This window comes from Carcharhinus amblyrhynchos, chromosome 2, assembly GCF_965287045.1.
Source record: "Carcharhinus amblyrhynchos chromosome 2, sCarAmb.v2.hapA, whole genome shotgun sequence".
Classification (NCBI taxonomy): domain Eukaryota; kingdom Metazoa; phylum Chordata; class Chondrichthyes; order Carcharhiniformes; family Carcharhinidae; genus Carcharhinus; species Carcharhinus amblyrhynchos.
In genome coordinates this window covers 49,172,525-49,316,703 of record NC_137325.1, presented here as the reverse complement: position 1 = coordinate 49,316,703, position 144,179 = coordinate 49,172,525, and the positions used below count along the sequence as shown (strand labels likewise).

The window sequence follows — 144,179 nt, the reverse complement described above, 5'->3', positions numbered from 1 at the left end:
TGCTGTTGATAAAAAGATAAAACCTATTAAACAAGAAACATTAACTAACTATACTAAACTAGACAAGAAGTTTGGAAAGATTTCAGAACAGGCACTAAGAAAAAAATGATTCAAACTCACTCTGAATTCACTATTACCTTAACTTTAGAGTAATATATATGAGTTCTTTAATCTAATTTCTTCAGTGGTCTGGCACCATTTTCAGCTAGAGAGAATCTTAGACCTTTCTGTCTTCACTCTATGATAAGTCCATGCCAACTGAAATGAAACATTTTTTCTTGTCTGTGCGGGTCTTTACTCTGATCCCCTGTTGATAGGCAACAGCACAGAGTTTTATCATTTATTTCCAATTCCCTAAACTACTACCCACTTCGTAACTCATCTCTTCACTTGAAGAGCCATAAAACATTGTTAAAAATACATGTCCATGAAAAGGGCCCCAGATTTACTGGCTCCATCTCACAAAACTCCAGACTGAAATGAAATCTAGGTTTCACATTTCTTGACAAGCAAAAATAAGAAAAATAAATGTAAATCTATATCCTGTTCCTAACACTCACAAATACAAATATAACGGTCTTAAAACTATATTTAGTTCTTAACATAACATTGAAGTCAATGGAAATCAGGGTCTCCATTGGTTGGTGTCATACCTCGCACAAAAGAAGATGGTTCTGGTTGTTGAAGGGCCAATCATCTCAGACACAGGACATCACTGCAGGAGTTTCTCAGAGTAACGTCCTAGGTTCAACTATCATGTTACTATGTTACTTCATCGATGGCCTTCACTCCATAATATGGTCAGAGTTAGGGATGTTCATTGATGATTGCACAACGTTCAATTTCGTTTGCATCTTCTCAGACAATGAAACAATCCACATTCGCATCAAGCTTCTGGAGTGTTATTGGAGCTGCACATTATTTATGTGGCCAATGTGCAGCAAGATTTGGACACATTCAGGCTTATGTTAATAGGTGGCAAGAAACATGGGCATCACATAAGTACAAGATAATGGCCATCTCCAACAAGAGGGAATCTAATCATCGCTTTTTGACATTTAATGGGATTACCAATGCAGAATCCCTCACTACACCCTCGCGGTTATCATTGGTCAGAAGTATAACTGGTAGAGCCACATAAATATTGTGATTACAAGAGCAGATCAGAGGTTGGGAATTCCTGATTCTCCAAAGTCTGTTCACCATCCACAAGACAAAAAGTCAGCAGCACGATGGAATACTCCCCAGCAACATGAATGAATGCAGTTCCAACAACATTCCAGAAGTTTGAGGCTATTCAAGACAAAATGGCCAGTTTGACTGCAGCTTGTATATCTCTTTAAACATTCACTCCCTCCGCCATGAATATACAGTAACAGTAGTGTGTACTATGTACAAGATGTACTACAAAATCTTGCTAAGGCCCCTTTGACAGCACCTTCTAAAGTCATAACTTTTACCACCTAGAAATATAAAGGCAGTAGGTACATAGGAAGACCAGAACCTGCAGGTTCACTTCAAGTCACACATCACCTTGACTTTAAACTATATTACTATTCCATCATCGTTCCTTCAGAGTTGTTTGATCAACATCATGGAACCCTCTTCCCAATAGCCCTATGGGTGTACTGACACCAGATGTACTGCAGCACTTCTAGAAGGTGACTTACCTTCTCACGAGCTATTAAGAAGAGTGAAAAATGGTTTGTTTTGCCAGGGATGCCTGCATCCCATGAATGAAAGAAAAAACACTTTACATCATAGTCCTCAACAAGGAGAAGCAGGAAGCACAGGAAATTAACTGGACACCAAAAGCTAGCAGCACTGGAACAGCAAGGCAGTTGGAATATGGTTATTGCTTTTTACTTGCAATGTTTATATAGCTTATGCATCTGAGCCTTCCCAAACTGCAACCAATAAAGTCAAGCCTTTCATATACCACCAGTGTCTGGACAATTAATGGTACCCTAAATCTTTTCTTTTTCTTCATTACCCAGATCCTTCTTAGCAGTAAGGACAGTGACACAGTGGCATTGTCACTAGTCTGGTAATCTAGAGAGCCAGGGTAATGCTCTTGACCCTGGGGACCTGGGTTTCAATCCCATGATGGCAGATGGTGGGATTTGAAATCTCAATAAAATATCTGGAATTAAAACTCTAACTATGACCATGAAACCATTGCCCGTGTGATAAATACACATCTGGTTAATTAATGTCCTTCAGGGACAGAAACCTGCCATCCTTACCTGGTCCAGCCTACATACCAGCCACAAAACAATGGGCTGACTCTAAAATGCCCTCTGAAACGGCCTAGCAAACTACTCAGTTGTACCCAATTGCTACAAATGGAACAAAACTGAAAGAAACCAGATGGCTGAAGGCATTTGATAGTGTAAAGGCCCTGACAATATTCCAACAACAGTGCTGAAGACTTGTGCTCCAGAACTTGCCGCACCCCTAGCCAAGCTGTTTTGTTACTGATACAACACTGACATATACCAGACAATGTGGAAAATTGTCCAGGTATGTCCTGTACACAAGAAACAAGAAACTCCAATCCAGCCAATTATTGTCCCATCAGTCTACTTTCCACCAGAAGTATAGGGAAGAAAGAGCTCATCGACAATGCTGTCAAGCGACATTTACTCAGCAATAACCTGTCCACAGATGCTCATTTGGATTCTGTCACAGTCACTCAGCTCCTGATTTCATTAAAACCTGGTTTGAACAAAAGAGTTGAATGCCAAAGATGAAAGTGGCAGAAAGATAGCATTTGACAGAAAATGGCATCAAGGAGCCCAACAAAATGGGAATCAAAGGGAATCGGGGGAAATCCCTCTGTTGGGTGGAGTCACATCTGGCACGAAGGAAGATTGTTGTGGCAATTGGAGGTTAATCATTTTTAGCTCCAGGACATCACTACTGGGGTTCCTCAGGGTAGAGTCCTGCCTAGGTTCAGTCATCTTCAGCTACTTCATCAGTGACCTTTCTTCCATCATAACGTCAGAAGTGGGGATATTTGCTGATGACTACATAATGTTTAGTACCATTTGTAACTCCTCAGATGCTGAAGTCCAAATTTGCTGTGTCCAAATTATGCAAGACCTGGACAATATCCAGGCTTGGTCTGACAAGATGTAAGTACCATTTGCACCACACAATTGCCAGGCAATGGCCATTTCTAACAAGAGAGAATCTAACCAATGCCCTTGACATTCAATGGCATTACCAGCGCTGGATCCCCCACTATCAACTTTCACGGGAGTTAACACTGACCAGAGACTGAATTGAACTAGACACGTAATTATTGTCTCTACCAGAGCAGGTCAAAGATTAGGAATCCTGAGGCTTGTAACTCACCTCCTGATTCCTCAAAGTCTGTCCACCATCTACAAAGCTCAAATCAGGAGTGTAATGGAATAGTCTCCACCTGCCTCGATCAGTGCCGCTCCAACAACCTGCAAGAAGCTTGACATCATCCTGGACAAAGCTGTCCACTGGATTGCTATCCTTTCTGCAAATATTCAATCCCTCCATCACCAACAAACAATGGCAGCTTTGTGTACCATCTACAAGATGCATTGCTGGAGCTCATCAAGGTTCCTTAGGCAGCACCTCCAAAACCCACGACTACCACCATCTAGAAGGACAAAAGCCATAGATATCTGAAAACACCACCACCTGGATGTTCCCCTCCAAGTTACTTACCATCCTAATTTGAAAATGTATCGCTGTTCCTGCACTGTTGCTGGGTCAAAGCCTGGTATTTCCTCTCTAACAGTACTGTAGATGTACCTACACTTCAGAGACTGCAACAGTTCAAGAATGTAACTCAAAACCACCTTCAAAAAATATTTATTTAAAGTCCATTTTATTAGTCATAAGTAAGACTTAGTGCAATGAAGTTTTCTGTGAAATTCCCCTAGTCGCCACAGTCCGGCGCCTGTTTGGGTCAATACACCTAACCAGAATGTGGGAGGAAGCTGGAGCACCCGGAGGAAACCCACGCAGACACCCCAGGAGAATGTGTAAACTCCACACAGGCAGTGGCCCAAGCTAGGAATCGAACCCGGGCCCCTGGTGCTGTGAAGTAGCAGTGCTAACCACTGTGCTCTTGTGCTACCCAACGGTAGGGCAACAAGGAATGGATAATAAATACTGGTCTAGCCAGTGACACCCATATCCCATAACTTGATTTTAAAAAAAGAAGCTTTTAAAGAAGACAACTTGAAGTGGGACAGCCCTCCTGAGGAAGCATATTCAGCTTTTTCTTATTACTTCGATGGAAGCACAGATGGCTGCCCACTAGTTTCTGGGCTCCAACATCTGTTCCACCTTAGAGGATCATGTGCACCAGGAAGGAACATTAGTGGATATTATAAGTAGCTGCCTCCAAGGCATAACTTATCTTCTGCTCACTTTCGGATCAGGGAAGTAATAAGTCGCAACCCCAGGGGAGTATGGTGGTGGAATGGAACAGGTGAGCATTGATCTCTCAAATCAGCATTACTGCGATTTTTTTGGCCACGCTCATCCTGAAACTGGAAAATCCTGCCCGAGATCAACAGATCTATCCAAGGTCTGCTCTCACCCACTACAATTCCCGTGGTGGGTGGAACAGGAAAATTTGCCCCAATGTGCCTGAAAGCCAGTTAGACAAGGCTGCCCTGGAGCATCCGAAGAGGTACAGTAGAGCCCTTACCCAAGAGGTCATCACATGTGAGTATTGCAAGGTTCCCAACATCATCCATGTCAGCTGACTTGATCCAAGAAACAGAACAAAGAATACAGTTCAGGAAATTAATATTGAAACTGCCCAAAACCAAGAAATGAGAGCTGAAATTACCAATTCTACTATGTTTCTGGATTGCTTTTTCTGCTGCGTAAAAAAGGAATCAAATACATAATTTAATTTGCCATAACATACTTTTAGAGTTTCGTGTCCATTGAGGATAATTTAATGAACTTTTAGGGAAAGACTCAATAGTTTTCCACAGTGAGAGATGAAAATGACAGATCATCTACATAGCTCGGGTTAATTCAATAAAGCAATAGGTAAACTGGCAGAGTATTGGTTCAACATGCATTTTGTTGCCAATATTATGTTATTAACTTAGTGTTGTTAGTGCAATAGGGTTGCCTGGGAGTGCAGGTTCCACCAGAGAACAATTATCATTTTACCTTCTACCATTGGGGCTTTTCAGATGTATGCTGCGCTGACCATACTTGAATCAAATGAGCCGTACAATGCTTAAAATGTGTTGTTCAGCCATATATTTCCTTCCCAGTCATGGGAATAGAAAACCTCAAGGATTGCTTTCAATAAAACATTATAATTCTTAATACAGTTAGAACAAACAAATCAATTATTTTAAACACATTTTTCATACAAATCACACAGCACATTTCTCACACAACTTGATTTATAGTTAGCATCTCTTGCCGAAATCCTTTTGCCATTCACACTGGCGTGATCTTCAGGTTCTACTGAGAGTGCATTCCCACCCCGAGTTTCCCACGAAACCTCGGGACTATGAAATCCCTCTGCCAGCGAGTGGCATTCCACCTCCCACTGGTAGAAAAGGTTAAGGCGCATGGGATACGAGGTCAGGTAGCTAGGTGGATTGAGAACTGGCTGGGCAATAGGAGACAGAGGGTAGTTGTGGAGGGGACCTTTTCGGGCTGGAGGCCAGTGACCAGTGGTGTGCCGCAGGGCTCAGTACTGGGACCTCTCCTCTTTGTAGTATACATAAATGACTTGGAAGAGAGCGTAGGTGGTGTGATCAGCAAGTTTGCAGATGACACCAAGATGGCAGGGTTGGCAGGTACTGAAGTGGAATGTCAGGTGATACAACAGGATATAGATAGGTTGGTGCATTGGGCAGATAGGTGGCAGATGGAATTTAATCCTGACAAGTGCGAGGTGATGCATTTTGGAAGGAATAATGCAGAGAGGAGCTATGTGATAAAAGGTAGACTGATTAGGAGTATAGAAATACAGAGGGACCTGGGAGTGCAGGTTCACAAATCCATGAAGGTTGCGACACAAGTGGAGAAGGTTGTTAGGAAGGCTTATGGAATGCTAGCCTTTATAGGAAGGGGTATAGAGTATAAAAGCTGCCGTCTAATGCTTCAGTTGTATAGAACGTTGGTTAGACCGCATTTAGAGTACTGCGTCCAGTTCTGGTCACCTTACTACCGGAAGGACGTGGAGGCTCTGGAGACGGTTCAGAGGAGGTTTACCAGGATGTTGCCTGGCATGGAGGGGCTGGGTTACGAGGAAAGGTTGGAGAAACTGGGACTTTTCTCCTTGGAAAGACGGAGGTTGAGGGGGGACATGATAGAGGTATATAAGATACTGAAGGGAATAGATAGAGTCAATAGTGAGAGACTGCTCCCTAGACTGGGTACAAATATGAGAGGTCATGATTTAAGGGTGAGGGGGGAGAGGTATAATTTGGATGTGAGAGGAAGGTTCTTTACGCAGAGAGTTGTGGGGGTATGGAACGCGCTACCGAGTAGGGTGGTGGAGGCAGGAACGTTGGACTCGTTTAAGGTTCAGTTGGACAGACACATGAGTGAAACGAGGATGGAGGGTTATAGTAGGGGCTATTAAATAAGGTCAGAACCTCGGGAGACACCGGAAATGCAGACTTGTAAGTTAACATTTTTGTCTTTTTATTCTGCAGGTGGAGGTCCACCTCGTTGTCAAACGAGGGGCATGCACACGGTGGGTCGTGTGTGGGCTGCTCTTGGAGGTTCCGGGAGTGGCCTAGTACTTCGTGTCGGTGTGTGTGCTTAATCCTGGACTGGTAGACGGGCGCCGCAACAGCTCGGTGACTAGCACTGCTGGCTGTGCAGATACATGGATTTGGGCCTGTGTCTGTGGGAGTTTGCGCATTCTCCCTGTGGTTGCGTGGGTTTCCTCCAGGCGCTCTGGTTTCCTCCCACACCCCAAAGATGTGCTCTTAGGCTGATTGGTTTTACCAAATTGACACTATTCTCCCCTGAATCTGGCTAAGTTAGGGGTTCCATTCGTAGACACGCAGGGTAGAATAGGTGTAGGGTGATGCGGCAGCGCAGGCTCGTTGGGCCGAAGGGCCTGTTTCCCCTGCTGGGTTGTTCTTTGTCCTTTGTTCTTTGTTCTTTGAAACACACCGCAGAGAGTGTGAAAAATCCTGCCCTTTGTTTTTCAGAAATGAAAGGTAATTACACACATAGGCTGGGGCTTTCTGTCAAAGCCGACAAAGGGTGATTTGGGCTCGAAAGGTCAGCTCTTTTTTCTCTTTACAGGTGCTGCCAAACCTGCTGAGATTTTGCAGCATTTTCTCTCGTACCATTTGCCTTTCTGCATGTTAACTTACTGTGTTTCATGTACAAGGACACCCAGGTCCCTCTGAATACAAACAAAGAACAAAAAACAAAGAAAATTACAGCACAGGAACAGGCCCTTCGGCCCTCCAAGCCTGCACTGGCCAAGCTGCCCAACAGAACTAAAACCTGCTACACTTCCGGGGACCATATCCCTCCAATCTCATCCTATTCATGTATTTGTCAAGAAGGCCTTTAAAAGTCTCTACTGTATCTGCTTCCACTACCTTCCCTGGCAACGAGTTCCAGGCACCCACTACTCTCTGTAAAAAATCTGCCTCGGTTAAACCTTGCCCCTCACACCGTAATCCTCTAGTAATTGACTCTTCCACCCTAGGAAAAAGCTTCTGACTTCCCACTCTGTCCATGCTTCTCATAATTTTGTAGACTTCTATCAGGTCGCCCCTTAACCTCCCCTCATTCCAGTGAGAACAAACCATGTTTCTCCAACCTCTCCCCATAGCGAATGCCCTCCATACCAGGCAACATCCTGGTAAGTCTTTTCTGTACCCTTTCTAAAGCCTCCACATCCTTCTGGTAGTATGGTGACCAGAATTGAACACTATATTCCAAGTGCGGCTTAACTAAGGTTCTATAAAGCTGCAACATGACTTGCCAATTTTTAAACTCAGTGCGCTGGCCAATGAAGGCAAGTATTCCGTATACCTTCTTGACTACCTTCTCCACCTGCATTGCCACATTCAGTGACCTGTCTATCTGTAAACCCAGATCCCTTTGCCTATTAATATTCTTAAGGGTTCTGCCATTTACTGTATATTTCCTATCTGTATTAGACCTTACAAAATGCATAACCTTACATTTGTCCGGATTAAACTCCATCTGCCATCTCTCCGCCCAAGTCTCCAACTGATCTATATCTGTATTCTCTGATGGTCTTCATCGCTACCTGCAAATCCACCAACCTTTGTGTCGTCCGCAAACTTATTAATCAAACCAGATAAATTTTCCTCCAATCATTTATACATATTACAAACAGCAAAGGTCCCAGCACAGATCCCTGAGGAACGCCATTTGTCATAACCCTCCATTCAGAAACGCACCCTTCCACTGCTACCCTCTGACTTCTTTGACCGAGGCAGTTTTGTATCCATCTTGCCAGCTCACATCTGATCCCACGCCACTTCATCTTCTGCACCAGTCTTCTATGAGGGACCTTGTCAAAAGCCTTACAGAAGTCCATGTAGACAACATCCACTGCCCTACCCTCATCAATCAGCTTTGTCACTTCCTCGAAAAACTTGATCAAGTTTGTGAGACATGACTTCCCCTTGACAAAACCACGTTGCCTCTCACTAATACATCCACTTATTGCCAAATGGGAATGAATCCTGTCTCAAAGAATCCTGTCCAATAATTTCCCTACCACAGATGTAAGGATCACCAGCCTGTAATTACCTGGATTATTCCTGATATCCTTCTTAAACAAAGGAACAACATTGGCTATTTCACAGTCTCTCATCATTCAAAAAATATTTTTCATTTTGACTTCCAAAGTGGATATAATTCATGCTTTGCAACGGTACATTCCATCTGACATGTTCTTGCCCACTCATCCAACCTGTCTACATCCCTCTATAAAGTCTTTGCAAATGTCCTCCTCACTGCTTATTTTCTCACTTGTTTATCATCAGCATTTAGATTTGTTACACTCAATCCTGAGTCATTAATATGGATTATAAATAGTTGAGATCCAAGTACTGATCCTTGTGGTACCCCACTAGTTACAGCCAGTCAACCTAAAAAGTCATGGTTATTCCTACCCTCTGTTTTCTGTCTATTAAGCAGTTTTCTGTCTATTACCCTCAGTGTCATGGGTACATTTTTTTAGTGCATCTTCAGGCCCACATTGTTTTTATCTTTTGGGGAATAATGGGGGAAAATGGTGAAGGGTTCCTGAGTTGAATATCAGCCCATTGTATACTCCTCCCGTGACAACAAGTTTTGGCGTTGGGTTTGAACCTGGAGCTTCTGGTCCAGAGGTAGGGATGCTACCACTGCACCACAATCCTCTGTCATAGGTCCTAATTTTGTGTAATAGCCTCTTGAGTACCACCTTATCTAACCCAGCTTGCAGGTGCAGCAGGTGGTCAGGAAGGCGAATGGGATGCTGGCCTTCATAGCGAGGGGGATTGAATATAAAAGTAGGGAGGTCTTGCTGCGGCTATATGGGGCATTGGTGAGGCCGCAGCTGGAGTACTGTGTGCAGTTTTGGGCGCCGTACTTACGCAAGGATATTTTGGCCTTGGAGGGAGTGCAGAGGAGGTTTACTAGGCTGATGCCGGAGTTGAGGGGGTTGAGCTATGAGGAGAGGCTGAGTAAACTAGGCTTGTACTCGTTAGAGTTTAGAAGAATGAGGGGAGATCTCATTGAGACGTATAAGATGATGAATGAGATGGATAGGATAGAGGTGGAGAGACTCTTCCCGCTCAGAAAGGACAGTAGGACTAGGGGGCACAGCCTCAAGATAAAGGGGGGGCAGTTTAGAACAGAGTTGAGGAAGAATTTCTTCACTCAAAGGGTGGTGAATCTCTGGAATTCTCTGCCCGTTGAAGTGGTGGAGGCTACCTTGCTAAATATTTTTAAGACGCGGGTTGATGGGTTTTTGATAAGAGAGGGGATTAAGGGTTATGGGGAGAGGGTGGGAATGTGGAACTGAGCCACGACAGATCAGCCATGATCTTATTGAATGGCGGGGCAGGCTCGAAGGGCTAGATGGCCTACTCCTGCTCCTATTTCTTATGTTCTTATGTTCACTCACCTATCAGCTCTCTAGCAATCAGGACTGAGGCCTAATGTTCAAATGCTCCTCCTTACCTTCACAGCTTCCAGCAGTGCCAGCCTCATACCCATTTCCTGCTGCTTCCATGTACCCTCAGCTATTCACCCATGGAAGGCACATAATCCAAGAATTACTTAAATTCTTCCTTCTCTCTTTTAGGACAAAGGGCCCACAATAGGAGGGAGCAAAACAAAATCAAACATCTGTTTTGGAGGAGATAATGCTCCACATCTTGGGGATAGCCATGACAGTGTCTGTTATGCCTGGCATCATTGAGAATATTCCTGCCTCAGGCACCTTTGAAAATCTCACCTTCTCCTCATCCTGTTAACTGATATGTTATGTGACAATGAAGCTTTTGTTTCCCACATATGCCCCTCCCCACTCCCTTACCATAACTCTCCCCTTCTGTGTGGCCTTCGGATACCTAAGCAAGACTGGCTGATCAACCACAGTGCATCAAAGAGGAAAAGAGAGAGAGAGAGGGAGCGCGATCTTACAACTGTGATGAAGAAGCACTGTCACATGATTTGATCCCCTCAAGCATTCCAGACAGTGCACTCTTGCTTGAGGGCATTTCTTCTGCTTATATGGTTCTCACATTATCTTTGGTTAGGTGATGGAGGGAAGCCATTAATAGGTGAATAGAGGGTAAACAGTCGCCATCGTGATGTCGTAAAGTGGGTGAGAAAGGCTGATTGGTGCAGGGGGAAGGCACTGTGGGTGCTTCCAGGTCAGTGACATTCGTCAACATGATGGTCTGGGTATGTTAGCAATCAGCAATGCCATATCATGAAAATGTATGCTCAGATAACAGCAGGAGCAGGGTCAGGGTGAACGTTGGTAGGGAGTTCAGTCTTTGGGGAGGAAAGCCATATGGACGTAGGTGGTGATAAGATCTTGGGTAACAGGGGAAGGCTCAAGGGTGACAAAGGGGTGAGCAATGATGGGTAGGTCAAAGAGTAATGAGGGAAGTTGGTGGGTCACAAGGGGAAGGTAGAAGATAGGAGAGTGAGTTTGAAAACTGACATCACCATTTCTCCAAGCTGACATTGACCACACCATTAGTTAGTCTGTGAGAACACTCGAGGCAGGAAGAGGGTCTTTGCAAGTGAATGGAGTTCAAGATCACCATATTTGGCCAAATAAATGGACATCCTAATAAACAAGAGGCTGCTACAGTCAAAAATGCTCAGTATGGTTCTCCTCGCTATGGTGAAACTCACATAGCAGCAGGTTTGTTCTTGACTCATTGGTCTCATGACATTCAGATCCCAGCAGGGTGTGGAGATGCTGTTTATTCTGTGCCATTTGCTACCAGCTGGAGACAGGGAGGTGGACTTCCTCCAAAAGCCACAGCTGCTGGAGGTCAGCCAACTTGTGACTCCACCCTTTAGGGTGAATGGTCATGGCTAAGAAGGGATCATGACGTTAATCTTTCTAAGCTGCCAAGGCAATTGTTTCTCTATAGAGTTTTGACAGTATTGGAGACAAGCAGAAAACCCTCTGTGTTAGACTTCTTGCACATGAATCTCATCACCTTTGTCAATGAGCAATCTCTTCATACAAAATAATATATGAATGGAAGGAACACGCATCTCTGGATATTCAGGATGATCCTGGATGTCCTTTACCTAGTGGAGATGCTGATCGGAATTTTCTGAGATGATTCTAAGTGTCCAGATAGTGTGAAAATGGGAGAGTTGCAGATCTGTATTTTGGGTGAGCTTTTACACCCAATCTTCTACAGATACTGCATGAAAATCTGCTACAGGCAGTGTGTGGGGTTCAAATAGCCAACAGTAGACGGAGCTATTGCGCATGTGCAAACCTTTGTTCTGCACATGTGTACTAGCAACAGCAGAGGCATGATAGTGAAAGAAAGAGACAGAGTTGTCAGGCCTTGGCTTTTGCACATAGCAGGAACACAGCGCACCCACCCTCGCAACTGTGGGGCCCGCAAGGGATCACAAAGCTCACAACGATCAGAAGGGTAGCCCCTGCTGCCTCCCTCCCCACCTCCCAGGCCAATCACACTGTCCTCTCCCCCCACCAATTAAATGCAGAGTGGTAGCGGGGTCCCCTCCTATCTCCACTGATTGCAAGCAGGGTAACAGCTGGCTTCCCCTCTCTCATCCCATGATTGCAGGCAGAGCGCCGTGGGACCCCCCCCCTCTTCCTCTCCGATTGAGCTGCCCCGGCCTGCCCCTGCCCCCACCAGGTCCTGCCCTCAATGCCCCATCTCCATAAGCCCCACTTCTCCAGGTCCCAACCCCATAAACCCTGCCTCTCCAGACTCAGCCTTATAAACCCTTATAATCAGGCCCCATTCCCCAGAGGTCTCACCCTCCCCTGGCACTGTCCACTGGTCAGCATTACCAAGGTGCCAGGCTTGCAGTATCAAGGTGCCAGATCATGAGAAAGAGAGCCTGTTGCTAATTGGCACAGGGCCATGAGGACCAGAAGTCTGAGCACCTCTATAGTGTAGAGACTGGCGAACATTGACCACTGCAATGATCAGAAAATGGCCTGACCTTGGGTTTATTGTTGGTGGTCTGTTATCTAGAGATGAATGAAAGGCAATACCAGAGGTGCCCATGTACGTCCTGGGATGTGGTTATGCACATCTGCAGGTTCTCCTGCATGAGCTGTGGCTATAAGGACAAATGGCCACCTTCTTCACTGTAGGATTCTATGATACTGGAGAGGTAGTGTGAAGCTCTTGGCCTGCAGTGAGTGAATGACTATCCAGGTGCCCTTTAAAAATGGTGTCAGGACATTCGACCCAATGAGTTAAGTGCAAGCGGGAGACTGCCTGCCCAACCTGCCACAAGATTATCCTTGCTAATGTGTAACTAATGATCTGAAAAGTGGAAGATTGTATGTGTTCACCTGCTCTGCCAAGTGGGAATCACACCTGATCTTCCCACCCACCACTCAATTTAGATTAAAATTCTTTGATGCTGTCCACCCCACCACCGGCAGAAAACTGGTGCACCCCAACTGTGGGCCAGTCGGGGAATTCCAGCCTTAGTTGCCAGAGTGGAAAATTTCACTCAATGTCAATCTAACTCATAACCTCAGATTCAAATGAAGAAATTTAAATCACTGTTAATGTTAGTCCTGCTATATGTTTACCAGAAGTGAGGCTTACATTAAAACTGCAATGAAGTTACTATGAAAATCCCCTAGTCGCCATTCTCCAGTGCCTGTTCGGGCACACTGAGAGAGAATTTAACATGGCCAGTGCAGCTAACCAGCACATCTTTTGGACTGTGGGAGGAAACTGGAACACCCGGAGGAAACCCACACAGACACAGGGAGAACGTGCAGACTCCACACAGACAGTGACCCAAGCTGGGAATTGAACCCGGGTCCCTGGCACTGTGAGGCAGCCGTGCTAACCACTGTGCAACCGTACTGATGGTGAAGTATTCTTACGCTAAAACAAAACTGAATTTATGGGTAAATCATTGCTTTTTTACTCTTTTAAAAAATAATTGTTTTTCAACAGACTAATGTGAAGGGATGTTGCTTTAATATTTTCAGTCAAAACAACAGAACTATTATTTTAAATGTGAAACTCATACAGTGAGAAATTCTGTTGCCCAGTTCATGTTTTCATTCAATCTCTAACCATTGTAAGTGCGAGTGATCTGAAGTGAAATAGCTTTAATATGTATATTAATAATAGCAGAACTGCAACAATCATCTGAATTGTTCATTTTACTCTGTAATGTGCTAACTGGATCATTAGTCAGTCTGAATGCACAGAGTTGCCTACCAACCAGATGGGCAACTGTGTTTACTGACCAGCCAGATTTATTTACTTGAATTGGATGTTTCTTAAAAAATAAATTACATTCTTATGTCCATGCGTAAGCTCAATCTAGTTTCCCATGATAGTCCAACAGGACCAGCTCCTGTTGATACAATTCAACTAGCATGCTTTCTATTATATTGAAGCTGCATAACTAATATTTTCTCTCACTACTTACATACAATCTTTTCCCAAACATTGCAGAGTAAAATGGACAATTCAGATGATTGTAGTGGTTCTGCTATTATGAATATACACATTAAAGCTATTTCACTTCAGATTGGTCACCCTTACAATGGTTAGAGATTGAATGAAAACATGAACTAGGCAGTAAAGAAGCTGATGGAAAAACAGAAAGTACTGGAAATTCTCAGATGTCTGGCAGCAGCTGAGCAAGAGAAGCAAAGTTAATGTTTTGAGTCAAATATGACTCTTCATTTTCTGAAGAAGATGTTGTCAGGCCTGCTGAGTGTTTCTAGAACCTTTTGTTTTAATTTCAAATTTCCACACTATACTGTTTCTGTTATAGAAGAAAAGGACCTTTTCCTCACAGCGCCTCTGTTATTCTTATTCTATCGACACTCTCCACCCAAGCAAATAATTCTGATTTCAATAAAGGAGATACTAACCAGTTGTGTCAAGTTTTGAGTACATGAATTTTTTAATAACTCAGGAAGCCCAACTGGAAAAGAACAATATGGATTGTAAACACAAAATAAAACCACTGCTCTGTGATATACATATACAAGTCCCAAGGGACAATAGATCCTTCCCAGTATCCGCCTCATAAAGAGCTCCAGTGATGAGTTCTATCTGGGCAGGCCATTGCCTGTTACCAAGACAATTTGTATTCAATGAGCCCCACAGGTAGATCAATTAATATTTCCTCATAGGGGTTATTACAAATACCCTTCTGAATCCAAAAATGAAGGTTAGTTTTTGGTTCCAATTGATCCTGCTCCTGTATTTACAAATCTAATGATGCATGATTGACCTTCAAGATGACCTGTGGTTGTGTGGCCCCTTTAAGAGGGCAATACCTGAGGGCCATGGGATTCGGCTGGATATTATGGAGAGACAGCGTGGGAAGCCGAACTAATTGAATGTAAGGCTACGCGTCTTGGACCAGGGAGGAAACTCAGTTGGAGCCAGGGAGCAGAAGAGTGTAGATGTGTACTGTAGTTCTTGTCAGACCTTGTACATGTTTATATATTGTTGGTACTAAACTCTTCTTAACTTAAAACAACAACAAGTCGCCTTCGACATGTCTGTTACTGGATAGCCTTTGAAAACAAGTACTGGAATCACAGTGTGAATTAACTCCATGTCCAGTCAATGCAGTACAGACTGCTCACAAACATTGTGTCACCTGCTCATTTCCAAATCACCCTTCTCTGCATTCAGTCACTGCTTGCCCTCTGTGTGCCTTTTGCTCTCCTAGTGCTCCTGGAAGGTGCTTCCCAAGTGATGATGGAACACTGCACCTTGAGAGAGGACAGCAAGACTGTGATCTATCGAGCCAATACCACTTCCATGGGGTGACACCGCAGCGATCTATGGATCTGTTTGGGAAGAGATTGCTGGACTGCAGTGATACCTTGAAACTCCATTTGAATAGTGGTAGTAAGTGACATGATCGCTCCAGCCTATGCTTACACTATAGCATTTAGACATTTGATGCAAGCTGTTTATGCTGCAATGGAAGCCATGACATCAGCCATTATGGTGAGTTTATAGGTATGTTGATGCAGTAATCATCTATTCAATATTGGAAAGGATTGTCTCTTAGGTCTGCGCCAAGTCCTATGCCAACTTAGTGCTGCCTTCTCCACCCTTGACCTTGAAGGCAGGCTTTGCAGTACACCAAGCATTTGTTAATGCATACCCATCAGCTTTCTTCTATAACCTGGTCCATTAAAGTCCTCATTTTAATCCTCTGTAGCAGGGCAACTGTGTGATTTCACTCTCGGGCCAACTGGCACATAGGCTTTTGCTGCCCCCCCTCCCCCCCATCCTGGTCGTTAGGCTCTTGTGCCTGATGTATTACCAAGTGCAGATTGTTCTTTTATCTCAGTCCCTACAATATATATAATTTCAAAATCTTAGTTAGTATCTTCAGAGGTATTTAAACCCAGCTAGAGCTACAATGCACCTCCCGTTTAAGCGAGGTGCGAGCTTCAGTTTTCCCTCTATAACTCTGTTTATAAAATCAAATAAGAAGTCTCACAACACCAGGTTAAAGTCCAACAGGCTTATTTGGAATCACGAGCTTTCGGAGCGCAGCTCCTTCCTCAGGTGGATGATTCCAAATAAACCTATTGGACTTTGACTTGGTGTTGTGAGACTTTTTACTGTGCCCACCACAGTCTCTCTATAGCTCTGTTTATAAAATCAAAGATTACATAGGCCTATTTATCAACCTTCATTAAGTTACTCTGCCACATTCAAAAGATTTCTCTACATATGCCTTAGGTCTTTTTGTTCCTGTACCCCCTTTAGAATTGTACCTATTAAATTAAATCGCCTCTCTTCAGCAATGTGTCTGACCATTAACTTATTTCTTTCAAAACATTAATTTTAAAATCTCTTATGGAGCAATTCTCATTCAGCTTTCTGAACATAGGATTTATTCAGGAAGAATGAAAATGGCTTTTCCAAACCAGATCATACTACTTAGTCATGAAGATATCAATTATCTTTCTATGGAGTCAAATACCATGCTCCTTTTTAAAACATTTTCTACTTCCTGCCAGATACAACACTATCCGATGTTTATTGACTCCCAGTTCTTTGAACAGATGGCTAGACAGGGATAAGAGACCTCATATCTTTTCACACCTTACTGTTACTTTCTATCAATTGCTTTTCCTGAGTAATGACTTAATAGCTCCACACACATCTTTCTTATTGTGGCAATTTCCTCTCCTGCAGTAACCCTTTGCTGTGATCAAAGGGCTGTGTTATAAAAGCCTCTGGGTTTAAATTGGAGGAACCCCTGAAAACTGGCACAAGTTTCACTATGTGTGATTAATGTCAGTCCGTTGACTGCATTGCAGGACACTGATTGCAAGCAGCCTGCTCTTTTCTATGACTGTTATCAGAAGCCAGCATTCCCTACACTATTCACTGGCTGCACGCATCACGAGGTGGCCCAATCATGAATGCTAATTAGCTGCTTGTTAAATGCAGTCTGAACGTCTTAAAGGGGAGTTGCATCGTCGCTGCAAGTGGTGTTAAAATCAATCTGAATATTGAGTGTGTAAAATCAAAAATGGTAGAGAGAGTGCACAAATATTTTTGGATGCTGCACAGGAGGTCTAGGATGCCCTCCAGCCACATGCTCAACAGAAGTCAATGTTAGAGTTGTAGCCCCCAAGGATATGGATGCAGGGCTGGAAGTAGGTTAATGATTGTGATTGCATCTTCAAATGGATTATCCATCGCAGCCTCCTGCGGTTTGCAGCATCACAGTGCCAGACTTCACCCAAAGGAACAGCTGAAGACACTGGATATTGCAAAAGCTATAGGCCCTGACAATATTTTGTTAATAGTACTGAAGACTTGTGTTCCAAAATGCTAGTCAAGCTGCTCCAGCACAGACACAACATTAGCATCTCAGGCGATGGTGGACATTGCCCAAGTATGTCCTGTCTACAAACTCACAACACCAAGTTAAAGTCCAACAGGTTTATTTAGTAGCATAAGTCACAAGCTTTCAGAGCACTGCTCCTTCATCAGGTAAGTCTCACCTGATGAAGGAGCAGCGTTCTGAAAGCTTTTGGCTTGTGCTACCAAATAAATCTATTGGACTTTAATTGGGTGTAGTGAGACTTATTACTGTGCTTACCCCAGTCCAATGCCGGCATCTCCATCTCCTGTCTACAAAAAGCAGGACAAATCCAACTGGCCAAATACTACCCATCAGTCTACTCTCAATCATTAGCAACGTGATGGGAAATATCATTGACAGTGCTATCAAGTGGCATTTACTCCGCAATAACCTGCTCACTGACACACAGTTTGGATTCTACCAGGCCCACTCAGTTCTTCATTACAGCCTTGGTGCAAACATGGACAAAAGAGCTGAACAAAGAGGTGGGGTGAGAGTGTCTGCCTCTGATATCACGGCAGCATTTGGCTGATTGTGGCATCAAGGAGATGTGGCAAAACTGGAGTCAATGAGTCAAGGGAAAGCTCTCCACTGGTTGAAGTCATATCTAGCACAAAGGTGGTGGCTGTTGGAAGTCAATCATCCCAGTTATAGGATACCGCAGCAGGGGTTCTTCAGGGTAGTGTCCTAGGCCAAACCATTTTCAGCTGCTTCATCAATGACATTCCCACAAACATAAGGTCAGAAGTGGGCATGTTTGCGAATGCTCTGCACAATTTACACTCCTTAGGAACTGAAACAATCTGTATCCAAATCCAGCAAGATCTGGACATATTCAGGCTTGGGCTGATAAGTAGCAAGTAACATCTGTGCCATACAAATGCCAGGCAATGACCATCTCCAACAAGAAAGAATCTAACCATTTCTCCATGAAATTCAATGACATTACCATTATTGAATCCTCCAGTATTAACATCTTGCGGGTTACCATTAACCAGAAACGGAACTGGGCTCACCATATAAATACTACGGCTCCAAGAGGAGGTCAAATTTTGCAGGAGTGTGATGGAAAACTCTTCAATTTCTTGGATAAGTGCAGCTCCAACAACATTCAACAAGTTTGACACCATTCAGGACAAAGCAGTCTACTTGATTTGCACCCTATCCGCCACATTAAATATTCACTCCCTCCACTACCAACACACAGTGACAACAGAGTGTCCCATCTACAAGATGCAGTGCAGCAATTCATCAAAGCTCCTTCTATAACACCTTCCAAAGCTGTGACCTCTACCAGCTAGAAAGACAAGGGCACGGCAACACTACCACTTCAAGTTTCCCTTCAAGACACACGCCATCCTGATTTGGAACTCTGTCTTAACAGCACTATGGGTGTTCCCATAGTGATTTGGACTATAGTGCTTTGAGAAAACAGCACACCAGTACTCTCTCAATGGATATTAGGGATGGACAATAAATGCTGGCCTAGCCAACGATGTGAACATCTCATGGACAAATAAAAAAATATATCCGATCAAATTCACCAAGATCCTCGACCAATGCTCAATTCATTTCACCCCATAACTCACTATCAACAATGTCTATCAGTCAGTGTTCATACCTAATACTTATATACTTAGCTCACCCTTATGCAGTTCATGAGGGTGGTTCACCAGCCCCGCTCAGCTGGCGCAAATCCCATTATATCCAGAGATTCGCACGAGAAGAGCTATAACAGAATTTGCACTGAGGAGAACCTGTTCCGAGGTTCTCTTCATTCCCAGCTGGCAACATAATCCATTAAACTAAATCTTAATTTAAATATGCAGGATCTGATTTAAACCAGATTCACCTGGCTCATGGAATTCACTCATCTGCCAGCACAACGTGAAGCTGGCAAATTATTACTGGGCTGCACAAATGTAGACCAAACATGATGACCATACTGGGGGACTTAGAGGCCATTGGAGCCCCAGGGTGGTCAGTTACATGACTGGGCAGTACTCTGGCATTGCGGCAGCACCCTGGCAGTGCTAACCTGCGGGAGGGCTTTGGTGACTCTATAGTGAAGTCTCGCACATGTGAGGGGGTTCTGCTGATACTGGTGTTGAAGTGATGTTGAAGTCAGGTTGGAACCTGATGTTGGACACTGAGTGGGGGGAAAGGGGGGTTAACCTCATTTTGAGATTGGGCACCCAATAAAAGTGGCCTGACCTCTGAGGAGCTGGCCTTGCAAACGTCTTTAGGCCCTGTCCCTCTCATTCACGGTCTCATTCAACTAATTGTGATCGGGATCGCACTGGCTGATCCAACTGGAATCACACTGCATCTCCCTGGAGATAACATCTAGGCCAGAATTCTTCAGCTGTTTAAGCACCGCCACTGCTGTCAACGAGAACGGAGAACCTGGCGCATGGCCAAATTTCCGTTCACTGCAGTGGGATAGAGAATGCCAGTGAAATCGGAGAACATGATCCACAGTCATATTTTTGGATAATTGTGCCCAATATGTTGCAAGTCTCAAACTAATACATGAACATGCTGGCAATTTTTCACCCACAGCAATCACACCACCCAGACATATTGTATGACAATCATTGCCCCATTTCCCTCCTTTTTGCAGGAGATGGTGACGTGCTACAGGAGATAGTAGGAATTAACAGGAGGAGGAGAGGTGTGCCTTTACGTGTTAACCCCTCAGCAAAGAAACAATGCTGGCAGGTGATGAAGCTGTGGTCACCACTGGCCTAATACAATTGGAGGCGAGGTTAGTCACAAGTTTGGAACTGGAATGTTGCACTCGCAATTCTCCATTGCCCTGGAATCGCTTCCGTAGCCAAAGAGGACTGGAAGGTTGTGCCGTGAGCCTCAGAAACTTCCAACCTTACATTCCTGCAGTAATCTAAGATGCATTCCAACTGGCCCCAATGAGTACCACCAGCCAATTAAGTACCTCCCTTTTATATGTATACTATCCAATTTCTAGAACCAAAGGATAGAACCATAGAATTCCTATAGTGCAGGAAGGGGCCATTAAGACCATTGAGTCTGCACTGACTCTCCGAAAGAGCATCCCATCCAGGCCATTCACTCCACCCTATCCTGATAACCCCATGCATTTGCCATAGTTACTCCACCTAACCTACACATTTTTGGACACGAAAGGACTTTTTAGCAATCTACCTAATCAGCACATCTTTGGACTGTGGGAGGAAGCTGGAACACCAGGGGGAAACCCACTGTTACTAATGGAAGTGGCTACAGAGATAATGGGAGGAACCCTCCACACACCTGACAAAGGAGCACCGTTTCTGAAAGCTCGTGGGATTACTATCAAATAAACTGTTTGGACTTAAACCTGGTATTGTGAGACTTCTTACTGCGTTTACCCCAGTCCATCGCTGGCATCTCTACATCATCACATAAAGTAAAAGCCCATGGAATTGGAGGAGGTGTGTTTTAGCATGGATTGAAAACTAGCCATCAAATAGAAAACAGGGAGTTGGAATAAATGGGTCCTTTTCAGAGTGTAAAATATAACTAGTGGAGTACTGTAGGGATCGGTTCTTGGTCTGCATTTGTTTACTATGATACAAAGATAGATGGAAGGGCATTTTGTGATGAAGATATTATGATTCTGCAACAGGATATAGATGGATTGGGTGACTAGCCGAAAACCTGGGCAAATGGAGTTTAATGTGGGGAAGTGCGAAGTCGTGAATTTTGGTAGGAGGAATCAAAAGGCAGATTACTATCTAAATGGAGAGAATGCAGGTGAGTAAAGTATGAGGGATCTTAGTGTTCTAGTGCATGAATCACAAAAAACCAGCAGGCAGGTCCAACAAGTAATTAAGAAGGCAGATGACATTTTGGCCTTCGTTGCAAACAGGTTGGAATTTAAAAAAGGAAGATTTTGTTGCAATTTTACTGAATGTTAGTGAGGCCTCACCTGGAATACTGTGTACATTTTAGGTTCCCTTACCTTAAAAAGGATATGGTAACATTGGGAGCAGTCCAAAGGAGATTCACAAGGTTAATGCCTGGGATGAGAGGATTGTTCAATCAAGAGAGACTAAGTAGTCTGGGTCTGTATTTCTTGGAGTTTAGAGGAGTGGGGGGTGATATTAATATATATGATCCTGAGGGGACTTGGCAGGATAGATGGTGAGATGTTTCACTCGTGAGAATCTCAAGCAAGGAGACATAGCTCCAAGATGAAAGGATCATCATTTAAAACTGAAGTGTGTCGAAATTTCTTCTTGCAGAGGGTGGTGAATTTCTGGAATTCTCTGCCTTAAAGGTGGTGGAGGCTGGATCATTCGAAGTATTTAAAGCGGAGGTGAATAAATATTTGATAGATCGACGAATAGAGGGCCATGGAGAAATGGCACAGAAAAGAGTTTGAGGTCGGTATAGATCAGCCATGGTCATATTGATTGATGAGGCAGGCTTGAAGGGTTTGGTGGCTGACTCCATTTCTTGTGTTCTTGCATGTTTTTTTAAATATTTGATTTGTTATTTTAATGCATTCTGGACATCTATGGAGAATGTTTTGGGTGGGAAACTTCTAACTTGTAATAAGATTTCAACATGTCCCTGCCACCCCCCTACACCTCCCCTCTGCCTTGCCTGCCCAATGCCCACCCCACCACATTAGATGCTTAGGCACTTAGGGGCATGAGACAAGGGTAACACCGTACCAGTCTGAAAGTTGGGTGTTACGCCATTGAATTTATGGACTATTCATTCCCAGATTGCGTTGAGTAATTAATTATATGTATGAAGGCAAACCTTTATAGCATTATTTCTTCTTTGACTATTTTCTCCACTTAAATGTTTACTCTGTGTGAGTCACTAGACTGAAGTAATATACTCTGTTCCAGGGGAACACTTACAATCTGTACCTCTGCTGTCTTGTGGGCAGCCGAGCTGTTTTGAAACATGCTTCAGAACTGAGATAACTTCCTTATCCCTGCCTAACAAATTACCTCTCTGCTACTTATATTCTTTAAAGGCACCCTGAAATCAGTACTTGTAGCTAAAACTTTACTTCTAAGAGAAAAAAAACATGGGCTGGGATTTTCCCAAAAAAATCCAAGCCCCCAATTCGCATGAAATTGGGGTAACTCCTGCAATTTTTTAGTGTGATTTTCAGATTGAATCTCTGAGACCCTGTGACCACAGTTCTGACCCCTTGACTCCCTATCTGCCTGGCAGTCCTGACTCCCCACCCTAGCAGTACTGACCCCTCCCCCCATAGCCCCAATCCACACCAACCAACAACCTCTACAGCCCCACCCTGATTGCCAGCCCCGATTACCATCCTCTCTCCCTCTGCCTGCGATCCCTGTGCAAAGTGGCAGCAGGTCCCCCCATTTGGTACCCAATAGGTTCTGCACCAACAAGCCCCACCTCCTTGGGACTGCCTGATTCCCAGTGGGCAGTGCCAAGGTGCCCCTTGGGCATTTCCAGTTTGCCCCTTGGGCAGTGCCAGCCTGGCCCCCTTACCCCTGATGTCCTGGGAAGTCCTCAATGGCTTCTCTTTATTCCAGGGGGGTTGGGCCGTCTGTTCCCAGTTAGTGGGCAGCAGCAATCCTACTGGATTGAATCAATCCTGTTGGGGAGGAGAGGCTAGCGGACCTGGAGACTTCAGTCCCGGGCCTGCTAATGATATGGAAATCCCAATTTCCATATGGTAATCAGCTTTATGTGATTTCTGATTATTCTCAAAATCTTTGTCCCGGAGATGTATTGAGGCTATGGTATCCAGCGGGAAGCCGGTGAAACAACTCTGCTGATGTCTCCTGACCCGTTGTGCTGCTGTCGGCTGGGAGAATCGCCCCCTTGGAATTCATATTAAATGTTACATTTATGGAAATTTACTTATGGCTCCAATATCTCTAGTTTGTTTATTGGTGCATTTTTTAATCCTGTAGCATTCTAAATAGCCATAACCAATCTAACACATCTTTTCCCATTAATTTCTGGGAAACGTCAATCAATTCATTCCTTAACCTTCTAAATTCCAAGGAATATAACCTTAGTTTATATGAACCCTTTTTGAATCAGGTGAAATTTTAATAAATTTACACTCCACTTCCTCCAACACCAGTGCTGTCTTTCTAAGGCCCAGGACTGCTTACAGTGCTCCAGCTATAGTCTAATTAGGACTCTGTAGTAGCTGAGGCATAGCTTCTATCCCCTCATATACTAGTCCTTGAGATATAAAGACCAGCATTTCATTAACCTTTTGGATTATTGTCTGTACCTGTTCATAAAATTTCATGATCTGTGCACTTGGACTCATATATTTCCTTAAGCCCCCACTAGCTTTATAATATTTCAAAAGTACTCTGTTCTATCTTTTTAGATCCATATTGGATGACTTCACATTTTCCTTTTGTTATGGACTAGAGGCAGGTTAATTTAAACAGCCCTGATTTCTCCTCTCTGTACCCATCCATAAACAAAAAGATGTTTTTGATTTTTTAATTTTCCATGTTTATAACTTGAGAATTCTTTCCCAATTTTCAAGTTTGGAATGCTCCTTTCTCCTATGAATAACTTGCAAAGCAGATCAAAGCAAGATAAAATAAAAGGGGCTGGTTTATTTTACACACACACACACACACATATAGAGAAGGGGTTCTCCACTTTTGCACTTGCACATTATAAGGGGGAATAAAGTAAAGAAAGAGGATTCAGGGCAAGGCCATGGTAAAAATACAAGTTAAAGTTTTACATAAGTCCAGAGTCCAGAATCAAAAGTCTAATGAAATGTTCCTTCAGAGGAGAAGTTGACTGTTGCATGGTGATCCATTTTTTCAGAAGCAAGAATTCCAATAGGTTTGTAAGCATGTAGGTTTGAATTAGGATTAAAGGCCTAGTTTCAATGTTTCAGTAGTTCACAGTTTAGATGAGGGTGAGGCAACTGCAACTGAACAGGGCTCCTTCTGCTACTACTTATTCAATGGTAAGGTGGTGGACAGCTCAGTCTGTTACCTGGAGTTACTGATCTCTTTGGAGGTCAGAAAATGACGGAAGATAATTTCCAAAAACTTATTAAGCATTTAGGATGGCACTGTGGTTAGCACTGCTGCCTCACAGTGCCAGGGACCCAAGTTCAATTCCTGACTTGGTCATTGTCTGTGTGGAGTTTGCACATTCTCCCTGTGTATGCGTGGATTTCCTCCGGGTGTCCGATTTCCTCCCACAGTCCTGGTAAGGTGCATTAGCCATGCTAAATTCTCTCTCAATTTACCCTAACAGGCAGTGGAGTGTGGTGACTAGGGGATTTTCACAGTAAGTTCATTGCAATGTAAATGCAAGCCTACTTTGTAACTAATAATTAAATTTAATTATACAAATTCAGACAGCTTAAGTCCTGTTCATATGACACTGGTTTCAGGTTGACTGTATGAGGCCCGGGTTGAAACCCATTGTGTTTTGTAGCAGGCATTGGTTAGGCTGTTAATATCACCTTGGGATATTAGGAGTCACAAATAACTACAGTCGTCCATGGCTGGCTGGAGCAGACACGTTATTGCCAGGGCTGGAATTCTGCTTTTGATTTGCAAAAAAAGAGTTGATATATTTCTCTGGAATTGTATTGTCAGCAGACATAGAGGGCATTAGCACCACCTTGCAGAGGGTGTGGTTTTCAGCGACTGTTCGCCATGAGTGCATGACCTGTTTTGGCTGCCAACTGGAATTGTGCTGGTGAGATTTTGATCATGATGTTCATTGGCCCTCCCCACTGACGCAATAGATTCAGGCCCAGGAAAGGTACAACATTGATTTGAAAGTATCTGAATCCATTTTAATATCATAAGTGAGGTCAAAGTCAGATATTCATACCTCACTGAATCTTCCCGTCCACCAGGGTGACATTACACAGATGCAAATTACTGCTCCTTTTAAAAATGACAACCAGGTGGCATGGTCTCTGAGAAGAAGGGATGAGGTGAGTACCCCTCTCCACTTTGTACCAGGATGTACAAGGCAATAGTATCTGTTGGCCAGCTGCGGAAGGGGATGGGGGTGGTGGGGGGGTGGGGGGGGGGGGGGGGGGGGGACAGGGAAGCTTGGGAGTCTCTCCCCGGATAAGGGTTGCAGTTAGTGGACGTTGCCATGAACCCTTTAGTCTTTTTCTCTTAAAAGCACATCAGAGCCTAGCGTTATTCCATGGCATGTCAGCCTTCAGAGTCCACAATGAATGTAAAGGCTTTCTGTTTTCTTTTCTTCTGTTTTGGCAGTCTTTTACAGATTGTACAGTGGATGCCTAGGTGTGTTAAGTCCAAAGACTTGACAGCAATTGGATCATGGGATCACAAAGTTTGTGTATGAATGTTGCCTATCTGTGCCTAGGAGAGTAATTGAGTCCTCTAACATTCTGGAGAGTCTAACTAACTGACTACCATGACCTGAGCCGTATCAATGATTGGCCATGCTGAAATGCATAGGTTAGAGAGATTAGTGGGTAAATAAGTAGGGATATGGGGGTAGGGCCTGGGTGGGATTGTGGTCGGTGCAGACTCGATGGGCCAAATGGCATCTTTCTACCATTTGTAGGATTTCTATGATTTCTATGTGTCACAGTCTCTAAGTCAAGGAGAGAGGTGGAACCTCAATATTGTGTGCAGGATATGGGGAGGGAATGTGTTAAGTCTTGGCCACTACTCACTTACTGACTTACAGGATCCAATAACCCTCACTGTTTACATAGGCACTCAGTTGACCCTGTACACGAGGGGCGGGCAGCCACTGAAGCAGCTGTCAGATACTGAGATTGCGGGAATAACCAGATGAGAGCCCATAGGCGATTCTGAAATGCCAAAGGGCACTGACTAGGGCCAGTCAAGCAATGAAGTTGGAGGGCTACAGACATGTAAGGTGCAAGAATGACAGTTTCCAGGTTAGGAGGACAAAGGGTATTGGGAGGGTTTGAAAGTAACAGGATGGAACACCAACCTGACCGTCTTTCTCTCCGTCTCTCAACCCTTGCAGTCTTCCGAGATATCTCGGGATGGAGCCAGTAGAACTGCCGATCATATTGATCACTGTGCTGGAGGAGCACAGACTCCAGCAATTATGACAGGTTGCAGCCAGGGAGGTCCCATGCCAGGAGACCAGGGCCCAAGGGCAGACTCAAGTGCCAATTGCCCATCAGGCTAGCTTGAAGGCAAAGAAGAAGGAGACTGAGGGTGTACAGATGCCAGGCATCCTTCGTGGAGCTGTTGGGGAAAGTGCCACAGGAAACTCCGCCTCACATAGGAGACAGTATGGGACCGGTGCCATGTGCAGGGGGGATGGCATGTGCTTTCTGTGGCCATGAGGGTCATGACAACCCTGAACCCTTATACCACCAGATCATTCCAAGGCTCAATGGGTGACTTCTGTGGGATCTTGCAGTCATCTGCACACATAAGGGTCCATTAGGTGATGGATGCACTCCATGCTAGCATCTCAGACCTGTTATGGTTCAGGTTAGAAACTCCATAGTGTTTTATGAAGCCCACCTGAATCATAAGTTTTGCATCTTGAATTTAGTGAGAATAAGCATGAGGTGCTTCACTTCAGGTGTGTTTCAAATGACTCAGTAGGGAGCTTTTGTCAAACAAAGTTTATTTAAGAATATAGTTAACATATAGAGTAAGAAAATTAGCAAGAACTTATATCAAATTACAAACAAGAATCAAAACAACAACTATAATGTATAACTTTTAACCTATATATATATCAGATGTTCATTTCAAAACCAATATCCAATATACAAACCCCTTTAAACAAATTTATCATTGCACAGGATAAAGCTCACTTAATACTGGAATTCAGTTCCCTGGGTTGAATGCTGATTTCAAATGACCTTGAAAACTCAGAGCAGCTGCTTATAGTCTTCAAAATACCAAAAAAAATTCTTTACTGTAGAAGGGCAAACAAGATGTACTCTTAGCTAATTGGTAAAACTTTAAAAGTAGAAACAGAGGGACAGACTTCTTTCAGCTATACTTCTAAAACTTCAGCCAAAACAAAACAAAAAACAACCCTTGTCACCATGGTTCAGCAGAGATTTTTCTATTTCTCCTCCTACCAATGACATCACCTCAGGCTGTGAACTGCAGAGATCATGATTTAAAAAAAGCATTTCTTAATGGGACACTAAAGTCACAGACTACATTAACTTCGACCTGGACCAGGTCCATAACGACGAGAGGGCTGCGAAATTTGTGTCCATCCATCGCTGGTCTGTCACTAGTCCAGGAGGCCATTAGTGGGACACATGTGGCTACTTGTACATCACGGTATCAGGAAGTCCCCTATATCAACAGGATAGGGTTCCACTCTCTTAAAGTGTACCTGGTGTGTGACCACTGTATGAACATTGTGCACATGTGCATGTTTTCCAGGAAGTGTGCATGACAGTTCTGTCCGGGTTAGTGGTAAATTCCCAGGATTTCCAAGAGTCATCCCAGGCTGGCGGGATGGCTGGTAGGGAGCAAGGGGTTCCCGCTGAAGCCTTGGCTGATGATGCTAATGTGGAGGCCTGAGACCGAAGAAGAGTCCCATTACAATGAAGCTCACAGTGCCACCTTGTCCGTGATGGAGCAGGGCATTGGGTTCCTTAAGATGTGCTCCCACTGCTGAAAATGGAAGTGGGTAGTTTGCTGCACGGTGGGCAGAGTGCCCTTCATCGTCCAGTATTTCCCCAGAGCGGACAGGCTACGACATCTTCTCTGGAGCCTTCAACATGTTATTGATGAAGATGAACATCTCGTCAAGGCCAACCCCACACCCCTATTTCTTGCCTTCAAACAACCGCACAACCTCAAACACACCATTGGCTGCAGCAAACTTCCCAGCCTTCAGGAGAATAATGACCAGGACACCACACAACTCTGCCACAGCAACCTTTGTAAGACTTGCCAGATCATCGACATGGATGCCATCATCACACGTGAGAACACCATCCACCAGATACACGGTACATATTCTTGCAACTCGGCCAACAATGTCTACCTGATACGCTGCAGGAAAGGATGTCCTGAGGCTTGGTACACTGGGGAGACCACGCAGATGCTATGACAACGGATGAATGAACACCGCTCGACAATCACCAGGCAAGACTGTTCTCTTCCTGTTGGGGAACACTTCAGCAATCATGGGCATTCGGCCTCTGATCTTCGGGTAAGCGTTCTCCAAGGCGGCCTTCATGACACACGACAGCGCAGAATCGCTGAGCAGAGACTGATAGCCAAGTTTCGCACACATGAGGACAGCCTCAACCGGGATCTTGGGTTCATGTCACACTACCTGTAACCCCCACAACTTGCCTGGACTTGCAAAATCTCACTAACTTTCCTGTCTGTAAACAATACACATCCTTTTAACCTGTGCTTAAAGCTCTCTCCACTCATATTGTCTGTACCTTTGAGACTTGATTAGCTGTAAATCATTATTCATGTAAATTGAGTTTGTGACTTTGTGTCCTGTTTGTGATCAGAATTCCCACCCACCTGACAATGGGACCGCCTGTTCCAAAAGCTTGTGGCGTTTGCTACAAATAAGCCCGTTGGACTTTAAACTGGTGTTGTGAGACTTCTTTCTGTTTTTACCCCAATCCGATGCCGGCATCTCCACATCATGACTACTCCCAGGTTACTCCATGAGTCAGAGGGGGAGCAGGACCAAGCTCCTGAAGCCTCAATGTCTTTTTGGTGCTGCTAGTCCTGGAAGCTCTGTCTGCAGCATCTTATGGAAACCCTCAGTGATGGTCCTCTGCGTGTCTGCACCAAGCTCTCAAAACCCTCAATGATGGTCCTCAAGTACTGAGCCATGCCTCGGAGCAATCATGGCTCTGGTGTCTTGCCTCAGGCTTTCCACTACGGTTGCTACCCTTGCAGGGTTGATCTGGATTCATACAATACTGGCAACATCTCCTGCAACTGAAGGCTCTGGGACTCCTCCAGTCAGCCTTGCAGTTGCAGGAGCAACGCTGATAATCCCTTCTGGTATTCCTAGCTCAGTAAAAAGTCTGACAACACCAGGTTTTAGTCCAACCTATTTATTTGATAATATACTCACAAGCTTTCGAGGGGACTGCCTCTTCGTCAGGTGAATGGAGAGTTCTGGCCTCAGACAGAGCATATAAAGCACAGACAGTTTAGAGATTACTGATTGAGGCCAGAACTCTCCATTCACCTGACGAAGAGGCAGTCCCCTCGAAAGCTTGTGAGTATATTATCAAATAAATAGGTTGGACTAAAACCTGGTGTTGTCAGACTTTTTACTGTGTTTACGCCAGTCCAACGCCGGCATACCCACATCATTCCTAGCTCAGCCATTGCATCTCCAGCAGCTGAGGGATAAACATGTCCAGAGGCAGGGCACTAGGCTGAGGCTCAGCTAAGTCCTGAGACACAGCAAGGCCTTTGACTGCCCAGTCCCTGACACATTCCTACCTCCACCTGATGTGCATCAGAAGCAATGCGGTACTTAGAAGCTAAGCTCACCACTGAGGTGATAGTCTCTGCGACAGTGGATGGTGCGGTGACAGATGTGAAGCATCTCTGCTGTCCTCTTCAGAGATCACCTCCAAGGTGCTGCCCAGGGTTGAACAAGGTGTTTCTGCTGGTCAATAGTTGAGATTCATCAGTTGATGTTCCTGCAAAGCAAGGCACATGGTTTAAGTAAGTGACATGTTCAAGGGTTTGAGCACTTAAAGACTCGCTTGAGACAGGTCATCTGGATGAAGGTGCAGTGGCTCCTTGCTTCTCTGTCTCAGGCCAAACTTGCTTTCAGTGCAGCCTGCTCCTGGTCGTCCCCTGTGAACTTCATCGCCCTTTCTTTGAATGGGGTCAAAATCCACAACTTGTCCTACTTGTCTTCTTCCTCTTTGCACTTTCTTTTCCTATAGGTATACAAAAAGGGTTATTGTGAGTTTGGCAAGCCAGAGGGTGAGGACAACTGGCATCCGTCTTCTTCCTCTTTGCACTTTCTTTTCCTATAGGTATACAAAAAGGGTTATTGTGAGTTTGGCAAGCCAGAGGGTGAGGACAACTGGCATGTGTGGGCACTGCGACTAGGAAGAAGCGCGTTCGAAGGAGTGCCAGGGGATTTTGAAGATGATGCTGGGAGGTTGGGTGCTGGAAATCTGTGAGGTGATGGCTTGTGCGTTCCAGGTGAGGTTCCAGGGATGACAGAAGGGTCAAATGCCAAGGGCATTGCAAATCATAGGAGGTAATTTATCTTTTTATGACATTATACTCCTACATTATTGGTCACGTCGCTTGCACTGACCGCTGCTGTCAACACCTCCCAGGTGGAATTTATCACATTACTGGCAGGGCTTCCTGCCCATCTGTGGATAGATTGTTGCCCACTTCTCCTCCACCGCATTCAAAAATCTTTTTAGGACCCGCTCCAAAAATGGTGAAGCTGGCCATCCTCCGGGCTTGAATGAGTGACTGCTGTGCAGCCATTTTTATGCATTGAAATGCTTAGGTGACCCTTGTGGCGGGTGAATTAGATGTTTCGTGCCTCAGGCATGACACTTTTCATGTGACAAAAAGAAATGTTCAAAGTGCTTAAAGAGCATGTCTGGATCACGCTGCCAGCAGCGACATGATTCATACTGACGTTCACACCGGAAATTTTTAGGAAAATTCTGCCTTGAGGCTCTGCAGTATTGAAATTCCTCTGCCATGAGCCATGGCTAGCCGTGGAAAGTTTTTGTCCATTAAAAGATCACTTTAGTTCAGTTGATGTTGATATGTATTTATTTTCCTTCTCGCTTCAACCAGGGTACTGCTTTGAAATCCATATCAGTTTTGTCCATTCACTTCATCAATTACTATTTATGCAATGTTATACTTCAGTCTATACATTTACAACGTTGGCTACTTTTGCGTCATTGATATGTGTCTTTCTATACCATCATCAAAGTCATAGTCACCTCCCAACACAGATCACTGTGGGACACGACTAGTCACTTCCTGCCAGTTAGTGCATATGTCCATGAAATCTGCTCTTTGTCTCCTTTCGCTTTATCAATCTTCAAAGCAGGTTATAACTTGTCTTCAATTCCCTGAGCTTCAACTCTAAGTAACAGTCTCTCATCTCTTTTGGAAGTCCATATCGATGGCATGTTCTCCCACCACATCAACATGGGTCGCCAACATCTTGAGTATTGTTGGAGCTGCATACATGCAGGCAAGTGGAGAGTTTTCCATCACAATTCTGACAGGTGCCTTGTAGATTGTGACAGGCTTTGGGGAGTCAGGAGGTGAGTTACTCAGAATTTTCAGCCTTTGGCTATAGCCACAGATTTATATGGCTCATCCAGTTCTGCTTCTGGTCAAGGGTAACCTTTAGGATGATTTTAGTGGAGCTTTCAATGATGGTAATGCTAGGGAACATCAAGGGGAGATGGTAGAAGGGGAGAGGGGAAATCTTGTTGGAGATGGTCGTTGTCTTACACTTGTGTGGTGTGAGTGTTACTTTGTCAGCCCAATCTGAATGTTGCCCAGTTCTTGCTGTATTTGGACATTGACTGCTTCAGTATTTGAGGAGTCTGTGAATGCAACTGAATATTGTGCAATCATTAGTGAACATCCCCCACTACTGACCTTATGATGGAAGGAAGGTTATTGGAGAAATTTTGAAGTAGAAATGGTCGAGAGCTTCAAGATTTTAGGTGTCCAGATCACCAACAACCTGTCCGGGTCCCCCCATGCTGACACTATGGTTAAGAAAACCCACCAAATTCTCTACTTTCTCAGAAGACGAAGGAAATTTGGCATGTCAGCAATGATTTCTACCAACTTTTACACCATAGAAAGCATTCTTTCTGGTTGTATTACAGCTTGGTATGGCTTCTGCTCTGCCCAAGACTGCAAGAAACTACAAAAAGGTCATGAACGTAGCCCAATATATTATGCAAACCAGCCTCCCATCCGTTGACTTTGTCTACACTTCCTCCGGTGTCGGACAAGCAGTCAGCATAATTAAGGACCCCACGCGCCCCAGACATTCTCTCTTCCACCTTCTTCGTCAGGAAAAAGATACAGATGTCCGAGGTCACGTACTAATCTACTCAAGAACAGTTTCTTCCCTGCTGCCATCAGACGTTTGAATGGACTTATCTTGCGTTACGTTGATCTTTCTCTACATCCTAGCTGCGACTGTAACACTACATTCTGTACTCTCTCGTTTCCTTCTCTATGAAAGATGTGCTTTGTCTGTATAGCGTGCAAGAAACAATACTTTTTACTGTCTACTAACACATTCGACAATAATAAATCAAATCAAATCAAAGTCATCGATGAAATAGCTGAAGGTGGTTGGGTCTCAGACTCCAGTAATGCTGGGGCTCCTTGATGCTCTGCTCAGTCAGATATGGCCTTGATGTCAAGGGCAGTCCCTCTCATTTCTGGAGCTCAGCTCTTTTTGCCATGTTTGAATCAAGACTGTAAAGAGGTGAGGAGTTGAGTGGCCCTGGCATAACACAAACTGATCATCAGCGTGCAAGTTAGTGTAAGCACCTCTTGATAGTATCATTGAGACTCTTTCCATCACTTTACTGACGATAGAAAGACTAATTTGGCAGTAATTGGCCACATTGGATTTACATCCAAAATAACAGTTGTCCTGTTTCTTATGGACAAGTCATACTTGGACAATTATCCACATTGCTGGGTTGCTGGGTGGATACCATTGTTGTAGTTGCTTCCAATGGCTTTGCGATAGGCAAGTTCTGCAGCACAAGTCTTCAGGACTATTGCTGGAATACTATTAGGGTCCATAGCCTTTGCCATATCCAAATTACTAATCCAGTGACATTATCACTACACCACCATCTCCTTAGGTGAGGAGAGAGAAACAGAGTTCAAGTTTTCCATTGATGGCATTTCATCTGAACCAGGAAAAAATAATAATGCAATAGGTTTACAACATGGGAAAGGTGGAGCATCTGTAAAGAGGGTGATGATATTAAATAACAAAAGAGTTGGTGGTGCAGGACAACGAGGACGGTTATAGGATAAATGAAGGAACAAAAGATGGGTCTAGAGAAGTTGTGAATGGCACACCAAGGAACAGCTGCCATTTGAAAGAATATATAAGGAAAATTGGGACAAAGACTTAACATGCAAAGGAAATAGGAACAAAATGGGGGCAGAGATAATGGGCAGGATTTTCCAGCCATACCTGACCCAAGACCGGAAAATCCCACTCGAGGTTAACGGACCTTTGCACGGTCCTACCCAAGCTCGCTTTGATTCCAATAGGAGGTGGGATAGGAAAATTCTGTCCAGAGTTCTGAAATTGTTGAACCCAATGTTGAGTTTGGAAGGCTTTAAAAAAACTAATCAAATGAGGTGCTATTTCTCATACTTACATTGAGCTTCCTTAGAAAACTGCCTTCACTTCTAGTAACAGGGAAGGTGGTGGAGTCATAGAATCTCTACAGTGCAGGAGGAGGTCATTCAGCCCATCGAGCCTGCACCTACAGCAATCCCACCTAAGCCCTGTCCCATAACACATGTATTTATCCTGCTAGTCCCCCCAAGACTAAGGGACAATTGAGCATGGCCAATCAACCTAACTTGCACAACTTTGGACTGTGGGAGGAAATCAGAACACCCAAAGGAAACCCACGCAGACATGGGGAGAACATTCAAATTCCATACAGTGATCCAAGCCAGGAATCAAAACCCTGTCCATGGCGCTGTGAGGCAGCAGTGCTAACCATTGTGCCACCCGTGCGTGGAGCATGAGAGTCCAATTAAGGACTTCATTCTGCTGCTGGCATTTGACCAATGAAGTGGGTGAACCTTGGCAAGTACCCAGCTGATTTGAAGGGTCCTTCTGTTTGGGCATGCATTGGCCCATAGAAGGACACCCTGCAGTAATAGTGCCATCTTCTCTCATCAAACTGCCCCTTGCTGGAACCACCTTATTGGCCAGGTTTCATTTATTGGTTATGAGGGTAATGTCCATCCATTACATCCTCTTCTTTCAAGTGCAGTCCCAGCAGTGGCCACTATTCCTGATCCTGTGATTGCCTGGCAGCTCGTGAGGGTGGGCCCCAGTTGACAAGATGCAGCCCTGGCTCCTGCAGATCACTAAAACAGTCACTCCTCCATCCCCCCACCACCACTTCTAGGCCCATTTTTGAACCTCCTGTTGAACTGATGAAATCCACTCTATTTTCTCTCCCAACTTGCTGAGTTTTCCCAATATTTCCTACATTACATTTCCAGCATCTGCTGTATTTTGCTTTTAACTTTGGTTTCTATAGAATCCTTGAGTCTCAGCATACACTACACTAATTTCAGGCAACATTGGAAATCAACAAACGCTGCTACAGTTGAAGTAAATCAATAGTTACTATTAGTAACTAACATGGAAGCTTTTGTTATTTAGCAGCTTCCTATTGATGATCCCATGTTTAGCCATGTGGGTTAAAGGGCTGATAACTGTCTCATTGAGCTTCAAAATTACAGCATTTGTGTCAAATCAACATCATCTGATGACTGACCCCACAAGCTGCCTATTCTGCATTCTTCTGGTGGATGTTCCAGGGGCAGCACAGTGGCAAGCACTGCTGCCTCGCAGCGCCAAGGACCCGGGTTTGATTCCCGTCTTGGGTCACTGTCTGTGTGCAGTTTGCACATTCTCCCCACGTCTGCATGGGTTTCCTCCAGGTTCCCCCCATAGTCCAAAGATGTGTGGGTTAGGTGGATTGACCACACTAAATTGCCCCTTAGTGTCAGGGGTGAGCTAGGATAAAGGCATGGAATTATGGGGATAGGGACTAGGTGAGATTCTGGTTGGTGCAGACTTGATGGCTGAATGGCCTCCTTCTGCACTATAGCATTCTATGATTCTACGTTCCCTACATGCTAATGCCCTGACCAAAATGGTGCCCGGCCAGCCATGCACTATACACATGCGCTATGCACAGCATTTTGGAAGGAAATGATACCCATAACATTGAAAAATCAAGTGCTATACAAATTTTATACCTAATATCCCCTTCTATATACACGTTGTTGACAACTGGCTCACCTCTTATCCACTTCTCACAACCTATTCACTGTCTCTGATGTATCATTCTGCTTGTCTGACATCCAGGTTTGAGTGGCCAGAAATTTTCTCCAGCTTAATGTTGGGATAATTTTGGTCTCCAGCATAAATTCTGTTCCCAAGACATCTTTCCCTTCAAATTGAACTACGCAATTCTCAACCTCGCATTCCATTTCACCCAGGGATGAGCATCCGATAGCTTATCTGCTCCATTACCTTTGTAATGCTGCCCGACACTACTTATCTGCAATTTTGTTACTTGTTGACTGAATATTTCAAATACTGTCCTGACCTACTATAAACTTGAGCTAATCCAAACCTTTGTTGCTCGTATCCTCATTTACGCCAAATCCTGCACATCAATCACCCATGTTCAATAGCCTGCATTAGTTCCTGGTCCAACAATGCCTCGATTTTACCCCATTTGGCAAATCACTCCATTGCCTATTCCCTCTCTGTTTCTGTAATATCCTTCAGCCCTCCAAGATCTCTGCACTCCTCCCAATCTGAAAAGCTGCGAAAAGTTATGTAATGAACAGAAAACATGAAAGGGTTATAAACTGTTTAAAATCAAGCTTTACTATTTTATTTATTTAACATAATGGATCTTGCTGAAGTAAAAGATGGCTGCTACAGGTCATATGACTCACAAGTTGGCTACAGTTTCTGGAAATTTTCAACAGCAGTTACATGCCCGAAGTTCAACACACATTCTCGTTGAATCTCATTGTAAGCACACGTTATAATCAACGAAGCCAAGGACCAGCAGACAATCTGTCTCCTAGCCTCGTTCTATAACAGAGAGCCACCAAAACTTGTTATACATGCAGAGATGCTAAAAGCCAACATCTATCTCCTAAGGTGAACAATGGATTTTCACCAGGGGCACAGAAACTTCTGTTAACCTGTAACTGACACATTTATGGGAAAAGGGCTTACAGCCTTTGGAGAGTTTTATTATATTTCTAAACTCGCAGCTCAGTCTGTTGTTAAACTCTAGGCAGGAAAAAACAAAGCAAGTCTGCAAGTTGACCAACAGCCTGCATCAAGTTTATGCTTCCTTGGAGCCTGTTTCTCTGGAAGATTCTTGCAATCTTCTGACAAGTAGATCAAGTCTCTGTACACCCTGTATTTTGCAGCATCACCATCAGCTTTAAACGAATTCTTCAAATCCTCCTTCAGCTAACTGAATCCTCCTGAACCCTCACTGGTCTCTGACTTTCTGGACTCCGGCCATCGTGTGAACTGTGGTGCTTTTTGTTTTGTTACTCATTCTTACAAAATTTCCTCTTTGCTTTTTTTTATTGTGTGCCTGTATGAAGTTGTAACTATTCTCTGGGTTTGAATGTATGAATAAACACTTTGGATTAGCCCCTGAAGAGAGTTTGCTCTGAATCACTTTAAAAATTGATTTCACAAATAGAGGCTTTGGGGAAACAAGCTACAGTACTTCAAACATTAAAACACTTCTGCTTACAAACAATCAACAAAAAAATAAAGATTGCGCATTTCTCCATTGAAGTTGGAAATGTAATAAATAGGTTTTAAAAAGGAAAAAGGGAGGAGGATGGAAAAAGAACATAAAAGGGAAAGGTCTGTGATTGGGTGCATGACAATATAAAAAGATTAAATGACCAAAGAGTTGATGGTGGAAGGCAGAGTGGTCATGGGAGTAGTAAAGAAAAATAAGGTGGTTAGGATTTTACGACCTTGCTCAGGCGAGGCTCATAAAATCCCACCCAATTCCGAGGCAGGAGTGCAGGTAAAATTCCAGCCAATGTGTCCAATTCTGGACTCTTGCTCACACCCGATTTTAACTGCTCCATCATCCCAACCTTGTCATTAGTTATCCAGAGTTGGTGTTCTGAAATTTCTCCCCTATTACTCCTTTTTCTCTTCTTTTATGACACTCCATAAAACCTACATAACTGACCAAGCTTTTGATTCACCGCCTTAATATCTGCTTATGTGCACCTGTAAAACTTTGTTTAATAATGGTCCTGTGAAGTGCCTGGGAATTATATTAATAAACATTAATGATCATTGCTGACAGAAGAACACAGCTCTTTCATTTAAGGACACTATGTAAATACAAGCTGCTGATAACCTTTCCTGTTTGTGTCTGGAATTTTCCCGTATCGTACACCCCGCCGCCGAGGATGAGGAATTTGGGGCTCAGCCAAATCTCCATTCACAGCAGCCAGAGCAGAGAATTCCAGTCGGAGAATTCCGGCTAAAATCTACTGATCCAGGACTGCTTTCAAGGTAACAAACAGGAGTTATTCAACTGATGTTGGTAGGGAGGCGACAACGCGATTTTCAATATCAAACATTTAGTTTCAAGTATTTATGCAGCTGCCAGGAGTCCAGGATGAAATTGATACAGTTAGGTTGCATGTAATGAAGTCCATCCTTTGGATCATTTACTGGAAGGAATTCAAGAGTGCTAGCACTTCTTACCACACTTGTATTTATATCTCGCCTTCAATGTAATAAAACACCCCAAAGTGATATAAAGCGGTTTTACAAAACAAAATTTAATACTGAGCCATATAAGGAGATGTCAGGGCAGATGATCAAAGAAGTACATTTTAAACAGCATCTTAAAGAAGAAAAGCAAATTAAAGCTAGGTGGGGAGGTTCAAGGGAGGAATTCCAAAGCTCAGGGCCTTGGCAGCTGAAGACATGGTCACCAATTGTGGAGCGATTAAATTTGAGAATGCTTAAAAGGCCAGATTTAGAGGAACACAGATATCTCAGTGTTGTGAACTGATTGAGATTATAGAAATACAGAGGGGTGAGGTCATGGAGGGATTTGAAAACAAGTCAGTGAATTTTAAAATCAAGGTGTTGCTTGACCAGGAGCCAATGCAAGTCAGCAAGCGCAAGTGTGACAGGGGAACAGGATTTTGTGTGAGTAAGCACATAGGCAGTGCAGTTTTGGATGACCTCAAGTTTATAGAGGGTAGATAATGGGAGTCTAGCCAGGACTGGATTAGAATAGTCAAGTCTAATGATAACGAAAATTGAAAAAAAAAGCTTGCTTTAAATCTGTACGTGCTTCTGAAAAACTTCTGAAAACCTTTTTGTTGTGGGATGAGGAACAGAATTTCATACTAATCACTTATCATTAGGATGGTATATTTTGTAATCTTCGACTGTAATTCTTTATTCCTGATAAGAATTTAAAATCAAGCAATGACATTGAATTCTCTGCAGTGCAAGTGCCTTGTTGATTTCCAATACCAGAAGGCAACAAATTAGAACTAATAATAGACTGCTCTCTGGGATGTAAATTGTAATAGATCAACATATAAAATTGGATAAGGATTATTGCCATCTGGTGGTTCCAATCTGTAATCAGAGAGTGAGCATGACTTTGACTGGGAAGCGTGAGGGGAGAATGTGGATGTGGTGGGAAAGCTTTTGTAAACATAAAATGCCTCGTTACTGGTTTGAGTGATTTAGCCAATACAATTACTACCAAGATATTTTAGTGACAACAGAGATAAGAAAAAAAATGCAGGAAATACTCAGCAAATTTAGCAGCTGGACAAGAGAAATATTTCACTCTGAGCATTTCCAACATTTCTGTTTATACTTCAGATATTTTAGCTGCAGTTCTTTGCTCTTGCAAAAAAAAATAACTTTTTGGATGTTGTAGATTATTCAGCTGTAGATAATGTTGTACGTTGGGGAAACAGATGAGTATGATGATAGATCAAGGATCTTGTTAGATGTTCGGAATGCATAAGAATACTTGGTTGCAAATGAAAGGACAATATCTTCTTATGGTTATCAACCTTCATTTTTATTAAAAGCAGACTTAAAAGACCCTCAAAATCATTTGAACAATTGATTCAGGGATGTCAGTGATGCATTACAGGCTAAAACCCTTATAATTACAGATAGCTCGCATATGCACCAAAATGTAGGAAAAAACAAATTTACTTTTATGTTAATTGCTTTAACAAGCAATTTTTAAAAATGTGCTTTTTCAAGATGCTTTGGACTGTAGGTAGAGGAAGAAGCTTCTGTCAGACTACCAATCAGCTTACCCTAGCTATCAAAATAACAAGTAATACTCATGAATTGTCAGGTTAATCAGTCACTAAAGAAATTAATATAGAGTTATCCTATAATGTAACTGCCACTAAGAAAGATAGATTTGAAAAAAAAGTGAATTGAATGGAATAATGCTGTTGTTATGGATGGTGGGGAAGTATTTGCTTACTTACTACCAATTTAAGGATATAGATGGCAAGTTTACTCATATTTCTAGGTACAAATATTTAGAAATAATAAAACTCCCAGTGGCAATACGGCCTATTGGTGTTTCTACATTTTTAACTGTGTGTGTGCCCAACAGATGTTGCTGTCCAATTTGTTGGTACTTTTTGTTGGTATTTGTTGGGCAGCATGGTGGCACAGTGGTTACATGGCTGCTTCACAGCACCAGGGACCTGGGTCCAATTCTCAGCTTGGGTCATTGTATGTGTGGAGTCTTTGTGTTCACCCCATGTCTGCATGGGTTTTCTGCCACAGTCTGAAAGATGTTCTGGTTAGGTGCATTGGTCATTCTAAATTCTCCCTCAGAGTACCCAAACAGATGCCAGAATGTGGCAACTAGGGGGGTTTTCACAGTAACTTCATTGCAGTGTTAATGTAAGCCTACTTATGATACTAATAAGTAAACTTAAACTCACTTATTTGGATGATTCAGCAGGTGAAGTTTTCTGGGAGTCAATGGGTGTGCGGTGGTAAGATATTAACACAGCATGATGGGAGGGGAAGCGACGGCTTAGGTGGCATTATTGCTATTAATCCAGAAACTCAGCTGACCGGGTTTGAATCCTGCCATGGCAGGTGGCGGAATGTGAATTCAAGAAAAAAAATCTAGAATTAAGAATCTTCTGAAGCCATTGTCAATTGTCAGAAAAACTCATCTGGTTTACCAATGCCCTTTAGGGAAGGAAATCCACCATCCTTACCTGGTCTGGCCTACATGTGACTCCAGAGCCACAACAATGTGGTTGACTCTCAACTACACTCCAAGGACAACTAGGGATAGGCAATAAATGCAGGCCAGCCAGTGATGCCCATGTCCCATGAATGAATTTAAAAAGTGTAGTAGACGCTAACAAATAATACATTTGATGTGAAACCAGGAAGGGAAGGAAAATAATCCTCTGAAAATTAGCGGTAGAGGCACTGGCAGCTTTTCCTAAGCACTCAAATGAGACCTCAGGTTGAAATTCGGCTTCTGTATCAAGGTGTGAACTTTCTTCTTGAAAATGTATCAAAACCAATTTGTACTCTAAGAAGCTTTAGATAATTCTGTTGTGTAGTACTGTATTTGCAATCTGTCAGCAACAATAAAGGCTGTTCTTTGCAATAGTTTAGGCTCAATTTTGCTCTGTATGGTGAATAAAGTTGTTTGCTAGACTTGTACATTGACTTTCTATTGGCACTTGCCCTGTAAGTTCTTGTCAGCCAAATGTCCAAAAGGCAGTGCACCTGGCACTCATGTTAACAGAGCAAACAGTTGTTCCTATGGTTATCCAGTCAGATTAAATAGTAGTTAGTTAATGAGCAGTGCAGAATCTGATCCAGAAGTGTTTTTGGAATAGTGAATTCCTTTTCAGATCAGTTACAGAAAGAAAAATGAAAAAGGAGAGGAGGAAACAAGATAGGAAAAAAGTCAAAAAAAAATTAAAATTACAGTATGAAGGAATACAACTCTGTTCTTGTCTAAGCTATTTTTCAGTGCCAGAGAGATTATTTGGTAGCAAGTTGCCATACTGTCAAAGGGGAATTTGACTAGAATAGAAAAATGATACTTTGTTCTGGTGAGTTCAGTGCACACTTGTGACAGGAGTACAGCACCATCAAGCATTTGAATGGCAAGTCAGATAGTGGGATGGCATTTTCAGGTAACTTGTGCAGCAGCAGTTTGTTTTGGACAGCAACTTCCAGATTGCCATGTTTAACATATGTGCAGAGTTGGGTCACAGTTCAACCATGATTTCACTGAATGATGTAACGGGCTTGAAGGGCTAAGTGGCTTACTCCGGTTTCTACGTTTTTAAAAGTGCAAACGTTTCTGTCTGATTTGCTGGTAGTTAATGGTTTGCAACAAAATCCAACCCATATCATTATATCTATTACAAGAAAATTAATTAAATCCCACAAAAATATATACAGCCAAACATATGGAAACTCAATCATATTATTTTACAGAGAGGTCTTAAGCTTCAAAAGCCCATCATTTTCAGTAACATTGTCCAGTTTAAAGAATGTACATCAAAAGAACAATATCTAGAGCAGCATGATTGAAAAACAGAGTAGCAGCACATTCCAAGGCTTTTGTATCAAACCGAGTAAATCACGGGATGTAACATACATTCCCACAGCATTCCTGTTTTACTATTCAGCTCACATAATTTTGTTCCACAGGTCCCACCTAAAACCAACATAGCCCAGTTTCATCATATTGATTATAATCTTGCATTACTTCAGTCAAGTTGCATTACAAGATAGGGTGATGATGCAACTTTGCACTGTGCTAATTATATTAAAAAGAGTGGCATTTAACAAGAAAAGGTGTCAAGTTATTTGATACAGTCCGTTAAGAATTTCACTGGCCTGGATGTTGCTCTCCACAATGAATGCATGTATTTATTGTATTTGTTCTAGACTTTTTATGGGATTTTGCACAGGAATTTACTGCAAATTAGAGAACCATAAAATGCAGCTTGTTCAATGGAGAATATGGGATCTCAGTGAAGCGAACAAGTAATAGTACAATCCCTTAATCAGAGTGAAGAATTTTTAATTAACAGCAGAGAGACTGGACCATGAAATGTCAATTAGAGTATTGAATTCAATGCCAAAGCAGGTATAGAAATTGAAAAAATGAGGGGGAAGGAAGATTGTATTAAAAAGGGATAAAATTATATGTATAATATTTTCAAAAAAAAATTTTTATAATCGCATTGAAAACAAGTATCACTTTGTTAAAAATGCTTAGCTTGTTGAGGTAAGTACTTTGGCAGTAAAATCAATATTTTGCAACAAAGGGCAAAATATTGCAACCAATTTGAAAACAACTGCAACAACAAAGAAAAAGCACAAATTCACTTTGTACTTATTTTTCAAAAAAATCTCCTGAGATCATTAAAATGTGGAGGAATGAGCCTCCATTCTTGTAAAAGTTAATTTTCAGTATTAGAGGAATTGTTCAGAAAAACTAATAGTTAAATGGATTGTTACACTGGAATGAAGAGGCCCTAACTTTTATGGTGCACTTTGTTCCCATCTCAGAAGCAAGTACACCAACTTCTCACTGTTCAATGTATTTATAATCTAGTGGAAAATCTAGCCATCTTTAAGTATTTGACATTTCAATATAAGAAAGGTATTAAGGCCTTTCTTGATTTTGGATAATCTTCAAACTTTTCCAGATACCATCTGCAAAGGGAAGATAAAATACATTTTAAAAGCATGAACAGAAATGTTGCAGAATATTAACTCAGTTTCATTTTTGGAATTCAATATTGTTGAATAAACCATAATCATCTTCCCCTGTGCTAAGTACGACTGCAAGAACAGTTTTCTCCCCAATTCCCATTTAGCTTAGTACTGCCAAGGCTCCTTGATGTCACACTCAAAGATTGCCTTGATATCAAGGACAGTCACCCTTACCTCCCTGCTTGTGTTCAGCTCTTTGGTCCATGTTTGGACCAAGGTTATAACAAGCTTTGAAGCAGGATGGCCCTGATAGAACTCAAATTGAGCATCAGTGAACTGGTCATCACTGTGTAGACGCTGCTTGATGGTACTGCCTTCCATAACTTTGCTGATGTTTGAGAGTAGATTGACAGGGCGATAACCGCTCCGATTAGATTTGTCCTGTTCTTTGTGAACAAAGTAAAAAGTCTGACAACACCAGGTTTTAATCCAACCGATTTATTTGATAGTAAACGCACAAGCTTTCGGGGTTAGTCCCTTCGTCACCTGACGAAGGGACTAACCCCGAAAGCTTGTGCGTTTACTATCAAATAAATCGGTTGGATTAAAACCTGGTGTTGTCAGACTTTTTACTGTGTTTACGCCAGTCCAACGCCGGCATACCCACATCACTTTGTGAACAAGACAGACTTGGGCATTTTATACAATGCTGGGTAGATGCTGGTGTTGTAGCTGGCAACTTGGCTAGAGGTGCAGCTAGCTTAGGAGCACAAGTCTTCAGTGCTATTGCTAGGATGTTGTCAGGTCCCTACACCCTTTGCAGTATCCAGTTTCTTCAGCTACTTCTAAATATTGGAGATGCTGAGGACCTCAGGAGGAGACCGGAATGGATCATCCTCTCAGCAATTCTAGTTGAAGATGGTTGAAATACCTTTTGCCCTGATGTGCTTAGCTCCCTGATCATTAAGGATTGGGTATTTGTGGAGCTTCCTCCTCCTGTTGGTAAGTTAATTGACCACCATTGTTCATGACCAGATGTGGCAGGATTGCAGAGCTTTGATTTAATTTGTTGATTGTGAGATCATTTAGATCTGTCTATTACATGCTGCTTCCTCTGACTGGCATGCAAGTAGTCCTGTGTTTTAGCTTCACCAGGTTGACACCTCATTTTTAGCTATGCCTCTTGACATGCCCTTCTGCTCTCTTTTGGTCAATGCAAAGTTGTTGAGGATTTGTAATTTAGAAGAGAGTAATTTTACACTCCAAGAGACATGGATGTGTCTATGTATGCAATATGATGAAAAAAGTCAAAGCAGGGAACGGAACAATGAGAATATGAGTTGATGAAAAAGGTAGAAGCTGACTCATTAACTGCACTAGCAATAATACTAAATAAATCAAAGTATTCAGGAACAGAGCTGCCATGAAAGCTATGAGAATATAAATGGTTACACTGTGATGCTGAAAGTCACACTGGCACATAGATTAAACCAGAACTTTAGAAATGGCCAATTAAGAGTTAACATCGTTTTTCATAACTTTAGAAAATACATAAGGACAATGAGGCAGATTTTGGGAGAGGATTAAATTTCTTCAAATATTGATCCAACTGTTCCTTAAAGATAATCTCTGTCTCACCCATCCCTTGTTCCAACAACGCTCTGTAAATAAATTTTATTCTAACCATTCTCCTCAATCTCCTAGAGATAATTTTATATTTCCATATCAGTGGCTTCCTAGCCACAACGAAGTAGTATTTTCCTATCAAAATTCTTCATAATTTTAAGTTTAAATTTCTTCTTAGGTTCTTCAATTCCACCTGAGTATTCTAATATCTCATAATAGTTTCTCATCCCTGATCTTATCCCGGTGAGATGTATTTATGCTGTATTCCCGCTATGGCTTTAATATCGTCTCTACTATGAGGTACACAGTATTCCAACTGTAGTTTAATGTTCTATACAAATTAACACTTTGTTACTCTTGTCCTCTTTTCTAGGTCTCTCTATTCATCCACCCCCTTCAAATCTTTTGATTAAATATACAATGTCCAATATATATTCTTTACCTTAATTTTTCTTCCAAGTGGTGCATGAGGCAGACAATACACATGTTCTGTTTCCACGGTGTTTTTCCTGGAACAGCACGTTGCCAGAGGTTAAAGCACGAGGGGTGCTACTCCACATCAAGCATGGCTGGCCAGGAAATGCTATTGCTCTTACTACCTGCCATAGGTGTACTGGAAGGATTTTTATGTCAATAGCAAGCCTGATTCGCCATGTCATGAAAGAACCTTCCATGGCCATCATGCTGTGGAGTGCGATTCGAACATGAAGCTTTTATCTCAAAAGCAGAGATGCTATCTATTGCACTGTAAGAGCTCCTCACAATTATTCACATTGAACTGCATGTTCCGGTCGTTTGCCCATTCTGCTAATTTGTCTGAACAATGTTTTCAGGCAGCTACCAGGGATGTCCAAAAATGACAAAGACCAAGATGGTGGCAGCCACGCTTTTTGCATTTAGAAATTGGTATATGTTGTGCCCTTTGCAGTCTAGAGGTGACAAGCGTGTATATAAAAGGTTTTAACATCAATGTGTTGAAGTAGGGGCAGTGGCAGACAATATTGCAGAGGTGCAAATAAGTGGTCTCGGTAACAGGTCCACCATACTGAAGCAAGTTCTCCCACAACACAAAGCAGCAACACAGAAGTGTGATACTTTCCGCTTGGCACTGTTATTCACTTCTGACTTAAAGTAACATGAATAAAACAATAGGTAGGGTACTGAATTTAACTTAACCTTACCGATGGTGTTGAGCAGCCCGAGAAGCAAGAATAAAAAATCCAAATACAGCAAATGCTGTGCTTGGCAGTGACCAGCAAGCGACGGCAAATCCAATCCATTCTACGATTTCTCCAAAGAAGTTAGCACCAGACACATATTCAAACATTCCTCCTTTAAAAAAAAACACAGAAATTAATGATTAGAAAAATATGTAGTTGAATTTAATTTATAATACTGAAGACCTAATAGAATAAGGGTTTAAAATCACTCACCATGGGGGATCTTGTATCCCGTTTCACCAGGTTTTCGTAGTTTTCTGAGGATATGGTCAGAATGCAGATTTACTGACAATCCAAAAAACCAGAACACAAAGCCTAAAAACAAGAATAATAATTTATAATTGGTTCAAATTCCTCACATGCTCATAGTTTACATTTTGTTTTAGAAAGAAATAATAAGTTAGCAAGGAAAAACAATGATTGCAGATGGCACCAAGAAAAGTTAAATAGGATGTACAAGAAATTCTTTAATTGAGTCAAATTCAAACATTGTCATTCCATTGGGTTTGGAACAAGGGCAGAATTTTAAAAATTGCGTTGGAAGTGGGACCGGAGGCAAGAGAGCAGGACAACTGGTAATCGAGCATGGCGCACCAGTTTGTGGCATATTCCTGCCTCGGGCCTATTTTGATATACGCAGGTTCTGGGGATTGTCTCTGTTGGTGGGGTGACTGAAGTGATCAGTATTGTCAAGAAAACTTAGACAATACATGACTCAAGAAATTAGTGTTTCTGAATCAAAGACGTAACTTTATTTAAACCAGTAGCTGCTAGGAGATCATCAAAATGTTAAGTGGCTCTGCCATACAGCAGCAGAACCTCTCTGATGAATCAAACAATACAATCAAAAAACAGATCAATTGTAGATTTTCCTTAATCATTCCCACCTTACAATAATTTTAGATCAATCATCTTCACAATACACAAAATCAACAATAATACCCGTCAAATACTTTGGCCAATTGCATTCTACTCCTTAACATAATGATATTTTATTAGCCTGTGATATCTGGAAGCTAACTCCTGTCTTGGCTTACCCCCACACTCTGATCGCCTAGAAACCTAAGACACTTAGCCTAAAGCTCAAATTACATTCTCACAGCTTCCCTTAAAGTTCATTGTCTAATCAGACAGACATGTGACACCATATTTGGGCACCTGTCTGTCTCATCTGAACTGTGAATTAGCCCTATTCATCAAATATGATTAAGTGTTCTAACTGTTCTTCCATCTGAAACTTCAGCTGATTAAACTTGCAGATTTCATAAGAACATAAGAAAGAACATAAGAAATAGGAGCAGGAGTAGGCCATCTAGCCCTTCGAGCCTGCCCCACCATTCAATAAGATCATGGCTGATCTGTCGTGGCTCAGTTCCACATTCCTACCCTCTCCCCATAACCCTTAATCCCCTCTCTTATCAAAAACCCATCAACCCACGTCTTAAAAATATTTAGCGAGGTAGCCTCCACCACTTCAACGGGCAGAGAATTCCAGAGATTCACCACCCTCTGAGTGAAGAAGTTCCTTCTCAACTCCGTTCTAAACCGCCCCCCCTTTATCTTGAGGCTGTGCCCCCTAGTCCTACTATCCTTTCTGAGCGGGAAGAGTCTCTCCACCTCTATCCTATCCATCCCATTCATCATCTTTTACGTCTCAATGAGATCTCCCCTCATTCTTCTAAACTCTAACGAGTACAAGCCTAGTTTATTCAGCCTCTCCTCATAGCTCAACCCCCTCAACTCCGGCATCAGCCTAGTAAACCTCCTCTGCACTCCCTTCAAGGCCAAAATATCCTTGCGTAAGTACGGCGCCCAAAACTGCACACAGTACTCCAGCTGCGGCCTCACCAATGCCCTATACAGCCGCAGCAAGACCTCCCTACTTTTATATTCAATCCCCCTCGCTATGAAGGCCAGCATCCCATTTGCCTTCCTGACCACCTGCTGCACCTGCAAGCTGGGTTTTTGCGACTCATGCGCAAGGACCCCGAGGTCCCTCTGCACCGTCGCCTGCTGCAGTTTCCAAGGTTCAAATATTCTCTTGAAATATGGCTTCACCCTAATGACTTTTACCAAAATGAATAATGTTCCTTAATGTGGAGATGCTGATTTTGGGCTGGGATCGGTGCGAATCACGAGCTTTTGGAGTGCTGCTCCTTCATCAGGTGAGTGATGAAGACACTCACCTGAATAAGGATTAGCACTCAAAGCTCATGATTCCAAATAAACCTGTTAGTCTTTAACTTGGTGTTGTGAGACTTCTTAATATTCCTTAAAATCAAGTATAACACATTTAAAATATCAGCAATGATATCATAATCACTTATTTGAATAAATTACTGCATCTTATATGTGTAAGTTGTTTCTTGTTAGCTTATTTTTAAAATCATTTAACTGAATGCTGCTAACTCTGTCAGTGCCTTTTATGTTTACTGGTTGAAAATCTCACGAAGCATACTGCCCCACTTCACTCTGCAGGGCAAATCCCCTTGGCCACTGAAGCCAGCCTGATGCATGGAGGTTGCCTCCTGGTGGCACTCAAGCTTTGTTTTAAGTTTCTCCCACCCATGCAGTTGACATATGGAGATAGTCAGAGTTGCAGCCTCAGATTGCCCTGTATATGCAGTCCCCCTTCATAATGATGGCCAGGCAGCTGTGTCCATTTTGCATTTTCTTTTGAGAAATTTCAGAATGAGTTCAGTGGATGTTTCCATCTTGAGGCATGCTCTTTCTCTTACCTACAAAATCGACAGTGTGCATCACTGATGGTGGAACAATCATCTCCTCAGTGCTGGAAGACCTCCTATTGGCCCTCCAGCATTCGGAAGCCGTGTGCCCTCTGCCACTGATTGGCAGTTTTCTTCAAAATTCTAACTTATGAATTAGGAGTAGGCTACTCAGCCCTTCGAGTCTACCCTGCCATTCAATAAGATCATAGTTAATCTGACTGTAACTTCCTGCCTACTCCCGCTAACCTGTCACCCCCTTCTAATAATGAGAATCTATGCAATTTTATACAATTCCTCATGTTTCAATCTATCAACACATCACTATCACATGAAACAAGTTAATACTTGTCTCTCATGGTCAACTTCATTGCATCCATCGGATGACCCTACTCTCACTCATGTCTGTTCTTTCCCTCATTTTAGAAGAGGACACAGAATGTGAGGGAGAGAACAGGAGACAGGCCTTCACAGATTTTGAACACAGAAGGGCAGGACAGGAAGAACTGGAAATTAGTAGAGTTTTGGTGTCCCTGGCAGTTGGAAACGGTGAGATTTCTCAGCTATTTGGTGACACAGTTGAATATTAGCTACCGATAACCAACCAAACTCAGTCATGCTGACTTGATGACAACATTGAGTGAAACATTATCATATTCATGATAAATTCTTATCCTGGCACTAATTCATATATTTTATCTCCCACAGGGTACTCCTGAGTTTTGGGAGGTTACTGATGATTCCCTCTGAAGATGTACCATTTCAGGACTCAAGCAGGTTATGCAACAGCTCAGGTATTTGCACTTCAATGGGACCAGTTAGAATGATAGCTGGCTTTTCACCAGGTAATTTGTACTTCACAAATGAGCAAGTGATGATGGTGGAAGGAACAGTAGCGGAAAGGCTATGTTGGATGGCAATGCTTTCCAAGCTCCATCCAGCTAGACACAGATGCTGTACCTCAGGGTTCACTGATGTAAAGGTGAAACATTGAGCTGTGACAGACAATGTGCAAACAGGCTTTGTAAGCACATTGATTTCGACAGCAGAGAGAATGGAAGGAGTTGCCACAAGCATGAGAGAGTTGACGTTGCAGGATGTTTGCATCCAGCATTCTTGTGTGGATAGAAAAGCAGCTTTGTGGATGAAACACAGCAATCAAAAGTGTACATGAACATTTTGAACACAGTGGTGCGGACTCTGGTTATCAACATGTCTGCTACCTTAAATAGGAGGATAAATACTTTAGCCTTGGTTTTTTAATGCTGCAATGAACTATACACCACAATCTTCACCATCACAGTGGTAGCAGTAAAATGCCACTGAGCCATGACAGGGATGATGATAAAATGGCTGATAGAAGTATGGGCTCCAGTCAAAGTGTGTTTACTTCTCATCACTTGCCCTCGCTCAGCCAGTAACCAGCCCAGAATTTTGTTTCCCAAAGATCAGGTCTGCCACTGCACGGGTGCAGATGGAACAAGGCCTTCACAGGCACAAAAACCCACAGGATGTCATCCAAATGCAGTTTAGCAGCCAGAGCAGGGATACAAGCAGCCTGTCTCTACCTCTGCTAAAATGACAGATTGTGCCAGGTTGGTGCAATACAAAAAGAGTAAAGCTTTGTCATTGTACAAAGGTACATATGTCATTAGAAAGAAAATGTTGTGTTTTTAGTTTATTTTGTTGTTAGGTCAGATACATGTTATTACTTGGCACCATTTTCCCTTCTCATCCATTCTTGGTTGCTGGGATCAGAAGTCACCTTTTAATTTGTTTGATGATAAACACAAATTCACAATCAAATGAGGTCATGTTCAAAACATGACTGATTACATGTAACTCTCCTTCATGTCTGTGGCAAGGGGGACGAAGAGAGTGGTTTTAACATGTGCTGGTACCCCATCCACCACTTGAATCATTTGCTTCATCCTGCACCACAGCACAGTGGTAGCAGTGTGTACCATCTATGTTATATATTTGTGTACATGTTGTGTTGTGCTGGCATTTTAAGAGTCTGTTGACATGTTTAGTTTGTGATGTCATCGGCTGTTTCGTGAGCTTTTAGTCAGTCAAGACCAAACCTTTGTACAGTGAACAACTTCTCAATAAGTCTGCTTGTTGACTGCCACCAACCCATGTGCTGTGACTCCACTCTTTCTTTCATCCTCACAAATGCAACATATACAGCAATCTACAAATCCATTGCAGTAACTTGCCAAGCGACCTTCTACAGCAGCTTTTACCATCTAGAAGCACAAAGGCAGTACGTATCTGGGAACACCACTACCTATAAATTCTCCCCCAAGCAGCACACACACCCTGGTTTGGAACTATAATTGCTGTTCCTTCATTATAACTGGGGTAAAAATCTGGAAATCTTCAGTAGCGACACTAAACGCACTGTAGCGGTTTAAGAAGGTGGGTCACAACTTCCTTCTCAAGTGCAATTAGAGATGGGCAACAAATGCTGGCCTTGCCAGTGACACTCACATTCCATGAAAGAATACATTAAAGAACCCGTCACTGAAGCAATGCTGTAGGAAAATATAGAATATAGAAGAATATAGATATAGAAGAATCTGTACCTGAACCAGTTTGGGACTAGAGTTTCAGTAGAAAAGATGAATAGGACCATTACAAACTAAAAGGTGTAGAATAATTAAACCATGTAAAAATAATAACAAATATGTGAGTGAGCACAACAGATTATGGATCAAATCAGTGTTCTTTATCCAAAGGCAAGAAATATAAGGAGCAAACTGCATGAACTGCATGTACAATAAAGCGTATGATATAGTGCCTATTATTGAGACTTGACTGCAAGACAAGTCAGAACTGGGCACTAAATGTCTACAGGAAAGATGGGGAACATGGTCAGAGGGAAGTAGTCTTACTGACTATAATAGCTGTGAGTATTAAGTATTCATTGGAGTATTTCAATGAGTTTGATTCATCCCCTCATTTGCCACTGTACTCAAATTGCTTTCAGTTGCGAATTTCAAAAAGCCTGCAAGATCCATTATGTGCAGTTAAATTTAAAAATTAATTGGCAACCTGTCTCTCTCAAGGGGGAAGTGCGCAAGCAGTTTAATACACTCACATTGAACCCGAAAGTTGGCTAATTGGAGTTGCTTTCCTGACCCACTAACATTTTTGCTGATGTTAAAAGCTCTCCTTTCATTATCCCCATACTTCTTAAATTCAAAATTCCCCTCTGCATGTCTCAGTAAGGTGTCCTCAATCTGATTTGTTGAGATGACATTTTGATGCTTCACCTGTTCACACAGGTCCCAAAGACCCCTAAAGAGGACACAGTGCTCTTTGAAGATTTCTAATTGCAGCAGATCATATTGTAAAAGTACATGGCATGCATTCGCATTGTTTGCAGCAACATAGGCGTTTCCTAATTAAAACATAGAACAAAACTGAGCATTAAACGTTATAATTCCGATTAATTTTTAAAAATCTACTCAGAATTGTTTAAGAACCAGCTTTAGGATTTAGAGCAAAGGATAACATGTTTGTCCCTGTATAAACCTGTTAGTGGAGTTTTCCGATGAGGTAACAAATATACTCAGGAAACATGTCACAGTAGCAAAGTAAAACTTTTAAAAAAGGTAAACTATTAATAACCAGCCATCAGTGTGAGAAATTATTAACAATGGTCTCAGATACAGAGTATCTGGATCCGTTGAATAAGTTCTGACGTTCTGAATAAGTTCTGCATTTTCCTAATCTAATTCTCCACCTTACATTAGTCTAAAAGTAATTTCATTTAATATCAATACATCAATATAAGTCTCTGTCAGACAATTCAGCCAATTGCTCAGTACTTTCCAGCATAATGGTTTATTATTTGTCCATTACTAACCGAACGTTTTCCCCACCCTAGTTTGATTACTTCCCTGTTGCCTCGATACGGCAACCATTACTATAATAGCTAATGTGGACATTTCCCACTGGCTCACTACTGACTAGACATCTGTCCTTGCGAACAAGTTATGCCTAATCTGTGTCTCAGCTGTGAGCTGACTATTCATTGAAATTTCAAAATGTAATCCCTTACAATGATCTCTCAGATATAGCAATACTAGCTAATGTTCCCAGGATAATGCTTTTTAAAAAATTTTCAACTCTCCCATCTTGCTTTTTGGTACCTTGCATTGACTGAAAATGTTCAATCACAGTAAAATACTTGAAATGCATTTAAAGTATGTCTTAAAATCAGTTACTTGCTCTAAATCTCTTATTACATTAATATGTGCGTAAGTCATCATTCCTCTACCTACTGTTATCTTTGTTACTGTCTGTACTCTGCCTGAACTAAGAGAAATCTAAAATAAATCGTGTTCAAAACCACACAAGTACAAGGATTACTCAGTGGAGACCTGATTAAAAATAACATCTAAAATAATTCATAAACAGAATGAGACAAATCACGGATGAACACAGTATCCACTGTTTGCTGAACTCTAGGTGTGAGGCATTCAAGTCATGCAACACTGACCAATACAAGAAAGCTAGATGTGATCTAAGCAGATCAAAAAGTACCAAAAGATAGTATTGGACAAAGCTCGAGTCCAAGGCTAGCCACATGGACCCCCTCCGACTATGGCAAGGTCTGCAAGACATAATAAGCTACAAGATGAAGATATGTAAAATCGCCAGCACCAATGCATCCCTCCCTGTTGAGCTTATGCATTCTATGCATGTTTTGAGCAAGAGGTCAGCAAGACCACGCCCTCCACCTCGAATGAACCTATATCTGGGGTCATCACTGCAGATGTCAGAACAGCCTTCTCAAAGGTCAACCTACGGAAAGGAACTGGTTCAGATAGGGTACTTGGACGAGCTATCAGATCCTGCATGGACCAGTTCGTGGGGAAGTATTCGCAGATATCTTCAATTCTCTTTACAACAATCTGAGGGCCCTATCTGCTTCAGGATGACCAACATTCCAGTACCAAAGAAAAGCTAAGCAGCATGCCTTAATGACTATCGTCTGGTGGCTCTGACATCCAACATATTGAAGTGCTTTGAAAAGTTTGTCAGGCACGAATCAATTCCAGTCTCCCAGATTGCCTGGCCCATCACTCATACTTGGAAGACCTAGATAACAAAAGACACCTATGTCAGACTCCTATTTATTGACTACAGCTCAGCCTTCAACACTATTATTCCAACGAAACTCATCCCTAAACTCCGTGACCTGGGGCTTGGCTCCTCCCTCTGTGACTGGATCCTGAACTTCCTAACCCACAGACTGCAATCAGTAAGGATAGGCAACATCACCTCCTCCACGATCATCCTCAACAAGACTATGTGTTCAGCCTCCTACTATACTGCTTATACAAACTTTGGGTGGCCAAATTCCCCTCCAATTCGATTTTCAAATTTGCTGATAACACCACTGTCATGGCTAGGATCTCAAACAATGATGAGACAGAGTTCAGGAATGATGGAGAATCTAGTGAACTGGTGCGATGATAATAATCCCTCCCTCAATGTCAACAAAATGAATGAGATAGTCATTGACTTCAGGAAATGCAAAAGTGATCATACTCTTGTCTACATCAATGGGGGCAAAGTAGAAATGGTTGAAAGCTTCCCAAACCTGGCGGGGAGGTTAGATTCCCAACAAGAGACCCAGAAGAAGAGCCATGTTTCTGTAAGGACAGACAGAACATTTAAAGTCTACGTGACGAATTTTGGCAATGGCCTCATTTGGGTCCCTGGGATCATGAGAAAACAGGGCCCATTTCTTATAAGGGCAAAATTGTCAAGAAACACTTAGACAATCTCAGAAGGAGGGAGCCCATGATAGGACAGGCCTCATTACCAGCCATGGTGACGATCAATGCCAGTGTTGAGTCTCAAACGCCTGCCTCTCTGGGTGATGAGGATTTGATTTCATAGAGTCAGAGAGATTTACAGCATGGAAACAGACCCTTCAGCCCAACTTGTCCATGCTGCCCTTTTTTTAAAGAAAATCCCTAAGCTGGATTTTGATTTGATTTATTATTGTCACATGCATTAGTACACAGTGAAAAGTATTATTTCTTGCACGCTATACAAAGCGTACCATTCATAAAGAAGGAAAATGGGAGACAGCAGCATGTAGTGTTACAATCATAGCTAGGGTGTAGAGAAAGATCAACTTACTGCAAGGTAGGTCCATTCAAAAATCTGACAGCAGCAGGGAAGAAGCTGTTCTTGAGTCAGTTGGTACGTGACCTCAGACTTTTGTATCTTTTTTCCGACGGAAGGATATGGAAGAGACAATGTCCAAGGTGCGTGGATTCCTTAATTGTGCTGGCTGCTTTTCTAAGGCAGCAGGAAGTGTAGATAGAATCAATGGATGGGAGGCTGGTTTGTGCGATGGACTGGGCTACATTCATGACCTTTTGTCGTTTTGGGCAGAGCAGGAGCATACCAAGCTGTGATACAACCAGAAATAATGCTTTCTGGTGCATCTGTAAAAGTTGGAGAGTGTTGCAGCTGACATGCCAATTTTCCTTAGTCTTCTGAGAAAGTAGAGACATTGATGGGCTTTCTTAACTATAGTGTCAGTATGGGGGGGACCAGGACAGGTTGTTGGTGACCTGGACACAGATTCTGATGTGGAAGAGGGAGAGACCAGCACTCTTACCGAAGTGTGACCTCAAGAAGAACCAGTCAGTGGTTTTATGGCGCTCTCTTCGGAAGCAAAGGTCACTGATCCACTTCACACCCCTGATCCAGTCCTGCTTCCCATTTTGTTGCATTCATAATACAACCAAAAATTGAATATCAGCCAATAAGTCCTTCTAACATACATAGCAGGTAGTAAAAACAGGAGAGATTCCGAACTAGCCATGTGATGGAAAGTAAATTGTATCATCTATCATTAACATTCATGCAAAAATGTACGTTTTACATGTGCGTAGTCCACAGCAACTTAGACTACGTGGCTGGCTGGATCTCCATGTGATCAGATTGCTTCCAACAGCATGGGGTTCAAGCTGGGCTGGACTGGACTGGGGACCTCTCCCCTTGCCCAAGCCATGGTGGAGATTGTGGTGTTGTGGATAATCCATGCCTTTGGGCAGAGAACTAAAGAATAAGAAGAATGGACATGCTGCTAAAATAGGGACACAACGGCGAACTGTTGCAATGAGGTGGAGATGCTGGTGTTCGTCTGGGGAGGGCACATTAAGAAGTCTCACAACACTAGGTTAAATGCCAACAGGTTTATTTGGAATCATGAGCTTTCGGAGCACTGCCCCTTTATGACGTGAGTGAAGAAGGAGCAGCTGATGAAGGAGTAGCACTTTGAAAACTCGTGATTCCAAATAAACCTGTTGGGCTTTAACCTGGTGTTATGAGACGTCAAACTATTGCAAATTAGCCATGCAGCTGTTACATAGGCATTATCCCCCATCAGACAGTTTTATCAGTTAGTGCATGCAATTGCTAGGGTTGAATTACATCTTTAGCTTGTTAGTATCCTGGTGTTCTAATAAATTTGGTTGGAACAAATTTTCTCCTGCATTGTTTGTAGGAGAAAGTGTATTGCTCATTAAATCTTTAGCACTGGGAGATTCTAGAACAATCCAAGCTGACGGGCACTCCTACCTGCGACAGGCTGAATTGGATGAAGAAAAGAATATTCTCTGTTTTATGCCTGTCCATTTCTGGTAACAAACAGGTTTAGCATCCTATAGCACTGCATTATCACTCCCTCCCCCAAAGTAAATATTTACATCAAATTAAGATTACCTGTCAGGAAGCGTGGATCGGTTATCCAGTCTGAGGGGTACACAGCGTACTTGCTTAGGAATCTAGCCTGCAGATATCCATTATATAGGCAAAATGTGAAAGCTAATGCAAAAGAAATGAAAGGTGTGGCTTTTCCTCCTCTAATTAAAAAAGGGAATATCAGTGACCTGTAACAAACAGAGAATTGTTTACTACTTTCTTTTTCTCCAAAAATATATTCAAATCTGTAAGTAACAATAAACCTGGGTAAGTCATCCACCACAACATTTCCAAACTCTCAATCTACTATTTCTCATATATTGCTCTTAATTTTCAATCAATTATTTTCTTCTCTCGTGTTTTCTCTTATCAGATACCTTCCTAATTTTTTCATTTTCTTATGCAGCAGTAGGCTACCTGAGTCTTGGAAAATACTAAAGTGTATCACTGAAGTACAGATTTTAATTTAATTTGACTGAACTATAAGCCATTTATAGATGTTCAGAAGCAGCTGTTCCTTACTCACACTTTCTCCAAAAGGGTTAATAAAAAAGCGCAAATGCTTTGGCACATAATCAAATGGGCTGTTAGTAGTTATGTCCCTGTAAAAAGGGGCATGGTGCGGCAATGTCTACTTTTAACATGCGTTATGCTGGTAGCAATATTTCTGACCAGAGAAACGTAGCGAAGTGGAAAACACTTCGCAAGAACACTCATTGTTCTCCGGAGCATTGAACCTGGTGGCTGTGGCTGTGGTGAGTGACTGATTTGAATTAAAAACCGCTTTTTTCCTCTACTTCCGGTTCTCAGGGCTTGTTAGAGTGTAGTTTACTTCCGTACCGGAAGTTAGGCCAGGGGATTGTCGTTAAGGGGAAGCGGGGGGTATAAAAAAGGGGTAGCAGCATAGAGCGGGCAGCGTCGGGAGTGGGCAGCGGAGTGAGTGGGAACTGAGCGAGAAGGGCTTTGGCTTGCTGGGCTTAGGCGAGTGCAGGCTTGGAGAAGGTGAGTGACAGATTTCTACCTTTGGGCACTTACAGGAGGTTGGGACATGGTAGGGAATATAGGGAGGAATGTAAGTTGCGCCCGGTGCCACATGTGGGAGTTCCTGGTGGTGTCACGTGTCCCCAAGGTACACATCTGCAGTAAATGTTTAGAACTGCAGCGATTGAGGGCCCGGGTCAGGCAACTCGAGGGGCGGCTGGAAGATGCGTTTCTAGTCAGGGAGAACGAGGAGATAATGGCTGGGAACCATGAGCAGGAGGAGGTCTCAAGGGCTGAAGAGAAGGGAGGATGGACGACTGTTAGGAGGGGAAAGAGGAAGAATAAGAGTAGTCACGGTCCCCCGGCCTCCCCGGAGGCCCCCCAAGGTTCGTCAACAGGGGCACAGAAAAATAGGAAGGAAGGGGAGACTGACTTAGAGGGACGGAAGGGGGCTGGTAAGGTGATAGTGGTAGGGGATGGGAGAGTCCGAGGGATTGATAGGAGGTTCTGTGGGCAGGGGCGCGACTCCAGGATGGTGGTCTGCCTCCCTGGAGCAGGGGTAAAGGATATAATGGAAAGGGTAGAGGGAATTTTGAAAGGGGAGGGGACCCAGGCAGAGGTCATAGTACACGTAGGGGAGGGGGATATAGGAAGGAGGAGTAGGGGAGAGGTCCGTAGGCAATTTAGGGAGTTGGGGGCCAAACTAAAGAGCAGGACCTCCAGGGTGGCACTGTCTGGGTTGCTGCCCAGTACGAGCAGGGCTAAGAATGACGAGATCATGCAGTTGAATGCATGGTTGAGGGACTGGTGTAGGGTAGAGGGGTTTACTTATGTGGATCACTGGGAGGCGTTTAGGAGAGAAAGGCAATTGTACAGGAGGGGTGGGGAGGATTTGAACGGGAGGGGGACTAGTGTCTTAGCAGGGAGGTTAGCTGGGGTGTTCAGGAATGATTTAAACTAATAGGGAGGGGGGGTGGGGAGGTGGCTGGGAGAGAGTCGGGTGAAAGGAAAATTATAAGGGAGAAGGTGGTTCCGAGGGACACTTGTGGGTTGAACTGTGTCTGTTTCAGTGCTAGGAGTGTGACAGGGAAAACGGATGAGCTTAGGGCCTTGATGTGTGTGAGGCAGTTAGATGTGGTGGCTGTAACGGAGACGTGGTTACGGGAAGGGCAGGACTGGTAGCTGAATGTTCCTGGGTACAGGTGTTTTAGGTGTGACAGAGGAGGGTTGAAGAGAGGTGGAGGGGTGGCACTGTTGGTAAAGGAAAACATCACAGTAGTGCAGAGGGAGGACGATATGGAAGAGATAGGGATTGAGTCAGTGTGGGTGGAGTTGAGGAATAAAAAGGGAGAGATCACATTGCTAGGGGTGTACTATAGGCCACCCAACAGCCCAAAGTCAGTGGAGGAAGGCATTTGCAGGGGCATTTTGGACAGGTGCAGGAAGAATAGAGTGGTTGTAGTGGGTGATTTTAATTTTCCCGGAGTGAATTGGAGGGGGCCTAGAGCTGGGGGTACGGAGGGAGAGGAGTTTGTGAAATGTGTTATGGAAGGGTCGCTAGAACAGTACGTAACTAGCCCGACTAGGGGAGGGGCTATACTGGATTTAGTGTTGGGAAACGAGCCGGGGCAGGTGGGTGAGGTAGAGGTAGGCGAACATGTGGCAAACAGTGACCACAAGTCCGTCTACTTTAGGATAAAAATGGAAAGGGACGAGTGCCGTCCAAACGGGAGTGTGCTGAACTGGGGAAAGGCGAGCTATGGCAGGATTAGGAGGGAGCTGCGGCAAACTGATTGGGAGGGACTGTTAGCTGGCAAGTCCACGGTTGGCAAGTGGGAGGCTTTTAGGGACAAAATGAAATGGTTGCAGGGGAGGTATGTTCCGGTTAAGCGAAAGGATGGGAAAGGTAGCATTAGAGAGCCGTGGATTACGGGGGATATTGAAGACTTGGTCAGGAAGAAGAGGGAGGCGTATGTTAGGTCAAAACAAATGGGTACGGAGAGTGCGCTGGAGGGTGGTGAGGGATTGGAATGCCCTGCCTGCTGCAGTTGTAAATGCGCCTAGTCTGGGGGCGTTTAAGAGGTCTGTAGATAGGTTTATGGACGAAAAGGGATTGGTTTAGGTTAGTGGGTCATTGTTGTTGTTTTTTTTTAAACTGGTCGGCGCAACATCGTGGGCCGAAGGGCCTGTTCTGCACTGTAATGTTCTATGAATATAGAGAGAGTAGGAGGGAGCTAAAAAGGGGAATTAGAAGGGCGAAGAGAGGGCATGAGATGGCTTTGGCTGGTAGGATTAAGGAAAATCCAAAGGCATTTTATTCCTATATTAGAGGCAAGAGAGTAGTTAGAGGGAAAATTGGTCCTCTTAGGGACAAGAGTGGAGAGTTGTGTACTGAGTCGGAGGGAATGGGGGAGCTCCTGAATGAATACTTTGCGTCGGTATTCACGAAGGAGAGGGGTTCGGAATCGTGCGGTCTCTTGGAGGGAGCGGAGGTTCAGTTGCAGGATATAGTTTTTACGAGAGAGGAAGTGCTAGGGCTTTTAGGTAGCGTAAGGACGGTTAAAGCTCTGGGGCCTGATGGTATTTATCCCAGGCTGCTTAGGGAGGCGAAAGATGAAATTGCTGGGCCTCTGGCGCACATCTTTGTCTCTTCTTTGGACACAGGTGAGGTCCCAGAAGACTGGAGGGTAGCAAATGTGGTCCCGTTGTTCAAAAAAGGTAGTAGGGATAACCCTGGGAATTATAGGCCGGTGAGTTTGACGTCGGTGGTAGGGAAGTTAATGGAAAAAATACTTAGGGGTAGGATGTATGAGCATTTGGAGCATTGCGATCTGATTAGGGATACGCAACATGGCTTTGTTAGAGGGAGGTCTTGCCTTACGAATCTGGTGGAATTCTTTGAGGTGACAAAAACGGTTGACGATGGGAGAGCCATTGATGTCATCTATATGGATTTCAGTAAGGCGTTTGACAAAGTCCCTCACGGTAGGCTGGTAGAAAAGGTTAAGGCGCATGGGATACGAGGCCAGGTAGCTAGGTGGATTGAGAACTGGCTGGGAAATAGGAGACAGAGGGTATTGTGGAGGGGACCTTGTCGGGCTGGAGGCCAGTGACCAGTGGTGTGCCGCAGGGCTCAGTACTGGGACCTCTCCTCTTTGTAGTCTACATAAATGACTTGGAAGAGGGCGTAGGTGGTGTGATCAGCAAGTTTGCTGATGACACCAAGATGGCAGGGTTGGCGGGTACGGAACTGGATTGTCAGGTGATACAACAGGATATAGATAGGTTGGTGCAGTGGGCAGATAGGTGGCAGATGGCATTTAATCCTGACAAATGCGAGGTGATGCATTTTGGACGGAATAATGCAGAGAGGAGCTATGTGATAGAAGGTAGGCCGATTAGGAGTATAGACATACAGAGGGACCTGGGAGTGCAGGTTCACAAATCCATGAAGGTTGCGTCACAAGTGGAGAACATTGTTAGGAAGGCTTATGGGATGTTAGCCTTTATAGGAAGGGGCATAGAGTATAAAAGCTGCCGTCTAATGCTTCAGTTGTACAGAACGTTGGTTAGACCGCATTTGGAGTACTGCGGCCAGTTCTGGTCACCTTACTACCGGAAGGACGTGGAGTCTCTGGAAAGGGTGCAGAGGAGGTTTACCAGGATGTTGCCTGGCATGGGGGGACTGGGTTACGAGGAGAGATTGAAGAAACTGGGGCTATTCTCCTTGGAAAGACGGAGATTGAGAGGGGACATGATAGAAGTATATAAGATACTGAAGGGAATAGATAGAGTTAATAGTGAGAGACTGCTCCCTAGACTGGGTACGAACACGAGAGGTCATCATTTAAGGGTGAGGGGGGGAGGTATAATTTGGAGGTGAGAAGAAGGTTCTTTACGCAGAGAGTTGTGGGGGTCTGGAACGCGCTACCGAGTAGGGTGGTGGAGGCAGGAACGTTGGACTCGTTTAAGATGCAGTTAGATAGGCACATGAGTGAAACGAGAATGGAGGGATATGGTAGGGGCTATTAAATAGGGTTAAACCTCGGGAGACACCGGAAGGGCAGGCTGTATGATTAATATTTTTTGTCTTTATTCCACAGGTGGAGGTCCACCTCATGTCAAGCGAGGGGCATGCACACGGCGGGTCGTGCGTGGGCTGCTCTTGGAAGTCCAGGAGTGGCCTAGTACTTCATGTCGGTGTGTGTGCTTGATCCTGGACCGGTAGACGGGCGCCGCAACAGCTCAGTGACTAGCACTGCTGGCTGTGCAGACACATGGATTTGGGCCTGTGTCTGTGCGAGTTTGCGCATTCTCCCTGTGGTTGCGTGGGTTTCCTCCGGGCGCTCCGGTTTCCTCCCACACCCCAAAGATGTGCTCTTAGGCTAATCGGTTTTTACCAAATTGACACTATTTCTTCCCTGAATCTGACTGAGTAGGGTCCCATTCGTAGACATGCAGGGTAGAATAGGTGTAGGAGTGATGCGGCGGCGCGGGCTCGTTGGGCCGAAGGGCCTGTTTCCCGTGCTGGGTTGTTCTTTGTTCTTTGTACAAAATCATGCACTGCTCCATCAAAACTTGCAAAATCAAACCACCATGTGTTGCACTTTAGAAATACATTTCCAAGAATCTCAATGATTAAGGTGAACTGAGCTAAATTTCAGATTCCCGATTTTAACAGGAACTGTATCAGTGTAGAATGTGCAGGGTACTTCTGATGCAGCCTGCCCAGATCACCATGTTTAGAAAGTGCACCAATGCAGGTGTGCCCCATACATGCTGGAAATAGGCAAAGTGGGCAGATTGTGTATCACTCAGTGTTGAACACTGATTGGGCTATCAATCTGCCATTTTGGATCTGACAAATACTTTTCAATACCCTTCTCTTAAACACCCTCAGCTGAACAGAAGAGACACCCCTCCACCACCACCACCCCCCCCTTCATCCCTCTACACCTCCCACAACATGTAGCAATTGTCTGCACACCACAATCATTTTTTTAGTTTATTTATTAGTGTTACAAGTAGGCTTACATTAACACTGCAATGAAGTTACTGTAAAAATCATGGCAGACCTTTTCCACATTCCCTGCATTTCTTACTAGATTATTCCACAACCAGCATGGCGCCGATAGAAGCTATGACCAAACTACAATCGTTAATTGTTAACAATTGTTGAAATTACAAAAATAAGTTACTTAATCAAAAACAATCTCAAAGTAGCAGCCTAGCCTTTAATATCTACTAACAGGTCTGTGAGTTAACCTAGCTCAATAATTTTGTTGAAATTTTCTTGCGTCTTAGCAATTTTTGTTTTGCAACTCCTGTGGCTGACCAGAAAGGTATCAGGAATAGTTGTGCATGCATACTCAACCTAAATTGTGGCTGCCATCCCATGTGCAATGGCTCCCAATGTCAATCGGGTCAACGATAGAAGTTTGAATGAACCTTGTTTAAAGTATTCAGACTAATGACTTAATCTGCAACATCATGGTTGCACATCATTCCTTGCAGTGGGTCTCACTAATTGACCTAAAGAGACATTGAAATAGAGTTTAAAGCCCACCTTAGGCTACATCCAGTGCACTAAGGCCAGGGAGCTTATATGCAGCGTGGATCGCTCAACTAGTACATTTTGGACTCTTAATCACAGGGTCAACATTATTCTTATATTAATATTGTTTATAGTGATTTTTACCCAAATGATGTTGTAAACTAAATATATTGATCAATTCTCCATATTGGAAGTTGAGAATCTCATTTACTGAAACTTCATAATTATACATCTTCACCATTTACTGAATTGTCAGAAGCACAGTTTACAGCTTTAAATTAAAGATGGTCCAGATTCAAGAAATTGGAATTGGTTAGAACTGGACAGACATAAAACTGGGTCATTTGAAATTTACTGTTAGTCTGTGTCGAGCCAACTTGTTTGTTTGATTGCTGCCAGATGATGCTCTGACGTAGCGATTCCAACTGAGTATGTGCAGGAAGTACTCTTCCTAGTGTTGCAGCTCAAATAAATACAGTTTTTGCAAAACCAATTCTGGAATGAAATAAAAGTCCTCATTTCTTCCACAAAAGCAAAATACCACAGTTGCTGAAATTCAAAAATAAAATCAGAAATTGCTGGAAATATTCAGCAGTGTCAGGCAGCATGTGTGGAGGAAAACAGAGATAATGTTTCAGGTCAATGAACCTTCATTTCTTCCCCATTTCATCATCTTTTTGACATCAATAGAATAGAACTCCTACATTACAGAAAGAGGCCATTCGGCTCATGGAGGCTGCACTGACAACAACCCCACCCAGGCCCAATCCCCATAACCTCATGTATTTACCCTGCTAATTCTCCTGATACTAAGAGTCAATTTAGCCTGGCCAATCAACCTCACCTGCACACCTTTGGAGTGTGGGAGGAAATCGGAGCACTCAGAGGAAACCCACGCCGACACGGGAAGAACATGCAAACCCCATACAGATAGTCACCCAAAGCTGGAATTGAATCCAGGTCCTGGCATTGTGAGGCAGCAGTGCTAATCACTGTGCCACCCACTATCCACAGTCGATCCACATGAATGGCACAATCCTAAATCACAATATGCAAATATGTTGAAGCAATTACCGGATTACACCTTTTAAGGAGGTGATGAAAATGACAGAAGTTGTTGTCATTTGAATCAGGCTCCATGATTGTGTTTCACAAATTTCAGATCTCATGGTGGCAATAATCATTGACTAGATGTATTATGAATATAATTATTTAAAAGACTCAAGGGACTTGGGTCTTTGAAGCTTTATCTGCTAATATTCACACTGTCACATCAAAATAATACGCAAGTTATTCTCCTCAAAAGAAGAATTTAAAATGATCTGGGTTTTCCTGCACCAATGAGATGCACCATAAATGTCATTGCTGAACAAACTTATCTTGCTGTTGATAATTCACTCCAATAAAGTTCACTTCCCAGCAGACACGACTCTAACAATTGGAAGGAAATATAAATCGGGAACATTAATAAATAGGTTAAGTGGTCTCAATATTGCAATGACAGCCTTTTCAAAAGTAAGAGATACAGTGTAAATCATCATTTAAAAAATGCATGGATTTAATCGAGAACACAGTCAGGAAAAGTTGTGCCTGGATAACTTGACTGAATTTTTTTCAAGGGTGATGGTAGCATGTTTGACATGGTTTATGTGGATTTTAGTAAGGTTTTTGACAAAGTCCCAAATGGCGAGATGCTCAGAAAATTAGTGTTTAAGGGTTCCAAGGCAAAGCAGCAAACTGGCACAGTGGCATACATGAATGATTTAGATTTAAATTTAGGGGGAAGATTAAGAAGTTTGCGGATTATATGAAAATTATCCATGTTGGCGACAATGAGGATGAAAGCCTGCAGAGAGATATTTAATGACAGTGGGCAGAAAGATTGCAAATAGAATTCAATCCAGAGAAATGTGTGTAATGCATGTGGGCATAACAAACAAGGCAGGGAATTACATAACACGTAATAGGACTCTGAGAAGTGTAGAAGAGCAAAAGGACCTAAGAGCGCATGTCTATAGAACTCTAAAGATAGCAGCTAGATAAAGTGTTTCGGAAGGCTTAGGCGGATCCATTACTGATCGTGGCACAGAGATTATGCAAAAACCATACAGAACACTAGTCAGACCACAGCTGGAATACTATGGACAGTTCTAGTTATAACATTATAGGAGGATTTGATCACACCAGAGAGGATACTGTGGAGATTTAACAATGTTGCCAGGAATTGACACTTCAAACTATGAAAAAAGATTGGATAAGTTAGGAAGAAGGAGAGACTTGAGAGAAAAACTTTGGGGTGTATAAAATTATGCGGAAGCTGAGGGGGTGATCTATTTCCGTTAGCCAAGATGTCAATAACCAAGGGGAATATATCTAAAGTAATTGCTCGAAGAGTTAGAGGGGAATTAAGAGTTTTTCCCTGAATTTAAATCAGCTGTGGATAACCAGGGATATTGAGGACTCGATCATAAAGAAGAGAAGCGTACGTTAGGTCCAGGCAACTGAAAACAGACAGCGCTCTGGAGGAATACAGAGAAAGTAGGAAAGAACTCAAACGGGGAGTTAGAAGGGCGAAAAGAGGTCACAAAATGTTCTTGGCAGACAGGATTAAGGAGAATCCAAATGCATTTTATTCACATGTTAGTAACAAAAGAGCTGTCAGAGAGAGAGAACAAAAAAAAATGGACCTCTCAGGGACAAAAGAGGGGAATTATGCTTAAAGCCCAAGGGAATAGGGGAGATCCTGAATAAATACTTTGCATCAGTATTCATAAAGGAGAGGACTTGTTGCCTGGGAGTGTCTCAGAGGGAGTTGTTGACCCGTTGGAGAAAATCTCCATTACAAGGGAGGAAGTGTTAGGTTTTTTAGGGAACATTAAAACTGACAAATCACCGGGGCCTGATGGCATTTATCCTAGACTGCTCAGGGACTCAAGAGATGAAATAGCTGGGCCTCTGACGGAAATCTTTGTCTCTTCTTTGGACACAGGTGAGGTCCCAGAGGATTGGAGGATAGCGAATGTGGTACTGTTATTTAAAAAGGGTAGCAGGGATAACTATAGGCCGGTGAGCTTGACGTCCATGGTAGGGAAGTTGGTGGAGAGGATTCTTAGAGATAGGATATATGCGCATTTAGAACAGAACAATCTCTTTAGTGACAGACAGCATGGTTTTGTAAGAGGGAGGTCGTGCCTTACAAATTTGGTGGCATTTTTTTGAGGAGGTGACAAAAACAGTTGACGAAGGAAGGACTGTGGATGTCGTCTATATGGATTTCAGTAAAGCGTTTGACAAAGTCCCTCATGGCAGGTTGGTGAAAAAGGTTAAGGCTCATGGGATACAAAGATAGGTGGCTAGATGGGTTGAGAACTGACTTGGTCACAGGAGACAGAGGGTAGCAGTGGAAGGGTCTTTTTCTAGCTGGAGGTCTGTGACTAGTAGTATTCCGCAGGGCTCCATACTGGGACCTCTGCTATTTGTGATATATATAATGATTTGGAAGAAGGAGTAACTGGTGTGATCAGCAAGTTTGTGGATGACACGAAGATGGCTGGACTTGCTGATAGCAATGAACATTGTCAGACAATACAACACGATATAGACTGGCTGGTAAATTGGGCGGAGAAATAGCAGATAGAATTTAATCCAGATAAATGTGAGGTGATGCATTTTGGAAGAAATAATGTAGGGGGGAGTTTTACAATAAATAGTAGGACCATCAAGAGTATAGAAACACAGAGGGACCTAGGTGTGCAAGTCCACAAATCCTTGAAGGTGGCAGCATAGGTGGAGAAGGTGGTGAAGAAGGCATATGGTATGCTTGCCTTTATAGGACAGGGTATAAAAGCTGGAGTCTGATGTTGGAGCTGAATAGAACGTTGGTTAGACCACATTTAGAGTACTGTGTCCAGTTCTGGTTGCTGCACTACTGGAAGGATGTGGAGGCCTTACAGAGAGTGCAGCGGAGGTTTACCAGGATGTTGCCTGGTATGGTGGGTCTTAGCTACGAGGAGAGATTGGGCAAATTGGGGTTGTTCCCCCTGGAAAGACGGAGGATGAGGGGTGACCTAATAGAAGTGTATAAGGTTATGAAGGGTATAGATAGGGTGAACAGTGGGAAGCTTTTTCCCAGGTTGGAGGCGACGATCACAAGGGGTCACGGGCTCAAGGTGAGAGGGACGAGGTATAACTCAGATGTCAGAGGGACTTTTTTTATGCAGAGGGTGGTGGGGGCTTGGAATGCACTGCCAAGTAGGGTAGTGGAAGCAGACACGCTAGGGTTGTTTAAGACTTACCTGGATAGTCACATAAGCAGACTGGAAAGGGAGGGATACAAAAGAACATTCTATTTGAACATTCTATTCAAGAGCCTCGGAACGTTCCTGGGAATTAATAGATTCCTATCAGTCATCCAACAAATTTCTATTGGGGATTTTCCATTACTGTCTGTATAGCCTGTTGTATGTCTATTGATGTTTATTGATGTCTCCTTTTACATCCACAGGCGATTCGGTCTGCCTTGTTGGCCAACAAGGTGCATACACATGGTGGATCATGCGAGGGTTGCTCTAGGATGTTGCTTCGAGAGTTGCCTAGTGCTTCACGTCCGTTAGTGTATGCTTAATCGGGACCAATTGACGGGCAACATGACAGCTCAGTGAGTATCACTGTCTGCTGTACAGAGACCTGGGTCGTATCTCCAGCTTGGATCAATGTCTGTGGGAGTTTGCACATTCTCCCCATGCTTGCGTGGGTTTTCTCCGGATGCTCTGGTTTCCTCCCACATCCCAAAAACGTGCTTTTTAGGCTGATTGGCGTCAATAAATTGTCCCTGAATTGGATCTCCCTTAATCCGGCGTACATATAATTCCCTAAATTTTCACCCCCTTTATTGTGGAGTTCCACTAGATAGACAAAAACATCGACGAGCGACGAAAGACTTGAATAAGGCACTCACTGTGTGTTAAAATGGGCCGCATGGGCTTATGGGGCCAAAGGGCCTGTTTCCTGTGCTGTGCTGTTCTTTGTTGTTCTTTTCCACACTCAGAAGGTAGCTGGAATTAGAAACGCTTGGGACATTTACATGCTGTAATTTTCAGTGCAATGGACCAAGGGGTAGGATTAGATTGAAAAGAGACACGATGGGCTGAACATCTCTCTCAGTACCATAAATTCTTCTATGTTTTTAAATGATTACAGACTCAGCAATGATTTCAACAGTGGAAATTTGTGAAAAATAGGAGGCATCATTTCAGGCTGAAATCTATACTTACAGCATTAGTTTCTCTTCAGGGGAAATCCTGAATACCGTTAAGCATCAACAATGTTTCCTGCAATGGCATAAAACTACAACAGTAAGCTCACAACTGTTTTCAGCAAAGGTAACAATGAAGCAAAGCAACATTGCTAGGAAATATGAAGTTGTGTAATTAATAATATAATCCCTTCATTTCCTCTTTCTAGTAGTCCAGAAATTGCTGGAGTGGTGCATCTCATGGCGAGTGTTGTGAACTGGATTTCTCCTCCCCTTGAAATTATAGCTTTGTTAGAAATGTGAATTGATAATGGCATAGTGAGGACAATGGAGTACACTGGATCCATTGTTCCATCTCCTTAACTGCTGAAATCAAAGTGTCGAGAAAGAAACATAAGGAGTCGCAGAGAAGGAAACGGTGATGATATGTGCCTGCATGCGTTACAATGTAAAAGGTACTCAGCAGAGCAAGAGTTAATATGAGACCAGAGTGTGATACCACACGCAGTGTGATGTATGTAGTCATATGGTCAAAGAACAGTCTATAAGCAGGTAGCCAGAATGGTGATAGCAACTCCAGGCAAAACTATACTTGGAACTGAAAATAATTAAAGCCGACCAATAAAGGTGTCTATGTTTAGACACGCAAGTCTCAAGATCATCAATGAGCTAACACCAAAGTAACATAAAGAACCCATACTACCTAAACAATATGACAGAAACATTGTGAATTTGTGTCAAATTAGATTCAGAATGACAATTAGAGAGCAAAGGAAATATTAGATTAAAAGAGGCAGGAACAGGACAGAAAAGAAAAATATTTAAAAAATTTAAAAAGCAAAATTTCAAAATTAATTTAACAACTATTTGTTACTTACTGGAGTGAAGTTCCAGTTTCAGTAGTTCCCTTTTGGATCTCTGGGTTTGAGTAGCATTGAAGGAGCTGAAGTCATATCATTATTACAGTCCTTACAATGTTAAACAGTACACTAAATATCTGAGGCAGGAATTGTTTGTGTGAAGCTGATATATTGCAATGTTTTGCTGCTAAGGTCATAGAGGCAGCAATCAGATAGCTTCTGAATGCAGAACACTGACATAGCTGCCAAAACACGGAAGACATCCAGATTATGGCAAAACAATTCTGAGAGCTGCCAAAACACTTAGGGATTTGTAGCGGATGAGACTCGAAACATACAAAGGTCCATTGGCCTCGGAATGATTTTCCGGTTTTGGGGCAAATGTGGTTGGAAAATCCCACCCACTTACTCTCCAAAACCAAGCTAACTTTTCAGCCACAGGCAGGCACATGATATGAAATGCCAGGCTTGACCATTGAAGCTCAAGGTTGAGAACTTCTCATACTTTGATAGTGTGCTGTCCAGGGATGTCACTCTAGGTGAAGATATCAGTGCATGCATCCAGAACGCAAGGTCTGCATATGACCACTCCATGATCATATCTGGAAGCAGCATGGAACTAAGCTGAAGATTAAAATCAAACCCGATCAGACCACTGGCGCAGATTCCTGGGTGTGCGACAGGAGCCACATCAAAGTTCTAGAACATTTCCACCAAAGACATTCGAGGACCATCATGAGAATTTAAAGGCCAGACAAAATCACAAACAATGAGTCCTTCATCATGCTGGGCTCAACGGCATGAAGATCACCATCCAGAAAATTCAACATAGACGAGTAAGCCATATCTTCCACATGGATGGCTGCCGGATCCCCCAAGGTGAAGAGCTGTCTTTGTGAAAATGACATCAAGATGCTCAGTACAAATGATACAAGGCACCCTAAAAAGAACCTTCTGCATTGTAAACTTTGTCTCCTGGAAAAACACTGCAGTCTATTAGCCTATGTGAAGGAAGCACTGAAAGTTGGTTCAGTATGCTTCAAGGACCATCTCTGTCAAATTCACAATATCAACCATTCCCAGAGAAATACAAGAGGTGGCTCAGTTGAAGAAATACCCCAACACCAACAATGACAACATGAACTACAGGTTTAGTGACTACCCGTGCAAAGCTTGCATTGGATTCTTTAATCATGAGAAAACTCACAGAGGACAATGAAGTCACTTACAGCTTGGATATACTAACCTAGTGAGCAGTCTAACACCAACCAGTACCAATGAAATCATGCACCAGTTCATGGTGAACTGTGACTCACTGATCATTTTGAACTTGCAATGAGTTGCTGTTCTTTCTGGAAAACATTAATGGCATGTATATTAAATACACCATTATTTTTCCATCAATATATCAGTTAAGGGATGCCACACCATCACTGTTACTAATAGTTCAGATTTTGTGCTTGTATGATCGTGAATCTGTCAGGGCTCATCATCATTACAACTCTGAAACTATAACGTGGAAATCCATAAGTTGCTGTCAGTGATTTCCCACTGTTCCCCAGGTTGCACTGTTGAACTCTTCGTGGATAGAAATCTGAATTGATGTGAATATCCATTCTTATCCTATTATTCTCACTTTAAAAATCCTTGAAAAAAAATCATCTTGTTGACTGAGGTCTAATGAGGCTTTTAGCAGCAGATTAAGTTCATAATCTCACTGACTCTGAAAAACTCATTTCACGTTTGTAGAAATGTAGAATGCCATGAGAATCATAGAATGGTTACAACACAGAAGGAGGCCAACTGTGCCAACTCTATGGAAGAGCAAGTCACCCACTGCCACTCCCCAGCCTTTTTTCCCTTTGTTCTGGAAATTTTTGCTTTTCAGATAATGATCCAATTCTTTTTTGAAAGTCATGATTGAACTCATTATTTCAGAAAAATCCTCATTTTGCATTTTTTTTGCCAGTCATGGTCAATCTGTGTCCTCTAGCCACCAAGGGGAATAGTTCCCCCCTCTACCTTGTTCAATGCCCTCTTCATTTTGATTACCTCCATCAAACCTCCTCTTATCCTGGCTTCTGCAATATACCTATGTAATAGAAGTATGATAATATATATACCTATACCTTAAAGTTATTTTAAGTTTCTACCTTAATCCCAGGCATATTTTCCAAGCTTTATTTTGCTGTCTGCAAAATTATTAAAATGTAATGTATTATCAGTTCTGGTCTACTTTGAACTTCCTTGTTTGAGCCTGAGACAATTCCTCTGTGTGACTGGCTCCTTAACAACTTGATGACATCTTTGTTACTGGACTCCAGAGATCCCCTTGAGCGGATACCAAAATCAAAGTATTGTCAGGAAAAATGATATCCATGCCACAGATACCATTGCATCTATGTAGGCAGCTTTCTTCCAAATCATCTAACCACAAAATCCACAATTTTATTTCCTACCCGTTTTCATTCAAGTAGTTGTTACGAAACATGCAGTTCTTACCTGTGAATGTAGTGGCAGATGAACATGCCCAGAAGAAGCTGGTTGGGAAGCTGCAAAGGTTCAGTGTCAATGCTGAAAAACGTCAGATAGAGCGGCAGTGCTAGAGACGGGATCTCCTGGAGAAACCAAGCAGCTTTCACATTTACTGGAAACCCGAACTTACTGCAAGCGTATCTGCCGTAGGGCAAATCAACGAACTGCAAGATCACAAAAGTACAAACTCCCATAAAGACCATGAGCCAGGACGATTGAAGTAGCAACTCGCTTTCATTATCCACACCCAAAACAAACCGAAACATAGACCTCGAGGACATAATGGAGAATTAATACCAGCAAAGTCTTCCTTTATTTACACGGAAGACAAGCTATCCATTATCAACCCAGAAATTTCGATATGAAATATACAAAAGACCAACTAAGGTCTAATTTCTTCAGCAAAACAGAGGAACCCGAATCTCGCTTTTCAAAGGGTGGAAGGAGAGTTTGTGATTGACTTTATCATCAGCCATTCAAAAACAGCTTTGTTTTGCGACATTCCGACAGCCTACCGTAAGATTGGGAAGCAGCGAATGACCGGGCAGTCAGAAGCAAAGGAGCCAATAATATCAGAGCAGCCTTCCCATTCCTGCATTGATGGAGTTGGTGATCTCACTGCAGCGAGCAGATTGAGTGCAATATGCATTACGTAAATGGTATACTGCAGGGTGTTAAAAATAAATGCTCAGTGTAATGAGCTCAGCACAACAATGATGAAATAACAAAATGGCAATACGGCTAACAACAGCTTGTATTTATATAGCGCCTTAACTAATAAAACACTCCGAAGCGTTCCACGGAAGTGTTGCAGAGTAAAATTGACTACAATGTAACAAGGAGGGACATTTGGGCAGATGGTCAAAAATTTAGTCAGAAAGATAGGATATAAGGAGTGTCTTAAAAGCTTAAAACAAGATAGATACGAGGGGTGAGATTTTACAGCCTTACTCCTCGTGAATCCATAAAATCCCACCCAAGGTCAATGGACTTTTTCATGGTCCACCCCATGCCCGTTCCCATTTTGGTGGCAAGTGGGATGGTAAAATTCTGGCTGAGAAGTTTACAGAAGAAATTCCAGATGTTAGGATTTTGCCAATTGAAGGCATGACCATCAATGGTGGAGTGATCAATATCAAGTTATCATAACTACAGGAATCCAGGTACCATGGGGGATTGTGGAGATTAATTAGATTACAGAACTAGGGAGGAGTGAGGGCTACGTAAACAAGGGTGACAGTTTTGAAATTAAGGCGTTGTTTAATTGGGGGACTACAAGAGTGTGCGGCTACAAGAGGTCAGAGGCGAGAAATCCTGCAGTGAGTAACTCATCTCTTGACTCCCCAAAGCTTATCCATCATCCACAAGACACAGGTCAGGGGTGTGATGGAATACCTCCCACTTGTTGGTGCAGCTCCAACATTCAAGAAGCTTGACACTATCCAGGACAAAGCAGCCTGCTGATAGACACTCTTGCACCACTCAAGCACTGTGGCAGCAGTGTGCATCACCTACAAGACGTACTGCAGGAACTTACTAAGGCTACTTAGACAGTACCCTAGAAACCCATGATAACTACTATTTAGAAAGAGAGCAGTACATTCTTGGGAACAACACCACCTGGAGGCTCACCTCCCAGCACTTATTTGAATTTGAACTCAACCACCATTCTTTCACTGTCACTGGGTCAAAGTCCAAGAACTCCTTTACTGTGGATGTACTTACACATATGGCATGCAATGGTTGGAGCGCAATTAGGAATGGGCAATAAATATTGGATTAGCCTACCGGGCCTGGCCTGAAGTTTACCAAAAGCTCTATGTAAATACATTGTCGTCATTTTTGCCTATGGTGAACTGGGATAGGGTGGTTGTCATAATTTTTTCACCCTGGCCACTCAAGAAATGTCCATAAAATTAAGTTCCAAAATATTTCCTTCTAATTTTGAAAAAATAAGGTTATGTTAATTTGCCAACAGCCGACAAATGCAAGAGGATCAAACTTCCAGGACTACTTCCCTCCAGAGTTGTTAGCCAAAAGCCAGATTCTAATCTCCCAGAAATGAAATGTCATCGTTTTGAAAGCGGCCACGTTTTACTTGATCCCAGCCCCTACTGCAGAGATTTCAATATATTAAAAATGAAAAGTAAATATTCTTTGCATCACATCGAGTGCAAAATGACTCATGGTAATGTGTCAGTGATTGCCAGCATACACATAAGAATAAAATGGTATACAATAGAACGAAATGATATATTTTGTAGGTTTGGACACTTGAGGAGGGCGTGTGTAACGGAAGGTGGCCACGCTATTTGCCGGCAGCCTCAGTGCAGCGCATGTTGAGGTAACGTTGACGGATGCGCAGTGAAGTAGCAGCGGTGACTGTATCTTTTATTTTGTTACATGTGGTTGCGGCGCGTGCTCTGCACAGGCGGCTGTGAGTGAGAGCCAGCGAGCCGAGGGGACTGAGTGAGCCGGGTGTCTGTCAGCATCCCCGCAGCCGGAGCCGCCCTCAGCTTTCGGTCCGCCCCTCTTGCACTCCAGCCCGGCGCTTCAGGCCTGCTCCACCCGCTGGCCACAATCACTTTTTCACGCTTCTTCTCCGTTCTCCGCACCATGGGGAGAAGAAAGAACAGACCCAGAAACCGAGACAGGAATGAAAACTCCGGCAACAAGTCTGTAGGTATTGGGCAGGGCTCGAGGGCTGGTCCCTTTAATGATATATTCCCTTTTTTAAAAAAGTGCCTGGAATCCTGCTTTTTCTTCCAGCGCATGTATTTCATAACCATTCTACGCGGTTTCCGACGGATTTGTTTGAACTTTTAAACTCATTCCCTGGCTGTCCCTGGGCTCCATTGGCCTTAAGTCTACTGGAGCCACTTCCTTGAACCAGCTGCAATCCATGTGGTTGTTAGAACTGCATTTGCTAGAAAGTTCCAGTTTTTTTTTGACTGTGGGACAGTAATATATTTCCAAATCGAGGTGGTGTGTGGCTTGAATGGACACTTGCAAGGAGTAATGTTAGCATGTGAGACCGAAAGAGAAAATGAAAATCTCAGCAGGTCTATCAGTACCTGTAAGGAGAGAAAAGAGCTAAGTTTCGAGTCCAGACAGAGGGTCATCCGGACCCGAAACGTGTCAACTCTTTTTCTCCTTACAGATGCTGCCAGACCTGCTGAGATTTTCCAGCGTTTTCTCTTCTGGTTTCAGATTCCAGCATCTGCAGTAATTTGCTTCTATCCAGTGTTCCCATGTGCTGGCTTGGCTCTACATCGGTTTGGGAGATGCTGTTCACAAAGCCTTGCTGAGCTACATTGCATCTTGTGGATGGTATGCATTGCTGTAACTGCATTGGACCTGGATGGTGTGCCAGTAAAGGGAACTACTTTGGCTTGCATGGAGTTGAGCTTCAGGGAGCTGTATTTGTCCAGGCAAGTAGAGAGTATGCCATTAAGCTGCTGACTTGTGCCTTGTGAAGAGGCTTTGGGTGACTGAGTCAGGAACTTGGCCACTTGTAAAACACCCTGCTCTGACTGGCACAATTGTTAACACTGCTGTCTCACAGCATCAGAGTCTGAGGTCCAATTCCAGCCTTGGGTCACTGTCTGTGTGGAGTTTGCACTTTCTTCCCATGTCTGTGGGTTTCCTCCGGGTGTTCTGATTTCCTCCCACAGTCCAAAGATTTTGGTTAGGTTCATTAGCCATGCTTAATTGACCCTAGTGTTGGGGGATAAGCAGGGTAAATGAGGGTTATGGGAATAGGGCTTGGTTGGGATTGTGGTCAGTACAGACTTGATGGGCCAAATGGCTTCCTCCTTTATTGTAGGAATTATATGATTCATTTTTGTCGTCATTGTATTTATATGGCTAGTCTAGTTAAGCGTCTGGTCAATGGTAACCCTCCAGGGTGTTGAGACTAGGATTCGTGCCTTCGAATGTTAAGAGGAAATAATTATGCTTTTTATTCTTTTGTGAGATCTGGGCATTGCTGACAGGACCAGCATTTATTACGTATCTCTAAGTGCTCTTGAGAAGGTGGTGGTGGTGAGCTGTAGTCTTGAACTGCTGCAGTACATGTGGTGTAGGTACACCCACACTGCTATTAGTTTGAATGTTATTCAGGTATTGGACATGGGCTGCTTTATTATCTGAAGAGTTGTGAAGGGGACTGAACACAGAATATCCTCACGTCTGACCTTTTGGATGAAGCAGCTAAAGATGGCTCGGCTGAGGACACTGCCCTGAGGAATTCATGCAGTGATAGTCTGGAGCATAGACGATTGGCCTTAAACAATTACCAACATCTTTGTTTGAGCTAAGTATGACTCCAGTCTAAATGTTCCCAAATTCCTGCAATTTTGCCTCAGTGCCTTAATGTCAAATGATTATTGTGCCACATCTCTGAAATTCAGCTCTTTTTCATATTTGGACCAAAGATGTAATCTGATTCCAAGTAGTTATTGGTTTGTCATATATTTGAGTCAACCTTAGATATTGGAAACCCTTGCCTCTTCCCCCTGAGCCTTTGTTCATCTCAGCAGTTCCCCATGAAGAAGTCATTTGGAAGGAGTACTGAGTCATTAGCAGTGGGAGGGTGATGGTTGTATCAGCAGGATATTTCCTTGTCTATGATGGCATGAGATCCACAGTCAATTTTGAGGACCCTTATGGTGATAACTGACTACTGTATCCACTGTGTCCTACCTCTGATAAATCTTTCCTGCCAGTGGGGCAGGATGTAACCAGGGATGGTGATGGAGGAATTTGGGATATTGCTGAAAGGTGAATATGGCTGCTGGGCCGTTGTTTGAATAGTCTGTGGATCCCGATTTGAATTTTGACATAACGCTACTGAGGGAGGACTTTGCAGAGTTAAATGGACTGGGTTTGCCTTAGTTGTGTCTGAACCCAGTGCCAAATTGATGTCGGGTGGTCTGTCAGTTTTATTATTTAGTGTTTTTTGTAGCAGTTTTGATGCAATGGAGTGGTTTTCTAGACCATTTTGGCAGGCAGACAGCTGCATTGCTGGATGTAGGCACAGACTGCACAAGGATGCAGATTTCATTCACTGAAGAGTATCAGTGAACTAGATGGGTTTTAAAAACAATCTGGTAGCAGCACAGTCACTATTACTGAAATTTATTCCAGATTTACTTTATGAATTAACAATTTAAATTCATCTGCTGCTGTGGTGCAATTTGAACTTGCGTCTGGACCATTATTAGTTCAGACCTGTGAAATACTAGTCCAGTAACATGAACCTCTGTGGCTAACTACTTAACTTCAACTGATCTTGCTTTTTTTAACCCCCAAAAGCTTCTTTTAAATTAAATCCATATTATTGATGCTGACTGAGCTTGGTGTTGCGCTTTAAGGAGTTATCCTGCAACGAAGCAACAATCCTTTCTGATTTTCTAGGACAAAGTGGCAAGAAGTCCAATAAGTACCTACACAACAGAATTGAAATGCCTAGAATAAAAACAGAAAATATCCAATTTTCAGCATGTGCTTATTTAACTTTGTATTGCTGGAGTGCCTGGATTTTATGGACCAAATTGCCAAGACTTGGAGGCTATAGTTGGACTGCCATTTTGTAAATCACTCATGTTCGTGTGCAAAGGGATGACGTGAAGAGAAAACCCTTCAAGATTTTTTTTTCACCTTTATAGTGTAAGGTACCATGCAGCACAATGGTTAGCACTGCCTCTCAGCGCCAGGGATCCAGTTTCGTTTCTAGCCTTGTGTCACTGGCTGTGTGGAGTTTGCATATGTTCCGGTTTCCTCCCACAGACCAGAGATGTGCAGGTTAGATGGATTGGCCATGCTAAATTGCCCCTTGGTGTCCCAAGATTAGGTTAGAGGTTTAGGTGGATAAACGTATGGGGATAGGGCAGGGGGTGGGCCTGAGTGGAATGCTCTTGGAGAATTGGTGCAGACTCTGGGCCAAATGGCCTCATTCTGTACTGTAGGGATTCTATGTAGATGAATTGGGTTAGACCATGCTGCAGTAAAAATTGGAGCACTTGTTTTAACAGTTGAAACAGTATTTTCTACTTTAACAAAGGGTCATCTAGATTCAAACGTAAGCTGTACTCTTGCTCCACAGATGTTGTCAGACCTGTTGAGTTTCTCCAGCATGTTTTATTTTTGTTTAAGATTCCAGCATCCACAGTAATTTACTTTTATGTACATTTCCTCCTTCATTTTCAGGGTTGGGGAGCTGGTTATCAGGAGATTATTAAAGAAAACAAACTCTATGAAGAATATTATAAAGAACAAAAGATTGTTCCTGAGGGGGAATGGGACCAGTTTATGGCAACCATGAGAGAGCCATTGCCAGCTACTATTCGGATAACTGGATATAAGAGGTAACTGCGTGAGAACTGGATTAGTGGCCTGAATTTTTTGTGGCAGACAAATGGAGAGATTAAGTTGTAAATCGCTCGACCACTTCCAGTGTATGCCAATAAAGAATTCATTGTGGCAATCAGGAATTTGCTGAGTTGTTGTTTTGAGTTGTCCTGTCTCTTTAACAGAGACTTGCTGAAAGACTCGATGTTCAAACTTATGAAGGGTACTTACCTGAAATACTGGAAAATTTTGAAACTTAATTAAGTTTTAAGTGCATTTATTATTGCCATAATTACTTCCAAATAATCTCTGGCACTAGAAATCTCCTTTAAAATGTGAACTGTCACTCCTTCCGATTTTACTTAGAGACTTAAAATCCAAGGGAGCACACTTAGAAGCATTTGCTTTCTGTCTCTTAACATCTCTCTCAAACCTACCTTCCGTTCCCACTTTATTTCACTTTCTGTGCATGATTTTCGCATTGATATAACTATTTTAACTTGTAGTTAACTGGTTGAGACTCCACGTGTCTGGATAAGCATTCTCCGATCTGATTACGAAACAGAAACTCTTGCTTGCCCTCTTCACACAAGTGAAGGTGCTGATTTCTTATTGCTGCAGTCATATTGCAAAATCCCCCACAATGTCAGAGCCAGTGTAAATGTAATGAATGGTGAGTATAGTTGTTCACCACTATAGTAAAATACCGATAAATGTATCAATGGTGAGGAAAACATGTTGAATTTTGTAGTAACCATGTTCTCCATATAACCCCAATAGGCCAATGAATGACATGTGAAACACGGTGCCAGTTGTAGCATAGACAAATGCAATGGCCAATTAATGCATGACAAGATCCCCCATTACTATGACTGTATAAACCCCACTCCAAGCAAAGTGCATTCCTTGTCTTAGATTAATGGTCCACTATTTTTGGCTAAGATTGTGTGGGATTTTATGACCTCGCTCCACCTGAGAAAGGAAAATTCTGTCAGAGGTCAACAGACCTTCCCGTTGTTCTCCCCTTGCCTGCTGTGATTCTGTGGTGGGTGGGCAGTAAAATTTCAGCCCAAGTGTCAGATCAAGTCCAAGATGGAGTTCAATGCCTTACCTTGTCAGCTTGGATCTTATTCCTCCCTCATATGGGACCATGAATTGGATTTGATTGAAATTAATATTTTTTTCAGCAAGCAAGGGATGGATTTGGTTTTGCTAGGTCCACTCTGAACATTGGCTTTGTAACTTTAAGAAAGGAGTAATTTTTTTTTTAAATTGCTTTATATGAAAATAGTATTGTTCATTGAAAATTGTGTGTTGTCACTGTCTTGTCAATTTGACAAATCTATGAAAGGTCAGCTTTGTAATAGTAAAATAAGAAGCCAAATGCATTTTACTTAATTTCCAGCTGTAGAAGTTGTACCACAATGCAGTACTTTTATATGCTGCACTGAGATAGTTAAAATAACTGAATTATGAATCAGTGGTAGCATTCTTGTTTCATTGGCAACTTACTTCTCTTGCACAAAAGCTAAACATTCATCAGATAACTTCCTTTGTTCAGAAATTTTGATTTTGTTTTTTTTCCTTTTGTTTTGTAAAGTCATGCAGAAGAGATTTTGTGTTGCCTAAAAACAAAATATTTCAAAGAACTGCAAGATTTGGAGGTGGATGGGCAAAAGATTGAGGCCCCACAGCGTTTGAGCTGGTAAGAAACGTGAACAAATTAATGATATTGAAGTTGTTCTCTTCAACAGTTGGATTAAAATGACAAATTTTCTTGCAGGTATCCAAGTGAATTAGCTTGGCATATTAACATTAGCAGAAAGATGCTGAGAAAGTCACCAGTCTTGGAGAAGTTCCACCAGTTCCTTGTTAGTGAGACTGAGTCTGTAAGTATTCAGGAATGTTTCACTTAAAATGTTATGTGGAAAGCTTTTGTATGTGGAAATGCAAGAGGGCCAAATTCAAAATTTACTCCGTAAAATGCTGGAAAAGACATTTTGTCAACGTTTTTGTCCTCGCTCATCTGGAAAATTGCAAGAATAATAATATCAGGGAAAACAACAATTTTATACTGTGAGAAGTGCATACTGATTAGTAGAGACATTGCCATGAAGAATGCACCATTTAATGTTGACTAATTAACTGCCAAGCATTGTTTGAAAATTTAAACCAGGCAACTTGATCCTGGTCAAGGCATTGTCCTGAGGAATGAACCTGCAGGTGACTATCACTTAATTAGTTTAGCTGAAATTTGGTTTGTACATGTTCTTTCTATATTCTAGTGTGGCACAATGGCACTGTTGCCTCACAGCGCTAGGGATCCAGGTTCGATTCCAGTCCTGGGTGGGTGGGTGACTGTCTGTCTGTGTAGAGTTTGCATGTTAGAATCATAGAATCCCTACAGTACCGAAAGAGGCCATTCTGCCCATCGAATCTGCACTGACCGCAATCCCACCCAGGCCCTACCCCAATATTCCCAATATTCCACATATTTTACCCACTAACCCACACATTTAAGGACATTAAGGGGCAATTTTATTAGCATGGCCAATCAACCTAACCTGCACGTCTTTGGACTGTGGGAGGAAACCGGAGCACTTGGAGGAAACCCACGCAGACGTAAGGAGAATGTGCAAACTCCACACAGACAGTGACCCAAGCCGGGAATTGAACCCAGGTCCCTGGAGCTGTGAAGCAGCAGTGCTAACTACTGTGCTACTGTGCCGCCCAAAGTAGGAAACTATGCATGGGGAATCAAATTTAGATTTGAAATTAAGTCACTTGCATCACGTATTCACTGTAACAAGGTCAAGGAAGCCTTTTTAACCTCCAACATGTGGTTCCCTGCAGCCATTTCACATTCTGTAACTTTTCAGTATTAACTGTGTATTGATCTTGTGTTAAAAGCCAGTCCTAAAGCTAAAGATTATTCAGTAATCAACCTTGCTTAATTTATTATTAGTGAATTGATGTAATAGATAATCCTATTGTAAAGGGGAGATTATATTTGAAAGAAATAACATTATCTCAATGTAAATGTTTGAATAAACTGCAGAGCCAGCAGAAACTGTTTGAAAACTTAAATTATTTTCTAATTTCGAGAAGTTACAAGACCTCATATTTCTGCCGAGATACAGCTCAGTGTTCAGTCTGGAGATGAGAAGAAAAGAAAGCTATTATTTGCTACAAGGATATGGGGCAAATGCAGGAAAAAGGGATGAGCGCTCCTCTAGTTATTGTTGGTGCAGACTCGATGGGCCAAAGACCCTTTTCTGCATTGTATAACTCTGTAACAAACTGTCTTTTTAAGAAGTGTAAAATCAGCAAAACACTGTGAATGCTGGAATCTGAAATGAGCAGAGGATGCTGGGGAAACTCAGCAGCATTGGCAGCAACGATTAGGAGGGAAAGAGTTAATGTTTTGAGCCCTCTGACTCTCTGCTTCCTCTCCTCATAGATTCTGCCCTGCTGAGTATTTGCAGCATCCTGTGTTCTCCTTTCTGAACGAGTTAATCTTGTATAAATGGTAAACATTTCTGTATGAATTAACCACCAGTCAGTTACAGGGGGTTGAATAAGTAGTGAACCTTAATTGAGTTACAATTGATGAATCAATACTAAATCAGTAGTTATAGTAAAAGACTGAGTTTTATTTGCTGTAAAAATGTAAAAACTTAATTGCTGTGTATGTAAAGAATGTGTAATGAAAATAAATGTATTGGCAAGAGAGATCTTCAAACTCTGATTAGTCTCAACATTTGAAACTGAATAAGGGATTGTATAGAATCAGATAAAGGGAGCGTATGGAACAGTTTTGACCAACTTATTATGTTCTATTACATTTTTAAATGTTCTGATACCTTAAATCAATATTTGACGATTTTAAGGATTGTTCTACACATGAGAATTTTCCACTTAAAACTGTGCTGTCCAAAAGATCTTTAACCTAACACAGCACAAGTTCAAATTTTCAACCTAATGTGTTGCAAATTATGTGGTTACCTTTCTCACTATTTGCTTTTTTTTAGTCCTTTTGAAGTAAAAAAGAGGGTTAGTGAAAATAATGCAGTAGATGTATCTATGGGCTTTCAAAGGCCATTTAATACACTACCTCTTAAGTGATAGAAAATGAAAGCAGTCTGCATTAGAGGGATGATGGTAACTTGGTGACAGAATAATGGAGAATGGATGTTAGTAGCGTTCCTCAGAGGTTGGTATTGGGTCTATTGCTTTTCTTCTATATATAAATAAATGGCCTGGACTGTGTATAGATGATACAAAACCTGGCAACACAATAGATAGGGAGCATGTTGATGTTGGCCTTTGGGACAAAGTAGACTAGTAAGATGGAAAGACACTTGGCAAATGCAATTTAATGTGTAAAATGTGAAGTAACACACTTGGGAGAAATAACATGGAGGGAGCCAGTTTAATCCAAATGGTACTACTTTAAGGATAGTGTGCAATATTGGAGGGACCTTGGAAGTGCATTACACAAACCTCTAAAGTTGGCAGGGCAGTTTGAGAAGGTGATTAATAGGGATGTTAAATGCAAAATTGTGTAAGGCTACCAACCTTTACAAACCACTCGTTATGCCTTTACTGGAGTGTTGTGTGCAAAACTGGTCATCACACTTCAGGAAAGAGGTCAAGGCACTGGAAAGGATACAGATTAGTTTACCAGAATCTCACTAAGAATAAGGGATTTGGTTATATTGAGAGATAGGAGAAGCTGGGATTATTCTCCTTTGATCAATCCTTTGTCGCCTCTAGACTTGCTTATTCCAGCGCATGCCTCCCTGGCCTCTCATGCTGTATCCTCTGTAAGCCTGGCGTCGTCAAAAACACTGCCTGTGTCCTTACCTGTGCAAGTCCTGTTTGCCCATCATTCCTCTGTCTCCTGACCTACATAGACTCCTAGTTAAACAATACCTTGATTTTTATCCTTATTTTCAAATCTCGAAGGCTTTGCCTCTGATGGTCTTCTGTCAACTTCTACTCAACCCTCTGAGAAATGTGTGCTCTTCTAATTCTGGTCCCTAGGACATCCCCAATTTTAGTTGGTCCACCGCTAGTAGATGTGCCTTCAGCTGCCAAGGTCCTAATTTGTGGAATTCCCTCCCTCAGTCCCTCTCTCTCTCTCTCTCTCTTCTGAAAAACTACCTCCGACCAAACTTTTGGTCAGCTGACTTAGCATTTTCTTATGTGGTTCAGTGTAAAATGTTGCTCATCAACACTCCTATGAACTAGCTTGAGGTCCACTATTACACTGAAAAGCAATACATACACCAAAGCTGTTCTGCTTAGTGGAGCATAGAAAGTTAAGAGGAGCCCCTGCAGACATGTTAAAAATGATGAAGGGTTGTGTTAGACAAAGTAGGGAAGTAAATGTTTCCTCTGGAAATGTGTCTGTAACCAACAGTTGTAGATTTAAATTGGCAAGAGGACTGGGGGATTTGGAGAAATTTCTTGATTGTTGAGACCCAGAGCACAGTACCGAAATGGTGGTGAATCAGATTCCATCGGAGCTTTTAAAAAGCAAAAGGGTAAGTAATTAAAAAAGATTAAAATGCAAAATTGAGGTGTGGGATTAAATTGGACAGCTCTGTCAGTGCTGGCACAGACATAGTTGGCTCACAGGCTACTTCTTATGCTGTAAGAGTTTATGAAGAGTATTAAACTGAAAAATAGCTGCATGGATTTATAATTAAAGGTGCCCCATTTCATACCCAAATTCACCCTAATAAACCCTTTATCATCAAGTCTCCCACTTGGTTGAGCCCATCTCCTGTAGTTGTAGTTGTTTGGGGCTGCAACATACTTCCATTTATGTAACTTTTGTCTTTTTTTCCCAGGGAAATATCAGTCGCCAGGAAGCTGTCAGTATGATTCCTCCTTTGCTGCTTGATATTAAGCCTCATCATAAGGTATCGTGCATTCCTATGTAAGGATATTAGTTCTGTGCAGAGTAATAGAAAAGCATTTGGCTTTCCCCTTGACAGTCAGTATTTCAAAATAAATCACCAAATTCAGCTGCATTTGAAAATTACTAGAGGGTGCAGTTATGTTACTATGTTGGATTATTGTAAAGTAGTTTTGGATCAACATCAGTGTAAATATGGCAGTATAATTCAGCACTGAGGGCCTGAGGTGTTTGACGTCTGCCAGGAGATTATGCTTTCTAGTTTGAGCATGCATGGAATGGCCCTGTAACCTAGCTTATTTTTTGTTTCAATGTGGATCAGTTTGCATTTTGAACTAATTACTATTACTATTCTGTGGAAATAGACACAACCTTCAACTGCAGCAAAGGGTTTTATTCTACTAAAGGTTTTTGAGGTCACTTGGAGAGGTCATATGTGGAGTAGCATTGAGGCGAGAGCAAACAGCTTCCTCTCCATGCAGGACACTAGATGTAAACGAATTGGCTTCTCACAACAATTCAGAAGCTTGCAGATTTACTTGTTCTGTGGTCCTAGTCTGTAAATTAGCTAATTGTTTTAGTTTCATTATTTGTGATGGTGGAATATGATCTCTCAATTTTTGGGTTGCAAATCATAAATTGTAGATCATGTGTTGGGGTTCCCATAATTAAAGGAGTGCAATTTCAGTGTTTACAAATGACGCAAAACTTGGCAACACGAATAGGGAACATGTGGGCTGTAGACTTTAGGAGGATATAGATGGGTAAGATAGGATGTCAATTGACAATTTAATGTGGTAGGTGTGAAGTGATGCAGTTGGGAAATATAACATGGAGCGACAGTTAATCTAAATGATACTACATTAAGGATAGAGTTATGCAAAATCCAAGACACAAGTGTATTTTCGCAAAACAGAGGGAAAAAAAGTCAATGAAAGTTTGTATTGTCTGAAATTTCTGATCATAATCAATCACCTCGAAAACCCCACCAGCTGTAAGTGTGAGAGACGTGCTGGAATAACCTCCCCTAGAATGGACTTTGGTGTTCTATAAAGTTGGGAGTAATTGAAGTGAAACGCATTTGGCATGAAAGAGCAAACCAAACTTTTTGGAAGAAGTAAAGGAGATGTGCAAAATTCATTGGCGGTCATATAAAATAATCAAAAGAATGTGGAAAACTTGACATAAGAGCTGTGAAAAGTAAGAGGTGGTAACTGTTGTGTAGATGTAGAGATTTATGAAATTTGTTTTTCCAATTTGTCAACACAATTCTAATTATTCATGTAAAGATGTGGAGACCAGGGTGTAGTAACTTAGCCATTCTCTTAGGAAGGAAATTATTCAAAGCTATTGATTTATGGTTTTCATGAAAAACCAGGGAAACCTGCAGAATTCCACCTAAAAAATTCATTGCCATAAAGCAACATTTGACTTGAATCAGTGGCTTTAAATTAGGTAGAAATAGGTCTTTTTCCAAGTGGTAGGCAGTGAATAGTGGGGTACTGCAGGGATCAGTGCTAGGAACCCAGCTATTCATAATGTATATTAACGATTTAGATGACGAAACTAAATACAATACTTCCAAATTTGGCGATGACGGCTGAGTGGCAGGGTGGGCTGTGGGAAGATTGCAGAGATGCTTCAGTATGATTTGGACAAGTTGAGTGTGTGGACAGATGCACAGCGTTTTCAGTGTAATGTGGATAAATGAGGTTATCCACTTTGGGAGCAAAAGTGAGAAGACAAATTATATCTGAATGGCTCTGGCTCTAGATTGGGAGAGGGGAATGTACAATGAGACCAGGGTGTCCTTATACATCAGTCAAAGAAAGTAATATGCAGGTACAAGTGATGAAGAAGACAGATGGTATGTTGGCTTTTGTAGCGAGAGGATTAGAGTACAGGCACAGCAATGTCTTGCTGTAGTTCACACAGTAAGAAGTCTCACGACACCGGGTTAAAGTCCAACAGGTTTATTTGGTAGCAAACGCCACTCGTTTTCGGGGCTCTGTCCCATCATCAAGTGAATGGGGAGTTCTGATCACAAACAGGGCATATAAAGACATACACGGTCAGTATTCCCCACTCCCTGACGAAGGGGCAGAGCCCTGAAAGCTAGTGGAGTTTGCTACCGAATAAATCTGTTGGACATTAACCTGGCGTTGTAAGACTTCTTACCGTGTTAACCCAGTCCAACACCAGCATCTCCACATCATTGCTGTAGTTTATACAGGGCCTTGGTAAAAACACATTTTGAATATTGTGTGAAGTTTTGATCTCCTTATCTGAGGAAGGTTGTCCTTGTTAAAGAGGGAGTGCAGTGAAGGTTTACCAGGTTGATTTCTGGGATGGTGGGATTGACGTAGGAGGAGAAATTGAGTCTGTTAAGATCATACTTGTTAGTTTAGGAGAATGAGGTGGGAATCTTGTAGAAATCTATAAAATTCTAACGAGACTATACAGGGTAGATGCAGGAAGGATACTGATAGTCCTGGATTTCCCCACCAGGGGCCACAGTCTAAGGGTATAGGATAAACCATTTAGGACACATGAGAAATCGCATCACTCAGAGTGGTGAGCCTATGGAATTCTCTAATACAGAATACAATTGAGGCCAAAACGTTGTAGCTGGAATCCTCCAACATCACCTGGAGCTGGAATTCTCTGGATCTGTTGTTGGGCATAGGGATTTGGTTGAGCACCAAATTCTCTATTCTCACTGGCAGCAGTAGCAACAGCGTGCAAGACGAAAGGAGGAGTTGGATGTAGCTCTTGGGGCTAAAGGGATCAAAGGATATGAGGGGAAAGCAGGAGCAGATTACTGCGTTGGATGTTCAGCCAGGATCATAATGAATGGAGGAGCAGGCTTGAAGGGCTGAATAGCCTTGTCCTGCTCCTATTTTCTGTGTTTCTATGCATCTGAATAAAATACAAATTATAACCTGGGAATGTGTGGTTTCTGACCCGAACCATACTGAGCCCTGGCATTCTTTTTCAAAATAAATCTGTTCTGAGATCATCTTGACATGATTCTTGAAGGCTAAGGTCAATTTTCAAAATGCATGGATCCTCTTCCATGTAAAGAAATTGGAATGTTGTCAACGAATGTTGTTATTCATCAATGATTTTCCTCTTAAAATGTTAATTGTTGGATTTTATTGTTGTGTGGTATTATTTTCATAGTTGAATTGTGTTCTAACTTGAGTGAATATATCAGTGTGCAAAATTTTTGTTCCTTGTTAGATTCTTGATATGTGTGCAGCACCAGGTTCAAAGACTGCTCAGCTGATTGAAATGCTGCATTCTGACATGAATGTTGCTTTTCCAGGTAATTATCCTAATGGGAGGGCATTCAAATTTTTCAGTGTGGAAGACTTCCCTTTAGTACTCCAGTTTTTTTTAAAATAGAGCTTTTGAGGGCTACAACAGTATAAAAATTTCCAATTTCAATTCAATGACCTGCCAAATTAAAAGTGAGATGTTTGTCTATCCTAATTTAACATGAATGTCAAGTTTTTTTTAAAATGGATCTTTCTATTGTGGATTTGATTAGCAATTTGTCTAATGATTATGCAGTTCACATACAGTGTGGATTGATTTCCTTTTATAAATGTTCCTCTGAAATTGACATCCTAAAACTTTGAAATAGAAAAAATCTTGAATTATAGAGCAGGAGGACAAAAAAGGCAAATAAATGAAAAATACTATATACTGTATTCCAGGGTTAATGCTTCAGACCATAAACAGGACAAAATTTATTCTACGATTTTATTTTTTCTAATTTGTGCACTTAAAATGTTGCTACTGGTGCCACTGCAGACAACTGGAGACATTAACCTTAATTGAATTGTATTTCTGATTTAGCTCTATTTAATTAGGATTATTAGAGCACTCTTCCCTTCTTTCCAGCAATATGATGCATGCTTTCAATCAGTATTGCTTCTTGTTTTTACAAGCAAGTGTAGAAAATAAATTTCTTTCGTGCAACAATAATTGCTGATGGTCTTAGCTTCCCTGAAGCATGTTCCAGCTTGATGGTGTAACTAAAACTGTTTATCTTTTACTTTCAACTTATTAATAATATCACAGCTTTTATTTACGCCCAGTGATAGAGAAGTAGATAGTTGAAAATGCACACATGGGGACAAACTGCAGGAACATATGCACACTATTTGCAATCATTTACTGATTGCAATGTCAAATTATATAAATACAAATTACATTAATACTTGAACCCATTTATTTGATGTCTGAATTATTTTTCTGAAATGTTCAGGGTCAATTTGGAGTGGTTGGAATAGCAAACAATTGGGCAGGACGCTTAATTTGCAATTTTGGCAAACTTGATTAATGGGCAATCCCTAAATCTGCAATTGATTGCTCCCACAGTTCATCTTCTAGGGGATCAACAAATTACAGTATAGGAGTTATGAAATGTAAAGTAAAGCCACTGTTGTTTGTTTTCTATTTGGCAGAATGGGATAGATTATAAATCCATTTTATGATGGACAAGAAGGTGAAGCTACTTTCCTTCTGACCACTCGCATAAGAGATGTTTGAAGGCTGTAATAATCAAGAGCCATAACCTGGGGGGAAAAAAAAGAGTGACAGTTCAACAATGTGATCTGTGTTCTTGGAATTTTTTAAACTCTTACCACATTTTTAGTTCTGAAATTTTGTACTAACATTTTGTTTTCTCTCTTTTGTAAGAGGGTTTTGTGATTGCTAATGACGTTGACAACAAGCGGTGTTACCTGTTGGTTCATCAATCAAAGCGCTTGCACAGTCCTTGTATAACGGTAGTGAATCATGATGCATCGAATATACCAAGATTAGAGATGGTGGACACTGAGGGCCAAAGGAACATTCTCTTCTATGATAGGATTTTGTGCGATGTACCATGCAGGTACAGTAGGTTTTCTGCCTGGTGTGAATGCTAAGAGAATGTATTACTGTTTTTTAGCTTTAAGAGATTGCTTCGTTGTGACTAAATATGCAACATCTGATTGCATGTCATTCACAAATGCAAATTTCCACACTGATTCATGGTAATTTGATACTTACCCTCTTAGAAAACCTCCTTCAACATATGGCACTTTATGCTTGTTATTAAGAGGAAGAAATGAATTCTGAGCAGTTTGCCCTTTTTATTATGTTTCATGATTGAACACGAATATTATGAATTGATGGTGAAGGTTAAGTAGTGAAGTTCAGAATTTCTGAGAATTTATAGTATGTTAATGAGATTGAAGTTATAGTTTTGAAGAATAATTAGCTGCTGTAGAGGTTTTGACGGTGTACCTCAATGGCTTGTTTTTGTGTAATGTCAATACAGTATTAAAAGAAAGCTTTTATTAATCTATGTCCCATTCAAACAGGCATTTTGTAGGAAAGGTTTAATTTCAGTTTCTTTTGATGTGTATGAATGAAGTTTCTATATAAATGTTTCTCTATGGTGTTCACTAGTATAGCTGCTACGTTGTGTAAAGTGAAGCCAGGTTTTCTCCCTTGCTATGGAGAAGAGTTTGTGACTTCTGCTTGGCATTCCTCTGCTATGTTCCAATGAATGGTGGATTTCTCTATTCTGAACTTGTGTCTTGTCATTCCAGTAGCCCATTAATCATCCAAAAGGCTGTCCTATTGTATTCCTTTAACCTGGAGTGATTTTAGGGAAAGCCATTTAAGCAGTTCTAACCATTGAAGAATAAAAGTTTGCCATTTGGCTGCTTGAAATACTGAATTTGGTATTCCAGGTACTCCCCATTAAGCACACAATAATGGCTCTGTTCAGGAGGGTAGAGGTGCCTCTACCATGGATTTTGTTATGCAGTTTGCTATCAAACACTATTTTTGTTGCGCTGAACATCTTCTGTGAGGTTTTGTTCCCCATTGTGCTACACCCCAGTCCATTGATCTTCTCAAAATTAAAAAACCATCAGCTTGTTTTGTAGGAATAATAACATGCAGGATCAGATTTGAATTTGGACTGTTTGTATATAAGTCTGTCTGTCACCTTCTCTTTCAGAGTTTTGAGAATGTGTTTCTTTATGATTACAGTGGCGATGCAACCTTAAGAAAGAATATTGATGTGTGGAAAAAGTGGACAACCAGCAACAGCCTGCAGCTGCATGGGTAAAATCATTAATAATCCTTGAGGTTAAAAGAATTGGCCTATTTGATCAGTCCAATCCATTTTTTTATAGTGGCAAACAAGAACTGACTGTAATGGATTTCTGAGTCTAAGCAACTGTAGAGTCTGGTTAGAAAACCAACATAAGTACAGAAGGGGCAGGTTGTATCTGTCCATTAAATTGGACATTTTGAGGAACTGGGTGATGCAGTGAAGATTATCAGGATTTTAGGAAGGCATTTTGCTATGTGTCAAGTAATAGACAAATTCTCCAGCTATTCATCTGGCGGATAGATTGTCATTTATAGACTGAGCAGGAGTGTGGTATGTGGAATGTTTTTCGGAGTAGAAACCAGTAATGTGTGGAGTTTCATGAGTCAGTATTGGGGTCACAGTTAATTTTTCTAAATAAGTTAGAAATGCAATATTATACAAGTATACTCACCCGTCCAACAAAACTAGCCACTTGATAAACATATTACCTGTATCAAGTTAAATGATTGATGTAAAGAGCAATGGTTCTCTATCAGTATGTGCTGATCTATAGTGGGCGGTATAGGCTCCCATTAAAAATAGCTAGTTACCTTTTAAATGCAATATATGAATAAACAATATATAGTTTTCAGTGTCAAGCTAACTTTCCTATACTCACCAGTTAAGAAAAATTAGAAGAATTTGTAATCTCTGAGCGGAAGATTTAATTCTCTACCCAAACCATATAAAACTGATTCAGACTTTAAAAATGCGAGCAGCTTTTCTTTGCTGCCTGCTAAAACCATTTACTTCTGTGTCCCTTATCTTGTGTCTGTGTGTAGGTAAGGTTTTTTTAAATATGTAATTAATCTATAATGGATATGAACATTGAAGACAAAATAATTTGTAGCACTTCCGTTTTTTAATCCTTTCTCGGGTGGGAGCATTTTTGGCAGGGCCAACACTTGTTGCTCATGCCCTTGAGAAGGTAGTGGTGAACTGCTACTTTGAATTGCTGCACCTATCTGGAGTAAATGCACCCTATGGTTTTTATGTAAGGAAAGAAATACTGGCATTGGAGGCAGTCCAGGGAAAGCTCACTAGGTTAATCCCTGGTATGGAGAAATTTTTCTTATGAGAAGTTGAGTAGGTCAGGCCTGTAGTCATTGGCGTTTAGAAGAATGAAAGGTGATCTTACTGCGACGTGAAGGATTCTGAAAGGGCTTGACAGGTTAGGTGCTGAGAGTTAGAAAGTTTAGGACCAGAAGGCATAATCTCAGAGAAAGGAGTCGTCACCCGTTTGAGACAGGTGAGGAGAAATTTCTTCTTTATTGCAACTTCTTTATTGCTGAGTGCTGTAGAGATTGGGTCGTTAAGTGTGTTCAAGACTGAGATGGACAGATTTTAATTAATATGGAAATTGAGGATTATGGGGATAAGGCGGAAAAGTGGAGTTGAGGATTCTATCAGATTTGCCATGATCTCATTGAATGGTGGAGCAGCATCGATGGGTAAAATGGCCTATTTCTGCTCCTATGTCTTCTGGTATGTCATTTCCTAAACACATGACATGTATAATTCCCAGTCTTGTCCTTCTTTGAGAGGTCTTTATTAAAGCCGTAACACTATTTCCACGTTGCACTCTGTGCCTATAACTCACCAATCTTATGTGTATTAATTCTGTGTATTAACATGTGTGATTGGTAACCTTGATTTGGACTTTATTTGATCTTTTTCTGAACCCACTTATTAACTTTCTATTTCACATTATTTTGTTCACCTTGGTCATCTCCTCTGATGGTTTCCACACCTCTGCCAAGTTAGTTTAAACTCTTCCCAGCAGCACTAGCAAATTTCTTCTCCGGCATCAGCTCTGTTTAGGTGTCTCGCATCCAGCCTGTACAGTGCCCATCACCCCAGAGCATTTTCCAATGCCCCAGAAATCTAAATGGCACCTTCCCACTATCTTTCCAGTCATGTATTCATCTGCTTTATCCTCTTATTTCTATACGCAGTTGTGTGTGGTACCGAGTAATCTGGATATCACTACTTTTGGGATCTTGCTTACTAATTTACTACCTAGCTTCCTACTTTTTGACTGCAAGACCACCACTGTCCCCCACTTCTGCCCATGTCGTTGATAGTAACGTGGATCGTGGATGTTGGTTGTTCACCCTTTCTCCATAGGGTGCTATACAACTACTCTGTCACATCCTTAATCTTAGCACCAGGGAGGAAACACACCATCCTTGATTCACTTTGAAATGGTTATTCCTCTAACTATTGAGTCTTCTCTCACTGTTACTCTTCTAGTACTCTTTGTGCCCCCTCCCACTGTACAGCTGTGCCACTCATGGATCTGTATCTGGCTCTGGCTGCACTCCCCATCATGCTGATCAGTATTACTGGAATGCATTTGGGTCACACCTTTTATTAATCGGACTGTTTCTTCTCCATTGCCTGGTGGTCACCCATATCCTCTCTTGTGTTTTTAAATTGCAAGATGACCACACCTATAAATGTGCTATCCACAAAGCTCTTGACCTCCCAGGTGCACTGCAGTAACTCCAGCTGCTGCACAAGCTGTGAAACCAGAGCTCAAGCTGCTGCAACTGACTGCACAGAATGGTTACCCAATATACCGTTGGAGTCCTGGAGGTCCCACGAGGCACAGGATGAGCATTCCTGAGGTTGTAGCAGCCCTGCCATTACTCTCTATATTACAAGATCAACATTACTTATGCGAATAAACTTTAAAAATAAACAAATTACACTCACCAGCTACTTGTTCCTTCCTGTTGGATAGACTTGATCCCTAACTTTGGGGAAAGGAGAAACCTAGTAGCAGTACTTACCAGCCAGTCACTTCACAGCTTTCTGCTGATGCCACTGAGTTTTTCCCCCACTTTTCTCACACTCGATGGAGCCCCACACACTGCTGCTGCTGCTTCAGGTAAGTGTCAGCCCCCACCCTGGGCCTCAGTTTATCTCCTTCTGAAATCAGGCATCCCTGATTTCACCCATGTTTGCCTGCTTTTTGCTGCTGCTGCTTCAGGTAAGTCAGCCATGTATTTCCTTTCACATGTTTTGCCTGATGCCATGAGACTTCATGGGAACCTGTGTCAATGTTGAGGACTTCCGGGGCAACTCATCTGTTTACTAAGATCTTTTAGGTCTACAAGAGTAGGCAGATGAGGCTTTTTTTAGTAGAGTACTCCAATGTAGCGTGAGTTTAGGCTCTGATTAGGAATTCATCCTTGTCCAATAGTTCATAATCATTATATTACAACCAGTTTTATACAAGATGCTCTACATGGTGTGCAGAGACATGTCTAGTGCAGTCAAAATCACTTTATGTATGTATGGTAGTTAGCAAGTGCATCATTATTTTTGAAATCGTTTGAGGTGGTTTTAAAAGACTGTTCATTCAGAAAGATTGCCTTGTGTCCCAACAGTCAATTTGTGACTTGGCAGTCGCTCTGACTACTTTTCTGGGAACGTCTGGCTTGCATTATGGAAGTCAATCTTGTCAAAATTAGCAACGCTCCCTTTTGTATTCAATTAGTTTCTATACATTTATTTATTTTAGTTTTGTTTTACTTGAGCACTTTGTAGAGCAAAATTGTTGTCTCATTTTAACTTCTATATCCAAGTTTGCAGCAAAGAATTGCAATCCGTGGTGTGGAACAGTTGGCAATTGGAGGCAGAATGGTTTACTCTACTTGTTCTCTGAACCCTATTGAAAATGAAGCAGTAATAGCAGCTATTCTTGAGAAGAGTGAAGGTGAGCATGTCCAATATTTACATCGTGTAATTTTGTTTAAAACACGATCGTGAAATAATATTATAGAAGTCAGTTTTGCTATATATTAATGCATGTACCCTACAATATTTCCATTTGAATGCAACTTTGGAATCACCTTTAATCAAAGTGGAATGCTTTAAAAAAAAAAATTACGTGTGGAAACGTTCTGTTACTTAAAATACCAAAGCCACATTTGCGGTTAAATTTCACTTCTGTTTTAAGTTAGAAGTGTCAGACATTTTTTCGTTGTTGGTTTGAGTTAGGGGAAGAGAAGAATTGTGAATATTGTAAATTGGTCTAACATTTGAATTACTTCTGTTGGAGGCAGGTGGTGAATATAAAACTTTGCATTGTAGATCAGTTGACAACATGCTAATTTGTTGTAGGAACTCTTGAATTAATTGATGTCTCGTCAGAGTTGCCAGGGTTGAAGCGAATGCCTGGCTTAACATCATGGAAGGTAACTATTTTGTCCTCCTTTATCCTGCTCAAGATTCTACAAAATATTATATTTTTTGTTCTTAACTGTTGGTACACAAGTCATCAATTTAAATCTTTTCAATGCATAATTGAAGCTGAGTTCAGTGAAAACTAGAAATATGGCACATTTATAAATTTGCAACTGAAAAAAGGGCTGGATTAGATTCCAGGCTTGATTGACTTTTCGAAGTGCTCTGTTTTCTCCTGTGCTCTCTTCGCCTCATGCAGTCCTACTTTTGCTGACCTTAACTCTCAATAACACAAATGGGGGTGAAAAGATGAGGTGTAAAGATAAGACTGTAGTTTTTTAGAAATTATCACATTTATTTTAAGTTTATGCACAATTACATTGGTTGCTTTTACCTTGGGATTGTAAGATTTATTTTACTGTACATCAGGTAATGACAAGAGAAGGCCATTGGTATGTGGAATGGTCCGATGTACCAGAAAACAAACACACCCAGATCCGCCCTACAATGTTCCCAATCAAGGACCCTGAAAAGCTCAAAGTAGTGAATCTGGAGAGATGGTTAGTCGTGTTTGGTTCTTCTGATATTACTAATTTGATGTACATAATACTTGAAAGTGAAATGATAACCAACTTAAATTGTGTAATCTAAATAGGAACACCATTCATTTCATGTTTTGAGTTCTTTTCATTGATACGACAAAGGTAGGAAAACAAGATGTGAAGAGGACATGAGGCTATGAGGGGATATAGATAGGTTAAGTGGATGGCATAGATCTGGCCAATGGAGTATAATGTTGAAAAATGTGAAATTGGCCATTTTGGCAGGAATAATGATAAAGCATCATTTTATCTAATTGGTGAGAGATTGCAGAAATTTGAGAGAGAGGGATTTAGGTATCCCGGTGCATTAATCGCAAAAAGATTAGCATGCAGGTAAAGCAAATAATTAGGAAAGCTAATATAATGTTATCATTTATTGAGAGGGGAATTGAATATCATAAAACCATACAGCGCAGAAGACGCCCTTCAGCCCATCGAGTCTGCACCGACACACTAGAAACACATGCACTCCCACCTAATCCAGGACTTGGCCCATGGCTCCGAATGTTGTGATGCGCCAAGTGTTCATCCAGATACTTTTTAAAGGATATGAGGCAAGCCGCCTCTACCACCTTCCTGGGTAGTGCATTCCAGGCCGTCACCACCTTCTGAGTTTAAAAGAAAAATTCCCTCACCACCACCACCACCACCACCACACCTCTCCCCCGCCCTCCCCAACCGGTGTCCCCTTGTGACTGACCCTTCAACTTAGGGGAATGGCTGCTCTGTCCATGTTTCTCATAATCTTGATCAAGTTGCTCCTCTGTCTTCTCTGCTCCAATTAAATCAACCCAAGCTTATGCCACGTCTCTTCATAACGTAAGTGTTCCATCCTAGTGAATCTCCTCTGCACTTCCTTCAGTGCAATCACATTCTTTCCAATAATATGGCGACCAGAACTGCACACACTACTGCAGGCTGTGGCCTCATCAAAGTTCTATACAACTCCAACATTACTGCTCTGCTTTTGTAATCTATGCCTTGATTGATAAAACCAAGTGTCCCGTGTGCCTTTTTCATCACCCCATTAACATAGCCTTCCACCTTCAGAGATCTGTGGACAAATATGCCAAGGTCCCATTGTCCCACAGAACTTCCCAGTGTCCTAATGCTCATTGAGTACTTTCTTGTCAAATTACTCCTTCTGAAGTGTATCACCTCACAATTTTCAGGGTAAAATTCTATCTGCCTGTTTGACCATTCCACCTATATCTTCTTGTCATCCAACACACACTGCCTCACTGTTAGCCGCACGTCCAATCTTTGTGTCATCTGCAAACTTATTAATCCTACCTCTCAGAGTCATCCATGTCATTTATATAAATGACGAATAATGGGGAGCCCAATACAGATCCCTGTGGTATGCCCCCCGGACACTGGCTGCCAGTCACTAAAGCGGCCTTCTGTCATCACCCACTGTTTCTTACAACTGAGCCAATTTTGAATCCGCTTTATCAGATTACCCTGTATCTCATGTAAAGAAGATAAATTTACAAGTCTCCCATGTGGGACCTTGTCAAAGCCTTTGCTGAAATCCATATAAACTACATACATACCTGGTTACCTCCTCAAAAAATTCAATCACATTTGTTAGGCATGACCCTCCCTCTGATGAAGCCATGCTGACTACCCCTGATCAAGCTTTGCCTCTCAAAGAAAATAGATGCTCTCCTTCAGAAGTTTCACTAATAGTTTCCCTACCACTGATGTAAGACTCACTGGTCTGTAGTTCTCTGGCTTATCTGTACAACCCTTCTTAAATAGTGGAACCATATTTGTTGTTCTCCAGTTGTCTGGCGATTTCCCCCGTGGCCAGAGAGGAAGTGAAAGCTTGGGAATATAAAAGGAGGAAGGTTCTGCTCCAGTTATTGGAGAGACCAATGTGGAGTGTTGTGTAAAGTATTGGTCTCCTTATTTAAGGAAGAATGTAAGTGCATTGGAAACAGTTCAGTGAAGGTTTGCCAGACTAATATCTTCAAAGAACAGGTTATCTTAATGAGGACAGGTTAGGCAGGCTGGACTTGAATCCATTGGAGTTTAAAATAGTAAAAGGCGATTTGGTTGGAAAATCTGGAGAGGATGGTTCCTATAGTGGAATAATCTAGAATGTTGGGGTCACTTTGAAAATAAAGGGTTATCCATTTAAAACATGAGGAGAAATTTTCTCTGAGAATCATGAGCCCTCAGAAGATGATGGAAACAGTTTTTGAATAATTTTAAGGCAGAAGTAAATTGATTCTTGATAAGCAAGGAGGTGAAAAGTTATACAGCGGAATGTGGAGTTGAGTTTACAATCAGAACCGCAATGATCTTATTAAATGGCGGAGCAGACTCAAGGGTCAGAATGGACTACTCCTGCTCCTAGTTTGTGTGATGAGATTAACCTCCGGTATTTTGATGATGAGGACATACCCATGCTCAATAGAAACCTCAAAAGTCTTGTTACTACATTTACAAATAATTTTCTTCTACTGTGGCTTATTAACCTTGACAGTGTTACACCATGCTTACTTTAAATTTTTGTAGTAACAAATAGTGGTAATAAAAAGGTACTTTATGAAAATAAAGAGACCTAAAGTACGAGACCGTATTGGCTCAAGCTTTGTTAAATACTTTTAAGTCCACAGATGTGGAAGCTAGATAGATTGGCCATGGGAAATGTGTGACGTTAATGTGTGGGGATAAGATGCTCGGTATCAGTAAGAGAGTTGGTGCAGACACAGTGTGTCGTATGGCCTCTTTTGCACTGTAAGGATTCTACAAAATCGTCCACTGAAATGACATAACATTTTTGGGATAAAATTTTCTGCTTGTAACTTAGTTTGTAAAATTCTCCTAGTTTGCATAAACTATAATTGTAAATAGTAAAAGTTTAGTATCATATTGAAAGATATTGATAATTAAGGAAGGGGTAACAAATACCATTTTTTCTGTGCCAAGATATCAGATTCTGTTCTCAACTTAACTGGTACTTTGATTGTAAAGAAAAGAAATTTGCAAGCAGTTTTTTGTAAAATTATGAATATTTAAGAAGACTGCATAATTTGCTGTATGTCACTGGCTTTCAGGAAATAAATATGCACCATTATATTCAAATTTCAATTTGTATTACAACTTTTTTTTTAAACAGTATTAGGATACTTCCTCATCATCAAAATACCGGAGGGTTCTTTGTTGCTGTTCTGGAGAAAAAGGCTCCTATGCCATGGAACAAGCTAGAACCAAGGGTAAGATGGTGTGCCTGCTCATTTATATTTAAAGAAATATTTCTGTTCTTAAAATGTTTCTACGTTTTTCACTTTTCTTTCTGAATGTTACTGTTCTCTGCAGTTAGCAAGAATGCATTGCTGGTGTGAGTAACGTTCCTGTCTCTGTCTCAGCATTATGCATTTGACTGAAAAAGTAGGCAGGTACCCTGTTCATTGTTACTTACTGAACAGAATTGCAAGGGCAGTTTGACCTCACCTTTTTATCTCCTTGCTTCTTGTAAGCAGGTGTCATTTTATCCCATTGTGATCATTTAGACAATCTATGCTGATACAAGCATCACTAAGCTGTCTAAAATTTGATGTTGTCCTGTTCATTAAGCTGCCTATATAGTGACCTTCTGTTTATCCTTGAAGGCTATGATTTACAGTAGTATGCATTTTTGCTTTTGGAATGGGAGGAGATTAAAGAAGAGGATCTATGATTAATCATTTCAACTATGCTTTGTCCTATTTGAGAGCAATCTAATCCTGTTTTATAACTAGGATTATTTTTAACTGACTTCCATGCCTTGAATCTTTGTAGCTTGTTCACTCCATAATATTTATATCCCATTATTCAGCAAATTGTTTTAATTAACACCAGAGATAGGAACGTTGCCTCTACTGGCACCACTATCTTGCTAAATACCCAGACCCTTTGCAAGTTAGGATGCTTGGATAAACCATGTTCACATCAGCTCCATGCCTGGTAATTGAGGAAGGCCTGGTCTTCAGTGAATCTGCCCAGCACTACATCAAACTGGCTAATGGACTCTAATTGAAATTGTACACATCTATGATGAAAGATTTGTCACTTCTAAAATGATCGGATCGAATTAATGAATTCAATCCTCAGAAAACTGGCAAAAATAATGGAACCTTCTATTAAAAATGGAGTTTCGTATTTAACAGTCACTGTAAACCACTGGCTCTATAAAGGATCGCTTTGACTAGGCTGATGGACTTGACAGTCTTCTCATCCACATCCACCTATCCCTTCATCTACCTCCATGTAATATATTTTCAAAATCCAGACACTGTTTCATTAAATGCAATATAAAATGCAAAATAGTTTGATTTCAATTCTTTAAAATGACTGGAATCCATTCTTGATTCCTAATTCTGAAGAAAAAGATTATTGAAAAGCCAAAGAGACTGCATACTATTGGGTATAGAAGACCAATCTTCTCAGTTAATTTAGTATAGTAACCATTTTAATCTGTTTTCCTGACAGCTGAGACATAAAACGGCAGTAGCTGCTACCCCAGTGGATGGTGCTGATGAGACTCTTGTAGTAACGGATGAAACTAAAAAAACTGATGATGGTGAAGAATCATCAGCCAGTAAAGATGGTGTTTGTTGGTAGGTTACAGCGTAATTTCTGGGGCTGACCAGGTATTTTGCCCACTTGCGTCTTGTAAAATTTATAACTGCTTTGTGCAACTGGCATTGTTTCTTGGTGCTGTAGCAGTCCGTTTGTGGAGCTGTGTAATGTGGGTTTGTGTTTTTGATCCTCTGTGGTGAGCTACTTGTGGTTATTCATACAGTGAGGGAAGTAGCGGGCAGCAGGTGCTTCCAAATTGGCAGAGGGAAATGAGGTGAGTTGCTTTGGGATGTTTTACTGCAACCCTTGGTGATTAGTTTCAGCATTGATCAGATAGTCATTGTGCAAATTGGCAGCCATTTTGAAGTGATTTGAGTCGTGTTTCAAGGTCATCCAAGAAAGCCGTAAGGTGGGAACTTTAAACTTCCCATGTCCTTCCTACTAATCTAATACGGTTATCTGTTGGGTTTTGGCTGATGTTGGAGAGGGCGACACGGTGGCACAGTGGTTAGCACTGCTGCCTCACAGTGCCAGCAACCCAGGTTCGATTCCGGCCTTGGGTCACTGTGTGGAATTTGCACATTCTCCCCATGTCAGTGTGGGTTTCCTCAGAGTGCTCCACTTTCCTCCCACAGTCCAAAGATGTGTGTGTTAGGTTGATTGGCCATGCTAAATTGACTCTAGTGTCAGGGGGATTAGTAGGATAAATATGTGGGGTTATGGGAATAGGGCCTGGTGGGATTGTGGTCGGTGCAGACGCAATGGACTGAATGGCCTCATTCTGCATTGTAAGGATTGAGTTTGGAAAACGCAGCCTAGCTTGCTTAATGTGCTTTACTATTTAGGAAGGTAAGTACTATTCTCATGTAATTTGTTGCGTTTACTGTGTCTGGGTTTAAGTCGTCCATTTTCAAATATTGTCAAATGCTGATGCAATTTGAATTAGAATGTGAGTATCTATTCTTCAATTGTAAATATTGCATTAGAATAATTCTTGTGAAAATTCAATTTTTAGTCCACCGCCATCAAAGAAAATGAAACTTTTTGGATTCAAAGAAGATCCGTTTGTATTCCTGAATGAAGATGATCCCATATTTCTACCAATCCAGTAAGAATTCTTTGAACTTGCTGCTCCAGTTCCCCTGTCTGAATGGGAATGAAAATATTTAGCTTTGACCAGTGATTAAATTCTATTGTTTTGAGTTGGGCTGCTTTGCCGGACCTATCCTCCGAGGGCTATGAATATTGCTTCAAGTGAAAGTCGACTTAATAAATGTTACTATTTGGTAGGTCCAAGAATGGAAAAGGTTTATCAGCATTATGTAAGAATACTTATGAATAACACAAGCTATTTATTTTGTTTGATTTATTATTGTCACATGTATTAGTATGCAGTGAAAAGTATTGTTTCTTGCGCGCTATACAGACAAAGCATACCATTCATAGGGAAGGAGAGAGTGCAGAATGTAGTGTTATAGTCATATCTAGGGCGTTGAGAAAGATCAACTTAATGCGAAGTAGGTCCATTGAAAAGTCAGCAGGGAAGAAGCTGTTCTTAAGTCGGTTGGTACGTGATCTCAGACTTTTGTATCTTTTTCCCGATGGAAGAAGTTGGAAAAGAGAATGTCCGGAGCATGTGGGGTCTTTGATTATGCTGGCTGCTTTTCCAAGGCAGTGATAAGTGTAGACAGTGTCAGTGCGTGGGAGGCCGGTTTGAGAAATGGACTGGGCTTCATTCATGACCCTTTGTAGTTTCTTGTGGTCATGGACAGAGCAGGAGTCATACCAAGCTGTGATGCAACCAGAAAGAATGTTTTCTATGATGCATCTGTAGAAGTTGGTGCGAGTTGTAGTGGAACTGTCAAATTTCCTTAGTCTGCCGAGAAAATGGAGCTGTGGTGTCTTTCTTAACTATAATGTCTGCATGGAGGGACCAGTAAGAAGTTTCACACCATCAGGTTAAAGTCCAACAGGTTTATTTCGTAGCACAAGCCTCTAGGTTTCGGAGCACTGTCCCTTAATGAGGTGAGTGGGAGCTCTGTTCACAAACAGGGCATATAATGACCCAAACTCAATTTACAAAATAATTGTTGGAATGCGAGTCTTTACAGGTAATCAAATCTTAAAGGTACAGACGATGTGAGTAGAGAGAGGGTTAAGCACAGGCTAAAAAAGTGTGTATTATCTCCAGCCAGGACAGTTAGTGAGATCTTGCAAGCCCAGGCAAGTTGAGCGGGTTACAAGTAGTGTGACATGAACCCAAGATTCCAGTTGAGGCTGTCCTCATTTGCGGAACTTGGCTATCAGTTTCTGCTCAGCGATTCTGCATTGTGTGTTGTGAAGGCCACCTTGGAGAACGTTTACCTGAAGATCGGAGGCTGAATGCTCTCAACTGCTGAAGTGTTCCCCGATAGGAAGAGAACACTCCTGTCTGGTTATTGTTGAGCAGTGTTCATTCAAGGTTGGTGGTGATCTGGACACTTAAAAACTTGATGCTCTCTATCGGTACTACTTTGCCCCCATTGATGTAGTTAGAAGTCTCTCAACACCAGGCTAAAGTCCAATAGGTTTATTTGATAGCACAAGCCATCAGCTTTCGGAGCGCCGCCCCTTCATCAGGAGTTCTGTTCATAAACGGGGCATATAAAGACAAACTCAATTTACAAAATAATGGTTTGAATGCGAGTCTCCACAGGTAAACAAGTCTTAAAGGTACAGGCAACAATGGCAGTGTCACCAACAAACCTGAAAGTCGAGCTGGAGGGGAATGTGGCCACAGAGTCAGAGATGTCTAAGGAGTACAGTAATCCATAAGCAGTGTAGCTTTCAGATCTGATGAGTCCACAGGTAACTCTGGTCACTGTATAATGAGTTATATCATGTTACTCTGAAAGTGCTGCCTATATGTAGAAGGATAGTGGGTAGTTGGTGGGTGATGAATAGTTTGAGGGGGAGGATGGGATGTAGTACTTGAATCTGAAAGTGGGATGCGTTACTTGGATGGTAGGATTAATGGGTATTTTTGCACCAGTTGGTACAGTGAGGTATGTTGAAGGTGGATGGTGGTCAATATGTGGGGTGTCTCTGGCCAACAATAAGATAGTGGCTGGTGTGATGTGGTGGGGATGAGTTGTTAGAATCATAGGAAGTTTACATTCCAGAAAGAAGCCATCTGGCCCACCATATCTGTCTGCGCCAGCATTCATTAAGGGACAAAGCAAAATGAGAATACAGAATCTGGATTCCAGGCCTAAGGCTGTACCCATTTGCTTAATTAATTTGCTGATGCAAAGCTTTAATCTGGAGCTGCCCGACTCTCAGGAAATCCTGTTGTATCTGTTCAGGCAATAATTTTTGAATTTTAATTTGTGCAAATGTTCTTGGAAGTTCTAGAATTTATGCACAAGATGATTTACAAGTACATTTATATGTTTAATGGTCGGGCAGTTGATTGTGGGTAGAGCTGGGGTTTGGTGTTTGAAGTGAAACAGTGCCATCTATAGAGGACTATCTGTAAGACTAGGGGTGAGATCTTAAAGTTTGAACCCAGCCATCCAGGAGTGAAATCAGGAAGAAACCCACACAAAGAATTGTGGAAACCTGGAAGTTCTTGCCTTGTTGGAAGGTAGTTGAATTTTTTTTGGACAAGAGTATCAAGGATGTGGGCACACAAATTTTGGATAAAGATCAATTGAATGGCAGAAGTAGTTTGAGGGACTGACCTACTTATTGCCATCACCATGTGTTCCTGAGCAGGCACTCGAATTGTCCATTTAAAAGTAATAGAATTAGGCATTACTAAGAGTCACAAGTTGTTTCAAGTTTGAGTTGGAAAATGATTTTCAGAATAGTAAGTGTGCCAATGGGACGAATTCTAATATGTGTGATTTTGTCTGTTCTAAATGCATGTTTTCAATCTGATTCTGTTCAGAAGAAACTTGTAGTTCATTCTCAGTCTTGCTGCTACAAAACTGAATTATCTTGTAACAGCAAGTCATCCTTTAGCTGTTGAAGCTAATCTGTTTCTTGCTCTGTTGAACTAATTATGCCTTTGTGCAATGCACAGTGGTAGTCAATAGCGATGCAGTTTTGCAAATTCTCCCATGCAGATGAATGCCAATTATGGCAGTGATATATCTTTTGTGAAAACTTTGGTGTTCAGATTGCACTTTGAAGCAGCTTTTGAATTGTGGAATGTCCAGATTTGCTGATTAAACTAGTAAAGATTTTATGCTATGCAACATATTATAATCAAACTAAAGAATAACTGAAACATTAAATATGCATGCTTAATCTGTGGCCCAGTAAAGTCAAAGTATTTAAAACAGTGACCTGTGCAAATTTTAGAGAGTGTAATTTTCCGTTGGGCAATATTGGCTCATCTACATTGGCCATATGGTGTCCTGTTAGATTATCTGCTGTATAAGAAAAATATGAGACGTTTTATCAAAATACTGAAACAATTTTTAATAGGAAATTTTATCAATTGGATCCATCTTTCCCAAAGTCGAATGTCCTCACTAGAACGCATGAGGGAAAGAAGCGTCACCTCTACATGGTTTCAAAGGAACTAAGAAATGTGCTTCTTCATAACAGTGAGCGAATGAAGGTTATTGACAGTTTCCTATTGCTTTTTAATTCTAGCTTGTATTGGTCTGCTTTTGAAGTCATTGAACATTTTAATTTGGGGAGGCCTCTTCTTCGTTTGTCATGCTTCAACTTGTCACAGATTAACCTAGTCTATGACAGGCAATCTGTCAGATCAATCTTCCGACTTGAGACTTGCTTATCAATAAATATACTCAAAGCCAATTTCTGGATTGTGAAACCCCTTTTTAATGACTTAATATTGAGTTATTAAAGTAGATTTTAAAAAAGATTTAAAAAAGGGGACAATATGATATAATTAGAAATTTGAAGTGTTAATGTCACTTTGGTTAATATAGGAATAAAGTGATTATTGAATTGGATTACTTTATCACTGTGACAGTTATTGCTCACGATCATGATGCAAGATCTGAAAACTCAAGTAACTGGCTTGTAAAGGTCACATGCCACCTATGTGCTGTTTGATGTATGAAGTATTTATGTTCTATACATTTCAAACGACAAAACTTCACAGTCATGAATGGTTTCTTCACTAATGGTTTTCAGGCAGTGTTCAAATGTTGGAATTAAACATCCATGCCCCACCCTCATGCCCTGCCCCCATGTGTCAAATTAAAAATGTCTATCCTCTATATTGCTTCACCCTATTTCCTCAACCTTCTCTAACCCTCAAGTCCTACCCAAGTGTGCTACTGCTTCAAGTTCAAGCTTCTTTCTCTTTTCTGCCCCTTCTCCCTTTTTAACATGTGTTGTTAATAACGGAGTTTTTCACTGAATGGTCTAGCCACTGTTCACGTTATTGTTGAAATTTTCCACCCCTTTCCACCAGCAGGATCGTCCGATCCCTCCAATGGCAAACCACCCCACCCCACCCTGCCCATACACACATACATACACACATACATACACACACACACACACACACACATAGTGGAGGATGCACGCAACACTCCAGAGACGTTGACAGGACTGGAAAATCCATGGCCGGCCAGTGGCAGACCACTTCTGCCACAGCGGGGGCTGGAAAATCCCACCCAATGAGCCTGTTACCCTTCCATTTCTCTTTTTCTTTCAAAAAAAAATTAAAACCTCTTCACTAAAAGCCTCCAGTACTTTCTTTTTCCTGCTTGTGAAGTATTTCTTCACATTAAAGATGCTATATAATTTTCACTACACTTCTAGATTTTGTTTAAAAAAAAAAGAATTTTTCTTAACTTTAATGTTTGGAGGGTGCTCTGGTAAATTTGATTTATTCTCCTAGGTGATCAACACAGGAATTAAAGTTTTGAGTCGCAATAATGATGGGGAAGAATTTGGATGTGCCTTCCGATTAGCACAAGAGGTAATATTAACTTTGTCATTTGCACATTATCTATAGTGATATTACTGATATTTTTTGAGATAAATAACTTTCTTTGTAACATAAAAACGATGGTTCCAGTTGTATACCTTGAACCGTTTGTGTCCTATCAGCTCCAGGAAGTGCATTTAGAGGCACAAAGCTTTCCTTTATCCTAACTTGAGTTCATTTTTCAAATGTTATTTTGAAGCAAGGTGCCTATAATTGCAATGACTGATAGTGATATTCAGGATGAGAATATATTAGCGTTGGTGTAATGGCAACAGCCAGATCAGGTGAGTTGAGAAGCAACCTTTAATTAGCCCTTGGTTATCATCTGTGCCAGTGGTAGAAAATTTTAAATGCTAATTTGTGATACCTGTTCAATAATGTCTGTCTTCACAATTTAAACTCTTTAATGCAAGCAACAAATTTAGTAACATTTTCATAGGTTTAATTATCAGCTTTGATTTATAGGAACAATAGTTAATCAAGCCTGACCATCTCATGCCTGTTGATCATGGATGACCGTGATGTGGAGATGTCGGCGTTGGACAGGGGTAAACACAGTAAGAAGTCTCACAACGCCAGGTTTAAGTCCAACGTGTTTATTTGATGGTAAACCTACTAGATTTCAGGGTTTGCCCCTTCGTCAGGTGAGTGGAGAGTTCTGGTCACAAACAGAGCATAGAAAGGCACACACAGTTTACAGAATACTGATTAGAATGCGAGTCTTTACAGCTAACCAATTCTTAAAGGTGCAGACAATGTGAGTGGAGATACCATTAAGCATAGGTTAAAGAGATGTATATTGTCTCCAGACAGGACAGTAAGTGAGTTGTTGCAAGCCCAGGCAAGTCGTGGGAGTTACAGATAGTGTGACATGAACCCAGGATCCCGGTTGAGGCCATGCAGATGCTATGACAACGGATGAATGAACACCACTCAACAATCATCAGACAAGACTGTTCCATTCCTGTTGGTGAGCGCTTCAACGGTCACAGGCATGCGGCCTCTGATCTCCGGGTAAACGTTCTCCAAGGTGGCCTTCACGACATATGACAGCGCAGAGTTGCTGAGCAGAAACTGATGGCCAAGTTCCACACGTATGAGGATGGCCTCAACCGGGATCTTGGGTTCGTGTCACACTATCTGTAACTCGCATGACTTGCCTGGGCTTGCAACATCTCGCTTACTGTCCTGTCTGGAGACAATGTACATCTCTTAAACCTATGCTTAATGCTATCTCCGCTCACATTGTCTGCACCTTTAAGAATTGATTAGCTGTAAAGACTCGCATTCTAATCAGTATTCTGTAAACTGTGCCTTTATATGCTCTGTTTGTGACCAGAACTCTCCACTCATCTGACGAAGGAACAAACCCTGAAAGCTAGTGATGTTTGCTACCAAATAATCTTGTTGGACTTTAACCTGGTGTTGTGAGACTTCTTACTGTGATCATGGATGATCCGTACCTTAACTCTGTTTGCCACATGCATGTGATAAATATATTTTGAGCTTGCATCAAGTTACTACTCTTTTCAAAAAAAAATAGAAGTTATGTTCTAAAATGCTGTTCAGCCATTCCAGTTGAGGGTAGATTTTATATTTTGTAAATAAGTGAGGATACGAGAGAGATGAAAACACATCTCAACACATTTTGTACCCAAGGATTGTTTGTATTATCTGTCCACAATTACGGTTACTGTTTTACGTTCTGGACTTAAACATAAGGACCTAGGCTGAGATTATCCAAATTTATTTGTTTGGCTTTTGAAAAATTCCTTTCTTTGTTGTTTTAGTATAAGGAAGATGTATAGCCATCGTCAAAGGTACAAAGAGACTGTGCCAGAGAATCATCAATCACTGTTACAGCTGAGGAAATCGCTGTAGCTGGCAGCTTGAATATACTCATTGAAGGTTGGATTTATCCAACCTTAGCCCTCGCCATCTTTTGAGTTTATATCTCAAAATTGCTGCTGATGTGTTGCATTGTTTGGGTGTGCTTGCACTGTTGGGCAGCTGAAGAGAGAAATTAAGAGGTTCAGATTTGCACATTATTGCTTTCCAAAAGAAATTGAGAGTTGACATGTCTGTGGCCCTCATTTGGGGAATAAAAAAAAATTAACTAATGAGATAGAAATTGGAACCTTGGAAGCTCAGAAAATGATTAAGAATGAATAAGCAGATGTGTTTCAAACCTTAAAGTATGGATCTTATTCTAAAATAGTACTGACAATTTTTAGTGGTGACTGAGCTGTTTTTGGAGGATAATGTAGAATTCCCTGGAACTCATGCTACTTATCATAGTAATTGTATTTAATTTTAAAAGACTTGTCACTTGTGTTACTATTTAGCATTACAGAGCTAAGGAAGTGTTGAGATGTAGAGCAGGAATGACCAAATTGCCATCCATTGGCAGCTTAGATTCTCTAAGATTTGGCACTATGGCTGTCTGAAACACAGCTCAACCCTGTTTGTGCTCCCGATGTATATTTCATCCTGTTTGATTATTTTGGACTGTATGTTTGGAAACTGTTGCCTGATTGGTGGCTACATCCTACATCACCATAATTTGTTGTCATTAGAAGTCTGGTGGTTAAATAAACGGGAGCATGGATTTAAAATTTATTTGTATAGCTCTTGGGTTCCACTGTAATACAAAATGATCAACTAAGTCCATAAGGAGAACACCGTGCTGCACAAGGGCCTGTGGTTAGAATAGCAGAAGGAATACACTGTTCTGTGGAATATCAGCTGACCTGCGTGGGCATATTCGACTGTTTCTCAAAGTAAGATATAAGCTGACAAAATTTATACTTTTATGTTTTTCAGGGTATTTATACTATAAATCCATACATTAATGGAAGAATCATTAAGATTTCTATTGAGGATGTTATGGTGCTTCTAACACAAGAAAATCCATTCATTGGCAAACTTACAAGTGAACCTCAGAAACAAGCCAAGAAGCTGAGTAAGTTACTATGTTGGCATCTTTGCTTTTTAAATGAGGAGAGGTTATTGTAACAGTAGGAATTAACCGTGTTTCTGTTTTTTTTTGTTTAGTGTAGCGTTTTATTTTTGTTGTATGTTTTTTCTTACATTGCTCAGAAATGGTTTGATTGCATTTTGAATGTAAAATAGGCTCCAGCTGCAATATTAAAAATTAAATTTAGAAGCTTAGCGTGAAGCTTTAAAAATGCCAGGTGTTTCATCATGAGCTCACTCACTGCATCATGCAATTCCCACTGTGTTTGCATCTGAAATTCAAATCAGCTAAAGTGATTTACCATACAGAATATGATTAAAGTATGTAGGTACTATTTGGCATTTCCTTTAAAGCTGTTTTTTTTCCCCCAGCCAACAGCAAACATTAAATGGGTGAAGCCAGCAAATTGGAAAAGGAATTGTAGTATGGAAAATCTGCTGTTGGCCATTTGATGCACTTGTTGTATACAAATGATTGGGTCTTACCAGATCTCTCATCCTCAGAGTATTGGATCTTTCTTGACATTATTTATATATGAATTAGTGCGGTAATTTAGCCCAAACCAGGTTAGGAAATAATGCTTATGGCCACTAAATTACAAAGAAAATGTGACACAATGAATATAAAGCACAGCAATGTGTATAGCATTGAGACATTTCTTAACTTTGTTTTCCTGAGCGTTGTGATTCATTTCTAACTGGGAAGGGTGTGAATTTTGACAGGGATGGATTGAGGATGGCATCTAACTTAGAATTTATAATCACTGCATGTGTTGCAAAGTAATGTTAGCACAGTGTTTTGCTTGGAAATGGGAGCTCAAGTCAGGCAATCTAGCGCCATCTCTCAGATGGATAAAAGAAGATGTTGCAAAGTAGTGTTAGCACAGTGTTTTGTTTGTACTGAATAACTGCGCAAGTAACTGAATACTATAAGCAAGCATATCTTTTCACAGTGCTAGAATGTATACCATGCTGAATCCTCTATAATTAACAGCCAGTTAATTACTCAGTAGAAAATGGAGATGTCATCTTAAAATTACTCCGATGGAATTAATGAATATTCAAATGCTTCCCTTTTTATTAAAACAGATATGGGGAGCGTTGTGCTGAAGTACGAACCAGATCCTTCGTAAGTTTTTTCAATAGATGATTTACTTTAATTTGCACGTGGGATTATGCACCATTTTTCACTTGTTCAGTTTTCACTGTGGTGGACATTACAATAGAAGCTGAACAGCAGAATCCATCTTTCAATTGATGGTTATCCCCATACATTTTCCAGGTGATGTGAAATCCATTCCAACAATTTTCTTTGTCATTTCATTCCACAGATCCAAATTACTAACTTCCCAAACTGTCACAGTGGAACTCTCAGTTATAACATCTAAGTTGACTATTGCTAGCCACTAGACCACTTTCATATATTGGATAATGTCTTTATGCATTAGACCATTAGGGGACAATGGATTGTTAATGTAATTTAGGTTTAAACATCAGTTTTTTTCAAAAATTTATTCTAAAAATATATCTGTTCTTTGCAAGTCAAGTATTATACTGAATCTAGTAAGAGCTGATTCACAAAAATAATTGTGATTAAGTATTGACATCTTCCATTTGTTTGTCCATTCTTTCTTACATCCTGTCAACCTCCGATGTTGCCTGTCTACAGCTCTCATTCCTCTCCCCAATGAGTAACACCACCCCATCCATTGCTGAGATCTTTGTTGTGTAATTATCAGAGCGTTTGACTTCTGATTTACTAGTATGTCTCTTTTTTATTTTTGCTCCCTTCTCCTCTTCCACTGTCCCCACCCACATTTTACAAATTTCATATCATCCAAAATCAGTGGTCTCTGTACTTAACAGCACTGTGTCCCACATTTTACACTTGCAGTGCTCCACATGCAAATAGATCTGTTTATGAGATCCTCTCCTTGTGTGATAAAATTCCTCCCTGGTCTTGTATGAGCTCTTGTAGTCAGTTGTCCTTGTACATTACTTCCACATCTCTCTTTTCTGTTAGCCTGTCCACCATCATTTGTCATTCCTGTCACCATTAGTTCTTTAATTCTTGTCCTTGGGAAATCTCTCCCTAAAGCCAGTTTCAACCGTGCTTTCAACTATATCTTTAACATTTTTCTCTTTCACCGTGCTTTTGCTGCTTTCTGTATCTTTTTCTTTTCTTTATTTGATGTCCATTTTTGGGAAGCTCTTCACAAGTGCTGTGTCCTTATCTATTCAGTGTGAGCATTTACATATTTCTTTTCAATTGTGGAACTATCCTTGTTGACTTTTGAACAAATATTCAGTCATGAGTTGTGGAAGAGGCTTTGGCCTAATTATATCATCAGTAGACTATTAATCCAGAAACTCAGTTAATGTTCTGGGGACCCGGGTTCAAATCTCGCCAAGTCAGATGGTGGAATTTGAATTTAATAAAAAGTATCTGGAATTAAGAACCTGCTGATGACCATGAAACCATTGTCGATCGTCAGAAAAACTCATCTGGTTACTTATGTGCTTTAGGGAAGGAAATCTGCCATCTTTGCCTGGTCTACTTGTCACTCCAGAGCTGCAGCAATGTGGTTGACTCACACTGCCCTCTGAACAGGGGCAACCAGGGATGGGCAATAAATGCTGGCCAGCCAGTGATGCCCATGTGCCGCAAATGAAAAAATAAAAGTAGTGATTATAATTGTGGATTAGTGATCAACTGTCCAACTTGGTTGTGTGGAGTAGTTCTAACTCCTATCCTCAACGCAGTTTACTTATCTATTTTGTGATTGATCATCCTCTCATTTGTTGATACACCAGTGATACTGTCCAAAGGTGTAGGAAATAAATAGATTTTACTCAAAGAATGGGGATGATGGCACTAAAGAAAATTTTGAACAGTTTTGGCTATTATCTTAAACTACAGATCTGTGTGCTAGTTCTTGTTATAGCTTTCCCATGGTTAGAATTAACAAGCTATCTATTTGTGTGGGGTGGGGGGGGGGGTACTTTGGAAATAAATAATTCTAGGTGATTTCCGCTCCTCCCCCACCATTTTCCCCCTTCCAAACAGACATAAAGGTAAATTCCTGATTTTTTTCCAATGACTTACTCTTTTGTTTATTTTCTTCCCACAATTATGTTCACAGAAATATTGAAGCCCCAAATTGCCCTATTGTACTGTGTGGCTGGAGGGGAAAGAATTCAATCCGTGTCTTTGTCGCTCGGAACGAGCGTTTCCATTACCTCCGAATGTTGGGGGTAGAGGTTTTCAGAGACAAGAGTAAGGCTGAAGAAACAGAAAATGTGGCTGCAAGTGCTGAGAAAAATGAGGAACCAACGGAAGAAGGAGAAGTGAATTTACCAGAAGCAACTGAACGTTTGAAAGAGGCTTCAGACACAGTTCGGGAAGCTGAAAAAAAGTGTGATAATACCCCGGGGGCCGCACAGGAACCTGAAAAATATCAAGAACAAGTACAGCACGCAAAGATGGAAATCAATAATACAATGAGAATTTCAGAATCAATTGATTCATGTCCAAAAATTGAAAACTTTGATGCTGAAGTAGCTTCTCTTGATGCAAATTAATCTAAGGATTTTATTGTTTTTAAGTGTCAAAACGTGGACCGATTGTGGCATAAGTTATGACTTCTTATTGGATGTCCAGTGCTGCCAAGCTGTTTCTGGAGGAAAATACTTGCACTCCAAGCTTAAATATTTCACATGAATGTACTCAGTCCGTTACTAATTGGGTGTATAGACTTGAAAAGTTATTTGATCACACATCACCGGAGCACCACTTTCTGATTTCAATAGCATCTTTTCCTTTGCCAAACATGTTTCATTCATTTTTCATAAAGCGTAAGTATCTTCTTGGAAGAATTGGAGGGGTGGGGAGGAGAATCTGTATCACTTCTTTCATGAAAAATTATGACTTTCAACACTATGCACATGATTAAGTTGTTTTTGGGGGAGGGGTGTTGCAAATAGTTTGACAACCTGTTCTCCTGAAGAAAATAACCTTTTAAGATGACCAGATCTGCTGTTTAGTGCATTTTTAACTAATGCTTCTATTTGTGCTTTTTTTTTTAAAGAAACTTCTTGAATCCAACCTTTTGAAAGGTGGTTGAGGCTTTTACAGTTAAATTTATAAACTGAAGTGCTAACTTTTATTTTGAAAGATCATAAGTTTTATGTAATTTTGGTGTCTCTGATAAACTAATGGTGCTGAGTGACTATCTATGTACAACTGTCCGATTTTCTATTGGTTATCTACTCATTTGTTGAAGATAATAATTACCCCCTTCAATTCAAACATTATTTAGTTTGCAAATTCTGTGGATGTACCAAAGGGAACTGTTTCAAGTTTGTATTAAACATATTCCAAATGTGAGGACATTTGATTTTCAGTCAAGTACTATATTTTGTCCATTAAAAGGCACTGAATCTAATACTTTTGATATTTTCAATCCTCTTTTGTACTTGTAAAGTTCCTGGTGGATATAAGTTAGTTGAACCTTACAGTGGAAATTGTCCCTATGTCAAGCAACGATGATCTTTAAACTCTGCAATCGCCAGATTTCTCCCCTAGGAAGACAGTTTAGGTTTGTGCTTGAAACCTAGTTTTGTGCATGAAATCCCATCTGCGTGGTAACAGATAGAGATTGATGTGTAAGTTGGCATGTTATGTATGCTTGTGCTCATACATCAATACTATGAATACTGGAAATCTGAAATTAAGGGCAGCATGGTGGAACAGTGGTTAGCACTGTGGCTTCATAGTGCCAGACACCCGAGTTCAGTTCTGGCTTTGGGTGTTTGTGTGGAGTTTGCACACACTCCCTGTGTCTGTGTGTGTTTCATCCGGGTACTCTGGTTTCCTCCCACGATCCGTATCTTTGTAGGTTAGATGGATTGGCCATGAAAAATGTGTGGAATTAAGAGGATAGGGCACGGGAGAGGGCCTGATTAAGATGCACTGCCAGAGAGTTGGTGCAAACTTGATGGGCTGAATGGCACCTTTTGCACTATAGGAATTCTGTGATTCTAAAAACAAAAGTTCAGGTCTGGCAGCAGCTACGAAAACTGAACAGAGTTAAGATTTCAGGTCTGTGACATTTCTTCAGGACTGCTAAAGGTTAGAAATGTAATAGCTTTTTAAGGAGGTGAAATTGGAGAAAATGGAAAAAGAACAATATAGGAAGACCTGACAGGGCAAAAGATGGGAGACATTAAATTACAAAGGAGTTGATGGGAATAATCAGAGTGCTAATGTGACAAGTAAAGAAACAATATGTGGGTTCAGAGGAAGTGTAAATGACAGAGTAATGAAAAGCTACCATTCGAAAGCAGAAACCAGTCCAGACTGATCCGCAATGCGGAAGAGACAAAATGGGGGCTGGTGATGACAGACCGGAATTGTTGGACTTGGCTGTAAGCCGGTATCGAATCAAAGTATGCAGTCTCGTTTCTCAAGCTTCGTGACGCTTTAGTGGGATACTGCAGTATGCCCAGGATATAGATGTTAGTCTGAGAGCAATGTTTAAGCCACTGGAAGTTAGGGAGTCATGCTTGCAGACTGAGCAGAGATGTTCTACAAAGCTGTCACCCAATCTGCCTTTGGACATGCTGGTGTAGAAGAGATTGCATTGTGACCAGCAAATGCAGTACACAAAATTGAAATTAGTACATATAGATGCAAAGTACACATTGTTATATTGTGTAACTGTTTCTTTATTCCAAGATATAATGAAGTTGTGAACTCCAAAGAATGGCTGACCAGCTTTTCTATTTGGATATAAGATCCATCTGATACATGTTGCCATGGAGAATGACTTTGGAAAGAACCTATAAAAGCCATTGGAGTATTGCATTACATCATTTTTTTTTTCCAAGGTATCTCTGAAACTGAGACAACGGAGTCTGCAAGAATCACAGAGAGAGACCAAGGCCTGCACCTGAAACACAAAATGCTGTCTAACATGCAGAATGTGAATCAGAGGTGGTGTTTATATTGAAGAGACCAGGTTCATGAGGATTTAAATAAAGTTGGAAGATTTGCCTAGCTTTTGACTAGAGGGAGGAATCACTAGGGTATCCCTCGATGAAAATCAATCCAGGAATTAGAAATTAGTTGGTTGTTGAAAGGAAGTAAGCCTTCAGGAGTGGAGAATAGGTTTGAGCTGGTTCCAATTGTCTACCAAGGGAGAGTAAAGTATAATCATGGTGGGGGAATTTTCAATTTTAGAAGATCTACCCATGAAAATCATGTTTAGTTAATGTTTTTAGTTTGATACAGTAAAAACTTAAACTAGGAATCTTGTATTCATTCCAATCAATCACTAGAAATTCAAATATTCCAAAATTGCATGTTTCTATGGGCATCATAATACATGCACATCACTTTTCACCAGGAGTTTTGGGGCATTGGGTGCTGAGGAGAGGGAGCAAGAGAACAGGTATTACATTTTCTCTACATAAATGGAAAGGTGCTGTGGATGGGATGGGGATAGGGTGTTGGGATGGCTGAGGAGTTGACTAGGGTGTCATGAAGGGAATGGTCCTTTGCAATAATAAAAGGGGGGTGGGGGGGTGGGAGGAGGAAAATCTGTTTGAAGATGGCAGAAAAGGCAGTGGATGATCCATGGAACGGGTTCAATATACATCAGTACATACTGCCAAGTAATAGACAAGAAACCTGCAAAAAACATGAACTGATCTATCAGTGTAATTTTATTTTAACAACATAATTGGGATTTAAAATTTAATGAATAAATTATTCAGATTTGACTTGTAATACCATCTACAGGTATGTGTGTTTAAAAACACATTAATTTGATATGAATCTTCAGGTTTTGACTAACCACTTACAAGCATTCATAAGGTGGGAGTTATGTAGTCCTTCTCCCGTAAACCTGTTTCTCAGTATTTGGCATTTATCGGTTGATCTGCCTTAGTGTTGAACGTGAGTTCTGTAGATCAACTTGAATTTTTCAGATCAAATATATTTCAAGAATGGAGAGATAATGGACCTAATGTGAAGGGGAGGAAGGAGAGAAAGCGATGAATGGGTATTATTTATTTTGAGAGTCATTTCACTCATTTTTATTATTTTGTTTATTGGTGGGATGTGGTGTTATGGAGAAGACCAGCATTTAGTGCCTAACCGTATTTGCCCTTGAGAAGATAGTGGTGAACTTCCTTCAACTGCTGCAGCCTGTATAGTGAAGGTGCACTCAGTGCTATTAGTGTTTCAGGATTTTAATCCAGTGACACAGGAGTGACCATATACTTCGAAGTCAGGGTGATGTGTGACTTGAAAGAGAACCTGCAGGTCATGGTGTTTTGCATGTATCTGCTGCGTTTGACTTTCCTTGTGATGGGAGTTGTAGGTGTGTGAACTGCTGTTGAAAAAGAGGGCGATTGTAACAATGCAGAACATCTTATAGATTATAAATGTTGCAGCCATTTTGCATTGGTGGTGAGAGGAGTGAATGTTTAAAGGATACTGATCAAGTGGGCTATTGTCCGACGTGGTTTTGCGCTTTGAGTGTCGTTTAGAGCTGCACTCGTTCAGGCCATTGGAGAGTATCCTTGATTTTGGACCCAGGGCCAAGGACAGAAATTATGGGCTCTGGTGTTTGTTCCCACCACCCCACCCTCGCATAACCTCCGCCTTAATCACGCATGATAACTTTCCCCTTGTCAAGATTCATCAATCGCAGAAAGGTATGAGTAAAATGATACCGTTGTTGGCATCCAGTTACAAATATCATCACGATTTTTCAATATATGTGTGTATGTGCAGCAGGGCTCATTAATATTTAGAGCAGCAATGATGGCATGTAGTGTTAATTTGTGTACGACCTTTGATTTCACTGTCTTTTAAATCAGTACAAATGTTACTTTATCAGCATCATGCAATATTGTTAATTTGACAGAAAAATATCCAATTGGTTATTTATAATACTGTACAACTGGCACTAGTTTTGGTGCCTCAGCCCTCTAATATGTTCTCCATATGACACCATATGATCACAGTGAAAGTAAATTCATATTTGTCGGGGGGTGGTGAGGGTGAGATTCAATACTTGCTGCCCAAATAAACATCTCTTCCATTTTGTAGAAGACTTGCTCCCGCCTGGGTATGCAATGTTATTCAGCATAATTATTTCACAGAAAGGGATTATTTTGATTCTATTCTAACGTTATATCACCAGGTACAAAGATCGAATGACTGAGCAACGAAATGGAATGATTGAATAACGTAGGTCTTCACTGTCAGCAAGAAGCATTGGAGCTCTCAGATATCTGTGTGACAAAGATTGGTTCACGATGCTTGTGCTTTCTTGATCAGTAAGTCTAAAGGATCTGCTCATTGCCGCTCCCCATGGCAATGCATTTCTAATATCTTCTCTGCAACTTAACTTTATCACAATATTTCAAAATCTCATATCCAAGAGTGGACAAAGCAAGCATGAAGTCAGTAGAAAAGATCTACCCCTTCAACAACTCAGCACACCCCAATCCTTCAACACTCCACAGCATACTCTAAACACCTCCAAGAGCACCCATCTGGCCCTCACTCCTCCAACAAACCCTGACATCCCCACAACCCTCCAAATCCCCCAACTTCCCTTCACATTTTCTACAGCCCACAGCCTACCCCCACCCTTCCAAGGTCTCCAACCTGCCTCCCTCTTTCCAATTCATCCCAGCCACCCCTACTCATTAAACAGCTACCAACTTGCCCTGAACATTCCCACCTACCACACCCCATCCAATTGGTTTTAAAGTAAAGATTTGATTTACTATTTTTAAATCAAGAACAGCCTGTTTTGTTGCTGCTGAACTTTGGTTTGTCCAGCAAGCTTTTCAAATGAAAATTGGAGCAGCAAAAGATCAGAAGCAGCAGTACAGAAACTCTGTGAAATTGACCTGATGCTGACAGATCAGCTCTTGGAAAAAAAAAGCGGAACTCGGCCTGAAGATTCTGATTTTTATTTTAAACTCAGTCTTCCAGGTCTGCAGCTCTGCGTCTGGCTGCTCAGGCTGGGTGCTACAATGAACTCAGTTTGGACCCCTCAGCCTTGAACCACTTTGGCTGACAGTCTGCACTGCCCCTCCCCTGATTGTGCATAGATGGTGAATAGGCTTTGAAGAGCCAGGAAGTCAGTCACTTGTCACAGGTTGCTTTTTACGTACGTGATTAGTTCAATTAAAAGGTTTCTTGTTAGTAGTGTGCACATGATGTTATGGGTGCAGGATTTCAAAATGGCAATGTCATTGAATGGTGGAGGAGATGGTTTGACTCTGGTTGGAGTTGGTCATTGCCTGGCATTTGTGGGTACGAATATTACTGGGGCTTTCAGTGGTATCTCAGGAACTCTTGGTTACTAGAAATCACTTCCACTCATTGTCTAAGAATGATTCAGGGTGTTTCAAATATGTTTTTCTTTCAGAGAGAGGAATAAGTTGTGCTGCTGTGAATTGTTTGAGGAAAAATAAGGAAGCAGAGAGGTGCACATATATGTTGAGTACATTTGTGGAAGGTGTTTAAATTTTCATATAAATGACAGTATTCATACCTCAGTTGTATTCTACTGCACTTGTAAAATGACACAAGACTATTGAATCACAATTCATTTGAATTTATTTGTATAAGATGGCTGTAACATTTCCCATATTACACCAGTGACTACACTTCAGAAAAGCATTTCACTCTCTCTGTGCAGTGCTTTGAGATAGCCAATAGTTGTGAAAGTGCCACATAAATGCACTTTATAGCAGTTTGGCAGGTTAGTGCTTACTGATGTTGTTGAAAATGTTGAAACTACTGTAATTGACCAGATAAAAGGACCAGATTGCAGTAAGACAATACTGCATAATTTTCTCTAATTGTAGTCCTTTTATCAGTGTCCTTTTGTTCCTATGCTGTAATATCAAGGTGAATGCAGATTTAGAGTCATCTGATGTCTGATGACTCATTTATTACTGCTGACACAAGCCATTATCTAACATGGTTGAACTCTATCTACAGCTTATATGATTCTGCTGCTTCATTCTACATTGATATATGAAGTTGTTCACTATGGCTTTAAACTTTAAAAAGGCATTTATTGTGCTCACATTACTCCGCTGAAGGAATTAACAGTTGAATTCGGCAAAGATGGTGCCAACTGATTTTGGACCATCCATTGCATTATGATCCCAAGTTCAGAGAATATTGAGCCGACAATACCCGTTTGTGAGAACATAGTGATAACAGTACCAAGTTCAGAGAATGTGCAGGTCTCACTTTATCGATCTCAGCGAACATTGCTTACGGTATCATGTTCAGAAATCATGTGGCACTCTGATTTCAAAGAATCCATAGTGCTCAGTAGAGAGTTTTGAGAATTCACAGCGTTCAGTACTGAGTCCAGAGAATGTACGTGCACTCAATACTGAGTTCAGAGAATGCCTCTGTTGCTGTCATAGGAGAGCAGACATATTGGTATTTACAAGGTGGAGTCCATTTACTGGAGAAATCATGAAGGTGCATGGTACCACAGCAGCACCAGTAATCAACTGACATCAATCAGCCCAGTTACCGATTATTGCAATCAAGAGCCAAGTCTCATGGGCCAGGATTGACTGATTAAATTGGTTCGAGATTTTCAACAGTAATGAAGGCATTTTTCATAAAATATTTAAGGAAATTGTAAGCCCCTGAGAATGCACTGGACAAGATGCAGGACATCAAAACAAAAATCTGCATCGATCCTGAGGCAACACCCAAATTCTACAGAGCTCATCCAGTGCCTAATGCTTTATATGAAAAAGTACAAGCCAAGCTCAAATGGCTGGGGGACTTGAGAATAATTCAGTCAGCGTATTTTTCTGACTCAGCTGCACACATCATCTCTATTGAGGTGGACCAGACTGCCAGGCTATGCAACGATTATAAGCTAACCATCCACTAAGCAACACTTTGAGTCCCCAGGGCTGCGAATACTAAGATGGTGCTTGCATGAGAGGAAACATGATCCACAGGTAGCAAGATCCTTCTTGAAATTGGCTGTTTATTGAGGTCTGGAGTGGGGTTAATGTACATCAAGCAAGCTTTAAATATATCTGCAGTTGCAAAGAGAACACTTCGAAAGTCTAGCTGGAAAGGGTTATTTTTTAGATCAGTTCCTGCCGGTTGGTATTTACTGCGTGCTCAGTGGGAGCAGGGGTTCTGGATTTCAGCTCCACAAACTCTCTGTTCTTTCATCCAAGAAAGGATGAATTAAAGTGGGAAGCAGGAGCCACTGAGGTCCTGCTGCAAATTGCAAGCTGTTGTTTCTACTTTTTGGATTGGTTTTTACAGCTAGAGTTCAATGAGGGGCATGCTGGGACTTACAGATCATTCTTGAACTATCTTGTAGTCTTTCACTCGGTCGTGTAAATTGGTTTAGGGTGGGGAGGAGGGCAGCCCAAGGAAGAACTCTTGTGTCATAAAAACTGCAACTGTCAGATCAGCCTGGGCACACTGCTGTTTCTTTTTTTTCTTCACCCAACCAACGTCGAATTAAAGTGAGGGAGAAGAGTTGCAACTTGCAGCTCAGCTAGGAACCCTTTGCTGCTTCTGTTCACCTGGTTAAGGTGAAATGCAATTCATGTAACAACTCTGGTGCATCGAACAGCGAGACAGCTTGACACATGGACCAAGAAAGAGCGCTCCAGGCTGGAGGAAATGGGTAAGCCCACAGGCACTGGCAAAATGGCAGGAGGCAAATCAAAATCGAAGAGTGGGACCATAGGGGCAGATGGGAAGGCTCCCACCACACTCTCCTGGGGGGGACCCCTGAATAGATCATGCTAAGCAAAAGGACAGGGGAAGCTATTATGGAGGCTATGCAAAGATCAGACAGTAAGTTGGGCTGATGGGCCACTGAGTTGCAGGCCAAGATAGACAAGCTGAGTGAGGAGCTCGGATCATCTGTTAAATCTCTCCAAGGTGTCACTGTCATCCGCGAGAACCACTTGAAGGAGCTTGAGGACTCGGAGACATATAGCGGAAACACCATCTCTGAGCTGAAGACATTGTTTGACATCGGAGGTTAAGTCTCCAAGGGAGAAATGTGATGGGATGGAAGGATGCCAAAGATGAAATAATATCCATCTGATAGGCCTTCTAGAGGGAATCGCGGGCCCAAATATCACAGACTTTGTCGCCCGGCTATTGAAGAATGTGTTGGAACTTGAGTATGGGCTGCTTCTGGATTGCGCACAGTGTGTTTCGAGCAAAGGTCAGACCAGGAGAAGCTCCTCAGCCCATCATTGCATGAGTACATTATACCTTGAGACAGAATCCTGCAGCAAGCAGCGCAAGCAACCATCTGAGGTACCAGGAAAATAAGCTGTTGATATTTCCAGATTTTACCCCAGTGATGGCAAGGAGAAGGGAGGCCTTTGCTGATATCGAACAGCTTCTGCATGACTGTCCTGGGGTCAGGTTTGGGCTTCGGTTCCAACCTGCTTGAGGATTGTTCTAAACAATGGAACCAAGCACAAGTTTTTGAATCGGGTGACTGCACGGCAGATATAAACTGCTTTTTTTTTATGAATCTGCAAATGGAATAGTCAGCCAGGAAAGGTAATGGGTTTTGTGACTTTTAATTTGTGTTTGGTATTTCTACAGACCTTTTCAGGTTATAGCACCTGTGACCGCAATGGGAATGGAAGTGGAGATTGTGTTGCATGTGGAGTCCTGTGACGATGTCATGATAAGGTGGTGTTGGAGGCGCAGGCACCCCATTTAGGAGGGCGTGTGCAGGAGGAGGAAGGGAACAGTGTTTGCGAGTTTGGTCTGTATGGGTGTTTTTGTGTCTTTGCTATATCTTTTGTTCTCTGGGTGTGATTTGGCCTCTTTCAAGCCCCACCCTCTTGTGTTTGGTTCCCCGCAGCCAGTGGGGCCCTGGGGTGTGGCATCTGCTGATGTCAGTGAGGAGGGATACCAGGCTACTGTTAGGAATGTGGGATGCTGGTTAGGAGGCCCTTGCCCTCTGACCTTGGAGCGATCAAGTTCACTAGCTGGGATGTCAGGGGATTAAAGCATCCAATTTAAGCACGGTAAGATATTTCAACATGGACAACTGGATACCCAAATTGCATTCCTCCCAGGAGACCCACCTCAGGCAGTAGCCATTTTAGGCTCTGTAGAGGATGGTGGTGGGGGAGGGTCAATACTTTTCACTCAACTTTTCACGCCAAAGACGGGTGGGAGGGTGCGGTGCAGCAATCCCCATCCACAAGTCCTTACCCTTGGTAGTAACCAATGTCATTTCTGACTCAAATGGCCGATCCGTCATTGTCAGGGGTAAATTATGCAGGACGCCGCTGGTGTTAGCCAATATGTATGCCCCAAACTGGGACTGTGAAAATTTCTTCTGGCCCTTTTTCAAACTATTTCCAAATCTGAATTCACACATTGGTCGATAATGGGCAGAGATTTCAACTGTTGGTTGAATCCTGCCTTAGACTGCTTCTCCACCAGGACCGCTGTAACTTCCAAGTTGGCAGAAATCATTAAATCATTTCTCATAGTGTCGGAACCATAGAGATTTCTTAACCCAACTATTAGGGGATATTCTTCACCTGTCCACTGAACATATTCACTTTATAAATTACTTTTTGGTAGATAATTTGCTCCTGCCTGTGCACATACTTCTATGAAACCATTGTAATCTCAAATCATACTCCCTTGATAATGGACTTGGTAGCAGGAAGGAGAGTGGGCCTCCCATACGTCTTTGATTTAATACTTGCCTGCTCTCTGATGACTTTGCTAGATATCTGTTGACCTAGATTGATGATTTCTGAGAGTTTAATGATGTGGAGATGCCAGCATTGGACTGGGGTTGGCACAGTAAGAAGTCTCTCAACACCAGGTTCAAGTGTTTATTTGGTAGCACAATGTGATGCATTTGGGTTTTCAGAAGGTTTTTGATAAGGTTCCACACGAGGTTAGTAAACAAAAGTAGAACACTTGTGTTGTGGGGTGGGGGTGATAATATACTAGCATGGATTAAGAATTGGTTAATGGACAGAAAACAGAGTAGAAATAATTGGGTCATTCTCTGTTTGGCAGGCTGTGAATAGCGGGGTACCACAAGGATTAATACTTGGCCTAGCTTTCACAACATTTATCAATTATTTGGACTTAAGGACCAAATCTACTCTCTCCAACTTTGCTGATGATACAAAACTAGGACAAGGTGAGGATGTGAAGTGGCTTCAGTGGGATTTAAGAATATTGTAAATTGAATAAAATGTGCACAAATGTGAAGTTGTCCATTTCGGTGGCAAAAACAGAAATGTTGAGTATTTCTTAATTTAACCTCATTACGTGACTCTTAATGGGCTCTAGAATGAATGGGGATGACTGCCATGGCCGCTCCCTCCAGCCAACATCGTGCCATTGGTCAACAACACCAAAAACAACTTGAATTTATATAGCACCATTTAATGTAGTAAAACATTCCAAGGTATTTCACAGGGATGTTCTAGAGCATAATTTAAGACTGACCTTCATAATTGATCAAAGTAGGTTTTAAGGTGGTTAAAATAGAGGAGAGAGATGGGCAGAGGTATGTGGAGGGAATTCTAGAGCTGCGGGCAGAAGCTTCCAAATTGTGAGTCATCTACCCGCCTCCCCCCCCCCCCCCCCCCCCGGGGTTGAGGGAGAAAAGTTTGGGGTCAAGACATCCAAAACAGGAATGGCAGATGTGGAGTCTGGACTGAGTTCAGATGGATTTGATACCCCTTCAAATATTTGTTTATTTCTTCCCCTGGTGCCAGATGTTTGCTGATGGTTGCTATAACCACAGCCTGTAAATAGATGTTTTTCTGGAAGCAAATCCAGCCATTTTAAACCCTCCTCTTCCCCCCGCTGCCAAATTAACAAATATCGCACTCTCCACCCTTCAGCTGAACAACTCTCAATATCCCCTCACCCACAACCTGGTTAACCATCAAGCAGAATCACACTATCCACTCAAAAGTCTGCCACCAACCCACATTTTACTCAGGTCACACAGAATGTGGCATTAAAATGTGATTGCATTGGGGAAATAGTTTGGTGAAATACTGGCTTAGGGTCTCAGCAGCTGAAGGCATGGCTAAAAACAGTGCAGTGATTAAAACAGGATTTATACAAGAGACCAGAATTAGAGGAGCAAGGAGTTCTGGAAGCTGCAAGAGGTTACAGAGATAGGAATTGGCAAATCTATGAAGGGATAGAGAAATCAGGCAATAATTCAGCTGCCTTGACTTCTTGTGATGGAACCCAACAGTGCACACCAGGGTAGATTTTGAAGTCTGTGGTGGCGACCTATTCTTTTCCTTCTCCTGAGGCAGCCTCCTGGACTGTGCCCACATTATGGCAGAGGAGGCACCTGATGAAAAGAGGAGGAGGAGTAAGCAGAGGATGGATAGAAAGAAGAGGAGGAGGAGAATAATGTGTAGACATGGAGAATGCATCCAGGACCCCCTCGCTCTGAATGGCTGGCAAGAGAGTGTATTTTCAGAGTCCATTTTCCACGAAACTAGAGAAGTGGCAGTGATGAGAGAAAAATGCTTCCATCGTTAAAAAGGAGGGCAGTAGGTTGTGCTACTCCCACCAGCTGGCAATTCATCAATAGTAATAATGTGTTGGAGCACAAGTTGATCATTGAAACACTCTTTTTGAAGTGGTTTGCAAAAGAGGATGTTAAAACAAACTGTCAATCAGGCTTAGTCTTTGTCAGTAGTATGGTTAAGATTAATGGGGTAATTGAGGTACATTTAACCATGAAGGGAAATAAAATAAACGCAGGTGCCTGGAGGATGCAGTTGAATCTTTTATGAGGCACTGCAGATTGGATTTGTTATAGGTCAAAGGTTTCAAGTGCAGTAGGAGGGTTTCAGTGATTTCAGCTTGCTGGGAAGCCATAGCAACTTTAAATCAAAGCTGTGTACATACACTGGGCAGAATGGAACCCTGGCCCCAACCCTCTGCCCATCCCTGGTTAGGTGAAATTGACAGAGGACTTCAAAGGAGTTTGCTCATACTAGCAGCTTCTGACAGATTTAAAAGAAAATCTTTGCTACTGACTGGAGTGCTGCAATGATTTGAATTTCTATCAACTGACTGGGAGGGGAAGTTGGGGCATGGGGATTAAAGTGACCTGGCCACTTTGGAATTTGCACAGCTGATAGCAGGAACGCAGATGTTGATCATAGAGTTGCCAGAAATTACCATGCCTGGGGTGAGCTTCAGGTCTGCCAGGGCTAGCAGGGGCACTCCAGATACATCACCTCCATTGCAGTGGAGAGTGGTGGGGTCAACCTCTTGTCTCCAGCCTAGACCACCAAACCCCAGGAATCCTGAGGCACCTGTCCTCTGCAGCCTGCCAGCAGCAGAGAGGGAAATGGCTATTGAGCCTACTTCCTCAAATGTATTGGGTGCAAGGTGGCAGGACAGGGGGATTGGGTCAGGTCAATCCCATGCCTGCATGGTGTGGGGGTGGAGGAGTCTGCCTATCATTGCTGAGGGGGTAGTGGTTTTCCCTTGACCCTTGGGGTCTAATGTGCCAGGTTCTCACTTGTGAGGAGCAGTACCAAAACCCACCTACTGCACATCTTGCTGCGGAGGCACATGAATAGTGGGGGGGCGCGGGGGGCAGTTGGTATTTGAATTAGGTTTCAATCCCTCTAACTATATTAGAAGTAGTTGGGTTCTTGCCCATAGAGGGCGAGAACCTGAACAAAGAACAACACAGCATGGGAAACAGGCCCTTCGGCCTAACAAGCCCGCGCTGCCATTTTAACATTGTGAGTTCCCTCTTCCACCCATGACCTTTGTCTATGCTTATGGCACTCCACATTGGAAACCAGATTGAGGGGAGACTAATTTAGGGACAATTTGTTACACCAGTCAGCCTAAGAGCACATCTTTGGAGTGTGGGAGGAAACCAGAGCACCCGGAGAACCCACGCAAGCACAGGGAGAATGCACAAACTCCCACAGATACTGACCCAAATCCGTGTATCAGCACAGCAAACAGTGATAGTCACTGAGCTGTCGTGTTGCCCATCAGCTGGTCCAGTTTAAGTGTACACTAATGACGTGAAGCACTAGGCTACTCTCGAAACATCTAAGAGCAGCCCTCGCACGACCCACTGCATGTATGCCCCTTGTTGGACAACAAGGCGGACCGAAAAGAGAAAAACATCAATAACATGCACATCCTTATACAAACATTCAAGGGAATCCCCAGAAGCTCAAAAGTAAAACAAGTGAGCCAGAAAATATGTTGGAAGGTCCATAGGAATCAATTGATTCCCAGGAACGTCCCAAGGCTCTTGATCCTTATTTAAAACAGTCTCCTATATCCCTCCATCTCTATTCCGCTCATGTGCCTATCTAAGTATCCCTTAAACAACTCCAGCGTGCCTGCCTCCACCACCTTACTTGGCAGTGCATTCCATACCCCCACAACCCTCTGTGTGAAAAACCTCCCTCTAACATCCGAATTATACCTCGCCCCCCTCACCCTAAGCCCGTGGCCCCTTGTAATATTTGTTTCCAATCCAGGAAAAAGCTTACCACTGTTTATCTATATCCTTCATAATCTTATACACCTCTATTAGATCTCCCCTCATTCTCTGTCTTTCTAAGGAAAACAGCCCCAATTTGCCCCATCTTTCCTCATAACTCAGTCCTTCCATACCAAGCAGCATCCTGGTAAACCACCTCTGTGCTCTCTCCTGGGTCTCCACGTCCTTCTGGTAGTAAGGCGACCAGAACTCGACACAGTACTCCAAATGTGGTCTAACCAACGTTCTATACAACTGCAACATTAGACGCCAGCCCTTGTACTCTATGCGCCTTCCTATAAAGGCTAGCATACCATAAGCTTTCTTCGCAACCTTCTCCACCTGTACTGCCACCTTCAAAGACTTGTGTACTTGTATCCCCAGGTCTCTCTGTGTTTCTATACTCTTAATAGGTCTACCCTTTATCATATAACTCCCCCTTGCATTATTTCTTCCAAAATGCATGACCTCGCATTTAGCAGAGCTGACAGATTGGACCAGGAGCATCATGATGCATTTGCCGCCTGGTGCAAACCCCACTTTTTGCCCCAAGCCCTGTTCTCCAGGCAATTGCAATAATCACTGGGAGCTAACAGGTGCAGAGAATCCATCACAGTATCCTCTAGCCAGATCCAGACTAGCTAGACAACTGTCTCCGACTGTCAGTAGCCGTAAGCCACCTGTGCTGACCAGAGTCCTATTCGTGCTGTACAAGACCTTATTCACTTTCACTGAAACAGTGTGTATTGCAAACAAGATTATCCACTTCTGCTGATGCAACCTGATTAATGTTGGCTGGATCAAAGTCTTTTTGTCTTAGCCTTGATGTTCAGTACATTACCATCACTGAATTCCTGATTGCCAACCTCCAGTTACCATTGACCAGAAACTAAACTGGACCAGCCATGTAAACACTGTGGCTACAAAAGCAGATCAGAAGTTAAGAATCCTGTAGTGAGTAACTCACCTCCTGACTCCCAAATGCTGACCACCATCCATAAGGCAAAAGCAGGAGCATGATGGAATAATCTCCATTTCCCTGGATGAGTACACTCCACTAACACTTAAGAAGATTGATACCATCCACAAAAATTCACCCCTACCACTGACGCACATTAACAACCGTGTGTATCATCTACAAGATGCATAGCAGGGACTCGTCAATGCTCCTTAGGCAGCACCTTCCAAACCCATGCCTGCTACCTTCTAGAAGGACAACAGCAGCGCATAAATGGGAACAACGCAAGCTAGAAATTTCCTCCCAAGTCACTTACCATCTGGACTTGGAAATACACCATCGTTGTTTCACTGTCACTGGATCAAAATTCTGGAACTCCTTCCCCAGCAGCACTGTGGGTGTATGTACATCACATGAACTGCAGCGATTCAAGGGCGCAGCTCATCATCACCTTCTCAAGGGCAACTAAGGATGGGCAATAAATGCTGTCCTAGCATGCGACGCCCACATCCTATAATTTAACTTTTAAAAATTAATGTTCTCAGTATCTTTTGTTGAATATATGCAGCCGAATGCTTGCATTGTAGCACATTCCTCTGCATCAGGGGTCTCCAAACTACAGCCTACGGGTCATGTCCAGCCCACAGCGGGCCACATCTGGATCAGAGTTTGGAGGCTGCTGCTCTACATTAATAAAGCTGTTTAATCAATACTATAACTAAATCATACATGAAAAAACTCAATCAAATACATAACTCAGTCAAGGTTTCAGGATTAATTGTGCTTAATTGATTTCTCTTAATACTGCGACCTGAGAAAAACATTTTTACGCAGTCAGTGGTTAGGATCTGGAAGGCACTACTGAGAGTGTGGTGGACGCAGATTCAATAAAGGCTTTCAAAAAGTAATTTGATCATGATCTGCAGGAAAATGATGGGTGAGATGTACGGCTGAGCTTCTCTTGCAGAGAGCTGGCACAAACAATGCAGGCTGAATGGTCTTTTTCTGTATTATAAACATCCTGTAAGGTTTTAGCCCACATGTAAACTGTGCTTAAATAAGTAGAATCAGCAGTACTTTTCATTCTGTCATACTGTGTAGCCAAAACACATTCGTGAAACTTCATTTTTTTGGCAGAGAAGTCACTTAAAAATGTGGAAGGATTGATACTTTTATCTTTAATATGACAACTAAGCCAGATGGCTGTTTCCAATATATTACTTTGGAACTCATATATTTTCATCATGCATAAAACTGATCAAGTAAAAAATACTGATGCATGTTTCACTTAACACACTGAATATTGTCGGCTTGCTATCTTCTTTTGCTTTTTGAACTTGGTTCAATTGAAAAATGAATGATTTAAAGGTGCTTAGCTACAAAATTACAGACTGACAGTGTTTTCATAAATTAAATGAACTTCTGATCTAAACGGGGACTTCCTTGACAAAATCATAACATGAGTATTTAAAAATAAAGGAGCAACTCAAAGGTGTAAGGTACTGTGCTCATGCTTTCTCCTTTCTCATTAAATTTCTCTTCTTGTAACATCATTGAGTTCCTGCCAGGGCATAATTCCAAGATGGTGAATGGTTATTAGCAATTCAGTCACATCAGTGAGTGTCAGCAGTCCGTTTTATCTTGTGGGATGATAAGTCTTTGGATTGGTGATGGTAATCCTAATGAGTCAGTTGACTATTCATGTCCTATCCGAGATTATCCTGACAAGAAGAGATTCACTATGAATTCTGATTGATATCCAGTGCGATTCTTGCATTCAGTGGGTTTGAGTGCTCTAGCTTTCAGGAATCCATACAATTAGCCTTTTGTAATAGGACTAGCCAACTTACTGGCTGGTATAAGGATAGTAATATCCATTGGAGGCCGTTTTCATTGTCAACCAGTAAAAAAAACTTCCTCTACTTCATACCACCCTCTGAAAAGATTTCAGTTAAACAAATCAAAATGCAGGGCATTTCTATTGAGTCACATCCTGATGTGTATACAGGGATGTGTATACAGGGACATGTCCAGCAGGGGTCGGCAGACAGCAAACTGGGGTTCCAGTTGATTCTTTTCCCTCCATCTCAAGGATGTTCAAAGTCAACAGTCACCCTCCACCATTGCTCAGGCTGAGATCGATTAACTTTATACAAACATGGTTCAAATTTATCATGGATATTTTGTTCTAGAAAAGAGGTGTTTCTATGTACAATTATTATGAATAATAGTACTGCTGGGTTCCAGGAAATAATGTAAAATCTTAGTAGTTCAGCTCCAAGAAAAGTCTTCATCCTCAGTAATAGAACTTTTGCAATTGTCCCTTGTGATCTAATTTGCTATTAAAGAAAAATGGCATGATCAATCAGGTCAAAACTTGCAAATCTAATTACTTCTAATGATCTGTGAGGGTGACAGGACATGTTGAAAGAATAGTTAGCTACGCATATGGAATCATGGGCTTCATAAATCTAAGCATCAAGTATCAAAACAGGGTAATTGTACTGAATATATTTTTTAAGCTTTGATGAGGCCACAATTGGAATATTACGTCCAGTTCTGCTCACTACATTTTAGGAAGACTTGATGGTCCTTGAGAGGGTGTAAGAGGTGATGTACTAACATAGTTCCAGGGATGAGGGATTTCAGTTGCAAGGAGCTGGGCTGCTTCTCCCTGGAACAAAGGAGATTGAGGGGGGATTTTATAGAGGTGAACAAGATTAAGACAGGTTTGGATAAGTTAGATAAAGAAAGTTGTTCCCATTAGCTGATGGTACAAGGAATAGGGCCATCGATTTAATGTTTTGGGCAAGAGGTACCAGGGGTGTAAGCAGAACCATTTTTACACAGCGGGTGGTAATGGCCTGGAACCTACTGACCTACTGCCTAGGAGGGTGAGGGATGCGGAGACATAAATGAACTTATGGACACCAGTAGCAGGGGCTGACTCAGAAAGGAGATTCTGATGGGGATGCCATTAATTGCTCACTTATGGGTCTCAGCTGGGGCAAGGATGGGCTTCCCATCTCAGGCGCTGCCCACCCCAGCATAAAATCACTGTGTGGTCAAGGTGCGTGAGCACCCAGAGGGAATCCCATCCCTTCAATTTAAAGTTCTACACCTCCAGCTAAAAACCTTCAATGTGAGAATGTAAAATTCTGGCCCAAACTTCACTGCACACAAATCTAATACAGACCCTTGACAGATCAATCCACCCATCGCTCACACAATAAGATTATAAGATCAGAACCTTGCTGATCTTCAATGGCTCCTTGTATCCTAACATAATGATTTTGCTATCTTGTATTTGTCGGCAAGTTCTTGCATGGACTCACTCTACCCCATCTTATCATGCAGCCCTATTTGTCAGTTTAGATTTGAGATTGATTACTATTATCCACTCTCACTTTCAACCCTGATCTATCATTGGTGAGTGCGTGAACTGTTCATGCAAATGCTGCAACAAATGGGGATGTGGGGAAAGCGGGGGCAGCAGTTGCAGTGCCTGATTCTGACAGGGAGGGAGATGCAGCAGAGGCTGAGAACAGGAGAACAGCGTGATGTCCTCTGCCGAATCTGTACCAACTCCTTCATGTTCCTTGACTGACAGCAGGCAGTCCAGTAGGCCAGCCAGTGCAACCAGCATCTTGGTATGCAACCTTCACAGTTCTCTCTAGTAGGCTGTCCCATCAAGCTCCTCATCTAGCTCTCCTGTAGCAGAAGCTGCCTCAGGATGCCTCACCATTCAGTGAACTGGCACATGAACCATCTAGTTTACAGCCTAAAATATAAATTGATAATTTTGGCACATTTGGCAACTTTAGCTGTGGAAACATAGGTTATGCAGAAAGTAACTTTTAAAGTAGTTTTGTTTTAAAACAAGATTTGCCTATTTGAATGGAAGATAAAGTTTCTGATAAATTCCTATTCAACTGTACAATGAAGCAAGTGTGCTGCTGCAATTCAGTGATTTTCAGAAGTGCTGAAATTAGAACACCCATCCTGACACTGAAAGTTATTCACTTATGCTTCACTAAATAAACTATAGAGGTTTTGTGGCGCAGTGTTAGCATCGCTATCTCTAGACCAGAAGTTCCAAGGTTCAAGCCCAGTGCCTGGATGTGTTGGCCACGGAAGGAGTGTTAATATCACTGTTCAATGATCTGATAAACAGCTCAGAAATCCCTCCACCTCTTTTCCACCATTCGCCAAAGGAAAAAAATGTGTTTGTGAAGAAACACTTAAAAAAAATTCCAAAATAAACTGGGAATGATACATATCTGAATCTGCTTTAGATTTGGAATGCCATTATATGCTGGCTCTACTAAAACATGTTAACCAAGCTCACTGATCAGTAGGAAAAAACAGTTCCAACCAGCATTCCAAAAACTGAGAAATAATTTCACAGAATCAGAATCAGTTACAAAGCGGGAGGAGGCCATTTGGCCTATGGTCTCTGCGTTAACTCCAAATGAGAATGATGGCTGAGTGCTATTCCCCTATCTTTTCCCCATTCCCCTGCGTATGATTTCTATTTAAGTAGTCATTTAATGCTCTCTTGAATGTCTCAATTGAACCTGCCTCCACCACGCTTCCAGGTAATGCATTCCAGATCTGAATTACTCGTCGTATGAAAGTCTTTTTTCTCACATTTGCTTCTTTTGCAAATCACCTTAAATTTGTGCCTTCTCATTCTTGATCCTTTTATGAAGGGAATGGTTACTTCTGATCTGCTCTGTCCAGCCCCTTCGTGATTTTAAGGTATACCAGACCAGTTTGGACCAGTTTCTCTGATTTTACTGATTTTTTTTTCCTTCTGGCTGGGCAGTAACAGACTGGTTTAGATAATACTTAAGCTTTATGCAGCAGTTGATTTTTTTTCCCACAGAGTAAAGTCAGATATGGTGTAAAACTGCCAGACAGCCCAAACCCACCAGCTCTCCATCGGATGAGTTAGGTTAAAGTCAATTTGAAAGCTATTGGCGTGAAGCTCTCACTTGCACATGCTGGTGTCATGATGCTCAAATGCATATGATCTTTTGTAAAATTTGCTGAAATATTTCACTCACTATATACTTTGGATTGCCATTCATTGGCAATTTAATGAACAATCTTAACTCCCTTGGGCTTTTCTTTGAACCGGAACTATGGAAGATTGTGTTTACACTTCGATTGGAATCTGCAGTTTGGCTGTAAAAACCACAGCTACTTTGAGGTTTCACTTCATTACAAGTGGTCTCTGTGAAATCCAATCTGAAATTTCTTAGACTGGCCTCTGTCTCCAAGCCAAATCACATCACACAAAGTGGAAACTGCTTTCCTGCGAAACTCAAGTTGGCGTGTAAATACAGTCTTAAACCATCTGACTACTTACGCACACAATAATTTGCTTCAGAATATATGTACTTGTGAGATTAATTTTCCTTAATCTTCAGCTGGGATTTGAAATGAAAAAGATCTTTAAAATCGCAACTCATGAAATTGTTCAAAACTGAGACAGAAGCAACTTATTGAGCCCTGGTGGTCCCATTATTGTCATGTCACTGGGTTTGCACTGCATTATGCTGTATGTCTGCTGCTACTCCTAGCATGCTCTCCTGCACTCTTCACTGAACCACTGATATTCTGGCATAGTGGCAGTGTTAGAGTGAGGATATACCAGGCCATGAGGTTACAAGTTATGGTTGAATACAATTCTGCTGCTGTTGAAAGCCTTTAGTTTTCACAGATGCCCAATTTTCAACTGCTGGATCTTTCTCAAGCCATCCACTTAACACAGTGATAGTGCCACTTAAAACAATAGATAATAATATAATTAAAGCAAAATACTGCCGGAAATCTGAAATTTAGAACTGGTAGTGCTGTAAGTATAGAACAGATCCGTAGCATCTCTGGAGACAGATATTAACATTTCACAATGAATATGAATCTTCTTCAGAACTGATGGATGGCATCTTCAGTGTGAAGATGGAACTTTGTCTCCACATGTACTGTGCCAATGATAGATGCATCGGCAGCAGGGAGATTGGTGAGGAAGAGATCAAGTAGGGCTTTCCTTCTCACTGGTTCCATTATGCTCTGCTGCAGGCCCAATCTAGTAGCATGTCCTTCAGTCAGCTTGATCAATAAGATGTTACTGAGTTATTCTTCATGATGGACATTGAAGTCCCTCATCTATATCACATTCCCTTTCCAGCCTCAGCATTTCTTCTAAGTGTTGCTCAACAAGGAGGAATACTGATTCATCAGCTGAACAAGGATAGTTATCATCAGAAGCTACTTTTGCCTGTGTTTGACCTGATACCATGAGACTTCATGGGGTCCAGAACCAGTGTTGAGAACTCCCAAGGGAACTTCCTCCTGATTGTATACCACTATGATGCAACATCTGGTGGCTCTGTCTCGTGGCAGACCAGATCCAGGGATGATGATGGAACCCTGGTTGTAAAGTATGATTGTTGCTTGGGCAACCGGTGGAATAACTTTCTGAATTTCAGAGGGTAGTTAAGAATTAACCTGGTATCACACATAAATCAGAACAGATTCTGAAAGCGGCATGAATGAACTAATTGGGTTTTTATGACAATCCAGTAGTTTCATGGTCACTATTATTAGATTTTAGAACCCATGTATTCAGAGCAGTAGTATGGGCCTCTAGATAACTAGTCTCATAATATTGCCACCATGCCACTGTACCCTTACATTTAAGTAAGCACATGGGAAAAAGGAATACAAGGGTATCATGATAGGCTCAGATGAAAAAGGATAGAAGGAGGCTTGTGCCAAACATAAATATAGACAGACCAGCTGGACTGAATGGCCTGTTTTGGGCAATTGACTCCATGTAACTTGATGCAATTTGTTCATGTTGCTTTAACATAAAAAGAAAATAACGTGAAAATGGTTTAAACTGTCTTTTGGAAAACGTCTGACATTTAAAAACAAAATATGATTGTATCTCTGTAAGAATAAAAAGTATTGTATTTCTTAACAGTTTCACAATGTTGCGTATACTCCATGTATTTTTTTTATTTAAATTGTTTGGAAACCGATGTACTTAAGGTATAGTTGACTTTGTGCTTTCTGTTAGAATAGTTTGTATGTCCTTGTTGAAACCATGACCAGTGGAGTGCCTCCATAAACTACAGCTGCTCAATCCTTGTTGTGACTCCGTTGAAAATGTGACCAGTGGCCTTCAACTAACCTCGAGCTGTAGATTGTCTTCAGTTTGGCTAAGGTCCAATAATACTGACACACTTACGTTTCTCTGCCAATAATATCAAGCCAGCTTTTTTGTATTCCTACTAGACTAAACTCTGTATACACAGCTGTATTTTCAGATGATACCAAATATACTATAATAAATATTTGGAAATGAAAGATGTTTCTAATGATTGAATGTTTTTCAAGTTATAAAATTCCATTAGGAAAGTTGTTGCTGCAGAGCTGCAGTGTAATATTCAGCTGGAGACCCCCTGCTGTAAATTCCAATCTTGAATGTCTTTCTCATCAAATTTCTAGATGGGAGATAAGCTTGCCTGTCTTAGATAAACTTTTTGGGCTAGGAAGAAAAAGCTACGCTAACCCTATTGCTCAAGCTTCGAGCAGGTTTGATCAAAGCATCACATCAATATATCTGTGAATTGGTTGCTGTATCATCACAATCTCCCAGATTTGGGCATGAATATAGATTAGTATATTAGATAGCAGTGAGGAAATGTCAGAAAATCTTTCAATAAACAAATGTCAATAAACAACAGGAACTTGCTAAATATAATTCTGGACCACTGAAGAAATTTATCTGGCACGATGGTGGATAAATGAGTGGTAATAATCCAGCCTATTTCAGTGGTAAACTCCCAAGAAAGTAACCTCATTCTGTACAAATTAGGAATTTAGCAATAAAATGAAAGCCAATATAAAACAAATTTGATTGCAGGCATGATCATTTAATTATAAAAAATAGAGAAGATTAAGAGTTAAATAAACCATGATTGGAAAGATATTGTTTTCATTTTTGTTAGTTAAAATCACCCAGTTAAGAATCCTAGCGGATCAATTTGAGGAGATATCGTATCCTAGTATATGCAGAAACAAAAAGATTCCAAAACAAAGTTCAAAGTAAGCTAATAGATTGATGAAATATCTATATTGACTTTTTAATTCAAATGTATATGGTGCAAAATTCATTGCCGTAGTACTACTGAGGCCCGCTGCCACTTTGTTGGAGCACAGTATACCACTGGGCACGTGTTGCATAGCCCACGTAGCATTCTCTTAGTAAAAGAATCTATGCAAAAGCATCACCTGTGCTGCCGAAAGGTTGCATGTTATCCTGATGCAATTCAATGCTGTTGAATTGACTATTGTGCTGTCATAATGTTAATTTGAACCACACAGATCAAGGCAATTAATTTGTCAATCACTCAAAAAACAATATGAAGCTGAAAGATGGGCTTTACATGTTCCTTAAAGGCCAGGCAGCCAAACTGCAGGCAAGGCAATTTCTTCGGCAAACTGTCTCGGAAGTATCCTTTTGTGTTTTTGGTGGTGTTCTTGTGGGTCCCTGCATATGGCAGCGATTGTTGCTGCATCCTTATAGGGGTGGTAGTGGTCCATTTACCTACCCATTCAAAGACTGTAACACAGAAGGGAGCATCAAGTTGTGTTGCCTCTGGATGTGCAGCATGATACAGTGACGTGGCAGAGGTTACAATGAGAGCAAGCTCTGCATCAGCCCCTCTGCCACGTTGGAGCCAGATTCTTCCATGCTCTTTGACAGTGATAGAAGTGTGTCAGGTCAGCCAGTCAATGCATTCAACAGCTCAGTCTGCATGCCCATCAGTATTCTTCTGTATGCAGCTCCATTGCGATCCTCACTGGAGTCCTCTGCAAGAGACCTCCTCCTTAGAATTCCTACAGAGCTCCTCTGCGATCTTACCCTCTGGGAGGCTGGCAAATGAAAGACTCTTTACTGCTGGCCTGATTACTGTTCACTCTGTGACTCACTGTGCGTTGCCCTCATCTCTGTACTTATTTCCAAGGTATATGCAATGCCTGTGTCAGGGCTGGTGGATTCAGCTGTAAGATTTAATGATCAGTCCTCTTCACTAGAGCTGTCTATTGCTTTCTCTCTTCCTCCTGGAGCTGGTGTGCCTGGACATGTGGCAGTTCTTGGGTGTTGCAAAACAGGAAATCAGAAAAGGAAGATTGGTGTGAAATAAGTGAAGTACGGTAGAAAGAGGACCATCTGCAGCTTGCTCATCATACAAGATGAGGGTGAGCTGGGAGTTGAGAACAGGCACATACCTAGGGACGCACTGTCATTCGCAATGCTTTCAATAATGCTGGGTCTCATGGGCTCTGTCATCCACTATTCTGAGAGACGTCTTCACCAGACGGCAGGAGATACAGGCATTCTTGTCCTTTGCCAAATCTGTTCTGTTCCCATCTATTGTGTACCACCTTGTCCTGCAACAATAAGTGATTGGGTTACAATTTTTAGTGATATGCCTGCCATAGCTGAATAGCTGGAGTTATGTGGAGACAGGAAGCAGTGAGTGTGAGGCTGATAGCATTGGTAGATGAGTAAGGAAGAGATGGAATATCTGGATTTCAGGTGTGAGTCCTGGTTGCCAGTGAGTGTTGCTGGGTGAGTCACTGGGGTATGATTCATTGAGCAACATGAGAAATTGTTGAAGCTCTGCAGATGGGATGTTGTGTGAAGATGCATTCATTAACCTTGAGATCATTAAATGTCTTGTGGCATTGCTGAAATGTCCTTGGTTTAGAGGCTGGGAACTGACTTTTCTGGTCACCTGCTCTGACTCCCTTCTTAATGTGGTCCTTGAGGGCCACCCCACAGAACAATGGCATCTCTCCCCCTGCCCACCTCTACCACAGGTGATTCCAGTACCATATATATTACCCTGGAGTCATTTCTCTTTTCTGTAGTTCAATTTTCCAACATATAAATTCTACAAATTTTATTCAGTGCATCTTTCCTTTAAGAGAGACAGCCTGCCTTTTAAATGAAAAGGTGATCACATCACGTGGTGAATATCTGCAGAACATCGTTTAACCCATGCTGAGTGTAGAGGCTGTAGACAGCAGGGAAATGAAGCAGCAGCATGGATCCATTTAAAATCATGCCACAATTTTCCAAATGAGGTTGGTGTACCAGATTTATAGACTGCCCATATGGATTGAAAGTGGTGTTAGCAGGTTACAAACCTGAGACACACCAATTACTAGCCCATAGGGCACAAATAACCAAACACATGCCATAAGAATTGGACATTTGCACCGTAACTGTGTCTTCCTAATCATTAAATTGCTCAGACATCTTATGAAAATGTACGAGATGGATATTGGATATCTAAAGACATCAACACTGACATTCACATCCCCACAACAGGTGGGAAAGGATCAATGGTAATTTTTTTTAAAATGGTGAATGAGTTCTCAAGTTGCTGTGAATGAGCCTATTCCTGTTATTTTACCATGGTGGCTTTCATGTTGTGTGAACGTCCTGCCCTTGAGAAGTGGAGCACTTCATTAACGTCCATAAATCAGGCTCTCACATGGCAACTGGGAACCTGATTTAAATGTAACAGTTGCCTTACAGACTTCCTTCAGCTTGGGAAACTTGGCAGTGAAAATGAGATGGGACTAGCTGCCTGAACCTCTTACGGCAGTGCTTGTGGGTTAGGAGGGATAGAAGTGCTCTCCCTGGATCCTCAAACGAGTCTTTGACCTCAACTCTGCAAGGCCTGATCTTCCTCTATCAGCTGCTGCCATCCACCTCTCTTCCTTCCTCCTCCTCTCTCGCTCTCCATCCTCCATTGGTAAATTGCCTCCTTCCCAATGGCCCTCCCTTCCCCCTCCTTCCTCCTCACTGACAGATGGGAAGCATCCCCAAAGTTCACCGTCTGCAGCCGTAGGCCACTGATTTCCTTCCAGCCCCAGCCAGCCTATCAGTTCATTGGGCTGCAGCATAGGGAACAAAGAAAAATTATAATAAAGTCTTCCTTGTAAATGTAACAGGATCTTTGTTCTCAGCATTCCCCCCGCCCACCCCGCCACCACCACCCCCACTACCACCATCATCACCAGCAGCTCCCCTAGTAAATAAGTTTTGGAATTATCATGTCCTTATTACTGTCAAAACTACAAGTGCAAAATATCTATCCTTGAAAATAGGTGATGGATTAAAGCATTTTAAGTATTTTGAAGGGAGTAGTTGATTATCCTTTTCTGAACATGATTTTTGTAATGCTCATGAGCAAATAGAACTCATATCACCTGCATTAGTAGTTACAGTTTTCGGTCTGATTTGGAAATTACCCTGTCTAGGCAGAATAGACATTTTTAAGGTTATTGTTTTTTCCCCTCATAGTCCAAACGCTTTAATCCTGATTTTCTAGGGAGCTGCAACTTATAACACAAAGAATTAGTAACCAGTTACGTTTAACATGATTTTCCATAAAACCAATGTTTTAAAACGTGTGTTATTTTACCAAATATAAACATTTCAATACTGATTGAAGATCAATGTTTGTGACAGGCTAAAATTAGCAGCTCAGCTTGGAATGTGCACGTGTGGAGAATTGCAGTTGACATTAACTAATGGGACAGCCATGATTGCTGACTCTGGCAAAGAGCAACCTCAGCTACGCAATCAAAACGTTGGCATCTCTTAACAAAGCAGAACAACAGTAACTATGCTGGTGTTATAGTAACTGCCGAGGCATAGAAACAAATGTTATTTTAGATAGCCATTACTAATATGGACCTTTCGTACTTTTCTACTTGTGAACTACGATGTGCAGAGACTCAACATAACTAGAGATCTTAAAATCAGTCTTCAGAGGTTTTCATTGATAAATTCCAGAGGCAGTGAATGAGTATGAACGTAGATTTCCAATTGTTTTCTCATTAAAAATCAAGAAGAGGTGTGCACACATCCGATCCACAATGGCCGGACACATATTGAAAATTCTTAATAATAATTCCTGCTGTGCTATCAACTGCAAAGTGTTCACAATGCATTTAGATTTTACAATATACAGTTCATTCACAAAGAAATGTATATCACTGTTAAATAATTGGCAGTTTAGTGTTGAAAATGCCACTGAGGCCAAGAAAAGTGGTGTCTGTGGAAATAATTTTGGTTCGTCAATTATAACTGTGCTAGTTTCTTACATATCTTCCTGCGATTAAATGATATTCAAAGCAAAAGCTGACTTTTGCACATTTTCTCTGAACTTATCGTTTTGAGTTGCGTGAGTCACCCTCCCTCCCCTGTCTCCCCTTCTTCCTCTGAGAGGCAGACGTTATCTTGTCCCAAAACTAAAACCCCACCCGATCTCAACGGACCTTTCCATTGTCCACCCCTCGCCCACTTCGATCCTTGTGGCTGGCAGGACAGTAAAATTCCTGTCATTAACATTTTTAAAGCAAGCTTCCACTGTGCAAATGGGGACTTGATTTAAATTTAACAATTACCTGGTGGGGTTTGGGGGACTGCCAGTTTTTCCCCTGATTTTTAATTCTAAAAATTAAAAAAAACAAAAGAATAATATCCACAAACACCGAGGATTTTAAATTGGAAGTAAAAGCAGGTATTAAAGACCTTGAGCATTTACAATATGGGACTTTTTAACTGAGTACTCAGACTGTCACATTCCACACAGTGGTACATGGGTGTAAAAGTAATGATGGTTGTACTTACTCCTTGGATCCTTGTACTTTAATATTCTCTGCATTCTTGATTTCAAACCATGTTGACTGGACCCAGAGTGTATTCAGTCTTCATTGGTTAAGAATTTAGCCTCTTTGTTATTTCTTTAATAATCTATTTATTCCTTTAGTGATGATCTGATCTCTTAAATTCTCTTAGCTGACTGCTAACTGCAATTTGTCTTTCTGTTACTGCTACTCTTTAGTAATCTATTTTTGGTTTGATTGATTTACCCACACCTCTGTGAAAGCGCTCATCCTATCATTCCTTCTTTTGTTTGTCTCTAGGGACAGAACTTTGCTGTCCCTAGGGTATGGATTGACAGACAGGTATAAAATTGGGATAATGCCATCAGTGCCGATCCTGGCCCCTTCTGCCTCCATCCCAATTTTATACCCAGAGGGGTAAGTGACGGGCAGCAGAGGAGGTGTGGTGCAGGACAGTCTACCCTTCCTTGTGGAATTGAGGTCCTTATGTAGCCAATTCATCATCATTTAAGGCCTTCTTCCTGCTCTCATCGCAATTTTTACCTCAGTGGATGGAGGCTGGCACCAAGTTTGGAGCCCAGCAGTGTCACTTCTTTGGCTAGTGGGGGGATACCTCTTTTACAGACCCCCGGGTACATCAGTGTCACCCCCCCACCCCCTGGAACGTATGTCCCCCCCCTTCATATTTCTCCTCCCCCAAGCTTGTGGTTTAGGTACAGCAACAGTGCTGCTCGGAAGTGAATTCCTGGATTTTGACCCAGCAACAGTGAAGGAATGGCAATACTTTTCCAAGTCAGGATCATGAGTGACTTGAAGGGGAACCTCCAAGTGATGGTGTTCCCAAGTATCAACTCCTCTTGTCCTTCCAAATGGTAGCACTCATGGGTTTTGAAGGTGTTTCCTAAGGAGTTTTGGTGAGTTTTTCTTGTAGAATGGAACACACTGCTATCACTATTGCTTAGTGATGGAGCCAATCAAATGGGCTGCTTTGTCGTAGATGGTGTCAAGATTCTTAAATATTGTTGGAGCTGCACTCATCCAGGTAAAGGGAGTGTATTCAATCACACTCCTGACTTGTGCCTTGGAGATTGTGGACTGGCTTTGGGGGGGGTCAGGAGATGAGTTAATTGACATGGGATTCCGAGCTTCTGATCTAGGAGTAGTAGACGACATGCCCCTGTCTACATCAATGGTGATGGAGTGGAAACAGTCGAGAGCTTCAAAGATCTAAGTGTTCAGATCACCAACAATCTGTCCTGCATCCTCCATGCCCAAGCTGTAGAAAAGAAAGCCCACCAACATTTCTACTTTCTCAGGATGCAAAGGAAATTCAACATGTCCACTGAGACATTTTTACAGATGTACAAGAGAAAGCATCCTTGCCACATATATCTCAGCTTGGTATGGCTCCAGCTCTGACCAGGACTACAAAAAGTCTACAAGGAGTTGTGAATGTAGCCCAGTCCATCACACAAACCAGCCACCAACCCATTGACTTTGTAGACTCTTCCCACTGCCTCTGAAAAGCAGCAAGCATAATCAAGGATCCTATGCAGCCCAGACATACACTCTTCCACCTTCTCCCATCAAGAAAAAGATACAAAAGTCTGAGCATATGTGCCAACCAACTCAAGAACAGCTCCTTCACTGCAGCCTTCAGACTTTTGAATGGACTATTATATATTAAGCTGATCTTTCTCTTCACCCTATCTATAACTGCAACACTATATTTTGCATCCTCTCCTTTCCTTCTCCCTTATGTACTCTATGAACAGAATGTTTTTGTCTACATTGAGCACAAGAAAGAATGCTTTTCACTATATCCCAATGTAATAAATAACAAATCAAATCAAATCAAATAATACCTGTTTTTATAGCCACGGTATTTATATGGTTAGTCTAGTTCAGCTTCTGGTCAATGGTAATGCCAAGGATGTTTATAGTAGTAGAGTCAGTACATGCCAGTACTAGATTGCTGAACTGGTCACACTAATAGAAATGCACAATAACCAGTAGGATAACATAGTCGTTGGCAAAGATATCGGATAGAAATGCTAGAAAGAGAAGAAACTTTATTACATGATCTAACTACCAGAAATATAGACCATGACCATTTCCTTCACAAGTGACAAACTAAGATTATGCAAAAACTGTCCAAGATGAAGACTGCCTTGCATTACAATGACAGCATCTTCATGCATTGTACAGTAAGTTCCTTCACAGAGATAAGGGTCAATAATGGATAGGAGAGTGACACCATCGCAGAGTAAAGTATGTAGTCCTTGGTCAGTGCACAGTCTAAGACAGATCTCGCAAAGCAGCGAGCCTATATGGAAGAATCCCATGCAAGACTATATTTGGACTGTGCATTGTTGAAACTTTCTAGACGAAGTATTGTTAAATGCAAGCCTCAAGATTCCTCTATTGAACTATCACTACAATGATTTACAAGTGTCTAACTGGTGTGCATAATGTTTATTTAAAACGTGGTCGAGTAAAATTATTTTGAAGAAAGCTATGTGGTATCCGTCTCTTTAAGCAGAAGTGAGACACCTCCTCAACTCAGTCCTAAATCTGCTTGCCTTATTTTGAGGCTATGCCCCCTAGTTCTAGTTTCATATGCCAGTGGAAACAACTTCCCTGCTTCTATCTTATCTATTCCCTTCATAATCTTATATGTTTCTATAAGATCTCCCCTCATTCTTCATGCCCCAGTCCATTCAGTCTGTCCTCATAAGCCAACCTAGTAAATCTCCTCTGCCCCCACTCCAGTGCCAGTATATCCTTTCTCAAGTAAGGAGACCAAAACTGTACTCCTGGTGTGGCCTCACCAGCACCTTATACAGCTGCAACATAATCCCACTGCTTTTTTAAACTCCATCCTTCTGGCAATGAAGGACAAAATTCCATTTGCCTTCTTAATTACCTGTTGTACCTGCACACTAACTCCTTGACATTCCTGCACAAGGGCACCAGATCCCTCTGCACAGCAGCATGCTGCAATTTTTTTACCATTTAAATAATAGTCCATTTTGCTGTTATTCCTACTAAAATGGATAACGTCACATTTACCAACATTGTTACTCCATCTGCCAGACCTTCACTCACTCACTTAGATTATCCATATCCCTTTGCAGACTTTCAGCATCTTCTGCATACTTTGCTCTGCCACCTATCTTAGTGTCATCTGTGAATTTTGACACACTGCACTTGGTCCCCAACTCCAGATCATCAATGTAAATCGTAAACAATTGCGACCCAACACTGATCCCTGAGGCACACCACTAGTCACTGATCGCCAACCAGAAAAACACCCATTGACCACCACTCTTTGCTTTCTGTTAGTTAACCAATCCTCTATCCGTGTTAATACATTACCTGTAACACTGTGCACCTCTATCTTATGTAGCAGTCTTTGGTGCGGCACCTTGTTAAATGTCTTCCGGAAATCCAGATACACCACATCCACAGGTTTCCCATTGTCCACTGCACATATAATGTTCTCAAAGAATTCCACTAAATTAGTTAAACATGACCTGCCCTTCATGAACAGATAGTAGTTAAATAGAATTCTGCTGCTGCTATGGATGCCTGTTTCAAGTTGTTAGGTTTGCTCTGAGTCTATCGCAATCAGCATTATGGCAGGTGTCCTCAGTGCAAAGACAGCACTTTGTCTTCACAAGAACTGTGCGATGGGCACCTCTAGCAATCAGTGCTGTTATGGACAGATGCATCTATAACAGGTAGATTGATGAAATGAGGTTAAGCACATTTTCCCTCATATTGGTTCTCTCATTAGCTGCATTCTCAGCCTGATAGATATGCCCTTCTGGGCTCAGCCAGCACCACCATTAGTGGTGGTACCAAGTCACCTTTGGTCATAGACATTGAAGTCCCCACCCAGAGTACATTCTGCCCCTTTACTACACTCAGTGTTTCTTCCAGGTGGTGTTCAATATGGAAGAGGACTGAGTCATCAGCTGGCAGAATGATAATCAGCAGGAGGTTTCCTTTGGAGGGTTAGTTTCATCAGGTTTTGAGGCTAAGACATATTTGACCCTCAGCCTGGACAGAAAAACCCTCAATAGATAACAGATTGTACTGAATTACAGATAAACAGTGAGTTATTTTAGCTTTGACTTGAAGCTTGTATAACATATGAGTTCATTGATCAGTGCCATTTATAGGATGTCAGGTAGGCTTGGGAGATGTGGGTTGGAGGATCAGGTATGGGACTGATTCAAATTGGGAAAATAAAAAATGATATCCACAATCAAATTGACGCAGTCTACCAATATATTGCATTTTGTTAATATGCCTGGCCAATTTATTGTGATTCCCAAACCATATAGATACCCTGTCAACACTTGCTTTTCTCAGCAACACAGCGAGTCTGAGTGTGCAGAATGAATTGCATCAGCTGGATCCAACTCACCTGCTGTGATTTCTGACAGCAGATACAAAATAAAAACTCAGCATATGTATCTGACTGGTAATTCAA

The 144,179-nt window shown here is 41.8% G+C and overlaps 2 protein-coding genes across 3 annotated transcripts; one reads left to right on the top strand and one right to left on the bottom strand.

Annotated features, from left to right (window-relative positions):
- Positions 1-39,422: 39,422 nt before the first annotated feature.
- Positions 39,423-72,145, bottom strand: srd5a1 (steroid-5-alpha-reductase, alpha polypeptide 1 (3-oxo-5 alpha-steroid delta 4-dehydrogenase alpha 1)). 2 transcript variants are annotated; one of them, XM_080205267.1, is made up of 5 exons: positions 71,619-72,143; positions 56,489-56,655; positions 46,215-46,316; positions 45,963-46,113; positions 39,423-43,155 (listed from the first exon to the last, which is right to left on the bottom strand). In XM_080205267.1, exons 1-5 carry the CDS (start codon positions 71,930-71,932, stop codon positions 43,089-43,091), a joined length of 801 nt encoding a protein of 266 aa, XP_080061393.1. In that variant the 5' UTR covers positions 71,933-72,143; the 3' UTR covers positions 39,423-43,088. The 2 variants fall into 2 exon arrangements, with proteins under 2 accessions (XP_080061393.1, XP_080061385.1); XM_080205259.1 differs by lacking the exon at positions 39,423-43,155 and adding an exon at positions 44,943-45,290 and having other exon boundaries at positions 71,619-72,145.
- A 1,843-nt stretch (positions 72,146-73,988) lies between these two features.
- Positions 73,989-112,825, top strand: nsun2 (NOP2/Sun RNA methyltransferase 2). Its single transcript, XM_080205249.1, has 19 exons — positions 73,989-74,330; positions 77,862-78,019; positions 79,603-79,707; positions 79,786-79,891; positions 83,861-83,932; positions 87,172-87,256; positions 88,639-88,834; positions 89,986-90,060; positions 93,685-93,815; positions 94,223-94,296; positions 94,715-94,845; positions 98,018-98,114; positions 99,370-99,497; positions 100,475-100,567; positions 103,933-104,068; positions 105,329-105,409; positions 108,242-108,380; positions 109,484-109,523; positions 111,538-112,825. Exons 1-19 carry the CDS (start codon positions 74,268-74,270, stop codon positions 111,974-111,976), a joined length of 2,349 nt encoding a protein of 782 aa, XP_080061375.1. The 5' UTR covers positions 73,989-74,267; the 3' UTR covers positions 111,977-112,825.
- The last annotated feature ends 31,354 nt before the right edge of the window (positions 112,826-144,179 follow it).

Excerpts from the sequence above, each read along its gene's own strand:
- srd5a1 (XM_080205259.1), bottom strand. The coding sequence starts at position 71,932 with ATGTCCTCGAGGTCTATGTTTCGGTTTGTTTTGGGTGTGGATAATGAA. Across the intron at positions 56,656-71,618 it reads ATCTGCCACTACATTCACAG|GTCACTGATATTCCCTTTTT; the intron begins GTAAGAACTGCA and ends TGTTTGTTACAG. Across the intron at positions 46,114-46,214 it reads GGGATACAAGATCCCCCATG|GAGGAATGTTTGAATATGTG; the intron begins GTGAGTGATTTT and ends TTTTTTTTAAAG.
- nsun2 (XM_080205249.1), top strand. The coding sequence starts at position 74,268 with ATGGGGAGAAGAAAGAACAGACCCAGAAACCGAGACAGGAATGAAAAC. Across the intron at positions 79,708-79,785 it reads GCCCCACAGCGTTTGAGCTG|GTATCCAAGTGAATTAGCTT; the intron begins GTAAGAAACGTG and ends ATTTTCTTGCAG. Across the intron at positions 105,410-108,241 it reads CCTTCCGATTAGCACAAGAG|GGTATTTATACTATAAATCC; the intron begins GTAATATTAACT and ends TATGTTTTTCAG.